At 40.8% G+C, this 121,708-nt stretch overlaps 1 protein-coding gene across 1 annotated transcript; it reads right to left on the bottom strand.

Annotated features, from left to right (window-relative positions):
* Positions 1-24,009: 24,009 nt before the first annotated feature.
* Positions 24,010-71,816, bottom strand: LOC126469842 (membrane-bound transcription factor site-2 protease). Its single transcript, XM_050097138.1, has 6 exons — positions 71,417-71,816; positions 71,008-71,286; positions 61,303-61,406; positions 51,407-51,653; positions 38,205-38,385; positions 24,010-25,063 (listed from the first exon to the last, which is right to left on the bottom strand). Exons 1-6 carry the CDS (start codon positions 71,489-71,491, stop codon positions 24,468-24,470), a joined length of 1,482 nt encoding a protein of 493 aa, XP_049953095.1. The 5' UTR covers positions 71,492-71,816; the 3' UTR covers positions 24,010-24,467.
* Positions 71,817-121,708: the final 49,892 nt, after the last annotated feature.

The raw sequence follows: 121,708 nt of genomic DNA, 5'->3' as shown, positions 1-121,708 counted from the left end.
GTCTTAAGATCTTGTCAATCCTGGGCAAAGGCTATACCATATTTAAAAGATATTTCATTCAGTTTTTGGAAGTCTGCTAATACAATTTTTGTCTCCTGTTGGCACCTTATTTCTTTGGAATAATTATTAGTGGGAAATTCCACAGGCTGGTACTTGAAATTATGCCATCAGCTAACATCCCCTCCAGCTCGGTTTGTAATGCTTATTGCTGCACTTGTGGGATTCGGCATAGTCTCTGGTTTATTATTTCACCTTCAGCTTCCAGTGTCAGTGGAATTCAATGCTTTACCAATGTTGCATGAATGAGCACATCTCCTGATAAATGGCACACATCATTGCATGAAGAGCAGAGTTCTTCCAGTGCTGATTTTCTTCGTGATTCAAAAGATCTGTCCCCTTATTTTCTTTCAGTAAGCTCTGTCAAGACTTTGTCATCCATTACATCTCAGTCGGGGCATGTCAGATTTTGTAACTAGTGGAAGGCAAGGCTTGCCCTGCAAATAATTTGGGGGTAAGGAACCTAATGTCCTGGTCCATATTATTTAATATGCCGGTGATACACACTCAGTCTCAAACAGTCACAATTACTTCTAAGTACGTACATGCCTGGTCTGACTTCCTGTTTAGGAATCAACACTTCTGTTCCTAGCATGCATGTCACGCATATCTTGAAAAACCATTCTTTCCATGGACCGACCATTACTTCCACACTGCAACTGCAAATGAGTGTTATCGTGGGGTGAGACTTCCATTCCATCTGTTTGTCAGCCCTCTCTGACCATTTTGCCTTTTGCTGGTTTTTTGTTCCTTGCTTGGTTGCGGTGGCCAGTGAGAGCGTGTGTGGAGTCTGTCCGGCTATCTGAACAGAGCACTTACTCTCGGGGTGAACTGTTAGCGTCAAGCATCTGGACTGCTATTGCCTTGCAGCCTGTTTGTCCTCCAAGTAGTGCAATACCTTGACTTGGGGCCGCTATACTCCCTGTACTGCCATACTTCTGTCACAAAACCATAATTAGCTCATTTGGCCTCCCATTTTCTATACTTCTGACTGTAAATTGGGCTGTGTGTGCACCTTCCCGCAGTTCAGCCCACTCACCTTGTACCCACATCCCTCTGTGTGCACAATCCAAAACAACCTTATTCTTCTCAAGAAATTCTCTACCTAACAATCTATCAAACAGCAAGGCAACAGGGGCATCTATTGCCTGGCATTTAGTAACCGATTTAGTTCCTGCTCTGATTTCCAACCATACTACCACCTGCCCTTCCATCCATATTTCTTCATCCCACTTCACTTGATTGTGCATATTAGTCATAATTAAATTGATATGAAGACCACTGTCAATTAATAATTTTGTCTCTGTTCCTTTCACATCTATACTCTGCAACTGTGCGTAATTGTTCTTTCCTGTGCAGTCAGCAGTCCTTGTAATCCCTGACGTGGTATAATGGGATTGGGGCATTATGCTCATTGATTGTTTCCTGGCAAATTTTTCTGGTGTGTGTTGGCCCATCTACTTTCCTGACAATCTTGGGTATAATGGTGACACATGAAGCAAGTTATGGGTTTTGCTTTAGTGTGCCCTGTCAAATTACATTGCGTGCACCTTACAAGGGAAGACACTGGGACCGTGAACCATTCCCCATGAATTCTCGAACATCCATTTCCTTAATAGGTAGTTGTGCACACTCTGGTTTGGGAGGAATTTCCCAAACAGTATCTATTTTGCAGATGGTATATTTCCGCCTACAATCCTGCACTAACGGCCCTTGTCTACCAAAATTGAAATGTTTGGATACCATCTCTAGCCCTTGCTGGGACAGAGTAGCCACCCAGTATTTCTCTTTGTCTGGCGCAATTGCACATTCTTCAGTTGTGGTAAAATCAGTTGCTGCTGACAATGTTAGTTTTTCACCTTCTGCTCTTACCACTATCTTGATTTGTTTATCTTATAAGCCCTGGACAATTAACGTGTTACTGCTGGGAATCTCATCATTTTCTGTGACTCTTCTCATGGTTTTCCTAAAGAGAAACTAAATAGTGCCCACATGAGAGCCCCACTGAACCACTTTCTTCCCTTCCCGACCAACAACCAAACATTTTGCATATGTAATAGTCAAAGGTTTGACTATTTTCATAATTCTCCAGCAATATTGCTCTCACAGCAGCCCAAGTGTCAGTATGATCTCTAACTACTAACTTCCTTTGAGCAGAGCCTGTTATTTGACCAATGACATATTTTAGAGACACAGTCTTAGCTTTAAGTCCTGCTATACAAGCACTATTGCAGTTGTCCAAAAACTCTGAGAGTTGCTCCCGATTTCCATTGAACTTTTGAGGGACTAGTTTAGTAGCCTCACTGTAGCTAAGGAATTGCCTATCTCCACTGGGAGCTGACATACTGATGGAATCAGTCTCAGTCACCATTTGTACTGACTTTGTAGACCTGGAGAGTTAGTAGAGGTGCTCGTGAGGCGACACTGGCACCCACAGAGCTGGTGTGGTGTCATGTCCTTTGGTATGGTGAGACTCCTGCTCATGACAGTGATATGGTGTGATGCTCTCTGGTATGGTGAACTCGTGTTCATAGCATTGGTCTGGTGCAACTCTCTCTGGTATAGTGAACCTTGTGCTCATGGCATTGGTGTGGCACAATGCCCTCTGGCAAGGTGAGGCTTGTGCTCACGGCAGTAATATGGCGTGGCGCCCTCTGGTAAGGTGAGCCTCGTGCTTATGGCAGAAGTGTGGCACAATGCCCTCTGTTTCCTTTGACACCTGCCTGAAACTGTCATGCTGTGCATCCAGGCTTGGATCAGGGCTCAATTCTACTGAAATCCTGTTCCTCCATTACTATTCATGTACTCTTGAGCCTCCTATCTCACCACTCAAGGAAGTACACCCCACATCTTGCACCACTTTTTATGTGCCCTTATATGTCCTGAAAGCGAGTAAGAAAGCAAGATGCGCGACAGAGGACTTTACCTTGGTCAATGAATTCGATGAGGTTAACTGGTGGTGGACCACTTTCTGATTCCCCAACCATGGCTGAAAAGCATGCTTTGAGTGGTGCAGAGTACGGAACTCAGTAGGACTACTTAGGAAAGATGGTGGAAATGTGTAAGTACAGATGTGAATACATTTCATGAAAGCACCCCTTTGAATACATTTCATGAAAGCACCCCTTGAACTCTTCCCTCTTTACAAGTCCCCACCTGTAACTGACTAACTCTTCATTTCTAAGTCTGCTGTATGTCAGACTCTGGGCAAGACTAGTGAAATATCCTAAGTCCAGTTTCTGCTGACAAACGTGGAGATGGCATCATCTACTCGTTGCCCAGTAGGGTAGGAGGGGGGCCTATTTCTATGGCTTCTTTTGCACACAGCCCTTCTAGAAGGTTCAACGATGATGAGCTGTGCATGGCTGATCACACAGTTAGTCTATGATAGCAACCATATTTGACTCTTCTGGAATACCCCTCCTGCTACCCTGCAAGCTACAGTGAGATAGTCAAGTAGGCTAATGCTACATGTCACAAGACCGGTAGAGCCAGCATCCCTTATTGAGTCCAAATATTGGTTCACTGCTTCCTGCACTGAATCAAGCAGCCTACTGCCTCTGGCCAAGAATTACTTTCTAAGTTGTATTAATGAATGGTCAGAATAGTTTGACATTTGCAACAAAGCCATGCACCTATGACAGTACGTCACATATCCTTAAATCTCTCAAGAAAATCCCTTCTCTGAGTTGTAGGCAGTTCCCAAAATGAACCACAAATTGCTTCATTATTCACTTCAAAACAGATGAACGAACTAATTGACAGCATAACACAGCAGTAACTATGTAATGGCTACCACATTGCTGTAGGGCCTACATATTATTATTATTATTATTATTATTATTATTATTATTATTACTATTTAGTAACTATGTACTGGCTACCTCATTGCTGCAGGGCTTACATATTATTATTATTATTATTATTATTATTATTATTATTACTTAGTGGCAATGGTCAGAAATAAAGCATCGGCAGCATGAGGTCTTCCATTTTCTGTAAGGAGACCATTAATAAAGTGATTTAGAAACTGTATGTATAGTGGAAACATTATAACTTGGTTTACTTTAAATCGAGGTGAAGGGTATGGGTGAAGTAATTGCCACTACGGATAGGAGTGGTGGTGTAGAGGAAGTGTGTTTTGTATTGTTTACCCTCAATGTGGATAGTTAGCTTATTTTCTGTGGGGTTGAAGGTAGTACTCACAATGCACTAAGAATTGCTCATTAGTTTGTAGTTTAATAAAAAAATCTACAAAAACTAAATGTCATTTGTGTTTCATGACTTTATAAATATAGGTGTTCAAACAAAACTCTCTCTCATTCTAATGTTTAGTTAGGTGCAATTGTTGATGGTGGGGAGAAGTGTGTGTGTGTGTGTGTGTGTGTGTGTGTGTGTGTGCCTTCAATCTGTTTTTTTAAGTTAATTTTATTATCCATTAAATTCTTTACATCATTGGGTAGGTGGTCAAATATTTTTATAACACTATACCCACTTTCTGTGCCACACTAAGCCTGTGCAATGGATTGTTTGAATCATTACTTCTCCTACTATTACATTTAGGAATGTTAGTCTTGTTTTCAAACATAAGGGAATAAATGTGCAGTTAGGCTGTTGTCAGTATGCACAGCTGTTAAAGAGCTGTCTACAAAAATTCTACAGTGAACACCACATATTATCTTTATTACACATTTCTGTGCACCAAACACATTTTTTCCTCAATTGCGAGTTACCCCAGAATATGATGTCATAACGTCGGGGAAGGAAAATTTCACATAAACAATAAAGTAAAAATAACAAGAAATTTGCAGTTTTTAGTGATGTAACATAAAATCAACATTTTTTACAACATTTTGCAAGATTGGCATTGTTCCCTTGCAAAAATGTAAATCTGGTTGGCAGTTCGCATTTGCGTAACGTCAAACGTCCCATGCTATGACTGGCTGCCAAAAACAGAACAGGTGGGTGAGATGTCGATTCGTGAAGCTAAAGTGCCATATTTGGTGATTTTGACATTTATACTTGCATGCTGCAAAAGAATGCGTCATTTTTGGTACAATTTCTTGCACACCAATATAGGAATACATAAACATAACCCCTGTTCCAAGTTAAAAGTGCAGATTGTTTCATTATTATGGGAAACGGAAGTTTTGGTAATGGAACCAATACGCTTTTGAGAAACAGGAAGGCCCTGATACTTCATGCAGAACAGAAGGAAACACTGGAAGACACTGGGTTGCATCTCGAAATTAAGCTAACAACTCTCATGGCCACAGATCCATGTCTTAAGTCTTTGTTCACAGCTATAGGTTCTTGTTTCAACTGTGGAATGATAATTCTATCTTATTAATGCTGAAATGGAAAAGAACTTATGATGTGCACCTAGAATGCCAGTTCTCATCCATGTGAGATATTTTGAAGAAATACAAATCCCTCATAATGTAGTGGGAAAGCAACTTTCCATGCTAGCAGGATACGTGGACACTGTCAAGTAGCTGGTGTTGTGCTGAAGGCAATTTGTCTTCATGCACTCTGGGTGCCTGTCTTCACACTATAGTGAAGAACTGAGAGAGTGATGGCCTAAAGTCTCAGGCAGAACTTTGAAGTTATGATAGTGTTTTCTTTTGAGAAACAGTACGAAGTTATTCTTTATTTAAATTGTTAGATTTAAAGGGTTCAATATGAGTGCTTTTGTTTTTAATAATGTACACAAATGTGAAAACTGGTCAACAGCTTCCAAGGCGGAAGAACCACAAGGGGAAGGTTGGTCTCCATAGCCTGGGAAAGCAACTAATCTAAGGGAGTAAACCCCGAAATCAAACCTACTGGACTTACAACTTTGGTAGTAACATGATTAGGTCGTAACAATCCTAATCCACTCAACAACATTTTCAACGAAAGCATGGAGGATAAACTTACGGATATAATAACCCGAAGTGGTACTCAATCCACCGTTGCCTCTGATGACGTTAGTGGGCCTTTGGATTCTGGGGAGCCCACACCAACATGTTACAAGGATGAGTTGGAGCATCCTGAAACCTCTAGAAACAAGATACAGCATAAAGAATGCAATCACTTCGCCACGCTGAATGTTAACTCTTTGCTTAGGATGGGCAAGTTGAAGCATCTGACAGACACTCTGACACAACACAAGATTCTTATTACAGGGGTATAAAGAAAATACTTCATTCAGTTATCAACTTACAATCACCTAATAGTCGAGTGTCTCTATTAACATTTTGATGCTCTAATAGACCATTGTGAATGTACATACACCTATTAACCAGGACAACAAGAAAAACTCTGAAGGCACAGACCAGTTTTGGGAAGATCTGAAGGACACTATTGGCAAGATCCCAGAGTGGAATACAGTCATATTATTGGGGGATTTTAATGCCCAGTTAGGGAAAGCGTGGAAGTATAAATATATATTGGGGGAATACCCAGCTCACATGCGCACTAACAGAAATGAAGAACGACTTGTGGGACTCTGTAAAGCATATAATCTAGTAATGAAATCAACAGCCTTTAAGCATCTATCAAGAAAACAGAAGACATGGACTTCACCGAATAAACTCCTAGGAGAATTTCAAATAGATCAGGTAGCCATTTCAAGAAAGTCCTGTAGAGAAGTCCAGAATGTGGAAGTGTTAAGAGGAGCAAATTTGGACTCAGATCACTACCTTTCAAAAATAAAGTTCCAATTTCTACCTAGTAATACAAGAAAGCCTCAAACTCGGAAAAACTGAAAACCTGCAATACGCTTACAGAATGGAAGCACTACATCATGAGTGCGACAACTGGGACTAACTGAGGGACAAATTAGTAAAATCCACAACAGAAGTCACCCCACTAAAGAAACAGAAGAAACATGAGTGGTGGACAAGTACCTGCGATCAGACTGCAAAGAGACAAGCAACTTGGCTAAGATGGAGCTCACAGAAGTCCGAAACAAATAAGGAGAAGTTCATAGAATAGCACCGGCTAACTGCCAAAGCCATCAGTTCGGTTAAACATCAGTAAACTCCGGACCAATTGACTCAATTAGATGAAGATTTCAAGAAGAATAACACTAGAAACTTTTACCAAACTTTCAAGCGAAACCTTAGAAGCTATGCCCCACCCAGCTTACACTTCAGAGGACCAGATGGAAACACAGCCTATAATGACGAAGAAAACTGCCACATATTGGCCAAATATTTTGAGAATCTCCTCAACTGTGAGTCCCTTAAAACCTCCTTTATCTATCAAGACAGTCCCAGACAACCAAACTCTTGCCCTCCAACAGAAGAAGAAGTGAAAAACATCATTCAGTCCCTGAAGAATAACAAAGTGCCAGGAGAAGACGCTATAGTTGCATAGCTGTGGAAGCACGCTGGAGACAAAGTACTCAACAAGTTGACCGATACCCTACAGAACATTTGGGGCACTCAGAAGTTACCAGACGACTGGACATCTGCTCTGATCCACCTCTTACACAAGAAAGGTGGTTTGGCTGACATAAACAATTATAGAGGGATCTCATTGATACCAGTCACCTATAAGATATTATCTAAGGCATTATTGAACAGAGCTGAACCCCAATTGGGTCCAAAACTTGGAGATTATCCGGGTGGTTTTAGAAAAGGACATTCTTGTGTTGAACAGACCCTTAACTTGAAGTCAGTATTAAGTCAAATTAAACTAGAGAATAAACAGTACATAGTTACTTTCGTTGACTTCAAGAAAGCATACGATTCAATCGACAGACATACTCTTATGAAAAGTTTGCAGGAAATGGGCCTGGACCAGAAAACCCACAGCCTTATTCAAAAGACCCTGAGTAACACTAGATCATGAGTAAAGTTCAGGGGATCACTTTCAGAAAGCTTTGAGATAAAGACAGGAGTTAGACAGGGAGACGGACTTTCACCTCTTCTCTTCAACTGTGCATTGGACAAGGTGATCAGAGAGTGGCGAAAAGAAATGGAAGTACAAAATATACCGAGCAGTATTTACCTGGGACACAAATGGAAGGGACTAGTAGTAGACTGTTTAACTTTCGCAGATGATCTGGCACTTATAGTAAGCTCAGTGGATGTAGCAGTAAAGCAGCTCAATATGCTCAAATTCCAGGCTGCCAAGGCAGGACTTCAATTGTCACTAGAAAAGACAAAATACCTCACCAACATCAGTGATACTCTGAGTGAACTACAGTTGGAACAAGATCAAATTGAGAAAGTTGACAGATTCAAGTATCCAGGAGAATGATTGGAACATACACTATCAGAAGGAACAGCACTAACAACTCAGATTAATAAGTTATAATTAGCATATTGATTAACCAAGAACATCTATAATAAGAAATGCGTATCTCACAATTCCAAACCAAAACACTACCAAACAGTTATCCGCACTGAAGCCCTATATGCTTCAGAATGCTTGAATCCGAACAGGAAAGGCTTGACAGATAAACTAGAGATTCAGGAGAGGAAGATTCTGAGAAAAATTCTGGGACCCATCAAAACAGATGGTGAGTACAGAAGACAATCAAACCAGGAGCTATACAATCACACTGAGAAAAACACAGATGTAGCCAGGAAGAGACGTCTCGCTTTCTACGGACATATCACAAGGATGGACCAAACAAGACTAATCAACCGACTTCTCAGTTACTGGAAGAACAGGAAGACCGTGACACGATGGCTGATAGAAGTCAAGAAAGACATCCAGGAACTGAACATAACTGAAAGTGACATTAAAAACCCAGAACTTTTCAAAAAAATGATTCAAATGGCTCTGAGCACTATGGGACTTAACATCTGAGGTCATCAGTCCCCTAGAATTTAGAACTACTTAAACCTAACTAACCTAAGGACATCACACACATCGATGCCTGGGGCAGGATTCAAACCTGCGACCGTAGCAGTAGCGCGGTTCCAGACTGAAGCGCCTAGAACCGCTCGGCCACTCCGGCCGGCGAGAACTTTTCAGAAGGATATTAAAAGAAAAGAGGTTCCAGGACAGATCACCCTGTAAAAAGACCGGCACCCTTTGCACAAAGGAGAAACATAGCCAGAGAATGTGGGATTACTGGGCAAACATCAAGTCCCTCTACAGGCTGAAAAAGTTGAATATGGTGGTCCTTAGCTGGCCCATTCGAAGGAAGAAGAAGAAGAAGAAGAAGAAGACATAAATGTGATATGTCAATAAATATAACGTAATCAATGGGTATATTTTCATTTTCAATGTAACACTGAAAAACATAGAAATAAAATAAAAGTAAGAACATATGGTACCTCAAAAATAAGCCTCCAGAAATAAATATTAAAACTGGCAAAAAATAATGCCAAAATTAGCAGAAAGAAGGACTAAAATTTACAGGAAATAACACTGAAATTGGCAAAAAATAAGACCAAAATTGTCATAACATAAAACGATTTCCTGATCTTAGCCATGAGATATTAGTGAATTAAAGTAGGAAAATTAAATCACATTTTTGAAATTTTCATCTTCAAAATGTGGTATTATCCACAATGTCAATGTTGCAGAGCTTATACATTTAAGGTAGTCTGCAATGTAAGACTTTCAGCTCAGGTTCTTATCCATATAAACACCTAAGAATTTTGTTTGTTTCTATTATTGATTTACCCTCGTGCATTATTTCGAATGTGTGATCATGTCTTGTGCAGTACTGAATTGCATATTGTGTTTTATCTAAATTCAGGGACAGTCCAATTTCAAGTTTTGCAGTTACTCCAGTAGGCTTGATTATAATATTTGCAACATCAGCAAAGAGAACTAGTTCTTCTTCTTGGATATACAGGGTGGTTTTTTCCGCTGTGTACAAACCCTATGGATTGATCAGTAATATGAGACAAAAAATGTCTAATGAACTTATGTCCAGAAATGCATGGTTTCCATGCTAGAGGCCATTTATTCAATCACATGTTGTTAAAGAGGCTGCAGTTTATTAAGAGCTGTACCATGCAGCCACAGTTACAGCCTGTGTTGAAAATGGTTTCCATGCGCCTCAACACGTGCGTGTTCTGTCCCACACATTCACATCGACCAGGTTGCATCTGAACAGTGTCAAAGGCAGCATGAATACATTGCTCCAGTGTCTCCATATCTGGGATGGCATCTGCATGTGCGATACTTTTGAGATGGCCTCATAACCAGAAATCACACAGGTTGAGATCCAGTGAACAAGCAAGCCATGCAGCTGGACCCTGGCCAATCGACCAGGGAAGACACAATTGAGACGTGTCTGGACAGTAATGGCGAAATGGTTGGAGCACCATAATGCAGCAGCCACATAACACTTCAAAACATCAGTGGCACTTCTTTCAGGAGGGGAGGCAAAGTCACCTGCAAGAAACACCGATAGTTCTGGCCTGTTAGGTGATATGCAAGGAAAACTGGTCCCAAAATACAGTAGCCAATTATCCAACCCCACACATTCCAGCTGCACTGATGCTGATGATTCACTGTCACCATAACATGGGGGTTTTGCATAGTATCCCACAGATGACTGTTATGAAAGTTGAAGATACCACTCCGCGTAAAGGTGGCCTCATCTGTGAATAGGATGGATGACACACATCCCGGAATCATTGTTGCCTGGTGAGGAAAACACTGACAAAACTGCTCCTGGTGTCGCAAGTATGTTGCTAGTAGCCCTGCACACGCTATAAGTGATAAGGGTAGTAACGATCATCATGAAGAATGTTACGCACAGTTGTCTGGCTTACCCTGTATGGGTCGGCCAACTGCCTGGTAGTGACATAAGCAGTCACCTTTCATAGCGTTAATCACATTTTCCTCCAAGTCTGGTGTCCAAACATTTCAGGTACGCCCTTCATGATTTCCTGCTTCTTGAAATAACCCTGTCTCAGACAAATGGTGAAACACTGTTGCACACATTGAATGCTGACGTTGTCAGTGGAGATTTGTCTCCTGATACAACCTTGGTGCCCCCTGCCCATTACCATTTGCCTTTCTGTAAGTAAACACCATGTTGGCAAGCTCTCAATTTGAATACAGAACCATTGTGTATAATGCTGTATCACATCCACTACAAGGTGAGTCAGCACGAGAAGTAGTTGGACACAACACTCTACATCTACATACATACTCCACAATCCACCATACGGTGCGTGGCGGAGGGTACCTCGTACCACAACTAGCATCTTCTCTCCCTGTTCCACTCCCAAACAGAACGAGGGAAAAATGACTGCCTATATGCCTCTGTACGAGCCCTAATCTCTCTTATCTTATCTTTGTGGTCTTTCTGCGAAATATAAGTTGGTGGCAGTAAAATTGTACTGCAGTCAGCCTCAAGTGCTGGTTCTCTAAATTTCCTCAGTAGCGATTAATGAAAAGAACGCCTCCTTTCCTCCAGAGACTCCCACCCGAGTTCCTGAAGCATTTCTGTAACACTCGCGTGATGATCAAACCTACCAGTAACGAATCCAGCAGCCCACCTCTGAATTGCTTCTATGTCCTCCCTCAATCCGACCTGATAGGGATCCCAAACACTCGAGCAGTACTCAAGAATAGGTCGTATTAGTGTTTTATAAGCAGTCTCCTTTACAGAAGGACCACATCTTCCTAAAATTCTACCAATGAACCAAAGACGACTATCTGCCTTCCCCACAACAGCCATTACATGCTTGTCCCATTTCATATTGCTCTGCAATGTTACGCCCTAATATTTAATCGACGTGACTGTGTCAAGCGCAACACTACTAATGGAGTATTCAAACATTACGGGATTCTTTTTCCTATTCATCTGCATTAATTTACATTTATCTATATTTAGAGTTAGCTGCCATTCTTTACACCAATCACAAATCCTGTCCAAGTCATCTAGTATCCTCCAACAGTCACTCAACGATGACACCTTTCCGTACACCACATCATCATCAGCAAACAGCCGCACATTGCTATCCACCCTATCCAAAAGATCATTTATGTAGATAGAAAACAACAGTGGACCTACCACACTTACCTGGGGCACTCCAGATGATATCCTCACCTCCGATGAACACTCACCATCGAGGACAACGTACTGGGTTCTATTGCTTAAGAAGTCTTCCAGCCACTCACATATTTGGGAACCAATCCTGTTTGCTCGTACCTTAGTTAGGAGTCTGCAGTGGGGCACCAAGTCAAACACTTTTCTGAAGTCAAGGAATATGGCATCCGTCTGATACCCTTCATCCATGGTTCACAAGATATCATGTGAAAAAAGGGAGAGTTGCGTTTCGCACGAGGGATGCTTTCTAAAGCCGTGCTGATGCATGGACAGCAACTTCTCTGTCTCAAAGAAATTAATTATATTTGAACTGAGAATATGTTCGAGAATCCTGCAACAAACCGATGTTAAGGATATTGGTCTGTAATTTTGAGGATCCGTCCTTCTACCCTTCTTATATACAGGCGTCACCTGCACTTTTTTCCAGTCGCTTGGGACTTTACGTTGGGCAAGAGATTCGCGATTAACAATTACTATGGCAGGAGAGGATGCTAGGGCACTGAAATATGAGGAACAGTACCACCCTCTAGGAGGAAACCATGTGTACTGCAACTGTGGATGCATAGTACACCGTGTATTAGACCACAGTCTCTGCAACAAAGTATTATTGAATAAATGGTCTCAAGCAGGAAACCATCCATTTCCGGAGATAAGTTCATTAGACCTTTATTGTTCTGTACCCTCTCAGCGATCAATTCCTAGAGTTTGTACATGGTATGTGATGGTTTTGCTTTCTCTTATTTCTTTGTTGATTGTCGTTGGGTGTTGACGCACTGGGCGAAAAAATAGGGGCTTGAAGTGCAACTACAGTCTACTGTAATTGATGTAGCTGACAGATGCACAGTTGCGTTTCACAATCTTTTACTTTCACTGTCCACAACCCCACCTCCCCCCCCCCCTCCAATAATAGATGATATATATACAGCCAGTGCATTATTGTTTAAACTTTCCATAAGCCACATTAATAGTTTGCAGGCAGACCTCCACATACTGCTACAATAGTTTACTATTGAACATCTACGAGCAGTAAAACCCTAACCACCAAGTTCACTGCTCTTGAAGAATAGAAAGGTACGTATGAAGCAGACACTGTCATTGTTTTAACACGAACGGCCTAAAAGTGTAACACTTATTTCACAGTTAAGTTAAAGCATTGTTGTTGTTCTAACCAACACAGGTTTCTCGTCTGAAACTCGGCCGTGCACTGACTGTCTCATGACCAACAATTGGGCCTTTATACACCTTCACCGTACTGAAACTACACATTGTTCAAAGTTAAATTTACAGAAATTACAATTGAAACTTATTCTTTAAATTAACTGAATATATCAAAAAATTGGTTCTTTTTAACAGTTTCGTCTACTACAAGGGTTAGGCCCAATGAAATTAACAAACAATACATTTGACAAAACTGTTAATTACTTTGAAATTAATTAAGGCTGGCTTTGCTAACATGTTTTCGAGCCAAACAGATACTTTAAGAATACAAGCAATTCGTCTTCCAAATGTTTACAATTATTACTGAATTTATATTTGTTTATCAGTCAACAATAGAATTTAAGTTAAGAAACAATTACTGATTCCACCCTATAACAAAAGTATTAACTAGGAATAGTCAAAACAAATCAGAAAATCAATTATATTCTTTAAAACTGAGGGCCAACCTTTCTATTTTATGAAAATGCAGATTACACTCCTATATGTTAATGGTAATTAGCAAAAAAAAATGTATATAAGAAGGCAGATGGCAAAACAAGAGGGAAAGTAAAAATATCCCAGCTTGCGTCATCACAGGTAGTAAAAACCGTCCCGTATTACTGAAGAGCATTTATATGCAACAAGAGCTGTCCCATGTTGATCCCTGTGGTGATTATTTTCCATTTTGATGATGCTGTTTCAATGTGTTTCTTACTGTAACTCTCTGTATAGTTTTTCTCTGTATAGTTAGACAGAATGAAAACAAGCAACCTGTGAGATCTCTGACACCCTAATATGTTAGCTTTTCTAACAGGATACAGTGAATTGCAGAATCAAATCCTTTTTGTCATATGAATTTTGTATAATCTGATTTGTGAATTAGAAAATAACATTCTATGAGAAGACCCTTTTGATATCCACATTGTCTGAGAATCTCATTTAGAGAAAGGTGTGTTATGGTTCTTGCATATATAATCTTTTCCATTACATTTGAGAAGTGTGTAAGCATTGAGACTGGTCAGTAATTATTAATAACTGTTTTAATGCCTTTTTTGTAAAAGGGTTTGAAGATAGCATATTTCAGCCTGTCTGGATATAACTCCCGTCATAGTGTTTTATTGCATATGAGGTTGAATACATTGCATATAAGTGAAGAACAGGATTTTAGTATTTTACTTGAGATGATGACTATTTTGTCAACAGAAATAATTCCCATACAAAAAGCTGCAGACACGATGATTACCCAGTATGTTCTTTTATGTGGATACTAAGTAAACATAAAGCGCACTAAGTAGACATCAAGAATATTAAATAAAACCCTCCATTGATAATAAAGACTCTTCTACCAAACCAGTGATTAATCTTCTCTCTTTTGCGTCGGCTACTTTCAGAGGAACTACAAACACACACACCACCACCACACCAGCACCCCCTCCCCCTTTTTTAAAGCTGGGCACTCCAGTATATTGGGTCCTAGTGCTTAGCCTGTTGGCCAGCCCTTGTGATGATCAGCCAGGGCATGTGTGTGTCGTGGAAGTAGCTGGCAGAATATTGAGGGCCTTTGGAATCTCCGGTGTCACTCGGGGTCATATGCTCGGCGCAGATCAGTGGAAAACTGACAGTAAAGTGCTGCTGAGGTTCCTTCTTCTAGAAGAAGGCAGGCTTTAATCACTCTATGAAAACTGTTTCATGCCTGCCATTCAGATAATTCTTGAATGTGTTCTCCTCTTTCAAAAGTACCCTGTAGGGACCAGTATACAGTGGACATAATGAGGGGTGAATGGTATCATCTTTGAGCCAGGCAAGTGATGGTCACTGTTCCTGGAGAGGTCGGCTGGAATGGTGTTGGTACAATGAGCTCACCTGGCATAAGTAACTGCTCGCCATAGACTATCTGGGCGAGTGAACATTACAGATCCTCATTTACTGATGTGTGCAAGCTTAACAATACCAACGGCAAGGCATCTGACCACACTGATGAGTTATACACCAGTGCCACGTTTAACACACGATGCAGCCTCTCCACAATTCCATTACTAGCGGTATGGTACCTAGTGGTGTGAAGATGGCTGCAGCTGCATAGTTAAAGGAACTCATTAGACAGCTGCAGCTTGAACTGGGATCCGCGATCAGTCGTAATGGTTTTAGGAACGCCAAACCTCGAAAACCATGTAAGCAGCAAACACCTTTGCAACCAAATCCACAGAGATGTCTGCTATAGTAGTATCTTTAGAACACCTTGCAAAATGATCTACTACAGTAATTAGATAACAGTGACCAGCAGAATAAGGTAATGGTCCTACTATGTCCAAATATATGCCTATGTGCAAAAATCTTGCTTGCAATGTTGGAAAATGTACATCCGGTGCAAAGGTATGTCGGCTGACTTTGCTGTGCACAGCAATTGAGTCAGCACTGCGCCCAAGCTCAGCGATACCTCTGGATTTCTAGCCACGCCACCCTACTTGCCATGTATTTTGGAGTTGCCCAGCTGAGCCAGATTATGCAGTGCTTCAGAATGTTGGGAGTTGTTTGCCTTGGGATGTGTTGCACCAGACACTTATGGCATAATATGGGACAGAAATATATTTCAGTTGCAGGGCTATTTGTGCATTATGGATCAAGTTGTGCAGCACTTTGCATTCTTATTGCTTCACTACTATCTAAGCCCACAGCATCGCATGTAGGCTGGCACAATAATGTGACAGGCAAAATGCGACAATGTTGTTTCTACCTGAAATGTGACACACATCGATCATAAATTGGGCTATACAGGATGAATCACCTAAAACTTGCACCACGAATATTGCAGAAATGGAAAGCATTATTGATGTATAGTTTTCACAGAATGGATTGTTAGTCAGGGGCTCCTATTGTTAGCCAATACAAAAACTGTAATAATACTTAGTAAGTGTATTTTTTGTGCAAACATACACTTTTTTAATGGAACAATGCCTATTGACATTAACAAACTAAAAGTTGGGTAAATTAGAATGTCAGTGGTGTTTGTTGCAGGATTCTAGTGCAAGTCGTTTACGAGTCAGCATAGTTTGAAAAGTTTCCACACTGACATTTGTTTGTGCCATTCAACCTGTATAGCTGCAAGGTACAATGTTATTATGTTTGCTTACAATGTGTTTGTGTGTTCCTTGAGGGCATTGTGACTTACTAGTCAGTTGGCGTGGGACAATTCAAGCAGTAGGTTATGAGTGGACGATAGCATTTATCAATGTAGAAAAAGCAGATATACTCATGGTATATGGAGAGTGTAGAAAAAATGCAGTTTGTCCTTGTATGATGCACGTGGCAATACATCCCATTGACCATCTCGGCAATTATTTACCAACACCTTCAACCAGTTATGTGAAATGGTAGTGTAACACCTAGAACACTTAACAGAAGGAAACAAGTGACAACAGAAGAGGGGAAAATAATGTTCTCACTGCTGTTTCAGTTGATTCGCACGTTAGCTCCTACACAATCGCATGAGGAAGTGGTACAAGTCGGGCAAGTGTCCTGCGCCTTCTTTGTCAACATAGGTTCCATCCCTGTCACATCTCTCTCCAGCAAGAGCTGCACAGCAATGATTATGGGAATTGTGTTAACTTCTATACATGGGCATTAAGACAGGATACACCAGATGTATTGTGTATCTTGTTTAGTCATGAAGCCACATTTATCAATCATGGCCTGTTAAACTGCCGAAACATGCATTACTGATCTGCTGAAATCCCCGTTGGTTTCATCACGTGGAATGTCAGCGTCCATGGGGTGCAAATGTGTGGTGTAGGATAGCGAACCATTGGCTCATAGGCTAATTTCTCATAAACACAACACTGAATGAGCAGAAGTATCACAGCCTCCTAACAGACCATCTTCCACGTATGACAGAAGACACTCCTCTGCAGACTAGGAGGAATCTGTGATACCGACATGATGGCTGTCTAGTTCATAGTGCACAAAGTACTACAGAATATCTTCACAAATTGTTTCCAAATCTTTCAATTAGATGCAGAGGACCTGTACCTTGACAGGCCCGTTGCCTGGATTTGATACCTGTAGACTTTTTCTGTCAGGAAAACTGAAAGACACTACCTGCAAGGACATACCAACCACACTTGATGATATTTAACGCTGTATTACTGCAGTCTGCTCAGACATCTCTGCTGAAATGCTAGCATGTGTGCAGCAGCCATTCCGTACCAGAGTAGATGCATGTATTGCCACTGCTGGTGGTCATTTTGAACACAACCTAAGATGGTCAACTGTCTCGTTTCTGGTCAGAATCCACATAAGTAATGTATGCACTTGTGTTGTTCTTTACTCTGTGCTACCAAAGGCACTGTACTAGTGTCGGTGCTGAAGAACTTTTCGGTGCTGGACAACTTTTTAAAATATGATACCTCATAAACGACTCTCACTAGAATCCTGCATTTGGGGTAAACACTCACCGCAGACCTGGAATCTACAAGACAATTCTTAACGGTGATTTTGTCTTTCGTCCTTCAGTTGCAGGTGCATACGTTGCTGATGATGAATGTAAGGTCCTCTAACGTCTGTCTGTGGTGTTTGGGCAACAGCAGGGGCTAGTGAATTTGTGAGCTGCACCTCCAAAATGCCTGCGATATCAGCACCATTGACCAGTAGTCACATCAAATCTATGCTGATCATATTTCTGGTGCCCTGTCTGCCGTTCAGGAGTACACTCATAGTGGCAACAGAATTTGCACTGCTGTGCCAACAGCTTCATTTTCAGGTACACAATCTGATCCTCTAACTGTTCCATCTTTCTTTCCTCCATTGATACATCTGCGCCCATTATACACGATTCAGGGCTAGTGGTGACACTTGCTGCTTCAACACGGATTTTGAAGCCGTTGTCAGTCATGCTCTCAAATTTAGCATATACTGGAACTTCAGACAGGATGTTCGCTACTGCGTCACCCTTCTCTGCCAACACCTGCAACAACAAATCTTGATGTGTTGACATGACTGTGTGAATACTGGCTGACAACTTATGAAGCTATAGCAAGCTACTGGTCAGGCAGCACGTCAGGTCCAGCAAAAGCAGGTAAAGCTTGCAACATTTGAGATAGGGATCTGTTGCCTAGCTGCTCATCGTTAAAAGCTTTCTGCAGCCGAAGCTCCAGCAACATTGTGTGGTGTTACACGAGTGCCCCCTTTACTGATGTGTTGTAACACTGCAGCAGAACATCTGTATCTCCAATCACTGCTCCTTCTAAATGTCCATGATTGTGTACTTGTCATCATCAGTACGTACTCCGTATTGCTGAAAAATGCACTCTACATGTGGGAACCATTTCAGTGGGTGATTAGGACAGAACAACAGAAATGTGACATGATTAAAACAGGTCATGGAATACGTTTTGCCGATTTAAGTCAGTGGCTGCACATTGCAGTTTAGTTAGAGACAGGGTTTGTTCCATTTCATATTCAGTCTCCGGTGTTTGCAATGTTGTGTCCTTCATTATTGCAAAAGAAATACTCAGGTCCGAATCTCCTCTCACAGAATCACCTTGGGGCACCACTAAGGGTATTTTGTCAACAAGAAATAATTCCCATATGAAAACTGCGGATACAATGATCACTCAGTATGTTCTTTTATTTGCACGCACACTAAGTTGGCTGATGATGATGTGTGATTTGTGGGGCGCTCAACTGCACGGTTATCAGTGCCCGTACAAATTCCCAACCTTTGCTCAGTCCAAATTCGCCCCTTTCATGAATGATGATGAAATGATGAGGACAACACAAACACCCAGTCACCTTGAAGCAGGTGAAAATCCCTGACCCTGCTGGGAATCGAACCTGGGACCCCATGCTCGAGTAGCAAGAATGTGACTGTGAGACCACGAGCTGTGGACACTAAGTTGGAGCAAACAAGTAAACACAAAGAATATTCAATGAAACTCTCTATCAATAATTAAGACTCTCTGCCAAGCCAGTGATTATCTCCTACCCCTTGCATCAGCTACTTGCACAGAAACTGACATCACCACAAGATATTATCAGCTCCATTAGAGTTTTTGGTTTTGGAGGAGTTTCCTAGATTCTTAATTTGACATTGTGATGCTATACTGTATACAACAAAAAAACTTAACAAAATTTACAGGTATTTTACAAAATTTAACAACTATATCACCACCACCACCACCACCATCTCACCATTTTCCCACATCCTGTAGGGTTGGAATTGCTTTGCTGGATCCTTCTCTTCCATAAATGCCTATCAGTGCTTCTTCTCTGAGCCATCCTTTCTCCCATAGGTCCCCTGCTACCTTGTCTTTCCACCTCAGTTTCGGTCTTCCTCTTCTCCTTAATCCTTTGATTTCTAGGTCTCCAACTCTTCTCCCCACGTAGAACTTTCCTCTTCTCTGCACATGTCCATACCACCTTAGCCTACTTTCTTGGATCTTCTCCCCTATGGGCCCCACTTTCACTGTTCCCCTGATGTACTCATTCCTTAGTCCATCCTTTCATGTCACCCCACTCATCTGCCTTAACATTCTCATTTCTGCCACTTCCTTCTCTTGGGCTTTGGTAATTGGCCAAGTTTCTGCACTATACAGCATCACAGGCATCACCACAGACTTGTAAAGCTTTCCTTTCATTCTGCAGCTAACCTTCTTATCTCACAGTACTCTGCTCAGTTTCCTTCAGTTCATCCATCCACTATTTATCCTGTGCTGTACTTCGGCCTCCAGTCCTCCATCATTTGCATGTAAGAGCCTAGGTATTTAAATTTCTTCTGTAAATTGGTATACATTTGATCATAATTTCACAAATGGCAATTAAGAATTAAATTTGCCAAGAATAGCCATTATAACTACCATGATATTACTCTCAACTGTTTTCCATGATACAACTTCACTCCAAACATGTAAGTTATTTAGTATGGGTAGTTGTGTATCATGATCAGAGAGCACATTTGCTTATGAAAAAATATTTAAATCTTTGATTAAATGTTCATCTACAAAAATGTTATTTGTTTTTTCTGTTTATTTCAAGTGGTAGCATCAAAAACTCATTTTACGAGTGTTAAGTAAAATTTCCAAGCCATCTCTTTTGTCTGTGTCTTACAGAAAATTAATATTGAAATCTCCGCAGATGATCATCTGCTTTCTTTGCTCTACTAGATGGTATGATAATGACTCAAACTTTCCTAAGAATATTTGCGTTTCCCAGTGGGGAAGTTCTTATAAACAGTATACTACACCCTACTTTCTTCTACAGCTGAATAAGATTCCTCTCGTCTATTCTTTATCTCAATAGTAGCTGACTTATCCAAACATTTCCGGTTACCTTTTCCCTCATCCTATTTTCCCCACAGACTGCTCTAATATAATTTTTGAGGCATAATTATCTGCCTTTTGTTCTGCAATATTTATGTCTTTTACACGTAACCATGGAAGAGCCCCACTAACAATCTCTTTTTCTGTTCCACTGCATTTGCCCCAGTGAAATTGCAATTCACAATCCTCTCACACCAATCACATGTTATGAAATAATCTGCGGCACCATGCACATTTGTCAGCTATGGTTATAATATTAAAAATAATTACACAGATATAAATGTATTTGTATGTGTTAGTGATATGTTACAGTTGGGCTTATACGTGAAGATACACGTAAACAACTGGTCTTGCCTTCTAGCACTAAATAACATAATATAAACTAAATGTAATCAATCCTACATTTATTTGTCTATAAGAAAATTAACACTTTGGAGACCAGCCACTCAAAAGGCATTACTGGCACATATGTGATTGATAAATTTTCAAGAGTAATGGATAATAAAAAGAAGAGACCAAGCTTCAAGATCTATTTTTCAAATTTGCTTTAGTTCTTTCATACATTACAAATTTTAAAGTAATGATGACAGAAAATATAATTGTCCTTTGGAGAGGGGGCGGGTTGGGGGGGGGGGGGGCAGAAAGAAAAGTGTGAAGTGAGTTACTGTGCAATTTCTTCTTCTTGAGCTTCCAAAATTCCTTGCTTACTCAAAAAAATATTACGTATTTGTAGCAGAATTACTGTAAACTGCAAAACATACTGCGTACAGGCACGAAATTACATCAACTTATCACATATTGGCTCAGCCATTCACAACAGCAGCTGGTACATTGACTAAGGTTGCTTTTCAAATAATTCTATAAATTGACAACAGAGGGCAGCAACTGTCGAGGGACAGATAGTGAGACATCCTTACAGTGTTCTCATACAAAATCAGTACACTCCGAGAAACAGGTGCGTTGGGTGTCGAGAAAATCACAGCCCGATCTACATTCAAGCAAGATTTTTGGAACACAGCGTTGTGACCCTGAGCTATGCTCGGGCTTAGTCTCCAAAGTGTTAAGTACTCAGATACCTAGTCTTTTAGATGAAGTAGAAATGAAAAAAAAGTAAATCAAGATGATGTTTATTGCAAGTAAATTAAAACCTGAAAGTATGATTTCTATTTTTACAAACTTTTCACTTTTAACGAATAATATGACTGGAAAGTTAAGTGGAACAGGTAATAATAATACACTTATTTACTATGTAATCAAGACAAAATTAATTGTTAAAACCATATAATAACTTAAGTTTATAGTAGTACGAAATGACAGTGCAACTTAGCATTTTTAATATTAACAAATTACTGCCAGAGGTAAAAGCAGTGATATATGACAGAAAAATCTTAGGACCCAATGAGGATTGAACTCCAGACCTTTTGATTTGTGGTATAGCACTTACCCTTTGATATGCCAAATATCCTGGCTTAATCTCCATACCTCTCTGTAGCACACAGAGTGAGGCATACAACATTGGCGATGAATCCAAAGGCTGACAAATTATTATCAACTTTACAGCTTTATATTAAGAAGATAGCAACAAGGGAGAAGATTTGTGCCAAGAATCTCATACTGTCTTAGATCCCTGATGTCTCTTCGCTTTTTGATACGCCTAACCTGGCTAATTTGTTCTCATCTGAGTGTGGAATGGCAGAAACAACCTCATTTGCTAGGAGGGAGGCTGATGTTCCTGAAAGGGCAGCAGAAGTGCCAAGGATGGGTATGCTGATTACTGAGAGTGCAATATTATGCAGACAATACAGTCTCTCAGGGAAATGCCTGCCAGGACAGGAAATAAGTCAGTGCATACGTTCGATATGCCTACTGGTTGGTGAGGATTTTTTTTTTTTTTTTTTTTTTTTTTGGGGGGGGGGGGGGGGGGGGGGCATTGGTTCCTTTGAAATGGGGAAGAGGCTCCGGTGGTGGCTGCTGAGTGCACTGCCTGCAAAATCATGACACATGTTCGCAAAAGTGGCACTGGCCAACTGAGTACAGAGGCCATCTTCCAGTTCCTTTAGACAGCTGATGGATGCAGTAAGAGTTAAAGGTGGGTCAAACATGACATCAGCTGATTTTATGGACCACCCTGCCTCAAAGGTTGTACTGGCACAATGATTCTGAGAATGTTGTGTTTTAAATATCCTCCTGATCGTGATGCAGCTAGAAATTTCAACTTAGTGAGCTATGGACTGGGGAAGCTCATGTGATTAAAACTGTTATCAGGGTCAAGGACTTTCTGGTTCTGGTATTGCACTGAATGCATTATCCATAAATTATCTTGAGCAGTTAGTAAACTAATTTGTGAGGATATCATATTAGGCGTGGTGATTAATGGTTCCACATGTTTCATTTCCATTAATAAAGACGAGGAAATTGTTGACTATAAGTATTATAACATCAGTGACAACATGTTTCAAAAAGGCTTTTAAAAAAGGTAGTATTTACTTATATTTAACAAGAGCAACATGCAACTGATTGCAGAAAATATATTGCGTCAATGGAAGAACTTCAAGGGTACTGTTCAATACACTTAGACATGCGTGAAAATAATACTTGTATGCAACTCTTAGGGAATTTTCTACTTTTCAGTGATGATACTGCATTACATTGAACAGACATGTATTTTGTCTGTATTCACGGCTTCACTTTGGTTTTACCTTCTGACTTTCTATTTTCTACCACCATGATATGGGTCTCATTATTATTTTTCTCCCCTGGACAAATAATAACATTGGAGCAAACGTGCAGAAAGATACTTTCTATACATGTGAAATGCTACATTTTTGTTACAAAATTATGAGCAGACTATTCAAAGCAGTCTATACTGTCTGTCATTTCTATCATACCTTATGCTTTGATCACATTTCATGTTATCAATGAAAGATTTTAGAAGCCACATCCCAGTTAATATCTGAAACAAATTAAATGTACTGAATACCCTTGTGGCAGGGTGCACCGTGGTCATGGACACACTCCGCTATCCCAATGATGCAATTCCACATACTCCATAAGAGAACCTCTAGTAATAGTGTTTGAAAATCATACGCGGATGCATCAGTGACAATGAGTTTGAGTCAGGCCTGGAGGCATGTACAGATCACCTAACAGTTAAAGTAACAATAAGCAGGAAATCCAGGTTCATGACCCAGTCTGCCATAAATTTTTAACTGTCACTATGTATTCATTACATTTTAATGTCACCATATATGAATACAATAATAAATACTATTATGTCTTTGAATATGATGCACTCTTCCTGAACAAAGCCAATTTTATTTTCAGTTTGCTTAATGAGATGTAGTTCAAAACATTTACATTGTGATATTGTCAGCTTCCCCCCCCCCCCCCCCCCCCCCCATCCTCCCCCCTCCTAATATGGATCTTCACATATTTTCTTCCCCTACACTGCCAACTCTTCCCCTGCAATTTCCATAATAATGTGAATGGCAAAAATGAATAACATAACTATTCGGAAGGTACACACAACTGCTGTCAAGGTAGCATTTCCATGGACATACCATATTTGGTGCATTGTACATTATCAACCTTGAAGTTGACTGTAGTCTCTAACTGAATTAGTGGTAGCTTCAATGCCATATACAACCTGAGATGTCTGATGAAAGATGTATAACACCATCCGCTGAAGAGATTTCAATTACTTATATTTTAAAGATCATATCACTAATAATAACTTAAGTCACAATTTTTTTTATCAAAACTAATTTTAATAGCTGCACTATGAAAATACTGCTTTAACAGTAGTTACTTACTAAAGAAAGACAAGAAGACTTAATGTAATATATACACAAATGAAAAACTGCAACAGTGGTAGGCTGTCATTACAAATAATAAACTTTTGTTATAACAATGCTGAGTGCATTTACAGTAAGAAAAAATGTACCAATGATGGTAATAAATACTGCTAATGTCTGCCTTACACTTTTCAAGGGAATTTTTTTACCTAGCAGGAAATCAATTAAGGCTCTCATTATGTACTGACCATCTAGAAAAAAGCATGGTATGGCATTAACTGCAGCCAATCCAGATGAAAATAATATGCAGTATTTACATATTTGGGTCACCATTTCAGGCAACGTTGAAGGAATGAAATATAAAGGAACATAATCACTAACTGCAATTGTATGATAGATTTCAGCTGGTCGACCCAAAAATAAAACTACCTTTGCGTCTAATCTTTCGATTCGAACAAGTCTTGTTGAATTTTCAAGGGATGGCTTTAAGCAGTGGAGATCTGATGTGCAGTCAGTAGCTTTTGAGCACATAAGTGCAGCAGATTCAACCACTTTTCGACCTGGTAGACAAGAATGCTGAGGTAACTCTAGTGTTCCTCCTTCCTTTTCCAAATATTCAAAGCAGAGGTGATCTGGGCTGTTCATTCCACAACAGTCAACTGCACCATTAGGAAGCTGTCGAACTGGAAAGTGAGAATAAAAATATCTTTTGAGACATGGTTCAAATGACTGGGCAGAATTTAGATTTCTTTTCTCTTTTTTACATCTACAGTAAACAACAGCAATATATACATGACAATATGAAAAGGTATGATCTAATTGACTTCAAATAATACATTGCAATAAATTGCCAAAAAATAACTGATAAAGGTTGTGCCAACAGTGCAACAACATATGCAGTCATAATAAAAGTTGATTATAATCAATACTGTACAGAATCATCCTGCAATCGAGAATATACTGTTATTTACAATTAAGAGTTACTGAAATACAAAATGTATACTTGCAAAACTTAAATTACACATATAAGGTAGATTTTTATGAGGTGTTACTAAAGAATGACCATTCAATGTGACATATTTTTGTTATCGCAATGGTTTTGGATGTAGTGTGTCAGCATATTTCAAATAATCATGAGTAACAAGTCTTGAGTGAATGATGAAGAATGGAAGACATAACTGACTTTACAATTAATTTAGATATAGCATGCATCCCATATATTCATTTACATCAATACAACATAAGCCACTTCACGCTGTTTGGCAGAGGGTACTTCCAGTACCGTTATCATTTCCTCACTTCTTGTTTAATTTGTGAACGTTGCATAGGAAGAATAACTGTCAGTTAACCTGTGTATGGGCAGTAACTTCTCCCATTTTCTAATCATATTTATTGCGTGAATGTGTGTGTGTGTGTGTGTGTGAGAGAGAGAGAGAGAGGGGGGGGGGGGGGGAGAGAGAGAGAGAGAGAGAGAGAGAGAGAGAGAGAGAGAGAGAGAGAGAGGACGTAGGTATGTTGCCGGATTCTTTTTTTAACTTATGCTCTTGGAGTTCTAACAGTAAACATTTAAGCGATCCACAATGCCTCTCTTCCAGCACCTGCTATTGGAGTTTGATGGCATAATCTCCGATGGTCTTGTGTTCACTAAACAAACCTAGGAGCAAACAGAGCACTCTTCTTTGAATCTTCTTTATTAATCCTACTATTAACATTCCCAGACTAACGAGTAATACTCACGAATTGGTATGTAAGCCACTTCTTTCATGAATGAATTACATTACCTTAGAATTATTTCACTGATTTGAAGCCCACAATTAGTTTGATAAAGCTGTTCCATTATAGATTGCTATGGATACAGACTCTGAGATATTTTATTGTTGTTGCTATTTATTATTATTATTATTATTATTATTATTACAGAATTAATAACACCAGGTTCACTTAATAACAATATTTTGCTGTATTCCTGTTATCTTCTGCCAAGCCTCCTTGGGTACACTGCCATGCTGCATTACTTTGTTGATGTGGTTTTCAAAGAGTATCATGATCTGCCAGGTGGTTTCCATTCAAAAATGTTCTTTGGCCACCAGTGATCTGGCTTCCTCAGCAAATACCCATATCACTTTAATGATTTTCTTTCAATTCTATCTATCACTGTTTCATTTGCCTTCATTCTAGCTATTACTTCAAATCCAGAGTTAAAGATTAATATTTCTATTATTTACCCCATTCCCTTAAATGGCACAAAATGCATATACTATACTTATAAACTTATTTATTCCTATTCAAGAATTCATCTATGGTATAGGAGTTGTCAAGGAGATATGATTTCAATTTATTTTTGAAGCTATTACTGCTGTCTATCAGACACCTTGTTTCATCTGGTAATTTGTCGAAAATTTTTATAGCAGCATATTTTACCCCTTTCTGTGCCAAAGATGGGTTGAGCAAAGGATAGTGTAAGTCTTTCTTTTTTCTGGTATTATAATCATGAATATCAATGTTGTTTTTAGACTGGTCTATGTTGCTGAGAACAAATTTCATTAGTGAGTAGATGTATTGTGAGGCAGTTGTAAGAATTCCTAATATTTTAAAAATATGCCTACAAGATGTGAGACTATGAACCTCACACATTATTCTAACCACTTTCTTTTGAGTAGTGAATACTGTTTGTCTAAATTTTGAGTTACCCCGAAATATTATTTTGTATGACATCAGAGAGGGAAAGTATGCAAAGTATGTTACCCTACTAATTTCTATATCTTCATAATTGGAAATTATTCTGATCACAAAAGTTGCTGAACCTAGTCACTTTAGGAGATCCAAAATATGAATTTTCCAATTAAGATTTTCATCTATATGAACACCCAAAAACTTAGTATGCTCTACCCTGTCTACTGACTTCTATTGATGTGTTATATTTATTGAAGGAACTGTACTTTTTGCAGCAAAAAATTGGATGTACAGTGTTTTTTCAACGTTAAGAGCAAGCCCATTTGCAGAAAACCAATTAATGACTTTTCCAAAGACCTTATTTGTATCATTTTCAATTGGACTTTCTTTTACTGGATTAATAATGATGCTTGTATCATTAGCAAACAGTGTAATTCAGCTTCCTGTTTCAGATAGGAAGGAAGGTTTCCAGAATGAAATTTTCACTCTGCAGCGGAGTGTGCGCTGATATGAAACTTCCTGGCAGATTAAAACTGTTTGCCCGACCGAGACTCGAACTCGGGACCTTTGCCTTTCGCGGGCAAGTGCTCTACCGTCTGAGCTACCTAAGCACGACTCGCGTCCGGTCCTCACAGCTTTACTTCTGCCAGTATCTCGTCTCCTACCTTCCAAACTTTACAGAAGCTCTCCTGCGAACCTTGCAGAACTAGCACTCCTGAAAGAAAGGATACTGCAGAGACATGGCTTAGCCACTTTACAGAAGCTCTCCTGCGAACCTTGCAGAACTAGCACTCCTGAAAGAAAGGATACTGCGGAGACATGGCTTAGCCACAGTTTGGAAGGTAGGAGACGAGATACTGGCAGAAGTAAAGCTGTGAGGACCGGACATGAGTCGTGCTTCGGTAGCTCAGACGGTAGAGCACGTGCCCACGAAAGGCAAAGGTCCCGAGTTCGAGTCTCAATCGGGCACACAGTTTTAATCTACCAGGAAGTTTCATATCAGTGCACATTCCGCTGCAGAGTGAAAATCTCATTCTGGAAACATCCCCCAGGCTGTGGCTAAGCCATGTCTCCGCAGTATCCTTTCTTTCAGGAGTGCTAGTTCTGCAAGGCTCGCAGGAGTGCTAGTTCTGCAAGGTTCGCAGGAGAGCTTCTGTAAAGTTTGGAAGGTAGGAGACGAGATACTGGCAGAAGTAAAGCTGTGAGGACCGGATGTGAGTCGTGCTTCGGTAGATCAGACGGTAGAGCACTTGCCCGTGAAAGGCAAAGGTCCCGAGTTCGAGTCTCGGTCAGGCACACAGTTTTAATCTGTCAGGAAGTTTCAGGAAGGGAGGTTGTTCACATATCAACAACAGAAGGGGACCCATGATTGAACCCTGTGGAACACCTAATGTAATTTCACCCCAGTTAGATGAAGTGGCAAACTTATTTAAATCACTTGACCCATATAAGGAAACTTTTTGCTTTCTGTTCTGTAGGTATGACTTAAACCACTCATATGCTATTCCATTTATATCACAGAATTGTAATTTCTGTAACATAATGTCATGGTTCACACAATCAAATGCTTTGGACAAGTCACAGAAAATTCCTATCGGTGACATTTTACTATTTAAAGACTCTATTATGTGGACAGTGAAATTGTATATTGCTGTCTCAGTGGAACAGCATTTTTGAAATCCGAACTGTGATTTACTAAGTATCCCATTACTGTTGAGATGGCTAACCACTCTTGAGTACATTACTTTCTCAAAGATTTTTGAAAATGCTGTAAGCAAGGATACTGGCTGATAATTATTGACATCTGTGGTGACCCTCTTTCTGTAGAGAGGTCTGACAATGGCTTATTTTAACCTGTCTGGGAAAATACTTTGAGTTAGTGATGCATTGCATATGACTCAGAACATCAGCTGTAACTGATCCACATTGTTTTAATATCTTATTAGAGATGCCATCTATTCCAACAGAACATTTATTTTTCAGAGATTTAATAATTTTACTTATTTCACAAGAAGTTGTTAGGTGAAACTTAATCTGACTAAATTTTTTCAAAACAGACTCTTCCACGTTCTGCCCAGCTTCTTCTTTTGAACTGTTCTCACCAATTTTTTCTCCTACACTTAAGAAATGATTGTTAAATACATTAGCTACTTGTGTACTGTTGGTTAGGATGGTCTTATTCTCTTTAACAGTAATACTACCTACCCCAGTGGTTACTTTTCCTGTCTCCCTTCTAACAACATTCCATATTGATTATATTTTATTGCCGGAGTTGTTAATTTCTCCTCTAACATACATATTTCTTGATTTCCTTACAACTTTTATCAGTATGTTACAATAATTTTTATAGTGTAAAACTACTGCTGGATCTTTACTATTTCTTGCTGTCTCATACAGTTTTCTTTTTGTTTCTGAAGACACTTTAATACCGGTAGTAATCCAAGGTTTCTTTGAAAAGTGTGTGGTGTTACACTTAGTAATTTTCTTTGGGAAACAATGTTCAAAGAGTGATTAAATTTATCAAGAAATGTTTTGCACTTATCATTAGCATTTGGCTCATTATATACATCTCCCCAATTAACATTTCTTAAGCTTTCTCTGAAGTGCTGTATAGATACAGGGTTGAGCGACCTCACACTTTTACTAAATGGTTCCTGAACTGTACACCCTGTTAGGTTTTGTAAGTTAACCAGTTGTGCATCTTGGTCTGACAACCCGTTTACCACAGGGAAAGCACGTGTTTGTTTTACATCCTCTTTCTGTACAAATACATTATGTACCAGGTGTACCAGTATAAAATGAGCGTTAAGATACAAATGTGTTGATAGGGAACATTTGTTGTGAACGAGCCTTAATTTTTTTTGTTTGGTTGGTATGACATCTGTCAAAGATATTTAGTATACATCAAGTCATGGAACGAACATCTTCATATGTTTTCATCGTGTTAACTGTGGTGTCACCGCCAGACACCACACTTTCTAGGTGGTAGCCTTTAAATCGTCCGCGGTCCGTTAGTATACGTCGGACCTGCGTGTCGCCACTATCAGTAATTGCAGACCGAGCACCGCCACACGGCAAGTCTAGAGAGACTTCCTAGCACTCGCCCCAGTTGTACAACCGACTTTGCTAGCAATGGTTCACTGACAAAATATGCTCTCATTTGCCGAGACGATAGTTAGCATAGCCTTCAGCTACGTCAATTGCTACGACCTAGCAAGGTGCCATGTTCAGTTACTATTGATATTGAGAATAATGTACAGTCAAGAGCGACATTCAACAGTTACGGATTAAGGTTAAGTATTCCACCAGCTACGTCCGTTTTTCTAAATTCTAATTTCCTTGTCCTGTTCCAGACCTCACACCAGCCTGCGTGAGCTAAAACGCGTGCCTTTCAGCTTCCTCTAGTAACCCGGTGTTGGCTCTCCTGCCAACCCACAACATTAACAATGTCGAATTTTGTACCAGAAAGCGATGATTTGCGGAAAGCATTAATTTTTTGTTTTCATTTGAAAAAAAGTGCTGCAGAGTCGCATTGAACGCTTGTCGAAACATTGGTGATTATGCTCTATCAGAAGCAACATGCAAAAGATGGTTTCAACGGGTCAGAAATAATTATTTTGATGTAAGAAATGAAGAACATGGAAGACCACCAAAAAAGTTCAAAGACACATTGCAAGCAATATTAGATGAAGATGATACTTTGAGTCAGAAGCAAATGGCAGCAATGTTAAATGTTGCACAACAAACAATTTCTAACCGTTTGAAGGATATGGGAAAGATCCAAAAGTGTGGAAAATGGGTGCCACATGAATTTAATGAAAGACAGATGGAAAACCGAAAAACCATTTGTCAAATTTTGCTTCAAAGACATGAAAGAAATCAATTTTGCATCAAATTGTTACTGGCGATGAAAAATGCATTTATTTTAAGACTCCTAAATGAGAAAAATCATGGGTTAATCTGGGACAACCATCAACATCTACTGCAAAACCAGATCGATTTGGCAAGAAGACAATACTCTGTGTTTGGTGGGATCAGAAAGATGTAGTGTATCATGAGCTTCTAAAACCTGGTGAAACTGTGAATACTAATCGCTACAGACAACAAATGATCAATTTGAACTATGCATTGATCGAAAGAAGACCAGAATGGGCCAGAAGACATGGCAAAATAATTTTTTTACATTACAATGCACCTGCACACAAAGCAAAACTGGTTCAGGATACAATCAAAACACTTGGCTGGGAGTTGCTACCCCACCTGCCGTATTCACCAGACCTGGCCCCTTCCGACTACCATTTGTTTTCATCAATGGGACACGCATTGGCTGAGGAACACTTTGATTCCTACGAAGCAGTTGAAAATTGAGTGTCTGATTGGTTTGCTTCAAAAGACGAACATTTCTATTGGCATGGTGTCCACAAATTGCCAGAAAGGTGGTCAAAATGTATAGAAAGCAATGGTCAGTACTTTGAATAAAATGTTTTTACTTTTCAATTCAAAATTAGTGTTTCATTTTCACAAAAAATGCTCATTTCATACCAGTACACCTGGTATTAGCGTGCTACTGTCCTGAGCTATACATGCAGGGAAATTGATCACTGATTCTAAGTTATATGTTGTTAATAACACTTCTGGTTCACTTTTCCTATCAGAATTACTTAGAAAGTTTACATTGAAATCACCACAGATTAATAACTCATTCTTTTTTCTGACAGACAGCATAATAGGGAGTCAAACTTTTTTATGAACAGCTCCCTGTCTCCTAATGGGGACCTGTAGACTGTTGCTAATATCAATACTACATTATATAGCTGAAGTTCACATGCACAAACCTCAAAGTGTTGATCAACACAAAATTTGCTTACTTCTACAGTTTTGCTTTTATACCCTTGTTTTATGAAAATGGCAACTCCTCCGTTATTCATCCTAGATCTACAAGTGTAAGATCCTAAATTATACCCACTTATAGTGACACTATCCATGCCCACAGTTACATGGTGTTCAGACAGACAGATAATATCAATCTCATCTAAACACACTGACAGCTCATCTACTTTATTTTTTATTCCCCTGATATTTTGGTGGAGTATGTTGATACTGCCCTTAGCTTTACCCCAATTAAATGTACGTGAAGTTTCTTTTATTCTATTTATCTTGATTGTCAACTGTCTGGACTTTGGCTTTAACCTAAAAAACCTGTCTGCCTGGACCCATTAACCACAGGGATCACCCCTTGTGTGACTGTGGACCCCCTTACAGTTTCTGCTAATAGAGAAGCTAACTTACTTTTCCCCATCCTATTCAGGTGCAGGCCATGTGTAGTGTATCCCCACCTACCAATAGCATTTACTGGAACAACACTTATGTAAGATTTTGCCAGTGTCTAGAGCATCCCGTTCAGCTCCCTGGCCCTCGTTTGTAAATAACCCATTTCTACAGCTACTAGTCTTCTTTTGAGGTCAGCATTTAAAATCTATAGTTCTGATATATAGCATAGGACAGATTCAATCACTGGCTTAGGCACTCCTCTCTTATTGTTGTTAGAAATGTTCTTGACCCGCCAACAAGAATTTATACACCCTATTACTTTTCTGTTTTGCTATATTCTCCATTTTATTTCTGCATTACCCAATCCACTTTCATCAATACATGTCCCTAGGTATATAAATTTCTCTATCAGTCTCATAACTCCTTCATCATTAATGTGTACTTCAAAACCAGTGCCCCTATTCACCTCCAGATATTAAATTTTTGTTACACTTATCTGTAGTTCCCATTTGTCATATTCCTGATACAAATGTTATACCAGGAATTCAAGACTGTATTCATCTTATTTTAGAATGACCTCATCACCAGAGAAAATAACACAAACACCTGTACATCGCATTTCTCTACAGCTATTCTTCCATCTTTGAAGAGCCATTTCTATGTCTAGGTCTATGTGGGTGATCGAATGCAACCTTGTCTTAGCCATTTTGTAACATTAACAGGTTCTGATAATTCTGACACTCTTTTTACCTGTACCTTACTAGTTCTGAACATTTCAATACCAATTTGTAAAGGATGGTCATCCATATCTATATTGTTCACAGCTTCCTACAGTTTTGCTCTAGGAACTGTATCATAAGCTTCTGCTAAATCTACAAAGGCAGTGTGTAGCTCATTCCCTGTTGTTATGTTTCTCCATGATCTGTAGTAAAATAAGGAGGTTATCTGCACAGGATCTGTTCTGTCTGAACCCACTCAGCAACAGCAGGCTTGAACTGTAATGGGTCTCTCAATATTTGTATCTGTGTAACATGCTACATTTATTTACATTTATGGTGTACTGCCAATCCCTGCACTATAGTTATGAGATCCTCATGGATTTGGGACATGTAATTAAAACAGAACATAGAGTGCATATTTTACACAGAATCAATACGCTCTGCTTTACTACTCATTCAACAGGTACTTAGACAAGTGGCCCTCGAGGATGGGAACCAAGCTTTAAAAATGGCTCATTTTTGTTTACAATTTAATGCTACAGTTGCACAAACATGCGAATATAGACACATTAATATGTATAATGATCACTACTCACCAAATGCATGCAGTGTTCCGTGTGTGTGTGTGTGTGTGTGTGTGTGTGTGTGTGTGTGTGTGTGATAGAGATAAAGAGAGAGAGAGCGCTGTGATGAAGGACAGTTATGACAGTTATATTCCATCAGTTGTGCATAACTTGTAAATTACATGGCACTCACATTATGTGATACTATTGGTAACACATACATCAATATGCACCGTTAATAAATTTGTTGATGAAGTAGAAAGAGTTGGCCACCAGTATGTCCTTCAGGCTCCTCTTAAACAGTATTTTATTTGTGCCTCAACTTTTTATAGTTACTGGAAAATTACTGGAAATCAGTGGGACTGAAAAATGGACACCTTTCTGGACCAAAGTAAGTCTTTATGTCACCTGTTCTAAATCTTAGTATGGGTTTTATGAACTGTCTGTTACAGAAAGAAACTTTACTGAGTAATACATATGCTGAGATATAGTAGTAAGTACACACAGTAATTTAAAGAGTTTTCCACAGGATTTTTTTGAGTTAAAACCAGAAATAATTGTAATTACACAGTATGCCATTATGAAATCAAAGTAAGCATAGTATGTCTATTTTTTTCATGTCACCTATGTCTGACACATTCACACTGAAAGTATGGTTTTATTTAGAAGTTTCAGCAGTTCTATAACACTGAGAATTTAAAACTGTCAACCTCTTCTACCTGCAAGTCCTCACAGTTTAGGCATATCTCCTTTCATAGCATATGTCATATATTGATGCAGAATTCAGTTGGGTGTTTCCCACTACAACCTTCAAGTACATTATCAGTTCGAGACCTGTCATTTACATATTCTCTCTAACCTCAATTAATCAGTGTAATGGAGGACAGTTTTCGCATAAAGTTGTTGTCGCTTCTGGTGATGTGCTTATTTCTCTTAATGTGCTGTCACTTCCATCCATTCCCTTGCATGTTTATTTTCCTGCATCTACATATATATTTTTCAAGGCAAAGTACAGTGCATGGCAGAGGGTACTTTGTACCAATGCTATTGCTTTTCCGTCATATTCCATTTGCATAATGAGCAACAGAAAAATAACCATCTGAATATCTCTATGCATAACATAATCTACCTCATCTTATATGGTGGTAGCATAATGGTCACACTACTTTATCTGAATAAAAGTTATTTAAATTAACCCAATGAATTCCTTATAAGAATGTCACCTTCTGATTTAAGTTCTCTGATCATTTCTCTTACATTTATGTAGTTATATGAACCATTATGAACCCAGCAGTGTGTCTCTAAATTCATTCAGTGTCTATTGCCATGCCACCTTTATTAGGGATCCAAACACTGAAACAATACACTAGAATTCATTGCACTAGCATCTTACCACAAATAAAATTCCTCTATTCTCCTTTGTTAATACTGATATTAGATGTTCGTCCAATTTCATATGTTCACTACTAATCTTGGGTACTATTTGGTTCTTTCCCTTTGTTATAAGCATTTTCTTGCATTAATCAACATTTACAAACAGCTAACATTTGTTACATCAAGTGGAAACTTTGCCCATGTCTTTCTCCATTTCCTTATGATTGTCCAATGATTAGATTAGTTTTTCGTTCCATAGATCCATGTTGAGGAGATTCTCGTGGATGTGGAACATGTCAACTTTTTTTTTTTTTATCCTTGCAGGGAAGAGCATTGTTGGCAAACAATCTTATAGTGCCTCGGACCGTATCTGATATACCATTTACATATATTGAGAACATATGCTCCCTTGGGGCAAAATCAATATTACTTTCATTTCTGTAGAACATTCACCATCCAATGACTCTAGCCATCCATCAACATCTACTGTCTGCAAAGTGAGCAGTTTTTCACATGAGTGACTTTTCCTGACTCTATGCTCATGCTTTGAGTGAAGCTTATTTTTCACTTAGTCAAACTTTGTGACACCCAGGCACCTGAATATGCAGGGTGAAAACCTCTTAATGGTTCAGAAATCTGTAAAGTGAGCGTTCCAAAATTTTAAGGAGCAATTGTCGAAAAACCTTTATTAATGGCTGGGCAGATTGCTGCTGTCCTGAAATGAAGCAGCTATTATGAAGACTTATCATGCTATTTTATGTAGCATGGCTCTCGGTATTTTAAAGTATGCTGGCCTTCAAGATTCAAGGAAAATTACAGCAATATGGGAAAAGTAATGTATAGAAATTGCTCCTAAACTGGAATCATCATCAGGTTGTGAAGAGGACTGTTGCATAAAACTGTTCCCCTGGAGCAGCACAAATGAACATCTTGGAAAACCAGAAGCAAGCTTAATCATATCAGTGGAAGACAACACAGTGTGATGATATTTAAACTTTTGCTACTTGAGCCAGTGTAGAAGGGAAACTATTTACCGTACGGATATCCAACTTTATAGCAAAGATGACAGTGCACGGTTGAAACAGAAGCATCAGTATGCATTACAGTTACAGGCAGTCAACATAGAAGTAGACAAGGTGAGCAAGGCTTTATTCGCAAAGCAGTTTTGTCAAAACAATAGCAATAGTGCTGCTGCTCTTCGCGAGTAACAATGCATTAAAGGAATACAGAGACGTCCTCTTTCCACACTGGGCTTGAAGAACACAGTTTGGAAGTTTGAATTAACTGGCAATTTGGGAATTTCCCCTGGAAGAGGTTGATGGCCAGCTCCACCACAAACTGTTGAAGAAGTTACTGTTGGAATGGCTGAGAATGCTGGATGCAATGTGTGAGCTTCAAGCAGTGTACGAGCTGTGTCACAACTGCTGAACATTTTGTGGTCCACCATTGTTTTGGCCTGCAGTAGAGCAATCTCTAGTGCAGTTCCAGGCTGTTGTATATGCAGACAGTTGTTGCACTGAGCAATTTTTATAACCTGGAACGTAAACATGGTACACAATTAACAGATATTACCTTCTTAAACAGAAAATAAAATGTGTTTCTTTCACTGATTTATTCATTATTTCTCTTCTGCATGTCCTTACAAATCTTCCCACAAAATTTCGGCTGGCTGGTGTGGCCGAGCCGTTCTAGGCGCTTCAGTCTGGAACCGCGCGACCACTACGGTCGCAGGTTCGAATCCTGCCTCGGGCATGGATGTGTGTGATGTCCTTAGGTTAATTAGGTTTAAGTAGTTCTAAGTTCTAGGGGACTGATGACCTCAGATGTTAAGTCCCATAGTGCTCAGAGCCATTTGAACCATTTGAACAAAATTTCGCTGTCCTACGATCACTCGTTTTTCATGAGGGCCCTCTCAAGTTTAATTATAACCACCCCATATAAAGAATAACAGGATATAATTACAGTTGCTCATGGTTCAATGACAACTCTGGTAAGAAAATTAAAATTGTCATACAAAGATGAAAAGTGACCAAGCACTTTATCGACAAAGAATCATTTTTCATGTTCGCCTTGTTTCTGTTTACCCCCTCAAATGTTAGTAACAAGCCAGCAGTAGATTTCAATCTCAAGACTTATGAGGCAAGTGAAGGGATAGAAATAATAATGATAAAAATTACATAGAGCATATAGTTGTACTTGGCTACTGTCAAGATATTTCTTCCTGAAAATTTGCATCACTAAATATAATTTAATTTTAAGAGATAAGTCAACACAGTGATAAGAGCTGATAAAGATAACACCAAAAACAACAGCCTGTTGACACTAACATAAAACTATCAATGCTATAAATAGCAAGAACATCCAAATTGTTTATTCATATCCATATTAACTGCTTTTGTCTTGTGACAGTACCTGGACATTACTGAAGAATGAAGAGTCCAACTGAGGTAGGTCCACTAGCTTGTTCGGCAAGTGAATTAACATTATTCACTTTATTTAACATCATGATCCACAACCTACCTCACCTGCGGCCACTTCTTTTCCTCACCCCGCCCCCCTTTTTCCTACGTTCTCTCCAAACTTTCTAGCACAAAAATTATTAGACATCTTAAAATAAGAGTACCAAAGAATCATATTTACCATGAGGAGGTAAAATTCCTAATACTTCCTATAAAAGTGGAAATACACTTTTTCTATCAGATAGTACTCAGAATTTGACTTCTTGAAGACAAGAACTGACCAGCCATTCTACGTCCTTGTAATTTTAGTTTCCTCAATAGAATTTTCCTTTTCAACTATTTGGGGTGCCCCTGAGTCCAGTTAAGTCTGCCTATTACCAATATATTGTTATGCCTAGGCGATAATTGCTCCTGGGTGCTTCTGCAGCACTGTGTTAATACTTTTTTTAGCAGTTCAACAGCTCTAGACTTCATCAAGGAAGCAAACACAAGCCATGAATGACTGCACAAGGTGAGTAGATTGCAGCATATCCTGCAATGTCAGCAAGTCATCGCACGCACAAGTTTGATTTTCCATCCATTCAACACAGTTGTTGAAATACTTCATTTACTGGGAATGTCAATAACAAGTATCTGGCTCAAAATTAATAACTGATTAATATGTTTTACAAAAATATCACAGATAAATAATTACAGTTCTGGAATAGAGGGTCAACAATTGAAAACTTTTCATGTGACAACAATAAGCTACATCGTAGGAGTTACCTGGCACAGATTCATCATGTTCCTTGACCAACTCAGCTGATATACAATATCCAGGACTTGGTTGTTTGATTGCCAATAAAGTACAGTGATACCAAGTCTCTGAATCCAAAACTTCACACTGATTTATTGCCACCACCCTGTCTCCAACTTTCAGTCCAGTTGGCCCCATGAGTGCAGAATCCTAAAACAATTGATATATAAAAACATGTACCCAATGCATAAAATATAAGACAGATGTCTAAAAATTAAACATACATTTTATTTGGAACTACATCAAACTGCATAACTTCTGATACAGGGAAAAAAAAAAAAAACAAGGATACTTTACGAGCGTTACTTCATGTCACTACATCTGCTTTTAATTTTAAGCATTTGCATCAACTATGAGACTTTTATAGGAATGCTTATGGACACACTGGACAATGTAGGTCATTAAATGCAGTTTTGCAATGATGAGAGGAAATTTTACCACCTGAAGGTAAGTACAGGGTGGCGCAGGGGAAGGGGAAATTTTGAACGTTACAGTTGGCAGCACTGTAGTGCCGGCAGATGTTCGAAACTTTGCACAATTGATGTGAACGGATTGCCATTTAGTAATCATGGAGAATTGGACTGGTGCAGAACATGCAGTAGCTGTGAGAGCGTTTTACAAAAATGGTGATAGTGCGACTGCCACGCAGAGAACATTTCGACAGCATTACCAGCTTGGACGTCATGGACGTGTCCCATCTGTGCATGTGATTACAACGTGGGTGCGTAATTTTGAAGAAACAGGATCTGCCTTGAAAAAGAAACCTCCAGGTGGCATTCCAACGGTACGTACTCCAGAGAACATTGCAGCTGCTAGAGCTGCAATCAAGAGAAGTCCTCACCGCTCCGTTCGACAGCATGCATCTTCGCTAGGGATTAAGCGACGAAGCTTACAAAGAATACTGCACAAATTAGACTTCCATCCCTATAAGTTGCAGATAGTGCAACACTTACATGAACAAGACCCAGCGTCACGTATGGAGTTTAGTAGCCAGATATTGGCTAAAATCAACGAGGATGCGAATTTCCTTGGTAACTTATGGGTATCAGACGAAGCCCATTTCCACATGAACGGATTCGTGAACAAACAGAATTTTCGTTATTGGGCACAAGACAATCCTTGTGAGTTTCACCAGCGACCACTACATAGCGCCGAGGTCACAATATGGTGTGCTGTATCATGTCATGGTGTTATTGGCCCTTATTTTTTTGAACGTGAAGATGGTAGTGCAGTGACAGTAACATCCGCTCGATATGTTTAAATGCTTCAAACATTCTTTACACCGAGACTATACAAGCTTAATCTTAACGTCGAAAACATGTGGTTTCAGCAGGACAGAACCACGTCACACACTGCTCGACAATCGATGGCAGCACTTCGTCAATTGTTTGGAAGATGCATTATTTCACGTAACGGTGACATTGCATGGCCTGCGAGATCCCCTGATCTTAGTGTGTGCGATTTCTTCCTGTGGGGATATCTTAAAGGCAAGGTGTACCGTACACGTCCTGCAACAATCCATGAACTGAAGGAGAACATCGAAAACGAAATCACTGCCATTCCCCAAGATTTGCTACACCGTGCATTCCAGAATTTTCATAACAGGCTGTTAGAGTGTGAACGCCGAATGGGAGCACATCTTTCCGATATCATCTTTAAAAAGTAAAGAGACAATTTTGGACATTTTGATTGTAAAGACATACTCAATAATGGCATACTGAATACATTCACTTTCGTTAATAAATTACTAGTTTTATGAATTTATTCATGGAAATGACGTTATTTCGAAATTTCCCGTTTCCCTGCGCCACCCTGTACTTGCCAGCAATTCTGACTCGCAAAAATTTTTGCTATCTCAAATGACTCTTTCTTTTGATACAATTAACCACCTTTTCAGCATCCTAATTTTGTTTCATCTGTGTGCTGGCTGCTATTCTTACCTGCCAGCTTTTTTGGTATGGAGCAATCTTTTCAGTCTTCAGTAACATTTTATTCTATATACACTGACCTCTTCCCATGTTTAGAAACTTTTTTCAGTGTTTAGCAATTTTTTCACCTCTTTCTTTGGCTAACAATATTTTTAATTTGCTTGGTGGTCTCTTGGCTCTCTACTCCCTCTACTGCCTGTCCCTTCATCTTTGTTTCCCCTCATCCTCACAATGGAAAGGTGGCTCTCATTCTGTGGTCTGAGAGACCTGTCAATTTTTTAACCTTCCCCAGCCTATCCCCCCTTCCTCCCCAAGGAAGGAATTAACAGTTACAAAAGCTAGGATGGTGTGTGTGTACTTTAATGTGTGCCTATTAGCAGTACTACACAGTTCTCTTTCTGATGGTAAGTACTTACCAGAAATACTGTCTCATAAAAGTTTTTAATTCTTTCAAGAGAAATGTTTTTGGTATGACACCATTTACATCAATTACATCTTCTTTCTGCTACACTGACATACACTGGGGTGATGAAAGTCACAGTATAGTGATACACACACATACAGATGAAGGTAGTATCACGTACACAAGGTACGAAAGGGCAGTGCATTGTCGGAGCTGTCATTTGTACTCAGCTGAGTCGTGAAAATGTTTCCAGTGAGATTATGGCCACATGATGGGAATTAACAGTCTTTGAATGTGGAATGGCTGTTGGAGCTAGGCACATGGGGCATTCCATGTTGGAAATCATTAGGGAATTCAATATTCTGAGATCCATTCATGATTGAGAGCAGTGTTTTTTTGTGTGAAATAACCAAAGAAATCAATGTGGGATATATGACAAATGTATCTATTAGGACAGTGTGGCGAGATTTGACATTAATGGGCTATGGCAGCAGATGACTAACGTGCATGCCTTTGCTAACAGCATGAAATCACCTGCAGTCCTCTCCTGGGCTCGTGAACATATCGGTTGCACCCTTGACCACTGTAAAACCATGGCCTGGTCAGATGAGCCCTGATTTCAATTGGTAAGAGCTGATGGTAGGGTTTGACTATGGCACCAACCCCACAAAGCCATGGACCCAGGTTGTCAACAAGGCACTGTGCAAGCTAGTGGTGGCTCCATAATGGTGAGGGCTGTGACTGAAGGTAATGGACTGAGTCAGTGACTGTAAATTGTTATTTTTGGCAGCTTAAAGACCATTTGCCATTTAGCATTCATTGACTTCATGTTTCCAAACAACAATGGAATTTTTATGGATGACAATGAGCCATGTTACTGGGCCATAATTGTTCACAATTGGTTTGAAGAACATTCTGGACGGTTTGAGTGAATGATTTGGCCACCCAGATCACCAGACATGAATCCCATCGAACATTTATGGGACACAATCAAGAGGTCAGTTTGTGCACAAAATCCTGCAGTGGCAACACTTTTGCAATTATGGATGACTATGGAGGTGGCACGGCTCAGTATTTCTGCAGGGAACTTCCAACGACTTGTTGAGTCCATGCCATGTTGAGTTGCTGCACTATGTTGGGCAAAAGGAGGAGATATCCCATGACTTTTGTCACCCTAGTGAATTTATTTATTTAAATGTCAAGTTCTGTAGGACAAAATTGAGGAGCAAATCTCCAAAGTCATGGAACATGTCAGTACATGAAATTACAACGTAAAAGTAATAACAGATAAAATAAAGTATTTATGAACCCAAAAAAGTCAAGCTATAAGTTTAAGTAAACGCACTCAACAATACAACATATGAATCAGCTTAATTTTTCAAGGAACTCCTCAACAGAATAGAAGAAGTGATCCATGACGAAACTCTTCAGTTTCAATTTGAAAGAGCATGGATTACTACTAAGATTTTTGAATCCTTGTGGTAGCTTATCGAAAATGGATTCAGCAGTATACTGCACACCTTTCTGCACAAGAGTTAAGGAAGTGCAACCCAAATGCAGGAGGGAGAGAGAGAGAGAGAGAGAGAGAGAGAGGGGGGGGGGGGGCTATGTCAAAATACCTGTTTCTGAGCCAAAAATATCCTTTTTAGAATGGGAAGAGTTACCCCAAAATATAATACCATATGACATAAGCGAATGAAAATAAGCAAAGTAGACTAATTTTCATATCAAATGATCACTTACTTCAGATACCATTAAAACCTTAAAGATGGCAGCTATAAGTCTTTGAACACGATCCTGAATGTTGGCTTCCCATGACAGTTTACTACCTAACTGAACACCCAGAAATTTGAACTGTTCAGTTCCACTAATCATATGTCCATTCTGTGAAATTAAAATGTCAGGATTTCTTGAATTGTGTGTTAGAAACTGTAAAAACCGAGTCTTACTGTGATTTAGCGTTAGTTTATTTTCTACAAGCCATGAAATTATGTCATGAACGGCACTATTTGATACAGAGCCTATGTTTGCACACAGCATCCTTTACTACCAGGCTAGTGTCATCAGCAAACAGAAATATTTTAGTGTTACCCATAATACTAGAGGGCATATCATTTATATAAATAAGGAACAGGTGTGGCCCCAACACTGATCCCTGAGGCACCTCCCCCATTTGACTGTTCCCCTCTCAGACCCCATTCTGAACACTGTGAATAATGACCTTTTGCTGTCTGTTGCTAAAGTAAGAGGTGAACCAATTGTGAGCTGCTCCCAGTATTACGAAATGATCCAACTTCTGGAGCAATATTTTGTGATCAACACAATCAAATGCCTTAGTTAAATCAAAAAAGTATGCCTCGTGTTCAAAACCTTTTGTTTAACCCATCCAGTATCTCACAGAGAAAAGAGAATATAGCATTTTCATTTGTTAAACAACTTCTAAAGCCGAACTGTACAGTTGATAGCAAATTGTATAATATAAAATGATCAATTATCCTTACATACACAGCCTTTTCAATAACTTTAGCAACCTTGATGGCATAGAAATAGGTCTAAAATATTCTACATTATCCCTTTCTCTCTTTTTGCAAAGCGAATTTACTATTGAGTACTTTAATCATTCAGCAAACTGTCCATTCCTTAAGGAAAAACCAAGCGAGGTGGCGCAGTGGTTAGACACTGGGGAGTGGTTAGACACTGGACTCGCATTCGGGAGGACGACGGTTCAATCCCGCGTCCGGCCATCCTGATTTAGGTTTTCCGTGATTTCCCGAAATTGCTCCAGGCAAATGCCGGGATGGTTCCTTTCAAAGGGCATGGCCGACGTCCTTCCCTGTCCTTCCCTAATCCGATGAGTCCGATGACCTCGCTGTCTGGTCTCCTTCCCCAACACAACCAACCTTAAGGAAAAATTACAAATGTGGTAAAATACAGAGCTAACATGTGCAGCACAGTACTTTAATATTCTGCTAGGCACTCCATCATACCCATGAGAGTCCTCAGTCTTCAGTCATTTAATTATTGACTCAATCTCCCCCTCGTCTGTCTCACAGAGGAGTATTTCAGACATCAATCACAGAAAGGCATTTTCCAAGAGAGTTATATGATTCCCTGTAGAAACTAAATTTTAATTTTATTCACCAGCAGTGCCTAGAAAATGATTGTTAAATACTGCACATGTATCTGATTTAACAGTAACAGACATATTTTTACTATGAACTGACTTTATATCGTCGATCTTGTGGCTGCCTCCTTCATGACTGACCATATGGTTTCAATTTTATCCTGTGAATTAGATAGTCTATTTGTGTACCACATACTCTTTGCCTTCCTAACAACATTTTTAAGCACCTTACAGTACTGTTTGTAATGGGCTACTGTAGCTTGATTGTGGCTACTTCTAACGTTTTGTTATAATTCCCGCTTTTTTCTACATGATATCCTTATCCCACTAGTCAGCCACACAGACTGCCTTTTACTGCTAGTACCCTGTTTAGAACGTTCTAATGGAAAACAAAGAGCATGAGAAATGTGTTAAGGAAAGCACTATACTTGTCATATCTGTGTTATCAGCACTATAAACATACTGCCACTCTTGTTCCTTGATGAAGTTTAAAAAACTCTCAATTGCCGTTGGAATAACTTTTGTACATAGTTTGTAATTATATGTGACATTTGTTTGACTAAAAAATCCTTTTAGTGTTAAAATTTGTGCATCATGGTTTGAAATGCCATTCAGCCTTTCACTAACAGAATGCCCATCGAGTAATGAAGCATAAATAAAAATATTGTCTATTGCTGCACTACCATTCCCCTGCACCCTAGTTGGAAAAAACACAGCTGCGTCAGTTCATATGAATTTAGGAGCTCTACATACACCCTTTTTCTTGCACAATCATACACAAAATTAATATTGATGTCACTACATATAATTAATTTCTGGTACTTCCTATAAAGTGACTCAAGAATCCTCTCTAGCTTGAGCAGAAATGCTCTGAAGTCAGAGTTAGGGGACCTATAAACAACAAAAATTAGAAGTTTAGTTTCACTATACTAGAAGGTATCAGATAGATTATATAATGGTAAGACAGAGATTTAGGAACCAGGTTTTAAATTGTAAGACATTTCCATGGGCAGATGTGGACTCTGACCACAATCTATCGGTTATGAACTGTAGATGAAAACTGAAGAAACTGCAAAAAGATGGGAATTTAAGGAGATGGGACCTGGATAAACTGAAAGAACCAGAGGTTGTACAGAGTTTCAGGGACCGGAATGGGGGAATGGGGGAAAGAAATACAGTAGAAGAAGAATGGGTAGCTCTGAGGGATGAAGTAGTGAAGGCAGCAGAGGATCAAGTGGGTAAAAAGACGAGGGCTAGTAGAAATCCTTGGGTAACAGAAGAAATATTGAATTTAATTGATGAAAGGAGAAAATATAAAAATGCAGTAAATGAAGCAGGCAAAAAGGAATACAAATGTCTCAAAAATGAGATCGACAGGAAGTGCAAAATGGCTAAGCAGGGATGGCTAGAGGACAAATGTAAGGATGTAGAGGCTTATCTCATGAGGGGTAAGATAGATACTGCCTACAGGAAAATTAAAGAGACCTTTGGAGAAAAGAGAACCATTTGTATGAATATCAAGAGCTCAAATGGAAACCCAGTTCTAAGCACAGAAGGGAAAGCAGAAAGGTGGAAAGAGTATATAGAGGGTCTATACAAGGGAGATGTACTTGAGGACAATATTATGGAAATGGAAGAGGATGTAGATGAAGATGAAATGGGAGATACGATACTGCGTGAAGAGTTTGACAGAGCACTGAAAGACCCGAGTCAAAACAAGGCCTCGGGAGTAGACAACATTCCATTAGAACCACTGACAGCCGTGGTAGAGCCAGTCCTGATAAAACTCTACCATCTGGTGAGCAAGATGTATGAGACAGGCGAAATTCCCTCAGACTTCAAGAAGAATATAATAATTCCAATCCCAAAGAAAGCAGGTGTTGACATATGTGAAAATTACCGAACTATCAGTTTAATAAGTCACAGCTGCAAAATACTAACACGAATTCTTTACAGACGAATGGAAAAACTGGTAGAAGTCGACCATGGGGAAGATCAGTTTGGATTCCGTAGAAATATTGGAACACGTGAGGCAATACTGACCCTACAACTTATCTTAGAAGCTAGATTAAGGAAAGGCAAACCTACATTCCTAGCATTTGTAGACTTAGAGAAAGCTTTTGACAATGTTGACTGGAATGCTCTCTTTCAAATTCTGAAGGTGGCAGGGGTAAAATACAGTGAGCGAAAGGCTATTTACAATTTGTACAGAAACCAGATGACAGTTATAAGAGTCAAGGGACATGAAAAGGAAGCAGTGGTTGGGAAGGGAGTGAGACAGGGTTTTAGCCTCTCCCCGATGTTGCTCAATCTGTATATTGAGCAAGCAGTAAAGGAAACAAAAGAAAAATTTGGAGTAGGTATTAAAATCCATGGAGAAGAAATAAAAACTTTAAGGTTCACCGATGACATTGTAATTCTGTCAGAGACAGCAAAGGACTTGGAAGAGCAGCTGAACGGAATGGATAGCGTCTTGAAAGGAGGATATAAGATGAACATCAACAAAAGCAAAACAAGGATAATGGAATGTAGTCGAATTAAGTCGGGTGATGCTGAGGGAATTAGATTAGGAAATGAGACACTTAAAGTAGTAAAGGAGTTCTGCTATTTGGGGAGCAAAATAACTGATGATGGTGGAAGTAGAGAGGATAGACTGACAATGGAAAGGAAAGCATTTCTGAAGAAGAGAAATTTGTTAACATCGAGTATAGGTTGAAGTGTCAGGAAGTCGTTTCCAAAAGTATTTGTATGGAGTGTAGCCATGTATGGAAGTGAAACATGGACGATAACCAGTTTGGACAAGAAGAGAATAGAAGCTTTCGAAATGTGGTGCTACAGAAGAATGCTGAAGATTAGATGGGTAGATCACATAACTAATGAGGAAGTATTGAATAGGATTGGGGAGAAGAGAAGTTTGTGGCACAACTTGACTAGAAGAAGGGATCGGTTGGTAGGACATGTTCTGAGGCATCAAGGGATCACCAGTTTAGTATTGGAGGGCAGCATGGAGGGTAAAAATCGTAGAGGGAGACCAAGAGATGAATACACTAAGCAGATTCAGAAGGATGTAGGTTGCAGTAGGTACTGGGAAATGAAGAAGCTTGCACAGGATAGAGTAGCATGGAGAGCTGCATCAAACCAGTCTCAGGACTGAAGACCACAACAACAACAACAACAACAACAACAACAACAAGTTCAACTCCCCCTGTACAACATTCAAATATCTGTTCAGTGTAGTGCCGTGATATATGTCTATGGACTCAAATGGAATACAGGTTTTTTTATGTACATGGCCACTCCCCTACTCTGCAAGGAACAGCTTGAGAAACAGCCAGCTAATCTGTATCCTGGTAAATGAAGCCTCTGAATTGTCAAATCATTTAAGTGGTGTTCCCATATACCAATAATTTCAGACTCAACATCTATAAGCAGTTCACTAACTTTATGTCTAATACCTCTTATATTTTGATGAAATATGCTAATGCCTTCTCTACTTGGAAACATGATGTCCTCTGAAAGTGATTCCTTAGTTAGAGGTACTTCCTTTAACCCTTCAACTGCTCTGGACATGTTAACGCGCACGCCTTTGTACCTGTCCCTGTGTGCTCTGAACGTGTTTATGCATGCCACCAGTCCTTCTACCTGGTACTCTGGACGTGTCTACATGTAGACACATTCAGAGTACCAGGTAGAAGGACTGGTGGCGCACATAAACACATTCAGAGGACACAAAGGGACAGGTACAAGGGCGCGCATGTTAACACGTCCAGAGCAGTTAAAGGGTTAAGCATGTACACCTGTCAGCTGACTTCAATCTAAAAAAGGTGCAGCTCTAACAACAACTACTACAGGAATTTTTCATGAGTAATCCCACCACCACCCACTACACTGTCACCTGTAAGCTTTGCCAGTCTCCCCTTCCCATACCTATTGAGTTGCATGCCATGCCTGCACAGTACATAAGAAACTGTCTACTTGATCTGTGAAGTAAGTTTGCTTACATAAGTTTGTAAAGAAGTAGAGCTGTGTGTATTTTGTTCACATGGAAATACTGAAACACTGTGCCCTAACAAAAATTCTTCATTTTGAACAGTTTATGACCAATGAAAATTCACTAAAAAGTTGGTGAAGGTTTATAAGGCATCTGCTCCTCAATTTTCAACTGTTAATAGCTATGTGGCTGAATTCAAATGTGGCTGTGCATCTCTTGTAGATGATCCAACTGAAGGATATATGAAAACCGCAAAATCAATTCAACACAGTAAGAAAGTGCACAGTGTAGTATTGTATGACTAAAGACGTATAAAATAGCTGAGCATAAGAAATACTATACTGTATTTCACATCGAGAACCAACTATGAGAAAGAACTGTACAAGATGGATGCCACATTAGTTGAATGTTGAGAAAATGTAAAAATGAATTTTCCAGTATAGTTGTGCACCAATTTCTTACTTTGGATAAGATGTGTCTCCATCACTCCACGCTAGAAAGGAAACATTAAACACAGCAGTATGTGGAAGCCAGTGGTTTTGGATGCACATGTAGTTGATTTCATGGCCAATACTATGCAAGTGTTCTGGAGCAACTAGGTGGAAGAAATATCTGCAGTGGCCGAGTGGTTCTAGGCGCTCCAGTCTGGAACCGCGCAACTGCTACGGTTGCAGGTTCAAACCCTGCCTCGGGCATGGATGTGTGTGATGTCCTTAGGTTAGTTAGGTTTACGTAGTTCTAAGTTCTAGGGGACTCATGACCTCAGAAGTTAAGTCCCATAGCGCTCAGAGTCATTTGAACCTTTTGAAATATGTGCAAAGAGACCTAGACTGCTAAAAGAAAATAAAAACAAATTTCAACCAGGGCAAAGTACCTGACCACAAAGCTACTTCAGCAATGGAAAACTTTGGGATGTGTAGTATTAAATGTTGGCATACACACTCTATTAATCAAATTTGGTATCCTCCGGCTTCTGCCTATTCACAAATCAAAGAATTTTTTTGATGGAAGTTCTAACTCCAATGAGAAGATTATGGAAGTCATAAATTGATATTGTAAAGACCTAACAATGGGGGAGTACTGCTGTGGATCTCCTGGTGAGAAGGATTTGTATTGGTTGGAATGGGTAAGAAGAAGAGTGCAAGATCAGTTTGGGAGGAGGATGCAGCAGTCAATTGGCAGCGTCTTTTTCAAAGGAATAATCCTAGCATTTGCATTTTGTGATTTTTGAAAACCAAGAAAATCTGGATGGTCAGATGGGCATTTGAACCGCTTTTCTCCCAAATTTGAACCTAGTGTGATAATCACTGTGCTATCCCCAGAGAACTCACCCTACCAGTCTCTCATAGCTTCCAGACCCTGTCTTGCTACCACAAACTCCGTTCCAAGATCCTGTACAATGCAAAAAAAATCCACAACCCCTATTTTTATCTGTTCACTAAGAACCTCAGCTCTGCACAAAAGTATCCCTGACTGCACCACCTTGCTGGTTTCACATTCCCATACATTTCCCTTGTTGCCCGTTTGTCCTTTAGCCCCTTGCTCCTCTCGCCCATTCCACCTAATACAACTATTCACCCAAGTGGATCCCCAGCATTGGGACAATTACTGTGTGTGTGTGTGTGTGTGTGTGTGTGTGTGTGTGTGTGTGTGAGGGGGAGATCACCTTTACTCTCCCATTGGTCTGCAAAATGTTCATTTATGATTGCCATAAGTTACTCATTGGAATCAAAACTCCCTTTCTAAGAACATCACTTCGACTTCACATCAAAAACAATCAAGCTTCCTAAGATTTAGATTTTAAGACTGATAGGTATCTATATTACTTAACTGCTATTCCAAAATCTTATCCTAGTTGCAGGTTGCCTATCTAACTGGTTACAGGGGCAAACAAAATTCAGTTTCAATATTTTGTGTGATAGTTGATCAAATTTAAAAAGCTATCACAAGCTATTCATAAAGACGTATAATCTTATGTTAAAGCTTAACACAATTATTACAGTTAGAAACTGTGTGCTTGTCTTGAGGCAGTGTAACCGATGGGGTGCAATACCCAGACTATATTCATCCAGTATTTGAGGATGAGAGGACTTAGTGACTTCTAATAAACTTTACACATAATTACAAACCTTTCCAAAACTTTTTCTTACTGATAGCCCCCACAAAATGATGAAAGGAAGAAAGTTCTTTCACTGTTAATGAAGTAAAACTTCAGCATCATGCACGACTTTTTAGTTTATTATTCCTTTAGTGCCTACTATACTTGCAACACAGGTTGCAGCGCCAGTACCCACATATACCACAGCACCAGTACCCACATATACCACTTACTGTACCTGCAAAATTAGATCACTGTACAACACGTAATTCAGGAGACATAATGTCATAAACATTTAAATGCAGGAAAAACTAGCTTTTGCTTACAATGGAATGCAAATTACCCAGACTATGTTTAGGCAGTGTTCCATAATAAGAGCACTTAGTGACTTCCAAAAAACTTTTAAGTGCAATTTCAAACCTTTCCTAAACTTTTTCTTGCTTACATTTTTAAAGTCAAATATTTAACACATTAACTCATTTGCACAGTGATCAGACGTTTGAAGCTTTTTTACGCATGGGAGTTTGATTCTTTAAAGAATTGAGGTTTACCGGTAACTGAATATAAACTGTAACAATTGATAAATACTAATGCTACCACTGGGCAGCACAGAAACCTAGAGTGAAAACAACTGGACAGCACAGAAACCTGCAGCAAAACCTACCAAGAATTTTCATAGAAAGTTTGTAGGCTTTTGCTGCCAAAGTCAATTTCCATAAAATTCTCTGCGTTACAGAAAGTGTCATGAAGTACAACGAGGAGGATTTCAGTACTCTGAATAATTTTGTGAAATGAATTTTCATTGCTATAACTGTCCTCGCAAAATATTTTCTCATCCATATCCATCAATCATTAACCATTTTTGGTAACTGGTTGTTTATAATACAACAGGGAGACACAACATAACTGCATTTCGGTTGGTACGCAACTGTAGGAGCAATAACTCTTTCATGGTGGCTTGAATCTGAAATAAAGCTGATCGATAACAAATAGTTTTTGGTGCAGAAGGAGAATTAATTTCAGAGCAGGGTGTTGAAACCCTGATACAACACGTAGTGCCATATTAACACTGTAAAAGGTTTAACAACATTACAGTTAAAGGTTGCAGTGAGAAAGAGAGTATGCAAAAATAAACATGAAGTGAATCATTATCAAAGATGTGGCAAATTCATGACATTTATTGCAAGACTTTTACTGTCTGCCTATATTGTACAATATTTCTAATGTTGTGGATTTACTACGAAAAAGACCATACATCAGTTTTAGCAAAATTTACTGCAGGTCTTTGAAACTCAATACTGACTACATGATATACACTGAATGTTGAAATGAGTTTATGATGTTACTGATGTTCTACTAATCTTATAACAAGTTTACCATAGTTCAGTATGCAGAGTCCCTATTACTGGTGACAGAAACATTTCAAGTAAAAATCACCTATCCCTAGCTTTCACTTTCCACTTGCAGTGTCTCTCTCACCAGTACTAGAAATTTTGCCCTCTAGAGGTAAGTACTGCTCAGCCATTCTATCGCTTTGTAATTTTAACATTTTTCTCGATTTAATTTGCCTTTTGATACAATTACCATTGTATGAGAGCTTAAAAATCAACAGTAAACAGACAAATACCTCTCTGATGTTCTGCACTGCTACACCACTGCCTGAATCAAAAGCTGGGTAGAAAATCAGTGGCAACAGCCATAGGAATATAGCTGCAAAAACTGCTAAGACAATGTTGTGCCATACACCAGCACACAAAATTCGTAGTTGCCTCTTTGGAGACAGGGATTCCAGTTGATCTGAATTAAGATTAACATACGCTAATGGCACAATAGCTATTAAGATTATGCCACAGCCTGATATGTGAACATCTTCCCTGAAAGAGAGAAAATGACCAAAACTTGCAACTGCACTATTACACATTCAGATAACAAATACACACACAATATGAAAAAATGATTGAGGTAATGAAAACATTCCATGAATAATCACTTCATCACTCTGTGGAGCTACAAGTGCAAAAAACTATGTACTAAAATTTCACCTACATTAAAAAGCCACAAGTGCACCAACATGTTCATCACATAGGAACTGCTAGAGATTACAAGCTTCACTTACCCTCCATGGGAAAGACTAGTGTACTTCAGCTCGCCGAGAAGTTACTGGGATAAATAAAGTATCATTTTAATAAACCAAGAGTCATATGCTGGCAGTACTTGGGGTTAACTACATCTTCAACCAAAATAACTACTCGTATGATGTTTCTATAATAAAAAAAAAAGTGACTTGTCAAACATACCAAGTGAGCACCCAACAACTAGCACATGCTAAATGCAAGTGCCTGCTCAGATTTTTCTGAAGAAACAGTGTCTGTTCACTAGGGACATGCAAGTCACAGTGACTGTTATCAGCATGTACGGTGTAGCCCTTGGCGGGTACCAAAAATTCACAAAGTCTCTCAACAGGCACTGCACTTCACAGTAGTGACACTATAACTGCCGGCTGTCAATTGAGAGTAATTGCCATCTGTTGCATACAGCTAAATGAGTCAAAAGTGACTCAAGCTGGTGCTGTCAAGTCCCCACAAGAACCTGGAGACATGCTACTTGCAGTGCTTCCTGTGGCCGCAGAAGTGTATATGTTGGAGGATTTCCACAGCAAACTTCATCCTCAAGGTGGTCTCACAGAAGCTCAGCTGAATAAACACGTGGAATTCGGAGACCAAGTGTTTTGAAACACACAATCCTGCTCTTAAAACTATCTGAAGACGCATTTAGCCAGCTGACATAGTGCATCAACCTGCCAAAAGATCAAATCAATCCCAGCAAAGATTATCGTAGAGTAGAGGTAAACATGACCCCTGAAAATGAATTTGTAACCTATTACCTGTCAAAGTGACCTGGTTACCTAGCCACGGTGACAGCACCACTGCATTTATGCCAAAGAAGCAGGAAGGGGAGGAAGTAACAGTGTATGCTCCAGTTACAAATGGAGCACTACCACAACATACATGTCTGTACATGCCTCTAAATGAAGTGCCCATTGGGAACAAGAACACAAACAGGAGAGACAGTATATCTCAACTTGGCTGCTCACAACACTTCACTGGCAGTATAGCAAAACTGCTTTCTCTCACAATATCACTGTTTTCCACAGTTGTTGATGTTGTTTTGTCATCTCTTGTTTCAGCTCCAGATGTATTTATATGACTGATTTTGTTGTACTTTCAGTTTCTTCATCCATCATACTCTCTCTCATCCAATAGTCACCGCACACTTTTTTTACCTGATATATGGTCCTTGTAGTTTTATACTGTCACAACACAAAAATCTAAAGCCAAACAGTACAAGCACACTGACTGCATGGTCTAGTAGTTCTCATTTTTGCTGGAATATCGAGGTCATGAGTTCAATTCCCTGTGACCACCTAATTTTTTTCTCGGGTGGAAAGGCCTGGAAGGAGTTTAACTCAGCCTTGTTAGGCCAACTGAAAAGCTGCCTGAATATAAAAGCAGCAAAATTGCTGCACAAGTCACCAAAGAAGTGTTTTACATTGAAAGGCTTACACCAGGGTAGGTGACGTTATCGTTGTGGTCTTCAGTCCTGAGACTGGTTTGATGCAGCTCTCCATGCTGCTATATCCTGTTCAGGCTTCTTCACCTCCGAGTAGGTAACTACTGCAACCAACATCCTTCTGAATCTGCTTAGTGTATTCATCTCTTGGTCTCCCTCTACAATTTTTACCCTTCACGTTTCCCTCCAATACTAAATTGGTGATCCCTTGATGCCTCAGAATGTGTGCTACCAACTGATCCTTTCTTTTAGTCTGGTTGTGCCACAGATTCCTCTTCTCCTCAGTTTCTACTCAGTACCTCCTCATTACTTACGTGATCTTCCCATCTAATCTTCATCATTATTCTGTAGCATCACATTTCGAAAGATTCTATTCTCTTCTTGTCTAAACTATTTGTTGTCCATGTTTTGCTTCCATACATGGCTACACTCCATACAAATACTTTCAGAAAAAGACTTCCTGACACTTAAATCTATACACAATGTTAACAAATTTCTCTTCTTCAGAATAACTTTCATTGCCAGGGCCAATCTACATTTTATATCCTCTCTACTTTGACCATCAGCAGTTATTTTGCTTCCCCAATAGCCAAACTCATCTACTACTTCAAGTGTCTCATTTCCTAATCTAAGTCTCTCAGCATCACCTGATTTAATTCGACTACGTTCCATTACCCTAGTTTTGCTTTTGTTGATGTTCATCTTATATCCTCCTTTCAAGACACTGTCCATTCCATTCAACTGCTCTTCCAGGTCCTTTGCTGTCTCTGACAGAATTACAATGCCACTGGCAAACCTCAAAGTTTTTATTTCTTCTTCATGGATTTTAATTCCTACTCCGAATTTTTCTTTTGTTTCCTTTACTGCTTGCTCAATATACAGATACAGGGATAGGCAACAACCCTGTCTCACTCCCTTCCCAACCACTGCTTCCCTTTCGTGCCCCTTGACTCTCATAACTGCCATCTGGTTTCTGTACAAATTGTAAATAGCCTTTCGCTCACTGTATTTTACCCCTGCCACCTTCAGAATTTGAAAGAGAGTATTCCAGTCAACATTGTCAAAAGTTTTCTTTAGGTCTACAAATGCGAGAAACGTAGGTTAGTCTTTTCTTAATCTATCTTCTAAGACACATGACATTCATCTATTAGCAGCAAAAGCATCAGCCATTATGTTTTCGGGTTAGAGCGTGTGATGCTTGACATATTATGACTACACATCTTATTCTTTGCAAGATTCCTGACCATTTCTAAAGGATGTAAGTTCATATGGTATGGCAGAGTTGGGAAGAGAACTGTTTCCTTGCAAAATTTTGTCAGTGGAATAAACAGGGGAGGGTTGGTGCTTCTTAATTAATGTCAAAAGTTCACCTTTTCATATCTCTATATATTTTTAATTTCTTCTCTCAGTTTCCACATGATAGTCTTACATTTTTCCTGTAATAGACATAGAGGACAAGCGAACATGAAAGAAAATTCAGCATTCACAACAATGAAACATTAGCTGAGACAGTTGTTTGACAATGCTCTCTACATGCTGTTGCTTGGCAACATTTATTCACAGTGCTGTTTATATGAATGCACAGTTCATCTAAATTAGCTACTGACCACTTTAATTTGGATGCTTCACTTTTTGTAAGAAAATTAATGTTATATGCCCTTTTAGCAAGTATGTTCTTTCAGCCACAAATAGTTATCATTCATTCTGGCACCTTTTAAAATAAAATCCCACAGATGGAACAATTATTTCTTAGAGTTTATTTAGTAGCCTGGAACTCCAGTTCTATGTGAACAAAGCTGTGAAATTTTTACAAAGATAATATTTTCTGTATTGTTCGAAATATTCCAGCAATTGCTGCCTAATACCACATTTATCTACATCATCAATAAAATATATATTGTGAGCATTTCGCTCATTCTACTTTGGGGCAAATATTTGAATCCTGCCACACCTTGCATGGTGACCCCCCTCCTGTAATTTGCACATCACTGGCTTCTTTAATTTTTTCTTGTCCACATTTTTTTGCACCTCCCGTTACCTTCTCTGTCAGCACCATCACACCTTTCTCATTCTCAATGTCATTAAAATTGAGGCCAATAACAGTAAGTTGTCGCAGCTTCTACCAAACGTTTCTCCATGAAAACTTTTGGCACTCACACTATGAGCTAACAATGTGCACTGTTTTATAATGGAATGTGACAGTACTTTGTCACATGATCAAGTTCTCACAATGGTCACTTCACCTTGCCAAGTAATAATGAGTTGCAAATACGCTTCTCGGGTTTGCCGCCGGATCGTATTGTGTAAATCGTACAATATTTCTTCGATGCAACTGCTCGACATCATCAGGTGGTGGTAGCTGCTGCTGTCACTGCTACAAGGCGCGACTGATGAGTTAATGATATTTCCCATGGAGATTAATGCTCTAAGGATATGCCATGAAAATATTTGTTACCTCTAGAAAAAGACCAAATTGTCTTTTTCTTCCTTTTTTCTTCAGAAACAGCTTTAGAATGTTTGTTTCTTGCTGGTTATGATAATGTCTATAGTCCCTTAAAGGAAATAAATGAGACTCATTGGACAAGGTCATTACTGTCAATCAACAGCGGTCCAACTTCGATACTGGCAATCAAATTTATAGTCTTGTTAACTGATGCAGCATCATTAACAATGGTGTAAATATCATGCTTTGGGGCCTCATTCACAGTAAGATTTGCTAAGCTGTTATGGTAAACAAGAGTCTGTCAGTCCTACGATATATCTGGGCAGTGAGGTATTCCAGTGTAGAAGTCTAGTTGTACTTCACACTCCACTTTAGTTGATATAAACAGCACACAGTGTTTCATAGTTTCCACAGCAGTTATTCACAGTGGTACCATTATGTCTGTTTTTGATGCACTTTCACCACAGACATAATGAAAAAGTTTATAAATTTCACTATTTCAAATATATTTACTCCTTGGCCCAAATGTTTGTCACCGCCCCTTTTGCAACTCAGATAAATTGCTACACTGTCTAAAGCAACAGTCAGAAAAATGTGAACAAATAGCCTGCCAGTCTCCGTAGGTACCTATTTCAACAGTGCACATCACACTATGTTTCTCATGAGCTATGTACATTCTGTAGTTCTCACATCTAGGAAGTGGTCAGAATAATGTGAATCTACAGCATAAATAAAGGGAGAAAGTGAAACATGATGTTACCATGTAATCAAGACCTGTACAAGTACTGCAAGTGTTAAGGTTCTCCATGATAATCACTATTTACACCTTTTTGTGCACTCATACCAGAAAACATGGAAAGTTCGAAATTTAATATAGGGTGTTGGCATGCAAACTTACAATTACAAACTGTACACTATCATTTCTATCCAGTCAGTCAAATTACACAAAACTCTCTCAAACAGCAGAATTCAGCGAGGGTTACAACTGCAACTGAGTCACTATCATTTAATCATCTCTACCACGAAGGCATAGTTCATGAAAGTGTTGGTATAGTTATAAGTGAACTATGATGTATCCAGTTTTAAGTTGAGTTGTGACCTGCCTTTGTTGCAAGACTTCAATCTGTGACACTACACTGTTCCCATAGGATGTGTGGAATTGTAGCTCTATAAAGTTCTCGAGTCTCTTGAACCCCTGCACAACAGACACATACACTTTGTCAAATAAACAGAGCCTAAAATGCATTGAATGAAATACATAATAGACATAAGAAAGAAAGAGTGTATGTATTTTGAAGACCTATCATAGGTTTTCAATTGTCACTATATGTTTATTCTATAACGTGAAACACATTTTAAGCAAATTGCTAAGGAATCACACATGATTTGATTGTTACAAGTTTGTTGCTGTCCTGAGAAATATGTATTCATTGAACATTTACTGTTGAGTACACACATGTCAGCACCTTTGCTACTAACTGAAATTAGTTCCTTTAGATGGCATGTAGTTGGCATTCTAAAAAGAAACAATACATCCGGAAAGTATATATTTGACACACATGAATAAAAGCATGAACTTTTTGTTTAAGCATTTTGATATACATGAAAACTGATAGCTCTTAAAAATTTCATATTCCTTTTAATAAACTGATCTATGTTAATCAACACTACTTGGTTTTTTTTTTTTAACAGAAGGAACGCTACCTGCTGGTTGAGTACACAATGCACAAAGGAAGTGCTCTCTTTTTTCATATGTGAAGTAAGGGAACTACACTTTTGTTTCTTTAAAGCCTACAGAACCTAGTCAATCACAATTAAATATTCTTGGTATTCCTGCATTGTCAAATTAGAATAATCTGATGAGCCAAATATACAGAGAATGAAATTAATTAAATCCACTGAAATGAAATTAATGGGTTCAGGGGATGAACGCAATGAAGATATCTACATTTACGTGGCTACTCTGAAAATCACACTTGAGTTACTGCCAGAGGGTTCATTGAACCACCTTCACAATAATTCTTTATTATTCCACTCTCGAACAGTTCGCAGAAAAACAAACACCTATATCTTTCTGTGTGAGCTCTGATTTCCCTTATTTCATTAGATGACTGTTTCTCCCTATGTAGGTCAACATCAAAAAAATTATTTTTGTATTCAGAGAAGAAAGTTGGTGATTCAAATTTCATGAGACGATGCTGCCGCTATGAGAAACACCTTTGTTTTAATTATGTCCACCCCAAACCCTGTATCATGTCCATGAGACATTCTCCCCCATTTCTTGATAATACAAAATGCGCTGCCCTTCTTTGAACTTTCTCAACATACTCCATTAATCCTGTCTGGTAAGGATTCCACACCGCGCAGCGGTACTCCAAAAGAGGATGGACAAGCGTGATGTTGGCAGTCGCTTTAGCAGATTTGTTGCATTTGCCATGTGTTCAGCCAATAAAAAGCAGTCTTTGGTTCACCTTCCCCACAACATTATCTGTGTGTTCTTTCCAATTTAAGTTGTTAGTAATTGTAATTCCTAGGAGTTTAATTGAATTTACAGTCTTTAGATTTTATTGATTTGTCATGTAATCAAAGTTTAACAGATTCCTTTTAGCAGTCATGTGGATGAACTTTCACTTTTCATTATTTTGGGTTAATTGCCAATTTTCACACCATGCAGATAACTTATTTAAATCATTTTGCAATTGGGTTTGATCTTCTGATGACTTTACTAGACAATAAATGACAGCATCATCTGCAAACAATCTAATACGGCTGCTCAGATTGTCTCCTAAATGATTTATATAGATAAATACTGCTTTGGAGAATGTCAGATTTCACATGTGTTTCACTTGATGACTTTCCATCAATTACTATAATCTGTGACCTCTCTGACAGGGAATCACAAATCCAGTGACATAACTGAGACTATATTTCATAAGCACGCAATTTGATAACAAGCCACTTGTGAGGTACAGTATGAAAAGCCTTCTGGAAATCTAGAAATACGGCATCAATTTGAAATCCATTTTTGATAGCACACAACACTTCGTGTGAGTAAAGAGATAACTGTGTTTCACAAGAACAATGTTTTCTAAATCCATGTTGACTATGTTTCAATAGACTGTTCTCTTCAAGATAATTCATAAAGTTTAAACACAATATACATTATAAAATCCCACTGCACATCAGTGTTAATGATATGAGCTTATAATTTAATGGATTATTCCTATTTCCTTTCTTGAATATCGGTGTAACCTGTGCAACTTTCCAGTCTTTGGATATGGATTTTTCATAGAGCGAGTGGTTGTACATGACTGTTAAGTATGGAGCTATTGCATCAGCATACCGTGAAAGGAACATAACTGGTATACAACCTAGACTGGAAAACTTGCTTTTATTAAGTAATGTAAGTTGCTTCACTAGTCGGAGGATATCTACTTCTACGTTACTCATGTTGGCAGCTGTTCTTGATTCAAATTATGGAATATTTACTTAATCTTCTTTGATGAAGGAATTTTGGAAGGCTGTGTTTAGTACCTCTGCTTTAGCAGCACTGTCATTGATAGTATTTATATCGTTACCGCACAGAGAAAGCATGGTTGTGTCTTGCCGCTAGCATACTTTACATATGCCAGAATCTATTTGGATTTTCTGCCAGGTTTTGAGACACAGTTTTCTTAGTCTATGCTAAATTTCAAGCTTCTGTAAAAGATTGCAAGTCTTGTGAGTTTTGCTTTCGTTTAAATTTGGCATGCTTCTTTCATTGTTCCTGTAACAGCATTCTGACCTGTTTTGTGTACTACGGAGGACCAGCTTTGTTGTTTGTTAATTTCTTTGGAATAAATCTCTCAATTGCTGCTGATACTATTACTTTCAATTCAAGCCACATCTGGTCCAGACTTACACTGTTAATTTGGAAGGAGTGGAGAGTGTCTTTCAGGAAGGCAGCAAGAGAATATTTATCTGTCCCAGTATGTGTTTTGATGCCCATTATTAGCTCAGGATTATTTGTTGCTAAGAGGTCAAGTGTGTTTTCACACAAAATGATGATAAAAACTTTCACATATACTGAACCTGCTATGCAATGAATAGGGACCTGAAAAAAAAAATTGCACTTGCAATAAATCCAAATATTGATGTAAATTCTGTCTCAAAAGGCGAGAACACAAAATTACTTAATACATGCTGTTTCATAACAGGCTGTATTCAGGTGAGCTATGTTACCAGAGGTAGAGTGAAATAGTTTTATTTTTTGCAAATAAATATCAAAAATGTTACCAATTTTGGTTACTAGTATTTCATATCATCATGGTGAAGCCCAAACAAAACAATAATGTATAATGAGTTTGCAAAACTGAAAGTGCATGAACTCAACAGTGTATCGATGCACTCAATGTTCTGCTGCCACATCAACTGTACGTGGTTGAATGGACTCTGTTAGGTGGTGAGTGTTTTGAGCTGTAGTTAAATCAAGTACCGGTAGAGGTCAGGCTTTAACTAACTCTTTTATGACACTGCCATCATCAGTAACCAATTTCAAAGTAGCCATCACTCAATGCTTTGTGTTGTGTGTTGCTCATTGTTTTCCTTTCTCTTAGAAGAGACTAATCCAGGTCCATCGTGGAGTTCGATTACAGCCTTCACGAAACCAGAAAGGATCGGCAATCCTTTTGACCATGTGCCAGTTCGAGTTTTGCAGAAACACAGAACAGGAGTGTAGACTGGCTGTCTTGCAAGAGGGAGGCAGGACTCATTTCACCTCACCATTTCTCTCCCCTCCAGTTGTCTAAATTCTAGTTTGTTCATACTCATGGCTGAATGTCAGTTTATAGTGTCCCCAACTCTGTGCAAAAGCGAATGGAAAACAAAACCTGTCAACATATTACAACCACACTAAAAGTCTTCCCTTAATGTGCAAATAGAGTTATTTTTAGTGCTACTTCTATGCTCAGTACCTTGTTGGGTCTATCTGTAGCATTGTCAAGTATGGGTTGGATGGCTATGAATTCCCATGAATGATCGGAATGTATAATCTATTGATTTTGTAATTATCAAATTGGGCACAAAAAGAAAAATAATGTTGTGAAACACCTTAAATCAGAGAAGCACTCTGCTCATTGGCTCGAAAATGTTGCTTTTTCTTAACAGAAACAATCAGTTTGTCAGAAACTTAAATAGAGCCTAAAGAAGAAAACAAGCACAGATCATTCTGGAAAAAAAATGTTGGAGTGTGTGCAGAAGTAAACATTCAAGGCAAAAAAGTTCCACAATTGCCTTTTTTTTTACCAATTTCAAAGCACTGAGGCTTTGTCTTGAGGTACACAGCATATAAGTTAAACCTCACAGCGTAAGTATGGAACTACTGGGCAAAAGATGCAGATCCAATTGAGTGTGCCTCTTTTTAATTATTGTTATTTTTATTATTATTTTATCAGGACTATTTCTTGGCTACCTATTTCCACGACTGGAAAACTAGGAAATATGGGTTGGTTCATAACAATACCTTCACTCACCGAACTGCAGCCACTGCATGACCAAACTCATGAACAATACTGCAGGCAATCATTGTTAATCCATAGTATCCGAGTTCACTTGCTGGCAAATTTACTCCAGGTACCTGCAAGAGGATATCTGCCTCTGTAGCAATTGTCAACAACTGCTGACTAGATTGCAGTAGTGGAATACAGTACAGCATTAGTGACAGCCAAAACTTGCAGTCCAGTATACACAAAATAATACAACACTTGCAATATACTTCTAACACTTGCTACATAATTTTTAAATGACTGGAAAACAAGAGAGAAAAAGTACACATCTTGAAAATACTAATTTGTGCACAATATTACTATGACGGCTAAACAAAAATAAAAAATAATCTTTATGGGCTAAGAATATTCCTTGTTAATGTACAACACAAAAAAATGCGCCTCAGGGAGTAATAGCGTGGGAAAAATGGCAAAGTGAACAATATTTCACATTTCATTGCCAATGGAGATTATGTTCACAGTGAAGACTGCAACACTCAATTTCTGAACAAGTTTCTGAATGTGACACATGCACAAACACTTGTCATCCATTTTCAGGTCTTAGAATTGCAAGGTTTGATTTTGTAGTATTTCATCATTCTACGATTGTAAAATTCCTTATTTTTGTATCATATGCCATGTTCAGGATCACGTTTTTGCGCAGTTACCCTCTCCACCTTGTCCAAAAACAGATCTCATGTGCCTTGTCTGCCCAGTCACTTACTATCCTCCACATACCCTCTGACCCACCAAAATGAGTGCCATCCTTTTGACTTAGCACCACCCAGGACTGGAGCAACACCAACTTGTCCACAAGTACAAAATGTTCAAAGACTCAAATGCTTTTGTTACAACAACAAAAATTACTGTTGACTTCAATTTAGAGTTGCATGTGCTCTGCATAAAAGAATAAATTCCAGTTTCAAATGATGTATCTTGTTTGAAACCATGGTGCAGAACTTGAGTGAATTATTTGTACTAAGATGTGACTGTGTGTGTGTGTACCCACACAGAGACTTAAAATGAAGTATCTTGCCAATATTAAAACATTAACTAAACAGGAAGAAAGTGGTAGGAGGAGTTAGAGCAATATAGCAAATGGACGTGGCTGGTTGACTGCAAGAATAAAATAAAATAAAGCCAGCCACTCTGCAACACACTAAAACCTCCATCGTAAAAGATTAGGCCAGAGTCCAGTCACAGCACAAAATTTTAAAACTCAAGTCACACTTGTGTCACCATCAGCTAAAATAGAGGGCAGATCCCCACTAATATTTGTTTCTGCCCTTGCATAATGGTATAAAATGCACTCTGTTGAAATATGGCATACAGATATTTGCACGCCACAAGCATCGCAAAATGGTGGAGCCTCTCGCCAATGGAAAAAGCCATGTGTAAGAGGGCAGTGCTGAATTTGAAGACGTGAGGGACACCTTGGCCCGTCTGAACAACCGGCAGGAGGAACATCATGGCCGGATAGTTGACTTCACCGACCGCAGTTTATTGTCTGTTACCGCCAGCCATTCCTCATCCCACAACTGCATAAACTTCCTATATAGTGTAAAAATGACAGCCTGCAGGGGAGTAGGGCACTGTGCCACATCCTGTCCTCTGCAAGCCTGATCGGCCTGTTCTTTTCCCCGTATCCTCACATGCCCTAGCACCCAGCAGAATGAAACTGCTTTATTTGCAGAGAAAACGGTATATTCATCGTGAAGGTGAATCCTGGTGACACGGTCGAGGAACTCTACAGAGCAGCCACGGGAATTCCCTTGTTTGGAGCTATCAGTGTACACTACCATGAAACCATGTGCAAACCTAAAATATTAAAAAACAGAGACTGAAATGTAAGATCTGGAGTACTATCTTTCTTAAAAATGGACACATCTAAAATAAGTCTGGGCCTCTGGAGGAGCCACTGTGAAAATCTGGTCCAACCTCGATGTAAAACATTAAGACCGACCACACCCATCACTAAAAAGCAATCCTGTGCCCGAATCCCATACAGCCTTGTTGCCCATTGCCAGTTACAAAAAAGCATTTCCATTGGAGGTTGAACAATGGTATGGTATGCACATGTGTATGTTGTGGACAGTGTTTTATATGCCTGGCACAATGTGAGGAGCTGTCGCCTGATGTGAAGTGGCAGTTCATCAGCCTCTGCACAGAAGCTTGGTATGGTGCTTCTTCTGAATGCCCGAGTGGCCAACCGAATCCCACGTCTAGCATTATTAAATATGAGGCTCTCACAGACCCATACACTGTGCACCCATAACCGATCTGAGAGCGCACAAAAGCTCTGTAAAACTGGAGCAGAAAAGTCCAGTCTGCTCCCCATGTAATATGAATAAGACATTTTAAAATACTTAGAGCCTTAAGGGGCACTTTTTTTTTTTTTTTTTTTTTTTTTTTTTTTGCCCAGAAACCACACTTGGTCTTTAAAATTAATATCAGTGTCCTTCACCCTCAACTCAGGAAAGTTTAAAATGGGAATGAGAACAGTCAAAAAGAATACAATAAAACCACTCTTCTGCACCTATTCATCCAAATGTAGAAGAGTTAGTTGCAACTGATGTGTTGCTGTTAAGGTCTACAGATGAGCAAAACACAGAGGAGTCATCCACAAACAAAGAACACTGGACAGAACTTCTCACAACTGGCGTAATGTTATTGATAGCTATGGCTAAGACAGTCGCACATAAAACACTACCTTAAGGGACACCGTTCTCCTGCTCAAAGTGATCAGACAGGACGCCACTGACTTGGTATCGGAAATACCATAGCGAGAGAAAGGACTGAATAAAAATGGGAAGACATCCACTAAAGCCCCATTCATGAAGCTGCTTGAGGATAAGAAGCCTCCAAGTAGTATCACAGGCATACTCGATGTCATAAAATGTACCTTGAAGGTGATGCCGGCGCAAGAAAGCCTGTTGTATAGCTGCCTTCAGGAGGGCCAGGTTATCAAAGGTGAAGTGATACCTCCTGAACCCATACTGAAAGTGACTAAGGAGTTGCCTGGATTCTAAGATCCAGACAAGGTGGCAGTTTACCATCTGCTCCAAGGTACAAGGTGGCAGTTGACCATCTGATCCAAGGTGTTTCTCACACAGATCGAGAGGGCAACACTATGATAACTACTCAGGCATGTACTATCTTTCCCAGGTTTTAAACAAGGAATTAAAACTACCTCACACGACGAGTTGGGAAAGTGACCTGATGCCCAAATGGTATTAAAAAGTATGTAGAGGATATCTTTGTTTCTCCTTGTGAGGTGCCGCAGCACACTGTGATGTATTCTGTTATGACCAGTCTATGTGTCACAAGCCGTAGACAACGCAGAATCCAGCTCTCATATGGAGAATGGGCAGTTGTAATTTTCATCAATGGTGGACCAGAAGTACAAACTTCTCCTCTCAGCAACCACTCTGTGGCACTGGAAACCTGGATCCTGACTGGCAGTTGCAGTAACTGTGCCAAAGTAGGCTGCCACAGTCTGGGCAATGTCTGTCATCAGACTGGTTTGGAGGTGCCGTTCCTCATTACAGCAGGCATGGGGCATCTCCCACCTCTCCCAGAAATTCTCCTGATGATCTCCCACACAACGGAACTCTTAGTGGAATGAGTAAGGGTGTTCAGGAACTGATGCCACGACAACTTCTTGTTCTCTAGAATAATCTGGTGACATTTTGCCCTCGCCACCTGAAAGCCTGCAAGATTCTCTGCAGTTGGCTGGCACTTGAACCTATGCACAGCTGCATACCTAGTCCTGATTGGAGAGCAGCACTCGTCGCTCCACCAAAGGACAGCTGCCCTGTGGACTGTGGAATGCATGTCAGTGGCACAGTGGATCATTTTGGTAACACGATCCACCCATACCTCGACATTGACACAATGTTCAAACTGGGCTAACTAACTACAAAGTGTCCAGTCTGCTCTACAGAGCACCCATTGTGGTGGTTTCCTTTCGTGCTCCATTCCACTTGGCAGGTGAATTCAGAGCAGAGTGATCACTTCTGTACAAGCCACTGACCACTTCCCATTGAACAGTGTGAGCAAGGGCTAGAGAGCAAACCAGAGATCAGTGGCAGAGAACGAGCAAGTTGCAGTGAAGAAGTGTGTGCTCCGTCCTGTATTTAGCAAATATGTACATGATGACACGAGAAGCCTATCAGTTGCTCTACCCCTCGGGCTGGTAGTGGTAGATCCCCAGAGCACACTGTGTGCATTAAAATCACCACAGAGGATGAAGGGGTGGGGAGCAGCGTAAGGTGGTCACTGAAAGACTCTTCGTAGAGCGCATCATTTGGGGGCTCGTAAGGGAACATATTGTCAATGGATGCCACACATGCACTGATATTGCAACTGCTTGTAAATTCATTGTAAAGGAGAGGGGCGAGGAGTGGTAGTTGGTACTGATGAAAATACCTACTCCTCCTCTGTATGATTGTTTGAAATTAGTCTCCCGGAAACACAAACACAGTGGTCTACCCTGAGGTAGTAGACATCCCCACAAGTTCCACTTTAGTATGGGAGTCATCTAGCATGGGCGGTAGCACCTTCATCCTGTCTCTCTGCTGGGGTGAGAGACTGCGGCAGGCAGAGGTTCTGTCGTGTGGCGAGACGATCGCCTCACACATACTTCATACTCCACCATCCCTGGAGAAGAGGCAGATGAAGCATCAGGTAGAATCATGTTGACATGGTCCGATGGTTTACTACTTGATTTTACCTGAAGGACTGATGCAAAAGATGTAAGATGTAGCAAATGCAGGGGGCTGTACGGACTTGTAGATATTTTTCGCTTCACCGTAGGGGGATACGCTTTGTTGTTTTTATTTTCTGTACTTTGCATTCCTCTAGAAAGATTCTGCAGGCCATACTCCAAACAGGGTGGCTTCCAGAGCAGTTTATACATTTGATAGGATATGAACAACCAACTCCTTCATGAGCTGCCTTACTGCAGTAGCCACATGTCACTTCTCCCTTACACCCAACAGCTGTATGCCCAAAACACTGCTACTTAAAACAGCACATTGGGTTTGGGACATGTAGCCACATGTTTAGATGAAGAAAGCCTGCCTTGACATGGTCTGGGACTTTGTTGGTATTGAAGGTAAGAATACAGGAGTCGGATTTTACCAGGGCTCCATCTACCCTTTTCATAATGTTCTGAACATCAACAGTTTCCTCCTGAGCCCACTCACTCTTCAATTCTTCTATAGGAATAGCAACTAAGTCCCTATATAACACAACACCTTTTCTGAAGTTCAAGGTGCTACGGAGCTCGGTGTCGATGGAATATTCCCCCTGGGCACGTCGCTGTCTATGGGTTAACAGCTTGTTGGGAACTGGATGTTTCTGCCAACAGCATTCCATTTCACAACCACTTTACAAATTTTAGAGTCTTAGCAATTTCTACTAAACCTTTCTGGATGTCGAAAGGCGAGACTTTCTCAAAATTTTCTTCTTCAAGGTTGCCTTCAGTAACACGACCTTCGATTCCATGGTAAGGGCAGCAGAGATGCATGACCTGGGGACCACAATATGCAGGTGGACCAGGCCAATGCTTTGTGGAAGGATGGTAGAGGCTACCATGCTGAATGAAAAGATGGTAATTAACATCACTAGAGGCTGCCCACAAGGAGGACATTTGTCCTCTCTATTATGGAATCTAGTGGTGAATGAACTCATTGAGGAATTAAATTCCAGACAATGCTTCTACCAAGGATACACTGATGACCTTGTCATAGTAATACTTGGCAAATTTACTGACACAGTTAGAAATATGGCACAAGGAGATTTGGACATCGTGCAAAATTGGTGCATTAAACAGGATCTGAGGGTTAATCCTAAGAAGACTGTTGTGGTGCCATTTACGAAGAGACATATTCAACACTCAAGTTGGAACCTAAGGCTCTTCAATGAAACTCTGCCTGTGAAGGGGATAGTGAAATATCTAGGGGTAACCTTAGATGAGAAGCTAACATGGACCCCTCACATTAAGAGTATCTGCTTCAAGGCAAAAAGTACTCTAGTGAGTACTAGAAGGGCTTGTGGCAAAACTGGGGCCTAAGCCCCAGGGGTACGCAATGGATATACACCACAGTGGTCAGACCTAGGATTTCCTAAGGGGCCGCAGTGTGGTGGAAGAAGGTAGAACAGCGGGTTGCAGCTAAGGAGCTTGCAAAGGTGCAGAGATTGGCCTGCTTAGCCATAACAGGTGGAATTGGAGCACACCAACTGCTGGAATGGAAGCCATGCTGGACATACCTCCACTACCCCTTTGGGCCAAGGTGGAGGCAGCAGCTGGGGCACACAGACTTAAAACTGGCAACAACTGGGTTTCATTCAGATCTCCAGAATCACACACCAAGCTAGTGAGTGAGGTAAATATAGGAATGGCTGGGAAAATGCCTGCTGACTATATAACAACTTCCAACTGCTTCGACAAGCCTTACCATATAACAACTGGAAGCAGGGAACAGTGGGAAAAAACAGTTTGACACTGTACAGGGGACATCGTTTGTTTCACTGGTGGGTCGAAAATAGATCAAGGCGTTGGGGCAAGGGTGTATGGGGTTTAGCCAAGACTGGACGGTGTCATCTCTCTAGGAAAACTGGTTTCCGTATTCCAAGTCGAAGTTACTGCAATCAGGGCATGTGTGGAGAATATGCATAGGGGGCTACAAGGATCGTAGCATCTACATCTATTCAGACAGCCAGGCAGCCCTGAAACCACTGGCAGCTCCTGCAACAAGATCTAAGATTGTTGCAGAATGCCACAGGGCTTTGGTGGAGCTAAGGGGAAGCAATAGGGTAAACCTAGAGTGGGTCCCTGGCCACTCAGGGATCTGTGGCAATGAACAAGCCGACAGATTGGCTAGGATGGGGGCAACAACTCCATTTATTGTACCAGAACCTGTCCTGACAATCACCAAGGCTATGATCAAATTAGAGCTACGGAACTGGCATAGGAAACAGCATGTAGGATATTGGACCAAGGTCCATAAACAAAAACATGTCAAGGTAATGATGCCCAAGCTGTGTTTTAAAAGAAGCTCTGTAATCCTGGGATTGAACAGGAAAGAGATCAAACTCACCTGCCACGGGAATTTCAAAGAACACCAACACACAATGGATATAATGGAAGAAGACCCTAAATGTAGGATCTGTGATGAGGGTGAAGAAACTGCATCACACCTAATCTTCGAATGCATGGCATTGGAGAGTAAAAGATACAGAATCTTCGGGACAACTAGACCTGAAGAAATTGTGTCTAACAAAAAACTGGTAGAGAGACTCTTTGCACTATTTAAGGGCACTGGTTGGCTTTATTAGATATACAGGGAATGATACCGCCAATAAACTTAGTTTTGGTGAGGGTAGTGGCGGGTTAGACCCAAGCTGTTTTAGCTTCCCTCTTAAAATCAAATGACAGTCCCAAGCCTTTTCCTGAATATAAGCTCATATTATACCACTGTACTGCAATCACAAGACCACAAACTGCCAATCATGGATCTAACACTTCAAACCTGGAGTGAGAGCTTCAGTTCCATAATGTGAAGCACAGTAAAATTTTGGGCCAACTGAGACAACCAATACTAGGTGTCGGCTTTGTACCATAACATACTGACAAAGTTTGTGAAGTCATTTGTGTGCACACAGAAAGAGAACAGAACACTGATAATACTTTTTTTCCATCTATATTAGTAGGTTGTGGTGACTGACTGACCTGTAGCACAGCCTGAGTTCTACATTAGGTTGGAAGGTGATAGTTTGGTTGAGTTGCTGAAGTGGTACTGAAACTTCAATTATTCAAAAAAGTTTGTATTTTCCATAAAAAGACAGAAAGACTAGCTTGTTGAATGACAGTAATTTTCCACTCCCAGAAAGATCACTGTATGGAGTACACCACAAATGAGAATAAATAAGTTAGCTATACTGTAATTAACAGAGTTTACACACCGAAATTATTATTATTTTTGGTGCAACAGCAGAGAGTGAGTAATGTACACAATAATGGCAAACATGGCATTTTGGTCCCTTATTAGTGTGTAAAGAATGGCACATTTGCCCATCTTAAAAATGTATGCTGTTAAGCTAAATGTACAGTTGTATAACCACTTGAGAAGAACATGACTAGAACATATTAATCAAATGATAACATTATTCTTCTAACATTACGTTTCTAGCAGGGGAATGCTGACATTTTTATCAGTGAATCTGTTTCACACAAACTGTTCTTATCATGACATGACATAATGACATTCACAAGAAATACAATTTTAGCCTACATCTTGATTTGTAATACAAAGATACTTAAAGGCCACTGAAGAAACTACCAATAACTTGTGTTTGTTTTATATAAATGAATCACGGTGTTGTGTCAAAAGGTCAACGAATAAATGTGAACATATCCACAACTTGTAAGAAGGGAAAAATCAGAATAATAAAATGTTTTATTACTCTCCGGACTAAAAATTACTATCAGAGCATTAATAGCAATCAGCTGCTTCTTCTTCTTCTTCTTCCTTCCTCTTCTTCAGTTTTTTCATGCTACACTGCATTTGCTTTACATTCATACACTGTCACCATTATTGATTTACGTGTTCTTACCTACCCTCAACCTCAAATAACTCCTATGATTCATGTATCCTTACCACATGAGATGGTGTAGTCATTAAGGGGCTGGACTCACATTTGGAAGGAAAAGGATTCAAATGCTCAGCTGGCCATCTGGATCTACATTTTTCGTGATGTCTCTAAATTGTTTAAGACAAATACCAGCTTGGTTCCTTTGAAAATGGCATTGCTGATGTCCTTTTCCTTCCTTCTCCAATCCGTGCTTATCCTCCATCTGTAATGACCTTGTCATCAAAGGGGTGTTACAAACCTAATACTACAACTCACTCATACTTTTGTACACTATCCTACACCTGGATTAGAATATACCAGTTTTACTGATGTGATTTATTTAAATTGTGTGCTTTGTTTCTCAGTGTGGTGTTCATAACAGGATAAAAAAAAATGCACACAATAGGGCTGAGATATTATCCTTCAAAGTGACTTCACTACTGCATGTTAATGGAGCAGGTGTGATCGCATTGTGTAGAGGATCTTATAGCTGTTGTTACCATAGTCATAATGCAAGTGGGTAACACTGGCTGACTGTTAATCACTTTGTTATTCTGATCCAGGTGTAATGAACTGATGATAATACACAATAAAAACAACTTACAACCAACAAAATATCTGTACACCACACATAAGTCCATCCACCCACATCATTCCAGGTGTGGAAAGTTTGTACCATTCGTGAGTTGCCTACCACTTAATGTTTCTTCAGTGGTACTAATTACTGAAATTACTGGCTCTCATGAGGGCTGTTACAAACAAGTATTAAGATCAACTTTTATTTGACAACAATACGTTCTAAACCAATGAACCATGTAGCAAATTAAATTAAATGGTTATTCCATATTGTTACTAAATACACATAACAAATGTGTAGCGAAAGGAACAAAAATCATCGATTTATCAGTCTGTTGTGACGAAATAAAAAATCGAATACTGAAAGATACAGACCTCCTATAAGCTATGTAAATTTGAAAACCTCTGGCATCAACCACGCAATAACCACTGTAATGATTATCAGTTTTGTACCTAGTTCTCTACGAAATAAACACTCACCAATGGCTCCAGGGTAACCGAATGCTTACGATCGTGCTCAACAGAGGCTGTTTGCCAGAAGTCAAAACAAGTTTTAATCGTTATGTATGTTGCGAGGGGAACTAGTGCTAGTGACACCCAAGAACCGACTGTGAACCAGCAGCGCAACAACTTTGGGTGCCACGTCCCCCATTTTTGAAATATCCTGTTAAATGCTGTAGTAAACCATTTTATTTTAAACGGTTCAATATTAAGTCCAACATTCTGAAGAAAATAGATGTATGGGTAGTGAGAGCAGCTCTGAAAAGAAAGAAACGTAATGTTTTATATGCCCATGATGCAGAAAATTTAAAGCTAACTAGCCGAGAAAGAGTTTACATCTATTGAATTACCGAAAGCTACGAGATACATTCAGTTCTCTACAAATTACCTTAAATAGTATATCGAAGAAGTAAAGGGCACAGTGCACGACCACTACTCCGACAATAACATTTATGAAAGTCATTTTCAGGGTAACAATCAAATTAATTTATGAAACCGATGTGGAATGAAAACTGACAGCTACTTGTGTTGAAACCTGGGGCTAAAAGTTTCCATAGCGCACTGAACTCCTACCGATGTGTCAGAAGAAGTAAAAAAAGAAGTACGAACAACACTGCACATCACACTTTATTTAACATTACATACAAAAATACTGTGTGTTGGAACTATCATAACGCCCTATCTAACATTACATCACAAAATACTCAAGCGATGCATCTATCATGTCTTATCGCATACACAAACACGTTGTTTACAAACTAACTGGCAAAGATCTCACTGTACTTCGTCACGACCAATGCCATTATCTAGTGCACGCCAGTGAGATTGTTGGAATACTAAACACTTAAATAACATGCACTGGAAATTGCTGAATAATAACAAAATTTATTTACAGCTTGCAACATTTACATGACATTATTCGTGCACTGAACTCGAGTGAATCCAAGACGTACCAGTGACTTAAGGCCTGTCCAGTACTCACAAGCAGATCTGTCTGCGCAAATATCTACGCACATCATATCTGCGCAAACAGATTGTGATGATGATGATGTTTGGTTCGTGCGGCGCTCAACTGCGCTGTCATCAGCGGCCATACTCATTCCCAATCTGAACACTGTCCAATCTCGCCACTTTCGTGAATGATGATGGAATGATGAGGACAACACAAACACCCAGTCCCCGGGCAGAGAAAATCCACAACCCGGCCGGGAATCGAACCCGGGCCACCGTGATTCAGAGGTAGCAACGCTAGCCACTAGATCACGAGCGCAAACAGATTGTTGCATGTGAAAAAGAGATTTACACATAAATGAGATGTGCGCAAATCTGGAAGTTGGAGTTGGAGATTTGAGTGACAAATCACATCTGTGCACACAAGTTGGAGCGTATGGACAGGAGATCGCCGCATATCTGACGCGCGAAACATGTTTGAATCAGCTTTTTGTTCATCTAGTGCAGTGGTCATCAAACTTTCCCACTCAAGGACAAATACTAACTTTGTGGGTCGGCACATCGGGCCGCATGTGTACTGATCTTATTGTTAACTGTCAATCTACAAGGGGCGACCTATAAGTTTCCTTTCGAAGGCCGTGTAGTCCAGAATCGGTATGCCAATTATCATAATTGAGCATTGAGGCAAACGTCCAATCAACGCACCAGACTGAAGATAACCATTTGATAAAACAATGTGTCCTTCTGTGTGAAGAAGTCTGTAACTGCCTGCTGCACGTCCTAGTCCGTTAGAAATCGCCAACCCTTCAAGGCCTTTTTTAAGGGGCCAAAGGAGTGATTATAGCATAGGGTGATATCAGGGCTATAGGGCAGGTGCTCGTGTGCCTCCCACTTGAGTTGGCTTGATGAGAATGGATGTGGCTGGCCTCCCAGATTGACTGGCGTCTTGTGTCGAATAACAACCAGCACAGAACTTGGCAGACAATTCCATAATGGTGGTTTTTAACAGACATACTGCCCTGTACGTTCCAAAAGAAGTCTACCAGTGTTTGTCCTTCGGCAGCCAAGAATAGAGTAACAGCATGTTGGTCTTGTTAGGGCACATTTGGTAATAAAGTCGCCTTAGCTCACGTTACTCAATTATTTGTATTTGTTGCTGCAATGGCACACCCACCAGCAAGGTAGGCAATACAGTAATGAGAAAGTCCAGATAATGTACCCCAGTTAACCTTTGTGGTAGCACATATGCCCCTATTAATTTATCACCAAGTACATCTGCCCATACATTGATTGTGAATCGGTGTTGATGCTCTCTTTCCTGAATTTCTTTGATATTTGCAGCTGCCCATACACTCTGGTTATGGAAATCCACACCACCATCTCTTGTGAACCATGCCTCATCAGTAAATAAAATTTTGTATGTGACCAGTCGATCTGCGGCACACTTCCAACAGACACTGACAGAACCACCATCTGCCATGATGATCCTGTGACCTTAGGGCCTGAACGCACTCTAGGTGATGCGGATACAGCAATTGTTCATGAAGTGCAGACAATCTTGTAGGTGGGACAACCATAGCTATGAGTAGGCATTTTGGGTATTAACAACTGCTTCACCTGTATTTAGTCCTTTATTATTGGATCACTATCAGTTTCGTGAAAGCCACATCTTCAGATGAACATATGACTAAAATATTAGAGCAGAAAAGCTCGGAATCTTTTTACCCAACATTTGTTGTCCACCAGAACGAAACCGCTAAAAGGTGGTATGTCATAGAATAAAACAGCAGGGTTGAGTTGGGTTGTTTGGGGGAAGAGACCAAACTGTGAGGTCGTTGGTCTCATCAGATTAGGGAAGGATGGGGAAGGAAATCGGTCGTGCCCTTTCAAAGGAACCATCCCAGCATGTGCCTGGAACGAGTTAGGGATATCATGGAAAACCTACATGAGAATGGCTGGACGCGGGATTAAACCATAGTCCTCCCAAATGCGAGTCCAGTGTGCTAACCACTGCGCCGCCTCACTCGGTAAAACAGCAGGATTCCTATATAGTGGAATATAGATTGTAAAAGCGGACCCATCCATCGCTTTTTAGCGGTGTTTTATCCTGACAGACAACGTATGTTGGGTAAAAAGATTCTAAGGTTTTCTGCTCTAATGTTTTAGTCATATGTTCACCTGAAGATGTGGCTTTTAATGCCTGAAACAGGTGGTGATCTAATATCAAAGGACTAAATATGGCTGAAGCGGTTATTAATACCCAATATATTCATGAAATACTCCCCCGATAAGAGAGTGAGACATGCCTTCTGCTGCCACTAATCGTCACACACTAGTCCTTGGCGTTTCTTCCATTGAACATAGCACATGCTCCTCCACCTCAGGTGTGTGGGCTGTGCAGGGCCTTCCACTGCAAGTCTTCTGAGGTGCAAGGGCACCTCTGTTCCTCAGACGCTGGGAAAGTCCGCCTAACAGCCTATCAGAGGGCACTCTGTCCTGTGGATATTTTTCGCTGTAGAGGGCATGGGCTTGAAGGGTATGTTCATTTGCTAAACCATAGCAGAATATCGCTTCCGCCATTTCACTTGTTGAGTAGTGGGCTTCCATTGGTAACAAGTGGTGGAAGATAGCAAATGTAAATGTACTACACCATTTGTATGTACAAAAGCGCAATATCACTAACATGTAAGAGAATCCACATCTGGAATAAGGTAAAACACTATGATATGCACCCAGGTTTGACAGTACTATACAATAAGGCAGACAAAAAGGACAAAAACTAACGTAGCCTACAACACAACTCGAACCACGCAACTAATTGCAGATCACCTATTGGTAGGTAGAATACTGTGAGTAAGACATCATAATACCCTACCGACACATTTGACAGAGTGCCAGTGCAACGGGTCTGCAACCAAGCATCGCGCAGCCCCTCGTATAAAAACTTGTTTATCCTGGAAAGTATGCATTTCCGGTCCAATGTACATTGGACTTATTTTTCTTGTTTCGATGAGTGCTACCACCTCTCAAAGTATTCGACACTTTTTTTTAACGCCCTGTATCTATGTTTACGAGTTTTTTGAACAATCTATTTTTTCTACTTAATGCATTCTATTACAACACCTGTAATTCAGTTTCATATTCCTTGCTACAAATGTGTACTGCATTTGAAGATTAGCATGTCTGTAATGTGCATCCACAAATCATGTTACTCTCGAATCATAATTTGTACCATAGCAGCTAATCGGTACGACTTGCACACGTCCATGAGTTCTCTGTACTGGAAGACAAACAGTAAAATATTCCCCCTCTCACATCCTCTAACCTCGCAGTGGCCACGCTACTCACCTCTCTGTCCCTGATATAAGCAGCCAGCGTTACTTAGCTCAAGACCGAATTTACCAACATCCAATAAAATTCAGCACTTCTTAAAATATTACTGCCCCTGTAAGCTGTTTTGTTTGTTACTGATAATGAGAAGGAAAACTATGCTCTTAGGAAGTTACAAATGTTAGTTGACGTCTTGGATTTGGCTGTTAGTTTCTAGATGCATACTGTTACAAAATATGGCTGAGAATCACCGACCACATGAACACTTGATTTGGGCCACATGTGGCCCATGAGCTGCAGGTTGGCGACCACTGGTTTAGTGTTTGTTGTCAGTGTGTGCATAATTTATTTCAAAATGACAGATGTACATCAGTGCTTTGTATTGTTTATTGCTGAATTTATGAATATGTATAGTAGTCATACATGTTTGTGGAAATTCAAGAACAGGGAATACACCAACAGGGATAAGAAGGCAGCTGCTCATAATTCTTTAAAGAGAAATTATGAGCGGTTGATTTTACAGCAAACGGAAACGGTAAATAAATAAATAAATAAATTCGTTGCAGACTGTTTACCAGAAAGAGATAAACAAAATAACGAAATCTATTCGATCTGAGCTCAGGGGATTGCTTGCATACTTTCACTCAGTTCTGTACTATGCCATAATCTTATGTGAGAATGCAGCATAAAAAGAATGCCCTGTTTGTTATAAAGAAGAGTGCAAGAAAAATATTGTGCCAACTTGATAATGTAATATCTTGCAACAGTGCCTTCAGGGATACATACTCGTTTTACTACCTAATATAGTATGTACTAATCATGCAAACAAAGTTGACATTCAGCACAGTGGCTGATCGAAGCGACTGTAAATGCATGCTCCCATCAGCCACTGCGTCGAGTGCCAACTTAATTTGCCTGAATAATAGGTTATATCAAGAATGATTTAGAGATGAACTGTAGAATTCACTGCCACAATGCTAGAAATAAACCTTTCCAGACGCACAATGAATACTTGTCTGGAGTCCAGAATGGAGTTTTGTATTCTGGCACAAAAGCCTTGAACAGATGGCTGGTAAACTTCAAGTAGGGACTTGAAAATCCCGACTCAGAAACAAACTAAACTATTGTCATTGGCCATATATATAATGACTGTTTTTCAAACATGTCTAAAACTGTAAAAATATTATTAGCTTCCCCTGTTGCAACGAATCTTAATGACACTATCAGCTGCTCATGTGGAGAAATTGCTCTCCTCATACAAGTATTCTTCTGTATTATACAAGGAGCTATGAACGTCAAAAGACAATTATACATTTCCAGATCCATCCAAAAATAATTACACCAGTTTTTAGATTCATTCTGAAAGTTGTGAAGTAAATTTATGTGTGAAAACTGCATTCCCACAAGTAGCCACTACCTAGACCATTTTCATCAGTCTTTCTGTTTTCTGTATTTTGTTTGCATTTTTTATTCAACACAAGTTGCGAACACAGACTGTAACAGCATTTCCTCCATTTCCGAACAAATGAAATAAACTTTGAGGTTACGAGAGTGTAGTCACTTGCCACTGAAATTTCTTTTCTTCACCGACATGGTGGGTGAGCTGTAGACTGGAACCTGTCTCATGTGAACACGCCACACCTGCGGCGATATACTGCATGCACAGATAGTTGTGCAGATATCTGTGCAGACAGGTCATTGTGTGTGGATGTGCCCTCATTGAAGTGCACCGATTGTTGCGGACAGCGATCCACTGTGTCAACAGAGTACACACTACAATCAAAGCATTCATCGAACTTCTACTCCCACATAGGCCCCTGCATTACAGCGGAGCTACGGGATTATAGGGGAACTGGTGTCTGCGTCCAGGGTGGCACGTTGACTTCACTCGCTGCATGTGGTGACAGAGGCCAGGAGTGCTGAATTGGTAGGTAGTCAACAGGTAAAAGCTATGCTGGCTTTACCCTTTAAAGTGATACTGTCGTACATTGACTGATTCATGTAGTATCTTCATTACACTTGAAAACTTGCTAAGGGCAAGCGTAAGAAGGCTGTAGCAGCGAGCGCACCACGTCTTTCCTCAACATAACATATAAGTACGCCTTCAAATCCGTATGAATCAAAACCTTGGCTTCTCTGTGTTGGGGTGCCGATGAAGAGTGGTGCTTGGAGATGTGACTCTTCACTTGTTGTAGTACGAAAGGCGGTTTGGGTGCAGAGAGGGACTGTTGTGATATGAACAACTCTGATGGTAGTCCATCTCAGCTGTTGACACACCAATGGCTCGCTAACTGCAATACAGAGGCCAAGCGTGGCTCTAGTGGTAGTGTTGCTGTCCTGGTCATGTCATGTCACGTAAGCATGTCTTTGAGCATCCTACACCAGCGTTCTACCAGCCTGGCTAGGTGATAACTAGTGGTGTGGTGGTGCTGGGATCTACATAATTTAGCGAGTTCGAGAAACAGGGCAGACTCAAACTGCCGTATTTGGTGTGTTGTTAAATGTACCAGGTAGTCAAACTGGCTGATCCATGCTGGCTGTTGTTTCTGCAGGAATGTCTATGATTGGAATAGCTTCGGCCCTGTGGGTGTGTAAGTCAGTTGCCATGAAGGTATATCTGAATCCTCCAGACTGAGGTAGTGAGTTCACCAGAATAATGTGGATGTGTGAGAAACAATGTGACGTTTCAGAAAACTGGCCTATTGGTGTATGAATGTAATGACTGGCTTTGGCTTTCTGCCATATGAAATATAATTTGGTTCACAAATAACAGTCTTTTTCCGTACTCTGCCAACCATACCTGTCCTTGATAAGCTTAATTTTGCTGTTAGCTCTGTAATGTGGGAGGTTTTGCACTGAATGAAACACTGACTTGCGAAAAACAGTGGGTACAAATGGCCTATGAGGATTTTTAGAGCATTGCACCATACCGATTTTTTTATGCTGTTAGAGACACTTTTTTCACCTGCATCTCTACTTGGCACGAGTTCACGTAGCTGCACATCAGCTGCATTCGTTGCAGTGAATTTATCAATATCAGTGGTACAGGAAATTGCGTTTAGCCTCGAAAAATAATTGGTTCTTGTGTTATATGCCCCTTTAATGTGTTTCAGTTCTGTAGTAAACCGACTGACTTAAATTCTAATTGCCACAGAGAAAAAGTCTCCTTAGGTCTCTTGAAGGCAAGAGTGATGGGTTTGTGCTCAATCTATGCTGAAAACGACAATGTTTCTATGTAAAGGCAGAAATGCCGGATGGTCTCATATAACATGAGCAACTCCCAATTGTAAACACTCCCCCTGGCCTGAGCATCAATCTCTTATGAGGGAAAAATCTAAGGGTTGCCATCCACCGTTAGCTTTTTGCTGGAGAGCCACGCTGATTGCAAGATGACTAGTGTTATAACACTAGCTTCTTTATACGTCACTCTCCCCTAACAACTTAACCTCCAGTCCTGTCACGGGAAAAGCCATGTATAACACTAGCCTGCCATGACACAAGCTAATGTTAACCTCTGAGAGGATTTGGGAAATTTTTGACCACGTGTTTATCAAATGAATGAAAGTATCAGAAAGTACTTTTAAATATAGTGCAATTAATAGAAAAACTAAACAGGTTTCAACTTTGGGGTTAATGAAAGTAGTAAAATTCATATACAAATGAAAAATCGAACAAAGGGCCAACTTACCCTTAAAATTGCAGGACTGTTTGCAGATCTTATGTGCAATACATAGACAGCATTATAAGTTCTGCTGGCGAAAAACAAGCATGAAAGCAATAGACAACTTTCCTGCGTCAAGATGAAAGAATTACAGTCATTTCCTAACACCGCTAAATATTTCCGTAGACTTGCACAAGGTTATGTCACAGTCACAAATCGGTGACGAAAAAAATTGGAGATGATCTGACAAAATCCTCCCTATTAATTTATTTGGACTGTAAAAATCGTCCAGCCAACCCAGTGACGTCAGTGATTACATCATTGGTTGTGTTTTAAGTCATGAGCAAGATAACAGAAACTGAAACTTCTTGGCAGATTAAAACTGTGTCATAGACCAAGAGTCGAACTTGGGACAAGAAAACGGGGCAAGAAAACGGACGTCTTCCAACGGAAATTCGAAAGAGGATTGCTGATCAACTGGCAGAAACTTCATCGTTAGTAAAAAAAAAAAAATTGTAGATATGTCAGGCGTGGTGACTGTACTGAAAAAAGACAAGAAAACAAAACAGTGTTGTTTGTTGTTCGAAGTGTGAGAAGCCAACAATATGTATGGAGGACGCGATTTTTATGTGTGGGGAACGTACTGATTTGTAGGTGTAATGTTGGTGCTGAGCTAATTGATCTCATAAAACCTTTTATTTCATTTTTCTGTTTTATAATTAGAAGATAACATCATTATGATAATTAATCAAAGAAACTGTAATTTTGTTCGTCTTTCGTATGAAAAAAGTTAAACTTCTGTAAATTGTACTTTTCCTGAGAAAATATAGGACATTCCATTATTTCATTCAAAACACAAGTTTCGTATCTTAAACATAGTATTTTACTTACTCATCTTGTTTAATAGACACCATTATTAATATCCCAAGTAAATAATGCTTAATGTTGGATTATGATATCAAACATTCGTCATCAGAGTTTCGGGTATCTCATACCTACCTCGTAACTGGTGTAACAATGTCTCACCTCATTCACGGCGGGTTAATCTAAGGAATTTCCATTTTCCAATGGTATATAATACGAACATATTGTTATCTTACTTCTGGTTTAATCATTCATTTATGGAAAACATTGAGTGGGCGTCACCATGTACATTTGACAGTTCTCAGACTGAAAGTTGACTTTTGAATCACCTGAGTCTGAGGGCAATTATTTAGGAGATGGTGGTTCAGAAGCTTTCAGAGCAGTTGAGGAAGAGAAGCCATATGGAGAAAATGTAACTATCACTAAACTGAAGCTCATAGGTCACGCACAAAAGTAAATGGGTACCATGCTGTGATGACTGAAAACTTGATTCAGGGGAAAGAAATTGAAAAATGGCAGAGGATTAGATGGTAAGAAAAGAACCACTGAATTTGTCGTAGATAAAATTAACAAATAAAAAATATTCTGGCATGACCATCAGGACAAATGTCAACAACGTGGAAGACACGAGAAAGGTGTATGGGCAGTTTTGTTTTATCTCTCTTCAAAAGGAAGGAAGGAAGCAAGAGTGAGTTTTATGTCCCATCGACATCAAGGGAGAGACGAAGCCAAGCTCGGATGACGTCAAGGATGGGGAAGGATATCGGCCATGCCCTTTCAAAGGAATCAGCTGGCATTTGCCTGGAGTGATTTAGTGAAAGCACAGAGAACATAAATCTGGATGGCCAGATGTGGGTTTGAACCGTCATCCTCCCAAATGCGAGTCCAGTGTGCTAACTACTGCGCCACATCACTCGGTATCTCTCTTCAAGAGACGACAAAGCTGTTCATAGTGTATGCTGTCCAGGAAGTGATTCATGGTGCAAATACAATATATTACAGTAAAATAGCAAGAAATTTATTCACAAGCCATCTATACCTTTTGCTATAATCTGGACTAGAATTCCCAAAACAATATTTGTGTCAATTTGTAGACTGCATTTTGGTGCCTTTGGCGCAGTGGCAACGTTGAATGAAGGAAATGTTGCAAGGTGTGAAGTCCTGGAAAGACTGCTAGAAACTAGTGGCCATTTTACAGCGAAACAAATGTTAAATTCAGATAAAGAAAGACTTAGGGCACCAGTGAGACCCGTTAGAGACTTTGAAACAAGGAATAATTTTGGAAATTTGTGGTAAGGGCTTATGGGACCAAACTGCTGAGGTCATCAGCCCCTAAGCTTACACGCTACTTAATCTAATTTAAACTAACTTACTCTAAGGACAACACACACACACACCTATGCGCAAGGGAGGACTCGAACCTCCGATGGGAGGACCTGCGTGGACCCTGACAAGGTGCCCTAGACCGATCGGCTACCCCGCGCGGCTTGAAACAAGGGCACGCCAGTGGCAATGAGCAAAAAAAAAGGAATGCCTAAAATGAGGATGAGATGGAAAAGGATGCAGACGACCCATACTAAGGAGCTGTGATGCATTGACAACTTCAATGGCTGTTTCTAATTGCCACAGTTTGTCAAAAATAACAGGTATACTCACTGGAGTATTGTGCACATTTCAACACAGGGGTTTTCTTATTTTTCGAATCTAAAAGAAGATAGAACCTTACATAGATCGAAAAGTGTAGACTGCTTTGTATCTGTATGTCCATTTTTTACAAAAATAATTATTATCTCAAAACCGACAGAACTTTTAGAAATACCTGTGTTAAAGTGGTTAGAAATGTGTAGCCTACAAGTCATATTTATTTGAAACTTTTAGTCCCATTAGTTTCTGAGACAAGGTACCTTTTATACGAATAAATTTTACATTGTTTAAAATAGGGATTTTCCAATCTGTCTGAAGCCCTTTAATGTGACTACTGCCTATGTTCGACGTCCAAGTGCAATAACCATTCACAGACAGCACATGGTAGCGCTACCAGTGGACGGTATATAAAGCCTGTCGAGGGATGAAGATCGCGCATAGTGGGCGCATGGTTTGAGGCGTCCTGCACAGACGGCGCGGCCACTCCCACCGGAGGTTCGAGTCCTCCCTCGGGCATGGGTGTGTGTGTCGTTCTTAGCATAAGTTAGTTTAAGTAGTGTGTAAGTCTAGGGATCAATGACCTTAGCAGTTTGGTCCCTTAGGAATTCACACACATTTGAACATTTTGATTTTGAAGGATGCGGAAAACAGCACAGTCATTGTCATGATGGGGATACGAAACAATTTATCTGACATCCGAAAGAGCATTATCATTGGCTTTCGGGCCAAGGCTGAAAAAATTTCCGAAACGGCTACGTCTGTGAACTGTTTTCGTGCCATCATGCTAAAAGTATACCGAGCACAGCAAAATGATACTTCCCAGAAGTGGCGCCAAGGACAACTGTGGTGCATCACAGGCTGTAGATGACAGGGGTGACCAACGGTTGTGGAGATGTGTATGGAAGAAAAGACTTTCAATTCTTACGAGACTGACCACCCAGATGAACCAGTGGGCTGCCGATAGTGTCTCCTCAACGTCCATTTTGCGAACATTGCTGTGTATGGCCTCTGCAGCAAGCACCTGGTCCATGTAACCATGCCTACTGCTATTCATCAGCGATGATGGCTGGAATTTTGCACGCCATTACCGCAACTGGACGTCCACTGAGTACTGACAGGTGCCATTTGCAGATGAATCACGTTTTATGCTCCACCAGGCATGAAAAGTCTGAAAGCAAACACTGTGCAATGATCGTCGTCTGGGTCGAGGCCAGAAGAGAGATTTTTTTAAAAGGTATTCTCTGAGTGATCTTGTCATTCTGAGGGCACAATGGATCACTGCAAGTATACGTCTATCCTTGGTGACCATGTCTACCCCCTATATGCAGTTTGTTTTTCCTTGGTACGAAGGCTTCTACTACAAGACAATGCAATGTGTGACACAGCTCGCAGTGTACTTGCATGGTTCAAAGAGCAAAAGGCTGAGTTTACTGTACTCTCCCACCTACCAAACTCTCGGATTAAAACCCAATCAAGAATCTATAGGGCTGCCCCAATCAGACTGTTCGCACCATGGATCCTAAATTGAGAAACAAATGGCCACTGCACTGGAGTCGAGATAGCTCCATATCCCTGTGAGTACCTTCGAGAACCTCATTAACTCTCTTTTGTACATTTATCAGTGGTCTGCACTGAGGAAGATGATTATTCAGGCTTTTGACAGGTGGTTACATTAATAAGACTGGACAGCGTAATTTGCCATACATTGGGCGGGACAGATTGAGAAATGCTCTAGGCACCCACCTTTCGTGAGACAACATTATCTGTTCACAACACAGTAACAGGGTTGACACCTCAAGGCCATGTGTAGCACGTGCCACTGACTTCTCCTTAACCCCTTCCAACTGTCTGAGAGTACACAAGTGGCATCATGCCAGTGAGGCAGCTACCCTTCTTCCTCTCCTCATCTATTTATTACGTCATGTAGAGAGATGGCTGACATGATGTATCAGATGCCACACCTCCTAGCTCATGTGTAGTAACAATAGTGGAAGACACCCCCCTCCATTTATCAATTTATCACAACTTGCAACAACTGGCTGTGCACCATCCCCACTGACCACAACCATTGACCACAACCATTGGCTACTGTTAAACCATGCTTATCTCTCATTCATGAAGCACAGCAGCAGCCTACTGTTCAGTATATTGCAGTGTGGCATATAATTTCTGTGGAAACAACTCATTTGGAATAACATTAGCCTTGTACCCATCCAATAACAAGACTGAAGTAGTGTTATTTTGTGCTTTTAATCTTTACAGTTTGAACTAAAGATCTGATTCTACAGCAACACCAAATATGTAATAACATACATTGCGTATTGAACTAGGGACCTAGAAACGATGGAGAGGCTTCGTTCCCCTGTAACCCTCAGTGGTTCACAACCCCACGACAGGCCACAGTAGTCCACTCACCCCACTGTTGCCCCACACTGAACCCAGAGGTATTGTGCGGTTCGGTCCCCAGTGGACCCTCACCTGGGGACGTCTCATACTAGAGTAATGTACCCAAAATATTTATGTGGTAGAGTAATTATAGTGTACGCATATGTGGAGAGAGTGTTTGCACAGCAATCGCAGACATAGTGTAAATGAGGCAGTATAAGGGAAACGAGCCCACATTCGCCGAGGCAGATGGAAAACCCCCTTAGAAACCATCCACAGGCTGGCCGGCGCACCGGACCTTGACACTAATCCACCAGGCGGATTTGTGCTGGGCCCCGGCACGCCTTCCCGCTCGGGAAGCATCATGTTGGACCGCTGGGTGGGCTTAATAACATAAATAGTTGGTACATGTTGTATAATTGTTAGTTACCATAAACAACACCAAAAAGAACATTTAAGAATTGGATTTCCTTGATGATATGGTAATTTGCCAGTTTTGTGGCATAAAAATAATTTACTTTCATGGAAATTATGAAAAGCTAAAAGTAATTTTGAAATGCTCATATGCCATACATGGCTGTAAAACATCCATTTTATACTGTGAAGTAGGAGTGTGTTACATTAGTAAATATCCAATGTCCCTCACAAACTACTGGATCCTGTGGTTTACCAAAATCCACTTAAAGTCACAAACAATTATGTAATAAGGATCTGAGTCAACACTTGCATAATTTCTGTTTGCTTCTGGTCATAACTGTAACAACAATGTAGTGAAAAGTATATAGATGCACAGCAAGATGTCGATTTTTTCTTCCATCACCTGAAATGATGCTGAACAATCATTCCCATATACCTCATACTGTAATCAAATAGGGATTTATTCACATGATGCAAAACGACAACTGATGTTTGCAGTCCCACCTCTGTCATGCACACACAGAAGATCAGATATTTATGGCATTAGTTGTCATTCCCTCATCATACACTCATAGAGCCATTGGTGCCAAGAAGTTCTACAGTGGTTCACTACACTGGTATACTAGATAAAAAAAAGTAACAAAAAAGAAACACATAAACTTATTGTCCTATGACAGTTTTGCTATACCATCATCAATTACACTGAGAGACTAGTAAGTAATAAATATTAACTAGTTTATTGCCATAGCTCAATTACTTACTTAGCCCTATCTTTTATTGTACACTAAGAGGAATGAAATCTATATGCAGTACAAAACAATTTTTTAAAAAGGTCAGATGTTCTGTGAAATGATTTGTGTAAAAGAAAGAAATAAAATAGATTAGAGAAGCATTTTATATGCTTTTGAATGGTACTCGAAATTATGTACAGCTAATTATAAATGTCAAATGCTTTTCCAATCTACTTTATTTCCTACTTTTAGACAAATCATTTCCTAAGCATTTGAGCATTTTTTTAAAATTTTTTTATTTTCTAATTTTGTTCAGACAGCATGAAATCTAATGTATTTTAATACTGATCGGTAATCTATTATTATTAAGACCATACAGCTCAAGAGAAATTAGAGATGTTAAAAATTTATCATACTTTTTTCAACATGAAAGAAAGGATTATACAACTACACTAATGCCACATTTTATACATAAAATAGTTAGTCCTTGAAGTGTTGTAGTTTTTGACACTTCATTTACATAGATAGTAGCAGCTGTTTGTCAAATATTTCAGTTGTACTCAAATCACTAATTAAGTTTTTCTTTTGTTGATTGAGGCTTTTCTGGTGGACTGGTTGTAAATATGGTTCTCGTGTGAGATATCAGATGTCACTGTGAAATTTCCAGACCATTTCGTTGGTGCAACAGATCGACTTGTTCAGATGTGGTGAACAAAAAAAGAAAAAAAGGACTACCGATACAGTGACCTCACACTCCTATTTATGATAGTCTGAGAAGAAACTATGCAGATGCGAACGCGCAAATTCGTAGACCAATAGCGCAGATTTGCTGATCGGTTGCTAGTGAGACAGCTATGCCACCAGTCGGATGATGATTGGATGCGTAGAGGCTGTCAGTCCTCGTAATTACGGTGATTAGTTACAAGCATTTGGATATTTTTGCTCTTTCAGTACTAGACCTCGTGCTGCTGAGTTCTATATCCCACTTCTACATTTACCACTCTCCGTTTGGCTATGAAAATTCGAAAAAAGTCCATTGTGTATTTCCTAGGGAGTCTTGTTTTCGCTTCACTCAAACATTTGACCAATTAAGTATGGGGTTTTGAAGACATCAGTCTGGTATAAAATTTATGAAGTATAATGTTTTGTAAAATCATTACAACATTATTTAATACAGGACTTCATTTTAAACAACAATTTATGCCTGTTGACTGCCCACTCTTTCCATACCAATCGAACTTTCATAGATTAATGTCAGTGTATTAATATGTATGGGAAGATGGAGACCTGACTGAAAGCCTTGGAAGAAGATTTGTTCTACACTTATTTCGTTATGGAAGATTTTACGAACTTCTAATTATGACTAAAATTTTCCGAATATTTTATAGTGTTCATTCAAACAGCCAAGACGTTGAATGCCCGTGGGACTATCCCTCGTCAGGTTGGCGAACACAAAAACTATAGGATCAACTTTAACATCGTCTGCTCTCGATTTATTTAGATGCATCGACTTTTTACAACAACCGCACCTTGGAAGGTGGTAGAGATGCTATAAACCCACTATTTGTCTGACGATGGTAAAATATATATGTACAAAATTTTGTTGAAATTGTTCTAGGTATTACAGTTTTCCCTTCCAAGACACTAAAGTTGCCAATGGTATCCCTCCCTATACAGTATCTTTCTAAATAGCAAGTCTTCAATTTTAAAATTTTCCTGGATAACTGAGTTTTCAAAGATATTTTGCACCTACAGCTGGTCGTTGTTAGCTACACTTCGCATTATTTCGACTGGGCAGCACATGCCAGTGATTCTCAGGTGAGCAATGAAATACTGATGAAGGTGTCCTGTGTTTCACAATATTTCGTGGGCTGTTAGTGTTCCATGCTAGCGTCAATATCATGGCGATGGACAGACTGCACCATGCTGTGATGGTTCACCTGAGGATGAATGGCATGTGCTCAGTTGCAATATCATGGAGTGTAGTTGGCAGTAAATATACTCCACACAATCGTTCTGTAGAAGCAGTCCTAAGATATGATGTAACATTCAAAAACATTTATTCCTATTAATATGCACAAAAAACTATCCACAATATCATAATAACGGTGGACAATTGAGTTGTAATAAACTGAATAATAACAAATTGTAACATATTTCACCCTATCCATTAATGTTAGTACTTAGATTTTTAGGACAAAACAATGAAATTTCTCTATGGAAAAGAACTCTCTGCAGCTGTGAATTGAGGAATAACATGCATTCATGGTCTAACACTACAGTGGAGATACCTGATGTTTTCTGAACTCAGTCTGTATCCACGATGCTGCAACCAGTTCAGTCGCAACTCCGTGATCTGGTCTGCACTCTTTCTGACAATGTGCTGCAACAGGTAGCACATACACTGTCTTTGAATTAAATGATGTGCCTAGGAAGACGACGTTTGACAGCAAATAAGTGCCCAACACATCTCGCAAAAAACAGACTATACTCTCAAGGTCCTGTGTCCTCCAATTAAGTTGGTGTACATGAGTAAAAATTGAAAATGAAAGATAAATATGTAAGACACAAAAGTTTACATAGCCTTGCCAGAAGAGGACAATACGAAGCAATCGTCTTTTTGCTGTATCTTTGATGAACCAATTACCCCTATGGAAGATCAGACAAAATATGCTTTCACATGGGACTTTATAACAGAAACTTCAGGATAGTTCTGATATTCCTTAGCACTTTGAATCACAAGATTATCGACTAATGTTAAATTACCACACATAATCGCGAGCAGACGGCCATCTGCGATTATTTACTATAACAGTGAGTATATACTCAGTAATATAATAGGCATAGTCCTACTAACTAGTACCCATGTGAGACATGACGTAATAGCACGACATAAGCTTTGTATATCTGAAATAACCACGTTTAAATCATTATTAATTGTCACAGATAGAACTATAACTTTTGACCACTAATAAAAGTCACTTCTTATGTGAATGTACATAGTTATATTTAGCAGATATCAGATGAACTAACAATAAAGTTTATGTGGCCCTGACGTTGAGCTGCCACTAGCTACATAGCCTCACCTCAGTGAACACCCATCGTCATCTGCTGAGACCAAGGGGCCACTACTCCTATTTGTCACTTTATAGCAGACAGTGATATCAGACACATCACTTTTTCTAATATTCATAATTTAGTTACTACGATGTGCAACACCTGTAACTATTGTGTAAACTCACATGCAGCGCTTCTTATAATAATGTTGCGATCGATTCGTCTGCTACAAAACGCATTTCTACAGAAGGACTATCCTGTTTCTCCCATCATTCAGGGCCAGTAATGCATCAGTGCTGTTACAAGAACAAAGGGGTCCACAGTTCTTGTGTAGCAAAGTCACCAATGAGATAAGCTGTCCCGCCTTCCTCTCCCCTTCTCAAGGCCAACAAAGGGCTATTGTTCTCATGTGGCGAGTGTGGTATCGCCAAATAGCGTGGTGCCAAACAAGGTTGATACCTTCGAACATAACCACAAAAAAAGATCGTCGTTGCAAGCCATGTAGACGAATGAGAGACACCTGCGTAGCCACGCCCAGAAATGTTTCTCTACACTGCTACAACAGATCTTCTGCTTATAACTGAGCACAGTACCAATCAGCCCAGTTAACGATCATTGAGTAAGATGACAGAATCATCTTCTGTATTATCAATGTATTAGTCAGAATTCAATGTGGAAGTTAGTGTTAAATGCACTCTGAGTGAGAGACATGTCTTTTGTCTGTATTAAGTGATATTCCAATGTTCACTGGGGGCCGAACTGCACAATAACCCTGGGTTCAATGTGGGGTGGTGGTGGGTTGGGTGGACTGCTACTGCTGTGGCCTGTTTTGGTGTTGTCAAACACTGAGGGTTGCAGTGGAACAAAGCCTCTCTGTCATTTGTAGGTCCCTGGTTTAATACACAATACACACACTACACAATGTAGGTATGTAGTCATATGACATGCATTTTTTTAGTAATTTCTATCAAAAGCCAGAGGCGAGCACGCAAAACAGAATTTATTCCCTTTTCCAGTATTTTGGACATTAATACAAACGTCTGGAAGAGGGATACAACTGGACCCCCTCTCCAAGTACTTGACTGTAGGCATTTGAGTACAGTAAGAAATAGAGTATATGACTGAGAGCCTTACTAGAACCCCTTTTCCTGCATTTTGCAAAAATGGCCCAGTGTGATACTCTTGGTGAAGGTTTTGAGCCAGTCTGCTATTGACTCACCCACCAATATAACACTACTATACCCCCTAATGTGGACAATTCTCAACACCATTATTACTTTCTTTTTGGGGGGGGGGGGGGGGAGTGCATTAGTTTGCAGTATAGAACCAATAGAACAACGCTGTACTGATGTCAGGATACCACAGAACGTTAATGATCCTGGGAGACTCATTTTACAGCACAGGAAAGCATATGTTAAGGAAAATATAAGGGTCCCTGTAGCCTACATTACAATCATCTATGCAACCATGCAAGATGCAATTCCCAAATGTGGCAGCAATTGCAGAGTAGTCCAATGTGGGCGTGTGACTTACGTGGTAATCATTAACAGGGTGTGCTGATGATCTACTGCTATGTCTAAAACGATGGTCCATTGCGTGGAGCACAAGCCACAGACTGCAGAAAAAGATCTGGTGTCATCAGTCCCTACCAGGATGATGACAATGATGATGAAGATGGCATCAATCGATCCATATAGGGCGATGGAGTTGTCACTCAATACTAGGATAATGGGCCTGGGTATGGTACTGGTGCTGTTGAGGATAGTGAATACATCATCAATAGGCCCACTTGTGGTACTGGTGATGTCAGTTGTGGTACCAGCATTGTCACGTGCACCTGTAGCTGTGGCATGTTGGACACAGTGAATGCATAATCGACAGACCTGCTTGCAGTGCTGGTGACAATAAAGTTGCAAGCCCACCTCAAGACACTTCTATCACTCTTTCAAAAGAAAAGGCATCACTGATAAGTGTTATGTAAGGTGCATATGCAGACATCAGTAATAATAATAATTACTGTATTAATCATATACATTGTTTCTCGAGTGAACATCTGTTTTTCTCAACATGTACTTATTGTACAGGGATTAATGAAGTATCATTAGAAAAGTTTTTTAATCAGCTTCTGACACTGCATACAGATTTTGCTCCAAAAATTACCATTTCTGGAAATTTTTAATGTAAAAGAGACTTTTAAGTACCATGGGCAAAAGGGTACCATTGATGACCAGCTTCATACCTATATTTTATGAAGATAACTTATTAATCACTACAAGACCCCTTTTCATGTTATCTTATTACAAATACCATTTTATTTGTTTTAAAGAACTTATTAACTTGATAATTTGTATACAGCAGGATTGTATTTACCAAATTACATCTTTACCTTTCATATGGTAACTATATCAACTAAAATTTTTGTATCCATTAAAGAAAATGAAAAACAAAAAGTGCACTATGATTACATTCTTACATCAAATATTGTTTAAACCGAGACATTGTAATGCTCTATAACAGATTTTGTCCAAAACATATGGATGGGAATGTATATAATGTATGTCCCTAGTTCACAGTTAATGCTCAGATGTTGTAATGTCACAGATGAACTTAACACTATCTGATTCAAGTATGCCTTTTTCAGTTGACAGAAGACAGTTGCCTATTAAAATTGCATTTGTGATCACTATAAACAAGTTGCAAGGACAAATGCTTCATAGAGCAGGATTGTATTTACCAAATCGCCTCTTTAGTCAGGGTCAACTGTATGTAGCCTTTTCAGTGATATCTAAATCAACTAACAGTTTTGTGTCTCTTAAATAATCAAAAAATGTACACTCTTATATCAAATATAGTATACATTGAGGTACTGTATTGCTCTGTAAAGAATTTTGTTCAGAATTATGTGATTGAAAATATATGTACAAAAAATTATCATTTCCAAATACTGCCATTATTTAAATCTATAAAAGTGTAAAAGTTTCACATGGGTCCCCTGGTAATAACAATAATAATTTCCATTCCTTAATGTGGAAAACCATTGGCTTTGGTATAGTCACATAGGGATTTCAGCCATTCATCAGCCATATAAGAATATTGGCTTTTAATATTTTATCCAGCTCAGTATCAATATTGATGTCATTATGAGCATGTGTGACACCATTTGGACTATGACAGAAAGGACTTATGACATGTTACTGCTAGTGAGCATTGATTTATATCAATGGGGAAAATTGAAAATTTCTACTGACCAGGATATGAACTTGGGTCACCTACATACTAAGCAAATGGTCTGACCACTGAGCCATCCAGACACAGTGTTTATTGCAATTGCATGGACTACACTAGCACGCCTCCTGTCAGACAAATATTCTCAACTTAACCACACCCTGCTGATGTAGCCTATTATCCTAATTACTTGCATTGATTCGACAATTCATGTAAGACTTGGAGTGTGGTATGCATCTGCATGAATGGATCATTGGCCAGTCTTGCCTTGCTTATGGTATGGTGGTATCACCCCATTCTGGACTGCTGCCAAATTTATTCAAGATGGAATGGTGATATCACCCTACTCTGCATGGTTGCCAAATTTATAATCAATCTTAACTTATTGTTCTGTTAAGTGGTTTTCGATGTCACAACCTTCCCCCCTGTCTGGGAAATACCCAGCCTTCCTCCCTCCCAGAATCCTTACACCAGTTTTTATATCAAATTAATTGACTAATTAATTAAATTAATCAGAAATTGGTGGTAAATAGCCTATCCACTCTTATGACATCATGGGTTTTCCTCACACAGTTAGGTCAAAATTCTTATTATCTCCACTGGGATTTGATCCCACAGCCCCTTAGTTCCCCACCCCTTCTGGAAATATTGACATACTTTTCATTGATAGAAATCTCTCATCAAATTGACTGCAGTGTGTGTGAAATACAGTTAATTTAAAAAATTTGTGGGATACAAGGCAGTGTGTAGAATATTTAAAAAAAACTTGTGGTTTTTTTCTGATCGTTCAAGGGATACAACAATATAAGTCACTCACCAAACATAATTACATTGTGGTCACTTTCTTCTGTAAAACAGACAGTTTTGCTGCAGTTGTGGCATAAGACCAGAAGCACCATGCATTCCTTGTTGTAGCTTCGTCACCAGCGTGACTGTAATGTGTGCAGGCCAGAAGGTGTATGAAACCAATTTTGGTGCCTTGCTGCCGGAGCCATGTGCTGGGCTTACATCACTGCAGCAACCGCCAGACAGTGCTAATGCCGACCCCCCCCCCCCCCCCAACCAAATTCATCATGTGCTAGTGTCCCTTTGATACCAGAATTACATCCTACCCCTCTCTCTCTCTCTCTCTCTCTCTCTCTTTCTCTCTCTGTCTCTCTCTCTCCCTCTCTGTCTCAAGTGGCTACCTCCTGTTTTTGTATGAACAAGTGTGTGGAAACACAGAGAGACCAAGATGTTCTTCTCCACCATCTCCACCCCTCATGCAGACCTGGAGCTGGTAGTCGATATGTCCCTTTGTTCTACATTTCCACTGCTATGGAAACCTGTAGCAGATGGAACAAAGGCGCTCAAGAAGAACTAGGTAGTGTCTGTTGTGTGCCACACTAACTCATACTTCGTTCTGAACAAAGTCTCAGATACCTGGGAAGCCCCCTGCCCTTCCGAAAATGCTGGGCAATGGGTGTCTGGGAAATAGGTCCCCTACTCTATCAAATTAATTGACTAATTAATTAAATCGATAACCCCTGTGTGGGGTCAGTCTTTCATTACATTCTATTGGTGGATACTAGGTCTGGTACATGTGACAGGATATTCCAGGATTCAATTATTTAGCTGCCAGTTTCCAAACCCTTCCCAATTTTTTTCCCTACTTCATATTGGTGGATAGTAACACAGTTAGGTCATTTGACAGAAAGCCCATTACGCTGAATGTGGCTGAGAATTTAAAATTTCAGCTCAATTGTGCCATGTCCTTAGAAAATTTGTGGAATGGGTTGGACAGATGTGTGCTTGCAGTACCATTATTGGAAACAGTAAATTGATCAGCTGGGAATTTGACGTTACTATTGGTTTTTAAAGCACTACCGTCTATAACCCCTAAGTTGGTTCTCGCAGCTACATTTTTTTTTTTTTTTTTTTTTTTGCACTTTTCATTCTCTGCCCAGAGGGGACACAGCGGGCTGTTTTAGGGCTTGCTATTTGCCCGTTTCAGCCATGGGTTTGTACATTTTATTTTTAAACAATTTTTACATTTGTCTTGCTACATAGTGCAAGTTTCCTTTTGGTCTTTAACAATTACAATGATCTTTAGATATTTTAATATTTACTTTGGGATTTTAACAATTTCAATGATATTTTAGCAGTTTCAGTGATATTTTAACAAATACAATGAGATTTGGACAACTACAATAGTATTTTAGCAATTTCAGTGGTATTTTAACAATTTGGTTAATATTACATTACAGTTTCGTTTTTCATCAGTTTATTTTACAATTCATTTATTCTTATTCGTTAATAGTTTATAATTACGAATATCTTATAATATAGGCAATTGCTTATTCTACTATACATATGCATTTGTTTTGTATTTATTATTTAGTGTAGAGCGAGGGAGGGAGAGTAGAGGGAGTTGGGTTAGGTGTATTTTGGTGGTTCTTTGTGGGCCATGTTCGTTTGTGTTTGGTGGTGTTTGTGTTTTATGCTTGGGTCCTTTCGTCTAGGTGTGGGGGTATGGTGGTGTTTGCTGTTAGTGGTGCTAGGATTGGGGCGAGATCGGGGTACATCTTAGCTGTTTTGTGGGCGATTGTGTGGGTGGGTGATGTGTATTTGTATTTGGGTTTCCTTTTTGTTCTGTGGTTCACTGTGATTAGGTCCTCCATGTCCGGTCTTTTGTTTAGGATATGGTTTCCGTATCTGGCTCTCATTTTGGCTAATCTGGTTTGTAGTGGTTCCATTCTGGTTGTCTCGTATACTTCATTGCTTGGTGTCTGATACGGCAGCCTTGCGATACTTCGTATTAGTCTACGTTCTGTGCTGTACAGTCCTTTGGAATCGGTGCATCCAGGACGACGACATACCTGAATGCTGGCTACAGTAACTTTACACCTTAACACACACACATTTCTGAAAGAAAGACATTACCAGTATGGATTGGTGTACTGTAACAGACACCGCAGTCGATAGTGCGACAAAGAACATGTGAAAATCTGCTTAGGGGAGCTGATGGGAGGACGTTCTGTGTATCCATTTTGTTACAGCCGTGTTGCCCGCCCTGATTGTGCAATGTAGCAGATCCAGTTGAACCCTAGCATTGCTATAGTGTGCATCTATGTACGAAATGAATCTAATACCCATTACCGTCGGATATACTCTTCAATGCGTTGAAATCACAGTTAACCACGTCAGATGCAACCTCCCCTTACGACTAGACACACATATTTTATTTTATTTTATTTTTGTATGAATAGTATCCCAATTACTTCCCACAAACATCTGGTGATATACGGGAACATAATCCACAGTACCTTTACGTTCAAGCAGCAGTATAACATTTCTATCAATTGTAGGTGTAAAAAAAATGTCGTTTTCACACTGCCCAGTAGCAAAAAAGTCTCCCACCATCACATATTTGTCGATGAATTAAGTATCTAATTACAATTCAAATAGCCCTAGCGTGTTTTTTTTATTTTATCGATTTCATCATTTCCATGAAATCTTCTCGTATTTTCGATACTGTAAACCCAGCCAACACGCAGTGGCATCTTGAATATATTCAGTCCGGGTTTGTGTCAGTGCATTCCATGCATAGCTACCGTCGCCCTACCTACCACTACCCAGATCATACAAATTTGTCCTGACTAAGAAATCATTATGAGATCAATATACACTGGAGTACGTCCATTCGGAGTTAATTTTCAGAAGCCAAGCAAATTGGAGGAGAAACTGCAAACCGTCTAGTCTAAGCACATTTTTAAGTTCCTGTTGCTAAGCACCACACCTGTTTAACACTTTGCAGCAGGAGGAGGATCACTGCGGGATGGATCTGTTATTGCACCTGGCAAAAATAAGTTTATTACGAAAAAGCAAAAGAGGCTGTTAGGGTGTCATACAAAGATTTTGTTTGATACATGTGCGAGAAATGGCTACTTAATGATACATACCTGTTTAGGTCCTGTAACATGTGTGGAAGCTGAATTTTGAGAATGTATATCATGTTACGTAGAAACCTCCTATAAACTTAAATGAAAAGCATTCCTAGCTAAAGTCGACTTCTATTTGTCCGTTCAGTGCACCAGCTGTATAAAACCGAATAACCACTATGACTCCATCGACATTCAATTATTCAACATTTAGTGCGCAGAATGTCTGTGAATAAGGTGGTGCTGCTTGTCGCTGGGAGGAGGAACAGTAGCAGTGTCGTAATTTTAATAGTGAATCTGAGCAGCGGTAGTGAGTGAATTGTGCAAGGTATGGTCGTGCGTGCTGAGGTTCATGGTTTAGTTATTGCTGTTTCATAGCTATTAAAGGAGAATAGCGACTGCACGAGTCTGCTCTATTCAAGAACACAACTGTGCCCACACATCAGAAAAGATCTCCTAGAGCTCTTAATTCCTCAATACACTATGTGATTAAAAGTATCCGGGCACCTGGCTGAAAATGACTTACAAGTTCGTGGCGCCCTCCATACGTAATGCCGGAATACAATATGGTGTTGGCCTACCCTTAGGCTTGATGACAGCTTCCACTCTCACAAGCATACGTTCAATCAGGTGCTGGAGGTTTCTTGGGGAATGAGAACCCATTCTTCACGGAGTGCTGCACGGAGGGGAGATATCGATGTAGGTCGGTGAGGCCTTGCACGAAGTCGGCGTTCCAAAACATCCCAAACATGTTCTACAGGATTCAGGTCAGGTCTCTATGCAGGCCAGTCCATTACAGGGATGGTACTGTCGTGCAACCACTCCGCCACAGGTCGTGCAATATGAACAGGTGCTCGATCGTGTTGAAAGATACAATCGCCATCCCCGAATTGCTCTTCAACAGTGGGAAGCAAGAAGGTGCTTAAAACATCAATGTAGACCTGTGCTGTGATAGTGCCGCACAAAACAACAAGGAGTGCAAGCCCCCTCCATGACAAACACGACTAAACCATAACACCACAACCTCCGAATTTTACTGTTGGCACTACACACGCTGGCAGATGACGTTCACCAGGGATTAGCCATACCCACATCCTGCCATCGAATCGCCACATTGTATACCGTGATTCGTCACTCGACACAACGTTTTTCCACTGTTCAATCGTCCAGTTTTTACGCTCATTACACCAAGCGAGGCGTCGTTTGGCATTTACCGACGGGATGTGTGGCTTATGAGCAGCCGCTCGACCATGAAATCCAAGTTTTTTCACCTCCCGCCTAACAATCGTAGTCCTTGCAGTGGATCTTGATGCAGTTTGGAATTACTGTGTGATGGTCTGGATAGATGCCTGCCTGTTACACATTACGACACTCTTCAACTGTTGCAGTCTCCGTCAGCCAACAGACGAGGTTGGCCAGTACAGTTTTGTGCTGTTCAGGTCCCTTCACGTTTCCACTTTACTAACACATCAGCAACGGTGGACCTACGGATGTTTAGGAATGTGGAAATCTCGCGTACAGACGTATGACACAACTGACACCCAATCACCTCACCAAGTTCGAAGTCCGTAAGTTCCGCAGACGCCCCATTCTGCTCTCTCACGATGTCTAATGACTAGAGGTCGTTGATATGGAGTACCTGGCAGTAGGTGGCAGCACAATCCACCTAATATGAAAAACATATATTTTTGGGGTGTCAGGATACTTTTGATCACATAGTGTATATGAACCTGATTATAGTCATCACTACTTGAAATCTCTTGGTTAATACATGTTCCCTACACAACTTATACCATTACTGTGTGATGAACTGCACAAATTTAGTTTACTGGCTGACGTGTTTAAAATGGATGGATTCATTTCGGAGTAAGAGCCCTGCTTTAAGCACTATGACTCACATCGCGCGATGCCAGACTGATTTACTACCTTCAGTTAAGATGCATTGAGTTGGATGTGTAGCTGAACTGATCAATAGCAAATCACGTGTCTATTCCATAGTCACAACAGCCAAGTAAGATGCTACAACTTTTTTAGTAACCTATTGCTTTCCTTCAGGGTTTCTGTGATGATGAGTGTAGACAGTTCATGTTTAAAAGTATTGCATTCAGAGAAGATACCTGTATAATATAGACGTTCTCAGCAAGCACTGTATCGCCGAGGTCTTTCAATGGTGTGAAGTGTGCTAACACACAGAAGATTGCAAAATGGTTGCAATGGAGTCCACTGTTATACCCAATAAATATATGGTGATGTCACTTCGATTATTCGACCATTATCTAGTTCCAGAGGAAGGAGAAGATCACACGGATGCATCGAATCATCAAGTACACTGCTGTTCAGGACGTTGAATTCTATGGGTGAGCTGCTCTCCATCTGCTCAAGAAGATGGTGTGAGAAAAAAGTGATGTATCTTCTTAAGAAAATCTAGAATTACTTTTAAGTTGGATGAGAAATAAATGACTTTTTTTACCTCACAATCTGCATATGATTTCTCTTCACCCTGTTTCCACTTTGAAAATATTCAACTTTCCCTAGATGCTATGTATGCGGCTCTCCTTAAGCAGAGGAAGTATAATGTTATACATGTTTACAATATTTCTTTGGGAGCGGGCATAGTCATATGTCATGCAGCACAATATGCGAAATCCCATGCAACTATTACACGTATTTTGTTATTCTTCATGTTAAACTTCACCTTCATGTTCAAAACTGATGTTATTTGTCTGTCCGGCACATCACTTATGTACACAATGCAATAGGCGATAGGTTTTTTCGTAAATAACAACAACAAAGACATATAGTAACGAATTTTTTCATTTATTCAATTCATGCAGATACAATTTGCTTTTTGAGATACAGTTCAGTTCTTGAGATACAATTCGCTTCTTGAGGTACAGTTCAATTCTTGAGGTGCAATGTAGTTCTTGATATTGCAATTTAGTTCTTGAGGTACAGATCGGTTGTTGAGGTACAGTTCAGTTCTTGAGATACAATCTGACTCTGGTATTTCAGTGCAGCGATACTCTTAACTTACACACGGTTACTAGTAACTAGAAAGAAAGAACCTTCCAACAGTAACACTTCTTGACAATATTCTTACAATTTTTTCCAATAGCACTGGATGACAATATTTTACAATTTTTATAAATCTACATTTAAAACTAATGTTGAGATACTTTTCTTACTACAACTAAATTTCATAGTCCCAATAGGTTGAACAATAATTCTGATGGACTGTGAGCTATACAGATTTAAAAAACAATCAGTCTTGGACAGTTAGTGGCAGATGAAACTTAAAAAATATTCTATTTAGATGATACACAGGTTGTGTAGATATATTCACATGTGTGTACTCAGTACACGTACACTGTGTATGAATAAATAAGTATTTATATGCCATATATTTGCTTATGGTGTCTTACATTTCTTAAAACTTTTTAATTTTTGTTAATTTTTTTCGCAGCACACACATACACATGGTGTGCATATATATATTTACAAATGTGTGCACACAGTGCACATTTCTCACAAACACAAACAAGTAAATATTGACATGAGATTTCCTGTGTCCATGTAAAGCTGTGCATCCTCTGCTAAAATGGAGATGTTGAATTCCTGCCAGACATTCACAGCATACTCATACTCCGCATTCGATATGGAATCGTCTGCAAGGTTTGTGGAAAATCAGTTGTGTCAGGTAGCCTGGTTTCGTTGAGTTTTGCTATACTATCCAGATACTCATATGGAAAAACCCCCTCTTAGTCACAAGCTGAAACTTTTCCCCATTGGGAAAAGCAAGTCAACTAATATGCAGCTCTTCCCTTGTGGTAGAGTTTCAACAAGTTTCTAGAGTGGTGCCTGCATAAAATGTAGCGAGACAAGGAAGCAGAGCTTAATTCTTGGTGTCATTCGTTTGAAGAATGAAGCGTATTTCTCGATGCTCTCAGATAAGACACTGACCTGATTTATCTCCCAACCAAATCTAAGTGCTCAACAAGAAAATCAACATCACACCCGCTTAAATTATGGAATAAAATGGGTATGTGGCTTTGTAACTGGTACTTCAAATTGCACATATTGTGAGCTGCACCACAGATCTTCCCCGTAAGGTGACAATGGTCCATACAAAGAGTTTTTGTTTTTCTGTCTAATGGCAGCCCACAGATAAGACGGGCAACCACGTTATTCTAAAAATATTAATTCTCCTTCGATTTGGTCATGGGAACGAAACTGCAGTATTATCCCTGACATAAGATTTGTAATGGTTGAGACTTGAATCATACGATGATACAATTTCGAATGCTGCATTATGTGGTACATGTTTTTTGGTGAAGGTAGTTTGTTAAACCATAGGGTCACTTTCACAGGGGATCATAGGAACGAGGAGGCATTCAAAGTCGGTGTACACCACAAAATGGTATCGCTCCTAATGGTTAGTATTTTTCAACTTTATGAATCTGCTTTCCTCAGTAGTTACAATAACACATACTGGGTCCTTGGAAGCACAATCAATCTGATGCTAGTAGTGGGGCAACAAGGACATCACCCCATGCAGCATTGTTGCCAAATTTGTTCAAGAGAGCGGATCCAAGATGGCGGATCTAAGATGGCGACCAAAGATATGGCAATATCGCAGTGACATCATGGCAGGAAGTAAACTTTTGGAGGGAAAATAGGTTAATTGGTCTACCTCCACTAACCTAACATGACACCCCAAACCCCTTCCCTCCCCCGTCGCCATCCCCACCCATCCAATCCTCCTCCCCTTCCCTGCTGTCCCCATCTGGAAATTGGCAGGAAAAGGACTCAGTCTGTGCTGAGCTGCTGGATAGGATGGATGTAAGTATGCATTGTTTATTCAAACAATTTGAGATGTCATAGGCAGTAGCTCATCGAGTGTCTTCGCCATGAGGTCTGGAGTCCAACTGACCTATTTGACAGTACCACCACCAGATGGCGCTATTGTTCCTCCCCTTCTCCCCTCCAGTGGCGTAAATCACGATGGCGCTCTGGGGAAAAATGGTGGGAAAAGGACTCTGTGTCTAGCTGCTGGACTTGGAGGGTGGATGTAATTGTTTATTCTGTTAAATGGATGAGATGTCTGTGCTGGAGAAGGAGGAGTATATTAGCAGCAGCAATGCATGTGGGACTGTGATGGGATAGCAATGATATTTGGTGAAGACGAATATGGTTCAAGAAATAGTGAATATGCAGCAGTATGGACCTACAATATGCATCCCAACTCATACTGAAAACTACATATGCTGTAACTGTAGATCATTCGATAAAATTCCAGTCAGTCAGTCTTCCGAAACGCAAGAGGCAAGATGTTCACCCATTCTGGTGTGTGGCCTCTGCCAGTGGGTGTGCAGAGTTAGGCAAGAAGTGCGCCGGCTTGCGGCATGGCCACGCAGTAGCCGCAGGGCTGTGCGCTAAGCACTTGCTGTCGTGTTGTAAATACCCACGACCCTCCTCTCCTCATTCCCATCCCCAGCGCCCAGATGCCCTTAGTCATTTGAACACGAAATGCTTCAGGAGTGTGCCGTGATCTTTTTTTAGAGTCTGTATTCAAGTGTGGCCATGGTGGTATTCCTCGAAATATAATGTGTAATTGTTTAAATATTCTTGCATCATATGCAAGGCTCTCTCTCTCTCTCTCTCTCTTTGTGCAGTGGCACATATAGTTCCTATGATATCTTCAAGTTATATATGTGACAATATTCCGCAACACCAGATGTAATAACTCCTGAAGCAGTTCGTGTTCAAATGACTAAGAGCGTCCAGGCGCAGTTGGTGGGAATGAGGAGAAGAGAGTCGCAGGTATTTCCAACACGACAGCAAGTGCTTACCGCACAGTCCTGTGGCTATTGCGTGGCCATGCCATAAGCTGGCGCGCTTCCTGCCTGAGTCTGCGCACCCACTGGAAGAGGCCACATGGTGGACTGGGTGAACGTCTTGCCCCTTGAATTTCGGAAGATTGACTGACTGGAATTTTATTGAATGATCTATGGTTACAGCATATGTAGTTTTCATTATGAGTTGGGAAGCATATCTTAGGCTCATCCTGCTGCATATTCATTATTTCATGAAGCATATTCGTCTTCACCAAATATCATTGCTATCATCACAGTCCCATATGAATTGCTGTCACTAATATACTCCTCCTTCTCCAGCACATACATCTCATCCATTGAACAGAATAAACAATTACATGCAACCTCCAAGTCCAGCAGCTAGACACAGAGTCCTTTTCCCACCATTTTTCCCCAGAGCGCCATCGCGATTTACGCCTTTGGAGGGGAGAAGGGGAGGGACAATAGCGCCCTCTGGTGGTGGTACTGTCAACTAGATCAGTTCGACTCCAGACCTCATGGCGAGCACACTCGATGAGCTACTGCCTATGACAACTCAAACTGTTTGAATAAACCATGCATACTTACATCCATTTTCTCTGGCAGCCGACACAGACTGAGTTCTTTTCTTGCCAATATCCACATGGGGGTGGCGAGCAATACATGCAAAATAAAGACTTACACCCATATTATGCAGCAGCTCAGCACATACTGAGTCCTTTTCCTGCCAATTTCCAGATGGGGTGGGGAGGAGAGGAGGAGGTGGGAGAGAAGGATTGAGGTGGGGTGTTAGGTTAGTGGAGATTGACCTATTTTGCCGCCAAAATTTTAACTTCCCAACGTGACGTCACTGTGACTTTGTCACATCTATGATTACAATCTTGAATCTGCCATCTTGAATAAATTTGGCAACAATGCAACGTGGAATGGCGTCCTTGTTGCCCCACTACTGATACTTTGCTAAATACTCGCTAGTTGAAAAGGCATTGAGGCAGCTTAAGCAAATGTGCTTTTTAAACATGTGAAAGAATAGGAGTCAGGCCATGTCTTTGAGCCAAACATAACAATAATTCCTTTTCTCATGAATTTTCTGATCGGAGAATAAGAGCAGATTTACAAGCATTAACGCTCACCAATAAATTTTGAGAAATCAAGGGGGCCAACGACTATATGCTTGAAATGGTAATTAAATCAAGACCCTACACTGTCGACAAGCGTTCATATACATCAACAGGGACAGTTGAAATTATGTGCCCTGACCAGGACTCGAACCTGGGATCTCCTGTTTACATGGCAGACGCTCTATCCATCTGAGCCACCAAGGGCAAAGAGGATAGTGCGACTGCAGGGATTTATTCCTTGCACACTCCCCGTGAGACTCACATTCCCAACTTAATGCCCACATACTACATTCGTAGTGCTCCTGCCGATTACACTCATTACTCGCGGCAGACAATCTTACCGAGTCCCATAAGAGTTCGAGCAATACATGAGCATAAGTATAGAAGATGAAGGTCAATTGCCGGTTAGCATTCACTGTATGAAGATGGTATCTGTTGTATCGGACATGTCCGAAAGAACACATACCATCTTCATATTCTATATGCTTGTTCTACTCATCTGATTTATGTTTCTCCAAGCCGTAAAGATGAACCGATATTCAGGTACTTTCTGGCAGATTAAAACTGTGTGCCAGACCAAGATTCGAACTCGCGACCTTTGCCCTTCGCGGGCAAGTGCTCTACCAACTGAACTACCCAAGCATGACTCATGCCCCGTCCTCAGAGCCTTACTTCTGCCAGTACCTCGTCTCCTACCTTCCAAACTTAACAGAAGCTCTCCTGCGAACCTTGCAGAACTAACACTCCTGAAAGAAAGGATATTGTGGAGACATGGCTTAGCCACAGCCTAAGGGATGTTTCCAGAATGTTTTCTCAGTTGGTAGAGCACTTGCCCGCGAAAGGCAAAGGTCCCGAGTTCGAATCTCGCTCCGGCACAGTTTTAATCTGCCAGGAAGTTTCATATCAGTGCACTCTCCGCTACAGAGTGAAAATCTCATTCTGGATATTCAGGTATTCTGTGCCACAAATTTAGGTATATCCTGGATCTTGATGGGGAACTCGATACTATCAAAGTTATAACACCCACAACATTATCACCTACATGGTATGTACCAGGACGCTCAAGATGATCTCTGTAATTGTAATTTCTCTCGTAAGCCAGAATTGACTATGCAAAACAAGCCTCATCCTTTTTATTTTTGACATAATTACACGCCTTCCCATCAGCTATATCTATAGGAAGCTTTATAAAGCTAGACTCTCCATTTACTGGCTCATAGACATGCATATGGATGTCAAGGTGTAGTATTCAGCTGAGTGCCTCAGCTGACTGTCTAACTTCCATCTCGGAAAACCGGTCCAGTATAGCACTCAAGGTGGACTCGCGAACCCACTCGGCGATTAATATGCTCCGCGGTATCATGCCATTTTCCCTCAAAAGATAGTAAATACTTCTCTCTTCAATGCCAGAGGCATATTTGGCTGGAAACGGGTGTTGCGACATTTCCATGCACAGCACAGCGCTGCATTTAATGGCGGGTATACCACAGATCATTAACAGCCTTGAGGAGCTCCGTTTCCAGAACAGGAAGGCACATTTTCAGAAACCTTACAGGATCACGGTACCCTCATGCTGGATTCTACATCTACATCTACATACGTACTCCGCAATCCACCATACGGTGCGTGGCGGAGGGTACCTGTACCACAACTAGCATCTTCTCTCCTTGTTCCACTCCCAAACAGAATGAGGGAAAAATGACTGCCTATATGCCTCTGTACGAGCCCTAATCTCTCTTATCTTATCTTTGTGGTCTTTCCGCGAAATATAAGTTGGCGACAGTAAAATTTTACTGCAGTCAGCCTCAAATACTGGTTCTCTAAATTTCCTCAGTAGCGATTCACGAAAAGAACGCCTCCTTTCCTCCAGAGACTCCCACCCGAGCTCCTGAAGCATTTCTGTAACACTCGTGTGATGATCAAACCTACTAGTAACAAATCTAGCAGCCCGCCTCTGACTTGCGTCTATGTCCTCCCTCAATCCGACCTGATAGGGAACCCAAACGCTCGAGCAGTACTCAAGAATAGGTCGTATTAGTGTTTTATAAGCGGTCTCCTTTACAGATGAACCACATCTTCCCAAAATTCTACCAATGAACCGAAGACGACTATCCGCCTTTCTCACAATTGCTATTACATGCTTGTCCCACTTCACATCGCTCTGCAATGTTACGCCCAAGTATTTAATCGACGTGACTGTGTCAAGCGCTACACTACTAATGGAGTATTCAGACATTACGGCATTCTTTTTCCCATTCATCTGCATTAATTTACATTTATCTATATTTAGAATTAGCTGCCATTCTTTACACCAATCAAAAATCCTGTCCAAGTCATCTTGTATCCTCCTACAGTCACTCAACGACGACACCTTCCCGTACACCACAGCACCATCAGCAAACAGCCGCACATTGCTATCCACCGTATCCAAAAGATCATTTATGTAGATAGAAAACAACAGCGGACCTACCACACTTCCCTGGGGCACTCCAGATGATACCCTCACCTCCGATGAACACTCACCATCGGAGACAACGTACTGGGTTCTATTACTTAAGAAGACTTCGAGCCACTCACATATTTGGGAACCAATCCCATATGCTCGTGCCTTACTTAGGAGTCTGCAGTGGGGCACCGAGTCAAACGCTTTCTGGAAGTCAAGGAAATGGCATCCGTGTGATACCCTTCATCCATGGTTCGCAAGATATCATGTGAAAAAGGGCGAGTTGCGTTTCGCAGGAGCGATGCTTTCTAAAGCCGTGCTGATGCATGAACAGCAACTTCTCTGTCTCAAGGAAATTCATTATACTCGAACTGAGACTATGTTCGAGAATCCTGCAACAAACCGATGTTAAGGATATTGGTCTGCAATTTTGAGAATCCGTCCTTCTACCCTTCTTATATACAGGCGTCACCTGCGCTTTTTTCCAGTCGCTCGGGACCTTACGTTGGGCAAGAGATTCACGATAAATGCAAGCTAAGTAAGGAGCAAATGCAGTAGAGTACTCTGTAAAACCGAATTGGAATCCCATCAGGACCTGGCGGTTTATTTATTTTCAACCCATTCAGCTGCTTCACAACCCCAGGGATGTCTATCACTATGTCCTCCATACGGGAATCTGTACGAGAATTAAACGGCGGTATGTTTGTACGATCCTCCTGCGTGAAAGATTTCTCAAATGCTAAGTTTAAAATTTCAGCTTTCGTTTTGCTGTCTTCCGTTGCCAGGACAGACTGATCAGTGAGTGACTGGATGGAAGCCTTCGACCCGCTTACCGATTTTACGTAAAACCAGACTAGTCAACGAGATTCACTCCCCAAATGCGTCTGCAGTCACCGAGTATTCTAATTGTGGCATGGTGTTACTGATTTGATGTCGTTCACCAAAGGGGCAGGAGAGGGAACTGCCGCTATCCACAGGATGGTTACTACTACGAGCTAGTTCCCGGAGGGAGGGTGGTCCATGGACGCCAGAGCTGTGCTGGGGCGGCACTGGAGGCGGCGGCACCGGGGGGCAGCACTGGGAGCGGCACTGGGGGCGGCACCGGAAGTGGCGGCGGCGGTGGGGGCGGCTGCGCCTGCTTGCGCTGCGGCTACCCACGCAGCGACGAAGCCAGTTACACACGGTGGAGCATGCCGCATCGGACCTTGCCGAAACATTGACTTCTTCGCTATCGCCGGTTCCCGCGCCACGACTTACTGCGTGGATTGTTCCCCAGGCGCGGTCGCTGTAAAAGAGAGAGAGAATAACGAACACAATTAAGTACAACGTTCCAGAGATCGACTGCTGCTGCAAGGAAAAAAGAACACAAATTATCTGTAGGCAGAATGAGTAAAATGTACAAATTGCCTATTTCGCACTGGCTCTGTAGCATCTCCCTCAGGTCAACTGGCATGGACGCAAGACTCTCTCTAATCTCCTCTGCACACTGTAGCATTGTCCGCCTCCGGTAGCTGAGTGGACGCCGGCACGGTAGCTCAACGTGATCGGTCATAGAGTATAGCTACCCTATGTAATAAAAAAACTGAGTGAATGGAACAACGAACAACCTGAACGAGTGTCATCGGACGTCCGCCACGAACAAATTCACCGAACAGTATAGAACAGAATGAAATTTTAAAAAATAAAAAAAAAAGTTGTCAGCGTGACGGAATGTCAATCCTAACGGCCCGGGTTCGATTCCCGGCTGGGTCGGAGATTTTCTCCACTCAGAGACTGGGTGTTGTGTTGTCCTGATCATCATCATTTCATCCCCATCGACGCGCAAGTCGCCGAAGTGGCGTCAAATCGAAAGACTTGCACCCGGCGAACGGTCTACCTGACGGGAGGCCCTGGTCACACGACATTATTATTATTATTTATACTGTAGCCCTCGCCTGAATTGGGGTTAGAGACATCGATCCATCTCACTGATATCATCTGCAACATAATGATTTAATAAAAAAACGTATACACACAAAAACAAATTTTTTTTTTAGAATAAGCACTTACATGTGGTATGTGATGGCTCCTGCTTATTCTCGGCTCGTACTCTTCCCTCCTCCTCTTCTTCTTCTTCCAGGAAATCATCTAAGATGAAGAACATGCAACATATTACGTATATGATGAAATTTTAGTCTAATGGCCAGATACTACGTATATACTGTACTATGAGGAAGAAAACATGTTTACTACTTACGATACTGTTCAAAAATGGTTCAAATGGCTCTGAGCACTATGCGACTTAACTTCTGAGGTCATCAGTCGCCTAGAACTTAGAACTAATTAAACCTAACTAACCTAAGGACATCACACACATCCATGCCCGAGGCCGATTTCGAACCTGCGAACGTAGCTGTCGGTCGGCTCCAGAGTGTAGCGCCTAGAACCGCACGGCCACTCCGGCCGGCTACGATACTGTTGTTGCTGCTAGTTCTCAGCATCCATCTGGTGAATTATCTGCTGGGCGAATACTGAAACAGCAAGTTGATGTGTATTTAGTAGCTGCGCGGGATTAGCCGAGCGGTCTTAGGCGCTGCAGTCATGGACTGTGCGGCTGGTCCCGGCGGAGGTTCAACTCCTCCCTCGGGCATGGGTGTGTGTGTTTGTCCTTAGGATAATTTAGGTTAAGTAGTGTATAAGCCTAGGTACTGATGGCCTTAGCAGTTAAGTCCCATAAGATGTCACACACATTTGAACACTTTTTTTTGTATTTAGTACTACTACTACTACGAAATTCTTAGTACAAAAGTTACAGTTATCGATGTTTGATCCTCGAAATCATCTACAACAGCAAAGAACGTGCACCATATTATGGATGCGATGAAATTTTACAAAGAAATTACGTATACTAAGAATACGAATAAAAATTATACTACTTACGACGCTGTTTCTAATGCTGTTGCTGCTTCTCGGCATACGGCTGCTCAATTGTCCGCTGGACAAATACCGAAACAATAAGACCATTATGTATTCAGTACTACTACTACGAAATTCTTGGTGAAAAAGTTACAGTTATCGATTTTCATCCATCGAAATCATCTGCAACAGCGAAGAATATGCAACATATTACGTATATGATGAAATTTTTCAGAAAGATATTACGTGTACTACGAAGTGGAAGAATATATATATATATATATATATATATATATATGCTTACAATGGTACTGCTGCTGCTGCTTCTCAGAATCAAGATCGTCAGTTATCCGCTGCACAAATGCTGAAACAATAAGATGACATGTATTCAATACTACTACTGCGAAATTCTTAGTGAAGAAGCTACATTTATCGGTTTTGATCTCTCGAAATCATCTTCTACAACCTCAGACTCGTCCGTCACAACATATTACGTATACTACGAAGAGGAACAAGAAAATATATACTTACGACGATACTGCTGCTGCTGCCTCTGATGCATCTTCCACTGCTATTGCTGGCACTGGTGCATCTCAGCACTTTTTTCATCAGCGATTCGGTGGACATCGCTGAAACAAGAAGACGACATGTTTTCCGTACTACGAAAATCTTAGTGAAAATAAATTGGCAGTTTTCGATTTGAATCTGTACTTACCAGGTAGTTCTCCATCCTCTTCTAAAGGTCTCTGCCTCTTGACGCCACTGTAACTGCTGCGATCTGTTGCCGCCAAATGCTTCATGTTAGATCAGAGACAAACCAAACTAACAATTAACGCACACGAACGAGAACAAGACACTCGACCTCACACAACGACGGATGAAGGCAGAATGAGGCTGGAAACGGAAAGGATGGGCTTTATATAACTTCACCGATTCAGTGTAAGCTAATAGGGCCGCAGTATTCTGGAACACCTGACTTACAATTAGCCAATAGCAGCGCAGTATTCGGGGACTCTTTGGCCTGCTTGTCTGAAGTGCTGTTGCTGCAACTGGAAGTAGCCACTTGTGGTGGGAATTCCCCAATTAAGAACGCCGTCATGAGCAAAGGGGGCCGCTGCTACGAGGTGACCTGGCTGCCGCATGGCAAAAAAAAATGTAGCTTGCGTCCGCTGTCACGAGCACCAGAGCTCTCTGGGCGTTCGGTATGCATCGCGCAATTTCAATATTGATCAAAATCATCGTATTCTGGCACCTCTAAAAAACAAAATCTTTGTATGGCGCTCCAACAGGCTCTCTTTTTCATAACAAACTTACTTTTCCCAGCTGCAACAGATCTGTCTCAGGGTGTTCCTCCTCCAAAGTGCTAAGCAGGTATAGTGGTTAGCAAGAGGAATTAAAATGTGCTTGGACTCGATACAGAACAGTTTTGCCGTAACATTATGGTATGAAAATGTTTCTCCACCCGTTTGTTTAGTCCTTGGAAATTAACCACAAGTTGACGTACTCTAGTATTTTGCACTTGCAATGATGTCTTGGTTGAGAAATTTGTATTATCTGGATGTTACATCTACGATAGTCATGCATGTAATCTTGGCATAAGGCTCAAATGCACTAACACAAACTCTAACCTGGCGGTCCGAATATTTAAGATGCCGCTGTGTTGGCTAGATTTACAAGTATCAAAAATACGAAAAGGTTTCGTGGAAGTGGCGAAATCGAGAAAAGAAAAGACGTGAGGACTTTTTTAGTTGTAATTACAAAAGTTATTCCTCGACACATGTGTGGTAACTACGAGGTTGCGAGGGAGTTTAGCTACTGGGAAGCTATGGTGTGTAGTGAGAAACGACACCCATTTTGTGCGAGTGTGGACATATCATAATGTTTTCGAATGCTATACTCCTATGAATGGTAGTCAGAAATGTGATGCTGCTTGGACGTAAAGTTACTGTGGTTTATGTACCGACACATCACCAGCCGTTTGTGGGAAGTTCAAACGGTTCAAATGGCTCTGAGCACTAAGGGACTTAACATCTGAGGTCATCAGTCCCCTAGAACTTAGAAATACTTAAACGTAACTAACCTAAGGACATCACACGCATCCATGCCCAAGGCAGGATTCGAACCTGCGACCGTAGCAGTCGCGCGGTTCCCGACTGAAGCGCCTAGAACCGCTTGGCCACCACGGCCGGCTGTGGGAAGTGATCAGACTACTATTCTTGTAAGAAATTACATATGTCTAGTCGTTAGGGGAGGACATATTAAACGTGGGGAATTGTGATTTCACCACTTTGAGGGAAATACCCTACCGTAAGGGGTGACAGATTCATTTCATAAACAGATGGACAATATAGCAATGCTAGGGTTCAACTGGATCTGCTACAGTGTACAAATAGGGCGGGCAATACAGCTGTAGCAAAATGGATACACAGAACGTCCTCTTTATCAGTCTCCTAAGCAAATCCTCGCATGTTCTTTGTCACACTACTGACTGCGATGTTTATTACAAATGGTTCAAATGGCTCTGAGCACTATGGGACTCAACTGCTGAGGTCATTAGTCCCCTAGAACTTAGAACTAGTTAAACCTAACTAACCTAAGGACATCACAAACATCCACGCCCGAGGCAGGATTCGAACCTGCGACCGTAGGGGTCTTGCGGTTCCAGACTGCAGCGCCTTTAACCGCACGGCCACTTCGGCCGGCTGTTTATTACAGTACACCAATACATATCGGTGATGTGTTTCCAACTCTTCCGTTGATTATCACGTAATGCCGGACGCCTCTGCTTGACAACAGTTGTTTGAGAGAGTCTTGGTGGGATGCAGCACATTCCGGAAGTGCTGATTGAAAATAGCTCCTGTCTGTTCCCGAATCTCATTGGCTGGAAGACAAATGTCAAATAATTTCCTAGAACTAAGGAAAATCGAGAAACCTATCCGGTTTGAGTGTGGACATATCATCAGTTTTTCAGATGGTACACACATTATGTCCGATCGTAAGGGAGGTATAGATCTGTCGTGAAACAGTGCGATTTCAACGCATCGATAGTCGTAAGGGGATGAAAGATTTTACGTGGAAAATTACGTCCAGTCATAAGAATAGTATAGATATTGATGTTTCCAGAGCCACAGTCGTCAGGAGGAGGTATTCCCGATACTTTGTTTATTGTCATATACCACCAGATTCGCTCTAAGATCATAATATTTAATTGTAATTACACTGATAGATATGTATGTGGCTTGTTTCCTAGGGCGACTTTGGGTGGACGAGCCACTGACCGCAACGAAGGGACATTTCCAGCATAAGGCACGAGCCATCGCTGAGTCTTCCAGACCGGTCAGGCAGAGTACAACCGTATCGCCCACTGGGCGGGTGAATAGCGAACTAATTCTCTGCATGTGTTGGGCAGCCTTCGTGATCGCGTGTGTATTCTCCGATTTTTAAGTGGATATTTGAGAAGATTCAGTATCGATCACTGGCAAGCGTTGGCGCTGGACGTATTGATAACACTCGAATTCCAACCTCTCTTGTCATCCTGGACACCCACCACGGCCAGGCGGTCCTCTCTGGCGGGCTGGGACCGGCTGCTGACCTGGCACGATTGTTAAGACGCGCGTACACGAATGCAACTAGTGCTGCGCGACTCTCTGGCCTAGGCCGCTGCGTATGGACATGGGGATATAAGCGCAGCGATTTCCGCCAAGTGTGACAGCTACTACTACGGAATGGAACGTCATTTAAGTATGTGGTGTTTACTGTTTCTCAATACAGTCCAGTGACTCTTGCAGCAGAAAGGTGGGACTGGTATTTGTTGTTGTTACTATCCTGCCACATGGTAGACCCTTCCTCCTCCTCCTCCTCCTCATTCTTCGTCCCGGTGTAGCTGTGAGTACCAACTAAGAGGTTATATAGTTCTTTAAAAACCAGTAGTAACGTCAGATTCCCGATTGATCAATTTATTTTTTCCAGTAGTGGTACTGCAAGCACACATCTGCCCAACCACTTCCACAAATTTTCTAAGAACATGGTACGGTTGAGCTGAAATTTAAATTCCCAGCCACCTCCAACATAATGGATTTCCTGCCAAACGACCTAAGGGTGTTAGTATCCGCCAATGTGAGGTAGAAAATAAATCTGGAAGGTTTTGGAAACCAGCAGTTGCGGGATCGAATCCCAGAATTTCCCACCACATACACCAAACCTGGTACCCACCATTTGGATGCAAGGAAAAACTGAACCCACACAGAGGTTATCGATTTAATTAATTAGTCAATTAATTTGATAGAGTGGTGGACCTATTTCAAAGACACCCAAAGCCCAGCATTTTCGGAAGGGCAGGAGGTTTCCCAGATATCCACTACTCTGTTCAGAACGAAGGAGGAGTTAGAGTGGCAAACGATGGACACTACCTAGTTCTTCTTGAATGCCTTTGTTCCATCCGCTACAGGTTTCCACAGCAGTGGAAGTGTGAGAACAAGGGGACTTATCGACTACCAGCGCCAGGTCTGAATGAGGAGTGGGAAGGGTGGGGGGTAACATCTTGGTCTGCATGTGTTTACACAAAAACAGAAGGTAGCCACTTGAGACAGAGAAAGGGAGGGAGGGAGAGAGAGAGAGAGAGCCAGGACGTGAGTCTGGTATCAAAGGGACGCTAGCACCTGATGCTTTTGGCTAGAGGGATTAGCACGGTTCGGCGGCTGCAGTGGTGGCGCGAGCCCAGTACATGGCTCTGGTGACGAGGTCCCAACAGTGGCTTCGAACATCTCCTGGCGCAAACACCACACGTTCCTACTGGCGACGGGCTACTTCAAGGGACGCTCCCCGTCTTAAGCTGTAACTGCAGCGCAACTGTTTTTTCACAGAAAAAAGTGACGTCAATGTAATTACTAGTGGTGAGTGTTTTATGTTGTGGTATTCCTTGAACGATCAGAAAAAATGCCGCAAAATGTTTAAATATTCCACACACTGATTTGTATCCCACAAATTAATTAAATAAATAATATTGCACACACTGCAGTCAGTTTGATGTTAATACACTCCTGGAAATTGAAATAAGAACACCGTGAATTCATTGTCCCAGGAAGGGGAAACTTTATTGACACATTCCTGGGGTCAGATACATCACATGATCACACTGACAGAACCACAGGCACATAGACACAGGCAACAGAGCATGCACAATGTCGGCACTAGTACAGTGTATATCCACCTTTCGCAGCAATGCAGGCTGTTATTCTCCCATGGAGACGATCGTAGAGATGCTGGATGTAGTCCTGTGGAACGGCTTGCCATGCCATTTCCACCTGGCGTCTCAGTTGGACCAGCGTTCGTGCTGGACGTGCAGACCGCGTGAGACGACGCTTCATCCAGTCCCAAACATGCTCAATGGGGGACAGATCCGGAGATCTTGCTGGCCAGGGTAGTTGACTTACACCTTCTAGAGCACGTTGGGTGGCACGGGATACATGCGGACGTGCATTGTCCTGTTGGAACAGCAAGTTCCCTTGCCGGTCTAGGAATGGTAGAACGATGGGTTCGATTACGGTTTGGATGTACCGTGCACTATTCAGTGTCCCCTCGACGATCACCAGTGGTGTACGGCCAGTGTAGGAGATCGCTCCCCACACCATGATGCCGGGTGTTGGCCCTGTGTGCCTCGGTCGTATGCAGTCCTGATTGTGGCGCTCACCTGCACGGCGCCAAACACGCATACGACCATCATTGGCACCAAGGCAGAAGCGACTCTCATCGCTGAAGACGACACGTCTCCATTCGTCCCTCCATTCACGCCTGTCGCGACACCACTGGAGGCGGGCTGCACGATGTTGGGGCGTGAGCGGAAGACGGCCTAACGGTGTGCGGGACCGTAGCCCAGCTTCATGGAGACGGTTGCGAATGGTCCTCGCCGATACCCCAGGAGCAACAGTGTCCCTAATTTGCTGGGAAGTGGCGGTGCGGTCCCCTACGGCACTGCGTAGGATCCTACGGTCTTGGCGTGCATCCGTGCGTCGCTGCGGTCCGGTCCCAGGTCGACGGGCACGTGCACCTTCCGCCGACCACTGGCGACAACATCGATGTACTGTGGAGACCTCACGCCCCACGTGTTGAGCAATTCGGCGGTACGTCCACCCGGCCTCCCGCATGCCCACTATACGCCCTCGCTCAAAGTCCGTCAACTGCACATACGGTTCACGTCCACGCTGTCGCGGCATGCTACCAGTGTTAAAGACTGCGATGGAGCTCCGTATGCCACGGCAAACTGGCTGACACTGACGGCGGCGGTGCACAAATGCTGCGCAGCTAGCGCCATTCGACGGCCAACACCGCGGTTCCTGGTGTGTCCGCTGTGCCGTGCGTGTGATCATTGCTTGTACAGCCCTCTCGCAGTGTCCGGAGCAAGTGTGGTGGGTCTGACACACCGGTGTCAATGTGTTCTTTTTTCCATTTCCAGGAGTGTATTTCCAGAAGGGGGTGACATGGAAAACCATCAAACAGAACGATAGGTCATGGGGGATTACATTATAAATTTGGCAACCATGCAGAGTGGAGTGATACCACCATTACCCTACCATTTGTGTTGTGTGTTCTTCCAAAACAAGAAATATGGCCTAATTTCTGACGTTCGCAAGTAAATTTGATCGTTTATAGTCGCCGGATTAAGACATCAACTTTATTTCTTTCTACGTGAGCTGTATACTTTTTCTGTGGCATATGAAATAAGCTTATAAGAAAACGTCAGCGACATAATATGTATGCGACTTGATCAAATAGTATAAAGATACCTACGCTTCGAACCACTGTTCCGCCGTCAGGAGATTTCCACAAACGTCTGGCGCATTGTACGAACTGTAGCCAAACACATAACTCTCCATCAATCCGTGTTCCTGATAACAATAAGATCACTTACTCGTAAAGCTATTGAGACATACACAATATATACGACAGTCGAAGAAGTGAATATAGTCACCGAACTGCTAGAGCAGCGGTACGGTTGTATGCCGAGGAGCACCCAGATCATGACAAGCCTAACGATCCGTCTTTGCAAACATTACCAAAACGTTCTAGAAACTGGAAGTATGGAGAATAAAATATTCCGGGGAAAAATAAGAGGAACTGGTAAAAGAGATGAGACATTTTAGTAGCAGTAACACACAATGTAAATGCCACTGAGTTCCAATTGCCACAGAAATGGGATGGCGCGGACGGCTGTCAGCGGTGGGTCAACGGACGTAGTGCGGACGGGACGTGAGCAATTCACGCTGAGGGGCCGCTGTGAGAGAGAATCTGGACGGTCGTGCTACACGTGGATCAGAATATGTTGTCTTCATCAGACGGAGATATTGATGCACTGGATCGTTTGTAACTCATAAATGCCGAGCAGCGAAGAAGATACTGGGTACATCGGTTACGGCTGAAAAAGGGAAGAAATATGGCACATTCGGTGCAATTGTATCCCAAAGGCTTCCAGCATTTTCACAGAATGTCTCGAAATTGTTTCTATATTGCGTTAGATAAAGTAAAGGACAGCATTTAGAGAAAACAACGAAACTGGAATGTTCTGATCATAGTTCTTATTTCCCATACGACTTTCATTTGAGCGTAAGCCGAAACATTGTTGATTTTGTGAGAGATGGACAATATTTCACTGCTGTAGACCAGAAATTCCTCGTTACAGTGCATACTTTCCTACCATGTGATAGAGATTTTGTTCTTGTAGAGAGGAGCAAAATATCTTTTCACCCAGAAAACCAGATTCCAGTGATTGTCAAAGTCAAGGCCAATGGATTGCTTCTCTGCAAGATGGAACCAAAGGATTTCAGGATCTTTGCGCACTAGACCACGGGTTGCACAGAGGCTCATTCAAAAGAACTGAGTATGTCTGGCTATAAGTTTCACCTGACAATCCTGCTACACTAAGGAGAAAGAAAAGTCATAACATCCAGCAACCGTGGAGCATTGTCAAGAGGCTGAGAGGTGCTGGGAAAAGAAATCTGCTACTATATAACATTACAGCTTTCCCTTTCGTGTGTGATAAAGTTCCGCCAATTGAAAGTGCCAAGAAGAAGACCTTACCTCACATGAGACAGTATATCCCAACTGAAAAACAGAATTTCTGTGAACAAGTACCAGGTCAATAGTGGATTTGCAAGCCGTTCTACCAAAACTAATTGACTAAGGACAGAAAACATAATGCTGACTGTACATGTTTAGATTAATAGCAACAGGAATAGTGTTAAATTTTTCTGTATCTTCTGCTGCTGTTTGTGCAGATTTGTATTGCAGTAAACATTATATATTTTGACCTGCGTTACTGTACTTTCTCAATATAAGGTTTCTATTTCTGCGATAAATAATACAAAGAAACCAGATTGTTTCAGGAGCATATAGTTGTAACTGCACCGATTCAGCGTTGTTCTTCCAGGAAAATAAAAACAGATAGTGTTATTTTTTCAAAGATAACGTAAGTAATTATGAAATAACTGTTAGCAAAACCATGCGAAATGCCTGTACCAAGAAAACTGAAATACGTAACCATAAAATAGGTATGCAAATAGGTGAGCATAAAACATCCAGAATACAGAATGTTTTAGTTATAGCACTAACAAAATCTCATTTCTCATTCATTGCTCGCCAGAACACACGCCATCTGTTCGACAATATGAGAACGGAAATAGTGAATATTTCGTGAATAAAACTGCTAGTGCAGACAAGAAAAACGTATAGCTAACTCTGCCGCTGGATCTGCGGTTGTCTACCTGTAGTTTAAAAATGAAAATAACTCGTCATACAGTATTAACTTACAATTTGATTGTAACTGAATTCATGAACCACATAATATAAAAGGGAAACACGAGTCACAAATACGCTTACTGAGCGGCCATAACGTCTAGTGTTGCGCGTCATAGTTCGCGGCTCCCAAACGTCGAAATGTATCACTGGGAAGAGGTATTGCTCTCCTTCTGCGGTTAAAAACAATTTCGATATATTAGCTATATTTCGTACGCAGCAACCTTTGTCCTGAAATTCATCAAAAGTAAACTGACTGGTGACTGCTTTCTTCACTGCAAACTTTTCAAAATATGCCCCATGGTTTATTTACTTTGGAAAAATCACAATAACTATGGGCAATACCCGTCCGGCTAGCCGCGCGGCCTCATGCGCTGCTTCCCGGGCGGGAAGATGGGCCGGTCCCCGGCACCAATCCGCCCGGTGAACCACTGAGGGCTACGGCGAGACAAAGCCTCTCCATCATTTGCAGGTCCCCCGTTCAATACACACACTATAGGCAATATCGAAAATAAAACTAGTCCACTATCAAGCTGTGATTTCAGACTACAAAATGTCGAAAAATCAATTTTTTGGTCGAGTATTTTCCTCAAAATCGAATGAGAAAGACTATATAGAACATGATGCGCATGAATACCAAAACATAGATTTGTAAGGTTTTACGTGAAAAGTAAATGTTTAACTGAGAATGCATGAGAGGTTCCATGTCCTCTTTTGCATGTCATCTCTCATTTTCATCAATTTTATTAACGTTTTATGTCATTGCACGGTGGTAACAGGCCGAATTAGGTTATTGTAATGAGAGTAGTTGTACTGAGAGCTCAAAATATTTTTCACTTGATTCCTATGCACGTTGGGTTAGTTCCCTTGGTGGCCTGTGCGAGGCGAGCACCAGAGGATGCGGCACGCTGCGTTTCCGGTAGGGGTCTGCACTTCTGTGACTACTGAGAGGGTCGTATATCAATGGGCTTATGTGCCTGGTGGAACGACTGACGTCGGTCGAGTTTCGCCTATTGTACGCAGGGCGAAACGACCTGTGAGACGTCTGAGTGTCGCCGCAGTTTATGTGTTTACCCGACCGTTCCGGCGCGTCCAGAATGAAGACTCCTTGCACCGACTAACTGCATTGTCCTCATGATTCTGAGAATATTTGTGCACCGTGCCCTGCTGCACGCGACTGTCTGGCGCTGGATGGCCGGTGGTCTAGGCATGTTGTTTTCGTAGCCGGTCAAACAGCAAGTTCATTACCCTCAGTTGAATAGCAGAGGTATGATTGGTTAACTTAAACAGAGGCTAGTTGACGTCATAAAGCCCTGCTCGAAATTGGAGGGAATGGTCCCTATTGGCGGGAATGATGTTCTGAGACAGTGTGGAGGAATTTAGGAATCAGCACTGAATGCTGATACGCTGTTTTCGAGGTCACTAGGGAGTTGAGCACCGAGCGAGGTGGCGCAGTGGTTAGCACACTGGACTCGCATTCGGGAGGACGACGGTTCAATCCCGCGTCCGGCCATTCTGATTTAGGTTTTCCGTGATTTCCCTAAATCGCTCCAGGCAAATGCCGGGATGGTTCCTTTGAAAGGGCACGGCCGACTTCCTTCCCCATGCTTCCCTAATCCGATGAGACCGATGACCTCGCTGTCTGGTCTCCTTCCCCAAACAACCCAACCCCCAATCCCCCTCCTATACAAGCTTGTGGTGTGTGTGTGTGTGTGTGTGTGTGTGGAGTTGAGCAATGTTGGCCTCGCTCTTGCATTGCGCGGGCGCAGTGGGGATTCGGGATCTGATCTTAGTCGGAGTCGGACGGTCTTGCGACTTAGTCGCACTTTTTCGGCAGAACTTAGAATTCTCGGAAAGTCTTCAAGGCCAGGGGTTGAAACAGAGTTGCTGCACAGCGGAAGTCGGCGCCTACATCATTAGAACGCTGCCTACCGACGACGTGTTGCAGATTTCAGGTCTGGTACAGTATTTTGCGGCTTCGGCATTGTAGGACCTATCATTTTTATACTGAATCGCTCAGCAGCACGCGCGCTCACTGTGCTACAAGTCCACCTTGCTTGTTCCTCCATGTGATCCCATTCGAGCTCTCACTACTAATCGCGATACTGGAATATAGTCGGGAGAGTAATATTTGATCCATTAGGACCTCCAGTCATTATCGTCAATCTACTGCATCACAGATGCATCGTGCTGCATCTGCAGTAGCAGTCTGAGCAGCAGTTGGCATCACAGTAACACAACGAACTGTTATAAATCGGTTACTTCAAGGACAGCTCCGAGACAGAAGCCCTGTAGCGCGCATTCCATCGTCCTCAAACCACCACCATTTGCGAGTTCAATGGTGTCAAACGACAGCACATTGGAGAGCAGGGTGTAGGTCCGTGGTGTTTACCGATGATAGCTGATTCTGCCTCGGTGCTAGTGACGGCCGCATATTGTTTAGAAGGAGGCCAGTTGAGGGCTTGCAACCAATCTTTCTGTGTGCTAGGCATCCTGGACCCTCGTACGAAGTTACCGTCTGGGGTTCGATTTTGTATGACAACAGGAGCACTCTCTTGGTTATCGCACACACCCTGGCTGCAAAATTTTATGTCAGTTTGGTGATTCGAACCGCCGTGCTGCCATTCATGAACAGCATTCCAGGGGATGTTTTCTAACAGGATAACGCTCGCCCGCATACCGCTGTTGCAATCCAATATGCTCCACAGGCTGCAGACACGTTGACATGGCCTGTTTGATCACCAGAGCTCTCTCCAATCGAGCACATATGAGACATAGTCGGACGACAACTCCAGCGTCATTCGCAAAGAGCATTAACCAACCGTTCTTGTACTGACCGACCAAGTGCAACAGGCACTGAACTCCACCCCACAAACTGACATTCGAAACCTGTACAGCGCAATGCATGCACGTTACACCGATTATTAGTGTACCAGCATTTCACATTTGCAATGGCTTATCTCGGGCTTACGTTAACCTGTGATCTTGCAAAGTTAATCACTTAAATATATTACCTAGACAAATGTATTCCCATAATTTCATTACTGTACATTAATTATTTTTTTGTGATGCGATTTGTTTCTGTCGGTGTAATTCCGTTGGGGAAAAAATAAAGTCGGTGTCGTAATTCATAGACTATAAATGACAAAAATTACTTGTGAACGTCAGGAAATTTGCCATGTCAGCTAGAGCTTGGCGGAAACAGCATATTTATTGATTCTGTATATATCTGATGTGGACTGTCCTAGCTGCCTCACCCTGTTTAATCACATATGCGTCGTCATACTTTTTCCTGAATCTTCGAATGCCTTATTGACGCACTGTTGGAAATGTCACGAAACCACAACACTTCTTCATGGCTTTTGAAATAAAAAATGTTGTTTGTTTGATTTAAGTTTCTAAGCGAAGTCACGTATTTTGTAAGCCACTCCAACATCGTCCTACAGTTTTCCATGGCGAAAGCACGTCATCCAAGCAAACTATCCGTCGAGTCTTGGCACTCTGTACTGTTCTAAATGGTCTGGGCGAAGCGACGTTAGTGGAGAACGTCGTCAGTACTCGTCCAGTGTTGATGAATGCAACGTATTTAAACACAAATTATTCACTCTTGTCCTTGTTGGGCCATCGTGGAATGTCTCAAGTGTGAAGCATCGCTGTACGATTCCTGTGAGAGGCGCATAAATGATAACACGATCATAGGCTGAGGTGTGTGAGTGTGTGTGTGTGTGTGTGTGTGTGTGTGTGTGTGTGTGTGTGTGTGGAGGGGGAGGGGGGGGGGAATTGTGTGATGATTCAGATTCAGTAATGATGTCTACAGGGCTTGATTTGATAATCTCTATTTGATTTGAAGTCGACCACAACAACTGGCACTAAATCCTTAAACTGCTTTGGGTTGAGCATGCATCCAAATTCATCGCCGTCATAGTATGAAGAGTGAAACCTAGCATACATATCATACAGTAGAGCGATATTGCTATTACCCCACTAGAGTTGTAGATTATTGCATTTCTATTGGTAGTATACAGAACACAGGACCATTCTTGCCTACGTTAGCTTACAGTTCTCGAACATGCTGTAATCCTTCTCCACATTCCCTCTACTGGCTGTTTGCAGTGCCAGATTAACGAATCAAGGTTTTCCTATTTGAACTGATGTCTTAATCGCTCAATTCTGTATTGATGCTGTTGCTAAAACTGGATACTCGTACAGTTCCCATGAATGGAAACTTAATAGCAGTTGAGCACTCGTTCATTAAACATAAATGATTCATAAGTTCCTCATCTGATACAGATAAATGAGGCACGTTCCACGTCAGTGTATCAAATGTAAATTTATTCTCTTTCCCCCTCCCACCCCTCTTGAAGGTATTCACTATTATCCATAGTACACTATGTAATCAAAAGTATCCGGACACCTGGCTGAAAATAACTTACAGGTTCGTGGAGCCCTCCATCGGTAACGCTGGAATTCAGTATGTCGTTGGCCCATCCTTAGGCTTGATGAAAGCTTCCACTCTCGCAGGCATACATTCAATCAGGTGCTGGAAGGTTTCTTGCAGAATGACAGCCCATTCTTCACGGAGTGCTGCACTGAGGAGAGGTATCGATGTCGGTCGGTGAGGCCTGGCACGAAGTCAGAGTTCCAAAACACCCCAAAGGTGATCTGTAGGGTTCAGGTCAGGACTCTATAAAGGCCAGTCCATTACAGGGATGTTATTGTCGTGTAACCGCTCCGCCACTGGCCGTACATTATGAGCAGGTGCTCGATCGTGTTGAAAGATGCAGTCGCCATCCCCGAATTGATCTTCAACAGTAGGAAGCTAGAAGGTGCTTAAAACATCAATGTAGACTTGTGCTGTGATAGGCGCAAAACAACAAGGGATGCAGGCCCCATCCATGAAAAACACGACCACACCATAACACCACCACCTCCGAATTTAACTGTCGGCACTACACACCCTGACAGATGACGTTTACCGGACATTCACCATACCCACGCACTGTTATCGGATCGCCACATTGTGTAACGTGATTCGTCACTACACACAACGTTTTTCCACTGTTGAATCGTCCAATTTTTACGCTCATTACACCAAGCGAGGCGTCGTTTGGCATTTACCGACGGGATGTGTGGCTTATGAGCAGCCGCTCGACCATGAAATCCAAGTTTTCTCACCTTTCGCCAACAGTCATAGTACTTGCAGTGGATTCTGATGTAGTTTGGAATTTCTGTGTCATTGTCTGGATAGATGTCTGCCTATTACACATTACGACCCACTTCAACTGTCGGCGGTCTCTGTCAGTCAACAGACGAGGTCGGCCTGTACACTTTTGTGCTGTACGTGTCCCTTCACGTTTCCACTTCACTATCACATCGGGAACAGTGGATCTAGGGATA

The sequence above is a fragment of the Schistocerca serialis genome, chromosome 3 (assembly GCF_023864345.2).
Source record: "Schistocerca serialis cubense isolate TAMUIC-IGC-003099 chromosome 3, iqSchSeri2.2, whole genome shotgun sequence".
Taxonomy (NCBI): Eukaryota; Metazoa; Arthropoda; class Insecta; order Orthoptera; family Acrididae; genus Schistocerca; species Schistocerca serialis.
The sequence above is the reverse complement of the archived record's forward strand: the minus strand, read 5'-3'. Positions and strand labels throughout refer to the sequence as shown.

Coding starts and splice junctions, on each gene's coding strand:
- LOC126469842 (XM_050097138.1), bottom strand. CDS start 71,491: ATGACTTTCATAAATGTTATTGTCGGAGTAGTGGTCGTGCACTGTGCC. Junction 38,386..51,406: donor CAGTGCAGAACATCAGAGAG/GTATTTGTCTGT, acceptor CAATTGTTTTAG/GATTCTGCACTCATGGGGCC. Junction 25,064..38,204: donor ACATGATGAATCTGTGCCAG/GTAACTCCTACG, acceptor CTCACTTTCCAG/TTCGACAGCTTCCTAATGGT.